Raw genomic sequence first — 144,179 nt, forward strand, 5'->3', positions numbered from 1 at the left:
ATATTTATTCAAAAGCTTTACTAATTGATGCATTTCAGCAAAGGATGATGTCACTTCAAAATCTATGCTGTAATGCAGAGGATCAAGGACTAGTCTGTCCCATTTTGTGCTTCACTGTGAAGTAGAAATCAAATCTAGTTTTAACAAATGTACACACCATTGTAACCCTATCTTTTTTGGTTTTTCAAAACAGGCTGTCCTGGAACTCACTCTGTAGACCAGGCTGGCCTCAAACTCACAGAGATCCACCTGCCTCTGCCTCCCAAGTGCTTGGATTATAGAGGTATAAAATATTATGGTTTTATTGTTTCCAGTGGTTTTTTTTTTTAAATTCTCTATTTCTATCAAGAACTGGTTTATTTACAGTTTCATTGTTTAAAATGTTTAATCTGATGAGAGTGCTCAGAAGCTGAAAGTATCTCCCAAGCCTGAGTCCCAGCCCAAGAGTTCACAATAGGAGAACCAGCTGCAAGGTTGTACACAGAGAGGGGGGGGGAGAGGGAGAGGGAGAGAGACAGAGAGAGAGACAGAGAGAGAGAGAGAAAGAGAGAAAGAGAGAGAAAGAGTAAACAGTACCAGGGTTTGGACCTGAGGGCAAGAACTCTGGAACTGATTTACACCCCTAGCCCCAGGTATTTTTACAGCTAAGAGAGAACCTCTGGGGCAAATGATCTGGCAGCCTGACAGAATAAGCCATGAAATCAGGCCAGCATCTCTGAGAAGGCTCACCATACCTTTGACTCTATTTCCTCCCTCCCTCCCTCCCTCCCTCTTCCCCACCCCTCATTTGGCACTAGCAGACTGACCTCCAGACTGAATTGTGAGCATATTCACTCCTGAGACCCTGTCCTGGTCTTGCTACTTCTGCTGCCTGGAGCACTCTCAGGAGCACTGTCACTCCACTTAACTCTCTCTCTCTCTCTCTCTCTCTGTCTCTGTCTCTGAAGCAAGGAAGATTGCAAGTTCAAATCTACCTGGGACAGAGTTGAAGACTAGCATGAGCAATTTAGTGAGACCCTGTTTCAAGATAAAAAGTCAAACAAAGGCTTTAATGCTAGAACACATGGCCAAGATCCTGGGTTCAGTTCCTAGTACCACAAAACAAACCACAGTAAAATAGCATTGCCTCATGGACAAAACTAGAAAAAGCCACCCTGAGGAATGTCCTTCTATATGCTGTGAATATATGTTTCTCTTATTAATTGATGAATAAAGGTGTTTTGGCCAATGGACAGGCAGGATTTAACCAGGTGGGAAATCCAAACAAGGATAGAGAAAGGCTGAGTCAAGGAGATGCCATGTAGCTACAGAGGAAGCAAGCCACCCAGGCATTCTCTGGTATGCAAGTTCCTGTTTCTTCCTGCTTATATCCTCTCTCCACCCAACCACTTCACTTCTTGTCCATGCCCAGCCCTCTCCCTTCCTGTTTCCACCCAGCCCTCTCACTTCCTCTCTCTGCCTAGCCATCAAACTTCCTGTCTGTCTGTGTAGACCTCTAGACCTCTATGGTTAGCTAGTGGCAAGCTCCATCCTCTGATCTTCAGACACACGTTATTTGTACAAGCAAGATATCACCACAAAAACAACCTTTATTACAAGAGAAAATGTATGTTAAAGATGATCCAAATTTTCTTATCCATATGTGAACCCTGTAAACTTAAAGGTCAGCCATCCAGGCAAGATTTGTGTACTTGTGCAATAGTGCTTCAACTGCTACAGGACAGTCAATCACCCTTTGACTAAATTTGAGGCCTATTCCACAGGAGGGAATTTATGCTTGGTACTGTAATCCAGGTAAAAACACATGGCTGGGGGAAGTCATAGACCCTAAAGGAGAACATATTACTGTTGCTTAGTTAAACTGGCATAACACCAAACTTCCTTCTAAATCCCTATGTTTATATCCATAGATAAATGCTGCTCTCAGCCTTGATCAAAGAAGCGTCTCTTTGCAGTTAATAGCAGTAAATGCACAGACTCATGGATGCCCAGAGTGCGGGGATTCTTAGCCTTAAATAAGACATTTGTGACAGCCCCTCTAAAACTCAGGGAACGTCATGGAAGAAGCAACAAAAAGAATGTCAGTTTCAGAAGGTAGTGAAAATGCCATCGTCTGGGCATGGCATAGCCGTTGCAATCATGAACTCAGAGTAGCTTCAGTTACCTGCACTGTGTATTCACAAGACTGGCTCTGTCAATTAAAAAAAAATGGAGTTAAAGAAGTTGTAGAAATGAGGAAGGATTGACAGGCATGAGAAACAGATAAAAGAGGATGGGCTGAAAGTAATTAGGATGTATTACATGTATGTATGAAATCATCAAAGAACAAATTTAACACATTTTAAAAATGATCCAACTACATGCTATCTGCAAGAGACAAGGATTAGATTAAAACAACATAATTATGTTAAAAGTAAAAAGAGTGATCAAACTAAACAATGAAGTCTAATCAAAGGAGAGTTGATGAACAACACATCAGACAAAATTGACTTGGAGATAAAAGTAGTATGTTTTATAGTTTAAAATGGTCTGCAATTCATGTTATATAACATTAATAAATGCACACCTAAAATGACCATATTTCCATACTACTGGTATCTTCTGATTGTTGCTATGTTTCATAGCTACTATTGCAGCTAGAACTATGAAGGGAAAAGAAACAATTCAGTAGTAACAGTCGAAGATATCAATATCCTACCTTAATACAGTTACATAGTATATCAAAAAGGAAAGAAACAATCTGAATGGTATAAACCTGTTAGTCTTTTAAAAGGCTCATATTATCATTGATTTTATCTATTAATATATTTGTGTGTGTATGTGTGTGTATGTCTGTGTGTCTGTGTGTGTGTTGTGTGTACCTGCATAGGCATGGAGGTCAGAAGAAATAATAGGATTTCTTGAAGTCTGAGTTACAAGTGTTTGTAGGATGCCTTTCTTTTTATGTGGGTATTGGGATCTGAACTAGGGTTCTCATGATGATATAGCAAGTGTTCTTAAACCATTGAGATATCACTCCAACCTCTAAACCATCTAGTCTTGACTCAGATCTATATAAATACTCTTTTTCGTGTGTCTCAAATGTTTAGCACATGGGTTGGCACATATAAGCGTGTATTCATTTGTTCAAGGAACATTTATTGATATGTAATATTTCTGGTACTATCCTCAGCATTAGGCATATAGTCCCTGACTATGTTTCTAGAGAATTTATGGATAAATTATTTAATAATGAAGTCATGTGCCACTTCCTCTGCACTTCCAGTCTATGACCCTCTTCTTGGTCCTCTCTTGGTAGCCAACACACACCTTTATCAACATTCTTAAGTGTTCCTATTGAAAAAAAATGGAAACAGAGTCTTGTCACACAGCCCAGAGATGTCTCCAACCTGTGATCCTCCTGTTTCAGGTCTTAAGGGTGCTAGAATTACAGGTATGGGCTATTCACCCTAGCTGAAATAACTGTTCAGAATCTATCTTCCCTATTTCATTCTGAACTCCCAGAGAGCAGGATCTGCATTTACCTGATTTCTAGTTCCTAGAAAATGACAAGTGCTCATTGAGGGTCTGTTCTATACTGTTTGCAGTGTCTTTTAACTATGAGTAACATTTCTACACACTTCAGTCCTTCCTATTTGTAACATGAATAATAAAAACCCACAGACAGATACTCATGTAGATCAGGGCAGCTTGAACTAATAAAAGATGCAGAGGGATTAAAGAGAAACCCTGAGTGCTGGGATTAAAGGTGTATACTACCACTGCCTGGCTAGCTTTATGTTCTGATCTCTAGGCAAGCTTTGTTAGATCATAAACAATATATCACCACACCTATTCCATCTCTATATTCCTCCTGCACCACAACACAACTTCATATGTCTAGGAACACTAATCAGGCTTCTGGGTTTTTAAAAATTCCACATTTATTTCATACACAGGGCCCCAGGAGAAATATATGAATTTTCAAGTATTCTCAATGACCCAGAGAACACTAGACTGCTCAGCCCTCGATATTAGAGAAGGCTATGGTTCTATTCACTTAGACTCTGCACAGCTCTAGTTTTGAGTAGTGTACTTATTCTGACTCAGGCACTTGTCATTTGGGGGACACTCTGGAGAGATTAAGTGGAAAAAATTCCAACTAGGGAAATAAAGTCCAGCAAAGAAATTGTGACCAGCTCAACTGTATGTATTATCTCTTTTATTAGGAAAAATATCGCATTCTACAGAGCTGCACATCCTGGCAAGGAATGCCTCATGCACTCATCTTGCATGCAGAGTACATTATTTGAGTGGTAGGAGATGTCAGTCACATAGGCCTGTGCTGAATTTACTACATATTACAGAATATAACAGTGAGCACAGAATTTCTGTGACTCAGTGTAATTACCTCTGTGCTTCTGATGGGAAGATAGGGCAAGAAGGGCTAATTATGCCTGAACACTCCCATTATTTTCTGTGAGGAGAGGCCATTTTTTTCATTTCATTTAAACCTTGAGAATGCCTATGTGGAAAGGGAGGTGTGTGTGTGTGTGTGTGTGTGTGTGTGTGTGTGTGTGTGTTTGCGGGTGTGAGCATGCGCATGTGCGTGTGTTGTGAGAAAGCTGTCAGTGAAAGCCTTGAAGCTGCGGTGTGAGAAAGTGCCAAGAATGATAGATCTAAGGGCACTCTGGGAATGGATAATGATGGAGAGGGGAAGAGCTGACAAGGAAGACCCTAGGGGAGGGAAGGAGGCTGACAGCAAAGGTCCTTGGAGTGAAGAGGACTGACAGTCTGACAGTGATGACCCTGAGCAGAGCCACAGAAGGGCCGATGCAGTTTGCTGCATTTCCCTACTAGTTGATCATGTGTCCTAGTTGGGGCCTCTTTGGTTGAACTAATAATGTACGTGCCCTACTACAATGCCAACACATCAAACAAGCCACCATTAGAACAGGATCATTTTCCTCCAGGCAGCTGCTTGCTGCAATCATTCTGCTGATTAAATTTCATTCTGGAAAGTACTGCACAGACATTAATCAGGTGTCACAGCCACTCCATCCTATAGAGCCAAAGCCTCTCTGACCTTTAAAAATACACCAAACAGTTGCTAGAACATGTCTTCCCAGGGAAGACAGAGCCTCAGGCCAACCCACAGAAATCTGTGCCATTCTGCTCCCTTCCTACCAACTTTCCTCCTCTTTGGTGAGAATAAAGGCTATCAGAGATCTTCCTGACAGTTGTACTTAAGGTTCTTTGGTCAGCTTCTTTCTTGATGGCATCATCTTCTACATATGTGGGTTTAAAGGCCGGGAAAGTTTTACCCATCACAACATGGCCCCAATGTCTGACATTTTCACTGTAGTAAGAAGACTTCTTATACTCCATTATCTAAAAATCCAACTGAAGTACAATAAGACGAAATTAGTTTATCTGGAACAAATAATTCATAAGGAATATTGACATCTTATAATCACACAACCCTTCCTTACACCTGTGAGATAAGATATTATGTAATACTGCATTTCTTTACATCAACATTGTGAGGGAATATATTATGAAATGTTGCAACAATGAACTGCATGGCTCCCATTTCATAGGCGTTAAAGCAGAGACTTTCAGCATTTGCTGATTTGGCCAAATTCATACAGATAGAAAGTAGTTTTATGATCCCAAGATTGCCAAAACAAATGAATACTAGTAACCAGATGTTATAAAAAGAATATGTTTCAGAAGCAGAAACCCACAGCTAAACACTGAGCCGAACTGTTGGAATCCAGTTGCAGAGAGGGAGGAGTGATGAGCAAAGGGGTCAAGACCAGGCTGCAGAAACCCACAGAGACAGCTGACCTGAACAAGGAGGAGCTAACGGGCCCCCACCTGATAGCTGGGAAACCAGCATGGGACTGACTCAGATGCCCTGAACATGGGTCTCAGTTAGAAGGCCTGGGCAGTCTAAGGGACCTCATACAGTGGAACCAGGATGTATCCCTGGTGCACAAAAGGACTTTGGGAGCACATTCCCCATAGAGGGATACTTCCTTAACCTAGAGGCAGGAAGGAGGGCCTAGTCCCTACTCCAAATGACTTGAAAATTTTGTTGACCCCTCCTGGAAGGCACCACCCTACCTGTGGAATGGGGGATGGGGAATGGGATGGGGGGTGGTTGGGGCATGGGAGGGAGGGAGAGGGAACTGGGAAAAAATAAAAAGAATATTTTTTGATGAGGGTGTCACACAATGGCTAAGGAGTTCAACTCCATGTAGGATATCAACATAAGGGCCTGTAGACAGCCAAAGATTATATTTGAAACACTGTGTGTTTGTTGCAATTTGGGTAAGTGGGGGCAGATAGAATGGGAGGTAACAGAAAGCAGCAGGTCTCCTTTATCAATTCCAAAGTTCATCTAGGTGCTTCCCTCCTTTCCTGTCAACCAATAGGTGACAGATAAATGCCTTATCTGAAATGGGGCCTTCTGCTGGATGTTGGAGAGATGCTGGGTGGGACTTGAGAAGTAACAATCATGTATCTGTATTTGTTCGGCTCTGACTTGGGCTGCCCTTGGTCATGCATATTATCAGCCTTTCTCTGACCTCTCTCTTCAGACAGTGCTCATTCAAGCTCAGGATATTAATACCAAGATAGGACATTATAACACTGTATCAATAATGTAAGACAGCTCCCTGTCCTTAAAGCACAATGTAATTTAAAATGCAGTGTGTAGTAGACTGCAACTTAATTGGAAAGGATGCCTTGGACTACTCGGGATGCTACAGAACATTTGGCATAGCCATTAAAAACTGTTCTCCAGAGCCCAGGAAACTAATTGCAAATGGTTAGGTAATGCATATCTGATGGAAGGAAGATTTTCCCTTAAATTGATTCTGTGGTGTGCACACAGGCATGTTTACCACATTGCTTATAGCTATGAAAAACTGGAACTAAATTAAATGTCCAATCATGGAGGGGTTTGTTTTTAAACAAACAAACTAAAACCCTATGGACTAATATGAACTAATTTGCAGCAACTAAAAAATGTAAAGTGTCACAGACAATAGATCCATGAAAAAGTGTTGGGTTTCTTTAAGCATGCTACAGAGCAATATTTAAAGTATTGTTCAGTTTTCTCTTTGCTACATTTATAAATATGTGTGAACCCATTTGCTTATTGTATATGCAGAGGAAAAATAGGTCTGGTGATATATACATCAGACTTTCAATTGAGGTTACCTTTGGAGAATGAAATTGGGGCAGGGAAGTCTCATGTTTAATGCATTTTTTTTGTAATATTTGAGATTTGCCTGTGTATTTTACTTCTGTGGTTTAGGAGTTTTTGTTAAAGGAAGGCAGCCTTTTCCTCGGCACTCCCCTTTTTGGTATAGCAAGGCTCTAGGTTCCTGACAGAGAAGGCAAACAGGCATGGGTTTGGGTGCATTTCATCTCTGGTAGGATTTTTTACAGGCTAAGTTCTATTTCTTTTAAATGATAGCATACTAAAATGCAGTCTTAGCAGGGAAATCCTCTCTACCAAATGCAGTTGATGGCTGTAGCACTCTCTCTATTCTGTCTTGCTGTCAAATGTCTTTTGTCCTTCCCCAGGTTTCTGCACGAAGTTCCTTTTCTCTCCCTAGCCTGGCCAGTTTTCTACTAAACTGCTCCTTCCAGGCAATCCACAGAGCAGACAGCCCTCTACCGGTGTTATTTCAGGGGCATAAACAGCTGTAACAGGATAAGTACATGCCCACCTGCCAGCAGCAACAAGCAATAATCACACCAAGGAGAACTACAAATTCCCTTGAAAGAGGTGTCACATTTTCTGAAACTTGTACGAAGGCAAAGGAGACTGAAAAAGACGGTGTGTGTGTGTGTGTGTGTGTGTGTGTGTGTGTGTGTGTGAGAGAGAGAGAGAGAGAGAGAGAGAGAGAGAGAGAGAGAGAGAGAGAGAGAGTTTTGCAGAGTCTAACAGAACATCCTGAGTGACTCCAGGCATATACTGCACGGCTGATAATATAATTAACACCCACCCATTTAATTTGTTTATTGAACAGAATTGGTTGGTTGGTGCTAATTTTAGTGTAGTAATTTTTGTATACTTGAAAATACAGGAAAGCATAAAATAATTAGCCATTTCCCTACTCAGATACAGTTAATGTTGCAAATGTCCTTTGAGTCATTTTTTTCCGCATACATGTGAAATTTTAAACAAAACTGGGATCAAAGCATACATGGGCATCTTAGCCTAACCCTTCACTCATTGTTATGCACATTTCCAGATTCTTAAATATTTGAAGACACGATTTCCTAGGTGTATCACAAATCCATCATATGGCTATGACATCATCTCCTTAATCATCCCCTAATTTTGAGCATTTCAGGTTTTTCTTCCCTACAATTTTTAGGCTGTAAATAACACTGCCATCGCTGTCCTTCCACATAAATCTTTGTCCAGATTTCTCTTTCCCTAGCACAGATTCCCAGAAGTGGAATTACTGGGTCACAGAGTGTAAACATTTTTAAAGGTTCTGCAGAGCAATTTTAACTGGTAGCAAATCTATTGATTCTCAGAAACTACTGAACACAGACATTCTCTCCAGGCTAAACCTGAGCGAAGTAGTTGGACATAAACACCCCTGCATGTGACAATGCCATGTTTAATTAGGTGTTTAATGATTTTTTTAATGAAAAAAGGGAAAAGGATGTACTGAGCTCAGTAATTAATTTGAGGAAGGAAACCAAGTTATGGCTTAGCTGAATTCTATTGTTTATACTAACCCCACCAACTGCAACTGCCAACAGGTGGACTAGGGCATTTAAATGATGAGATACCCCTGAATGTTCCCCCAAAATAGTTTCTGTAGGTTTAAAACTGCTCCTCCATCATCTTCCCTCTTTTCCTGATGAAAGAGTATTAAGCATGGGGAAAATTTCAGTATGTTTTTTTCTTTAATAAATATTTACTCTACAAAATGTTAATTACATTTACTCCTTGACTGATCTCACTCTGATTTTGACATTACCACCACCATCATCATCATACTATGTTGCATTTATTCTAATATTCAAGCATTGTCTAGCTCCTCTAATATTATACTGTCCTCAGAGTATCCATTGTTTTATGTATCATTGTTCTGTTTTGCACTTTTTTTGCCTTCACATTAGGGAGACGTGAAATTCTGTGGGAAAACAAGCACTTTGACGTTACAAAGAAACCATCTCCTTCCTGTAGTAGGAAACAGATTGTTCATTCTTCAGAACACTCCTGTCAAGAATTCAGTAGAAATATGCATCTTTGTATCATTGTGATGTTTGGCTAATGTTTCCAACAGTGTAATTTGAAGTAAAAATGATTTTGTTCTCTTCATTTTCATAGAACTTTCCTGATACTCTTCATCATACATTAGTGATGAGAATAGAGATGGAATTTCCACTACCCTGCATGCAACAACTCAATATGTATCATAGAATTGGAAGAGGGTTAGTAAGTTGAATATGGACTTCCATGTGAAGCATTTGCAAACTATTAAATATATCACAATGATTAACAAAAGAGTTACTGTTTTGTTAGTTCATAAGCTTACTTTTAAAAATGAATATTTAAACCTCAAAATAGATTATTAAAAATGTAAGTATTCACAGAGAAAAATTCTGGAAAAATGAAAATCAACCTGTAGATTCTTATTTTGATTGTAATCAGAACTGTGGTGAGCTGGGAACCTGTTGCTATGTGTAACTAAGCAGCTAAAGGAAAGTTTTGCAATGTCCCTATTTATTTTGATATGCAGAAAAAAATCATAACCAGAGTGTTATATTCAATAAGTGTTTAAATTCCAGCTTCATACTAGGTATAGCTAAGTGATCAGTGTAGAAAAACGGAAATCTACATATAAAGATTAGTTATGTGCAAAGGACAGTAACAGAGACTATATAACAAGAGGACCCGGGTTCAATTCCCAGCACCCACATGGTGGTTTCCAACTGTCTGTATCCCGAGTCCCATGGGATCTGACACCCCCTTCTGGCTTCTTTGAGCACCAGGACAAAACAGTAAAAAATACTTAAAAAAGAGAATACAATGATGGAAACATGTGAGTAGCTGGAGATGTCTAAGATACTTGTGGACTGTGACCATGCTACATGTCTCCTGGGACTGACTTTAATCTCTGTATTCTATATCTGTGGTGCCTATTAGATGCATTTTGCTCAGTGGAAGCCCAATTTAGTTTCTTGGCTCTCTCTACATATTGATGACTCTATCTTGATATGTCTTCAGCTAAGTAACTCCTTTTCTATGGCAAACCCAAATGGTATGGGAACGTAGACACTTTCATGTGTTTTGCTACCAAAGTTTTGGAGGAAAATCTGACAGTACATATTTTAAGGTATGTGGACTTCATGAGTCCTCCTTACTACACAAAGAGCTACAGGCAACTAGGGAAAGCTGAGGGCAGGAGCGGTGATCCTCCCCAAGGAAGACCACACCAAGTTGTTGTCCAATGCCAAATGGACAGAAAACATGCATGCAAGTAATATATGGGCTTGAAGGCTATATTTAGGAATATATATGTACATAAAAATACATATAAGCATGCAATAGCAATTGGTGAAAAGAAAAGCCATGAATTTGAAGAAGAGATGGAAAGGAGTATGCAAGAGGGATTAAAGGGAGGAAAGGGAAGGAGAAATATTGTAATTAAAATACACTTATAAAAATAAACAAATGTATTTGGGCTTGATAAATACTGACAACTTCTTGGAGGGTAACTGAGAAAGGGCATCCATGCTGAAAGGTTAATCTAATCGTGTGTGTGTGTGTGTGTGTGTGTGTGTGTGTGTGTGTGTGTAAATGTATCAACACGTGCACTTTACTTATGGGGATAGAAATTCACTTAATAATATGTATTTTGGAACTTTTGAATTAATAGTTACACTGTAGTATTGTAGTTTCTACTAAGAAATGATGCAAGTTTTAGTTCATTGTGCTATTTGCAAGTTTGAAAACTGGAAACCTCTAACATGTACAGTAGTAGTAGAGGCAAGTAAATGATGACCAACCCACTTAAATATCACATTATGATAAATCGCTTACTGCTATTGGAATATAGTGTTTGATAATCAAAGTTCTCTATAAAATGGAAAACAACAACAAAGCAATGACAAAAACAGTTCCACTGTTGGGCCCTGGTGCTATAGCTGTTTTCCTGATACCCAAAGAAAATGACCAGCTGACAATGGGAGCCATTCAAGTTTTATGGTTGAATTGAAACCTTCAAATATGGCTCTCTTGAATAAAGACTCATTTTGTGGTGTAGACACTGAGTACTAGTTATTCACCTAAACTAGTCTGGTGGATACAATGCCTAACCTCAATTATGAATGTGTGGACGCAGAGGTCTTCTATTTTTCTGAAGCTTCTGTGTATCTTTGGTCAACAGAAGTCTGAAAGCTGGGAAGTAAGTAGTAATAATCATTATATAGAGACAATAGTTTATATGTGCACACATGTGGGCATTTGCATGAATATGTGTGTAAGTATGTTTATGATATGAATATATGTATGACCATCCCTTTAAATATACATACAGTGTGTGTGTGTGTGTGTGTGTGTGTGTGTGTGTGTCTGTGTGTGTGTGTGTAGGATTCTTCTGGCCCACACTCCCAAATTTGAAGTCTGGAATGTACTACATTAATTTAACTGAGTCAAATTGATCACCAAAATAAGGAGGTGATTGTTTTGAGTATTCCCAGGGTGAATGTGTTAGAGACAGAGTACCATCTGGCATTTTTCTAGTCTGAAGGCTTCTGGGAAGAGTCTTCATTATTGGCTTCAAGAAGATAGAGAGAATTAGGCTGCAGATCCATTGGCAAAGTTTCCTGATGCTGTAAAATAGTTTGCAACCTAGGGCAGCACTGTATGCTTGATTAAGCTTGCAATGAAAAGGATTTATTTTAAGCCACTATAATAATTTCTTTTTTTAATCAGAAACTAACCAAGCAATTTTACAGTAGCCTCCATTTGCATGAAATACCTGTTCCTTCATCTAGATGGTTTGTCTATTGGTAAAATTTATTAAGAGTCTATTTATGCATAAAATCTGCACATGTTTTGAAAGGAAGAATATCAGGATGAATTCCATGAAAAATTGTTCTTTGCATTTTAATTGTCCAGCTCATCCTGAATGCAGATAAACTTTCTTTGGATGAGAAAGAAGTTAGGCCCCACTGTGTCTTCCTACCACTAGTTCTCATTCTATCCCCTTTCCTTTTCCCAGATCCAAACAGGTACCTTATTTCTGGGGAGGAGACCGTTACTACTCCATGCCTGGTCATGGACATTGCTGCTGTCTCTGCTAGTGGTCTTAAAGTCATTTTGAACTTGACTGAGTGTTTACTGTGTTCTAAGTCCCATACCACTTCCCCAGAGATAGTATAGAAGACATATACAGAAGGCAAGTTGTTTAAACAAGTGGCTCTTCAGGTCTTTTAGGAAGTATGTTCAATTTTCACACAAGACTCAGGGATACAGATGCTGCAGAAGGCAAAGGATTCCCCTCCCCTCATTGAGTTCCTCACTGGTTTGTGGATCTTTAGAAAGGTCCAATACCATATGCTCTCTGTTTCACTTGGTGGGTAGGTGCATTTCTTTCTACAATGAGAGAGCTTCCTTTAGTCCACTTAAGGCAGCATGCTACAGTAACAAGTTTGTGTTTGGCATATTTCCGACTTCGTAGCTGTATGATTGCTATTGAGGAGCCACATGTTGCTTAAAAAAAAAAGTGGTGGTGAACAGTCTTCTAGTCTGTATAAAAATCTCTTTTCCTCAAGGCTACTTTCACAGACTTGAAATAAGCTAATTAGGAAGCACTCTTGAGAAATCAGTGCTGGTTGCAGGAGTTCCTCACATTAAGTAGGAGATATTCAAAATTGTAGAAGGGAAAGTAAGCAGGACTGAAAGGCTGTTGTTGTTACAATATAAATACAAGTTACCTTTCTGCCTTTCTGGAGAATGACCTACAAGCCAAGCTTGATAAAGACACACAACTTTACAAGAGTGGCCATCTTGTCTCTATCTAGGACATTTGCCACAGATCTTTAAACCATGTCTGTAGTGTAGGACTGCTAATAATACTTGACATAACATTCAACCTGGCCCCTGGGGCACCCAAGTTCTTTACAAAAGCCTTCCTTTTTAACCTTCAGGAAGAATCTTTCCAGCCCCCCCATTGGAAGGTGAGAAAGGGCAAGGGCCTTTGGTTCCATTTCCTGCTTAGGGAAGCAATGTCTCACAGCAGATTAGCAAGAGGGATCTGGGAGGAACTATAACCCATTCATTCTTCTCAGAAGAGTGTGGTGTGTGTGTGGGGGGGGAGGATAGGTTTTGGGTGTCTGGCTGTCCGTGTCTTACTGTCTCTCTCTGCCCCCTCCGTGTGTGTGTGTGTGTGTGTGTGTGTGTGTGTGTGTGTGTGTGTGTGTGTTTAGGCTAGAGGTAGATGTTGAGAGACTTCCTTAATCATTCTCTCCATCTTAGTGTTTGAGATAGGATCTCTTACTGGACCTGGGACTGGCCAGCAACCTCTGGGGTCCTCAGGACACTGCCTCTCCAGGGCTGGGGTTACAAGCAAGTGATGCTGCACTTGACTTTTAACTTGGGTTCTGGAGAATGGGACTCGGTCGTCAAGCTTGCAGGGCAGACACATTACACATTGACCCATCTCCCCAGCCTGCCTGGAGAATTTTAAACTTAACTTGGATTGAGTTGTAGGATTGAGTTATTGGCAAAATGGGGTTACCAATAATTTCTCTTTCTCCCTTGGCTGTTATGGTCTAAAATGCCTATCTTGATATAAAATTGTCTTAAACAAAAATGCAAGCTGGGATACTGACACACATACTGTCATGTTTTCTTTAGCTGAACCTCCTCCTAGCTTTTAGGGGGCTGTTGGTTCTAGAATTCTCAGTTGTGATGAATAAGGCCGTGTTCTCAGTCTCTAACTGCATAATTTTATACACTCACTTCCCTTCCCAGTCTTCATGGTTCTAGACTAAAGAGTATGAATTTGTTTAATCTGTCTTCATAAGGCATCCTGCCCCCTGCAACCACCACCATCCCTTTGATTACAGAGTGGCCCTTCTCTGGATCACCTCCAGCTCCATTATGTCATTCTGAAAGATCAGACCTGCAGTGTGTGTGTGTGTGTGTGTGTGTGTGTGTGTGTGTGTGTCTGTGTCTGTGTGTCTGTGTGTCTGTGTGTCTGTGTGTGTGTGTGTGTGTGTGTGTGTGTCTGTGTGTGTGTGTGTGTCTGTGTGTCTGTGTGTCTGTGTGTCTGTGTCTGTCTGTCTGTCTGTCTGTCCCTGCTTGCATTCTCCAGTTCTGAACCTCTGACTCTACCCCCTCCTCAATTATAAATCTTGTATAAGGTTTATTGCCCAAGACCCTCTCTTCGAATTACAGAGGCCAGTTGGCCCCAGGCTGAAGCCTTCTTTTTTCTCTGCGCAGCTCTTGCCCCAAGGGGCGAAACCGTCTCCCTGTCTGGCTTAGGAGGCTGGGAGGTGGATAACTAGGATGGGGAGGCCGAGGGGGAGGGAGGGGGGGTCTTGCGCAAGCGCACGCTGCTGCAAGGACGCCAATGCTGCTGCCTCCCTGAGCAGAGGGAGGTGGAAGAGGAGGGAGGGAGCGGAGGGGGAAGGGAGGGGGAGGCGGCACTTGGGCTGCAGCTCTCAACCCAAGGCAGTCAGTCTCTCTCTGCGCTCAGAAAGACCAAGAGGCAGCGACGGAGTAGGATGCTCTGCGGGGCGCCCTGAGCCAGGGGCTACTGAAGCAGCTTCGGGGACTTGGGGGAACTGGACCGCTTTCACCATGCATCAGTCCCTGACTCAGCAACGGTCCAGCGACATGTCCCTGCCCGATTCTATGGGTAAGTCTAGTCGCTAGTACTGTCCTTCGGGCGGTGGTAGCAGGGGGTAAGTGTGTTGTACCTCGGATAGCCAGCTCCCGGCTGCCCCAGAGCCACAGACAGGGCATCTGGGTGGGGGTCCACAAACTCGAGTGTCTGGGAGGCGGACCACAGCCTCAAGGGAGCGGCCCAGCCGTGATAAGGGTGACGCGCGGAGATTGGAGCGCCAAGCTGGGGTCGGAGTAGCCTACCTAGCCCGGAGTGCGAGTGTGTGCGTGTTTGTGTACAGACTTGCAGCCAGTGGTAAATCCCAGCTGTTTGGGCATCAAAACACTTCCTTCAACCCGCGACTTCGCTTTCAATTCAACTCTCCTTCTTTGCAAAGTCCTCATCACTTCTAAAATCACGACTAATGATAATTAGAAGAAGCAGGGTCTTTTTTCCACCTCCTCTCAACTCTCTAGGTGCTATCCTGAAATTCAGACCTGCAGTAGTGGGGGAGCTGATTTATATTTCACAGACGGGGGGGTGGAACCCCAGGGAATGGGGGTGGGGGAAAAAACAAGGGGGATGCTGGTGGGACAGAAATTCCTGAGGAACCACTGAAGACAGCCCTGCCTTGACATACGCAGCAGAAAGATCAACAGTCCTTGAATTTGATTTCTCTTTAGCCCCAAATACACAGAATGTGTGTGAGTGTGTGTGTGGGGGGGGGGGGGCAAAAGGACAAGAAAAGAAGATCCAGCGCAAGCCCGCGCATCTTCTGAAGTCGCGCTTTTCCTCTTCAGCTGAATGAAGGGGGAGGGGCACCTTTCAACACCTTTCTAAAAACTAGAGGATTGCTTCCGTCTTGCACCAACTTGGTGGCCCCTCGAAGGTACTTTTTGGTAGCTACAAACGAATTTAAAAAACAAAAACAGTTTCCTTTAGTTGTTAGGCACATTCCCAGGCCCTGTGATTGCGCTGGGAGGAGAAATTAATTTGGAGCCTGGGAAAGCGGGAGGGGATTGTTGAGCCATGATTCCACCTATTCTTAAAATTTAGCTCAGAATATACTTTAACAAAACTCAATTCGCCTTTTAAAAATCACACTGCAAAAGTCCCCTGTCCCGAATTTCTGCCATTCTGTCTTCTCAGATCTTCTCCCATGAATTTGCAGGAACATCCACAGGGGAGGGGTCAGGTGAAGACTGAGCCCAGTGTGAGCTATGTGCTGCCTGCAAAAGACTCAGTCGCAACAAATTTCGTTCAAGGAAGGGGCCCCTGAAAGTGTTATCACCTGGATGGTGGAAATATTCTTATCTCCGGTGTTGTGGCATACTTAGTACGAGCCTCGTGCTCTTCATTTTTAAGGTCGGAGGTATTTGGAACCAGGTACAAAATGAGACCAGGACTGGGGTCCAAATCCAGAGCCCAGCAGTACCAGACTCTCCAGTACCCCGCCCCCCACTCCACCCCACGCATACACAGGCACGCAGAATACCAAACGCACTCCTTGCCTTGGCCAGCTGTGGCGCTAACATAGCCCAGGCTCCCAGACATCAAGCTACAGCGCGAGAAAGAGATCTGGACGCAAGAGGGCGAGGGTTCCGCAGCACCCATTCTAACTGCGTGCAACAACCACCTGCAAACCAATCCTCCCCAGCCAGAGCTGTGTGGCTGCGGGGACTGAGCAGACTGGAGACCCAGGGCTCAATGGCTTGATACTTGACACTGCTCTGTGGGTTTCAGAGCAAGATGAAGAGAATTCTCTCTTTTATTCCCAGGGGCCCCCAGCCTGTTTTCCGTTTCTCTAAAGATCTGCGCAACAAGAAACTGAGTGGGCTTGCTCAGCTCAGATTCGCCACTGCAGTGAAAGGAATCATAGCTTTCATATAGACTAGGAACCACCACCATGAATCGCGTTTTTGGTACAAATCCACAGGCCGAAGTCACTAGAAAATTCTGAAGTAGAGTGGTCACTCTAGGTTCCCTCAGTTTGGATAGGGAAGTCTCCTAGGAGTTCCCTGGCGGTAATCCCACAACCCAGGCCTGAATCAGCATTTAGGATACTCCCATTTAACTAAGCTCTGGGAGAGCCACCTTCTTATGCCAACAGGATGAGGAGAGGTGGTGGGTTTGTGTTTCTGCCTCAAAGGGCAGCATTTCTGAGGGGATTCCTTTTATAGGAAAGACACAGCTGCAGCCAGTAAGCAAGCAAGCAAACAAACAAACAAACAAATAATAACCCCACACTACACACCCCACGCGCCCCTGCGTGCCTGCACACGCGCGTGTACACACACACACACACACACACACACACACCACTGCACCAAGGTGCCTGCACTACTTTTGCTGGTTGCTTCGGGATCAGTTGTTAGTCCAAGACTCTGAAGGAAGCAGACATTTGGGAATTATGAAGATAGTAATTTAGCTACCACGCCCCTCCATCATCTTTCAGCAAACCCCTCCTTCACTTTGGCAACAGCGCCCTCAGGCGCTAATGCACCTCTACTACATTAGGGCATTCTCTCCACCCCCAACAACACATTTTGTAATTTACTGAGCCATCTTTGGTATCTCCATGTCTTGAATAATTTACTGAAGAAGTGAAGGTCGTAGATTTCAACGCCTTTAGGTGTGAGTGTTTGGGAGACTGGCAGAGCATTAAGGCTCTTGTATGGGCAGCCACCTGTTTCCAGGGATGCTCAAGTCTGAGACTTCTGAGATCTACTCTGCTGTGGCAAAACTGACTCAGGTAAGCACATCCTAATCCACTGAAACATTCAAGCATGAGAATTACCCTGTCACAAACACCGCAGGGTACAGAGCATGATACTAAGAGTCTTTGTTACAACCCAATAAAGATTACACAGCCTCTTTTGGGAGGGGGCTATCAAAGAAATGCATACAAGGTAAAGCATTGCAGAGGCAGCATCTGATCTTATAGTAACTCACAGCTGGGCTCCGGTCAGGTACACAATCCTGGAACTAGTGGACATCATATGACTTGTAGGAGAAACCTGCTGTCACAATTTCTATACTTACTTAGTAAGTCCTCCTAAGACATTAGAAACTGAGCTAATGGGTGATTAGAGTAGGGGGAGATTGATTAAAAGATTCTGTGGTGGAAGAAGTTTTGAGCTTGCTTCAAAAGAAGAGAGGGATTCAGATGCAAATGCAGGTGGGAGGAGGAGCTGGCTTTTATTAGAGGGACCAGGGGAAGGAGATGCTGATCCTATCTGGAAAGGTGAAGCCAGCAAAAGAGTGGATGCATCTAGAGCTACATCCTGGTCCTCCAGTGTCTGTGGTGGAGGTGGGGCACTGCAGAGAGGGAGGGCTGCAGTAGCTCTGCAGGGAGACTGCTGGGGGAGCAGGAAATGCCAAAAAGAAGAATTTGGATTCACTGCCATTGGTTGCAATAGCTGTTTAAATAGGAATATACTAGGTACAAGGTAAACAAGGTGATGAGGCTCTTATGGTTTTGACACTAGTTAGCCGGAAGGCTTTCAGTTCAGGAGATCCCACAAAGTGTACTCTTCTTCTAAATGGTAATTCTATGAGCATGATCGAAGTTGCACAACTCCCTCAACAGACGGTTCATTAGAAGAAAAACAATTATGAGACTTTAGCACTTGTTTATTCAGTAACTATCAGCTATGTATTTACTGTGTATCTGACATAGCAAAAGGCACTGTTTTCCAGCCCTTAAGGCTAATTTAAAGTAGCTCATGGTGTCTGAGCTTTTTTATATGTTAATTTTTTATTGGTATTTTGAGACAGGGTTTCTGGCTGTCCTGGAACTCACTCTGTAGACCAGGCTGGCCTCAAACAGAGATCTGCTGTCTCTGCCTCTGGTGTGCTGGAATTAAAGGCCTGCACCATCACTGCTCGGCTTTATATCTTAATTTATTAAACAAAGCCTGAATAAGATGGTCCTGTATTCACAGAAACATCTAAGGCCTCCCCCCAATTGAACCTTAGTAAGAACAGGGTTCTCCCGCATTCTAAAATAAAGCAACAAGCAGGTAAAAGGAGTAAGTTATACAATTACCTGCCCTTTAGGATCCCTGGCTACACCTTCAGAGCACCTTAAGGTAAATCTTGCTCCAAGTAGAAATGGACTTTATTCAGTCAAATTGAAACCATAGGTAAATGGAGGGAGGGGAGGCTCTTCATTTCAAAAACATTCACCCAGGAGTTCTTTAAAATAGTCAGTTCTCCAAGTGCATTGAAAATAAGTTGATGTTATGTAGGTAAGGTCTTCATAATATAAAATAAAAAGTGACTGGCAGGACAGAGAATAGATAGTTAACATAGTGCCTAAGAATTGTAGCAATTTAATCCAAAACTAGTCTTAGCTGGAGACAAGCCCCCTGTAGGATGGTGGGATCTTTGGGTTTTTCGGCAGACAGCATTTCATTTCAGAGTCTAAAGCAAAGGGAAAAAAGGATTTTCAAATGACACCATGTGGTTTGCTGAGTCACTTTTCTGACCTGGCTGCTGTGCTTAAGTTAGAGTGATATTTGCAAGGAACACTCCGGGGCTGTGGATAAGATTAAAGGTCGGTTGGTAGGAATGAGCCGCTCGGTGAGACAGCAAATGAGGAAGCCCATGCAACTGTACATTCTCCTCCAATTTAGTCCCTCAGGTTACACAGCCGCCGTGTAAGATGCTCTTGGTGGATTCCGGGGCAGAGAAAGGCTAGAGTTCCTGTGTGCATGACAAACATGAAAGCAAGCAAAGAATGGGAAGCGGTATAGTTAAATTTAGGGTTAGAGCCCCACAGTGGAACCCTGGGAGACTCACCACGAATCTATCATGAAATGAAATTAGGGACCCTGGTTTAAGGACTCCTTTGGGTATTCTGATGTCAACAAGAACAATAAGGAGCCTGCAGGTAGATGAAAGAAATAAATCCTGTCCTCCGTACCCTTACCCCTCTCCTATTCCCTTCTCAGAACCAGGCAGTTAGTTTACCAGCAATCAGGTTGTCGTTTGCACCCGATAGCTACCACAAAGGACCCCGATGTCACAGGTGTCTAGGGGTCTTTCTGTTTTTCTGCATGGGGGCTGGCTTCCTAGCTCACTGCAAAGCACAGCCATCTATGACTCCCCTTGCCTCTGAGATTGGAGCTTTAGTGTATGACAGGGGCCTATACTGAAAGTGCTTCTACATTTTGATGTAAAACAGTCTTAGAATAGTATTGTATTAGACTTTGACCTGATGAGTCACATCTCTTAGTTTCAAAGATGACGTCAGGGGAGACAGCCAGCCCCTCCCACCTCCCTCAGAGCCTTCAGCAGAGATCACACTGGGAAAGACCCAGGGTGGCAGTTTTGATGCTGTTATTCTATATGGAAAGATAGCTCCAGGAGCCTTTGAGAACAGCCCTAGCCCTCACTTCCCACGAGCTTTCAATATCAACAAGCCTCCTGGGTCTCTTTCAACTGGGTTTACCCCTCCTTCTACCTTCTTTTCTTTCCCTCTCCTCCCAGTATGGGCAGCTTCTTTGCTCCATAATTTTGCAGAGGGTACAATGAGACCTCTCAGAATGCTGACTTCTGAACAGACAGAAGTTGTCTTCCGGGCCATTCTTGATATTTGAAGCACTGGTCATACAGCCACCTATTGCTTCATACATACCTATGGTCTTTATGGCTTCAAGAGAACCGGGTTCTAATAGTGTTGCCCATTTGTTCACCCCCTACCCCCGAGAACTCCTGGGTGGTTAATTCTCCCGTGGTATTTCCTATTGAGGAGCCCTTCCTTGTGCCACAGAAATGCCTGCATAGTATAAGGCAGTGCTAGGTCCTAGGATAGAGCAGTGCTTGGTTCCTTCAAACATATTAAATTGAAAAGTGAGCTTAGATACCATTTTTCTATTTGACTTAATAAGCTTAGTTTTGAAAAAAAAATATTGGTTGGTGCTATCATGTCTGATAAGCTCTGAGCAGGAAGGAGCATGGGTTTCTTGCCATTTATATTTATGTCATCCTCACATATGCGTAAATGTGTGTAAGTTATAATCCTTCTGATCTACCTCCCCTGATATAAATCTTGGTGGACTAATAGCCTTCAAACATTTACTTTATTAAGCACATTTGTTATGTGACAAATCTGGCCAGCACGCCATTTTTAAGTTTATGCATGAGGCAGCAAATGTCAGAAACAAATGAAAAATAAAATGCCAGTTCCTGGCTCAGTCCTGATATTTACACTAAAAATTAAATTTCATATCTCTAGCTTCTAAGAAAAAAAACATTCTTAGTTGCCTCCTGGCTTTAAAATATTTTCTTTTAATACCCTCATACAAATGCTTCTCATTCATCATATGCTTTTATTATAATCTGCCCTAAAAAACACTCCACTAAGTGGGTATGACACATCTTTTATAGAATGTCAAAAACACAAAATTGCTTTGCTGTTATGTAACTGGTGAGTTTTCTCCTGTTGTTTATTTTCAAAGAAGCAACATATTTTTATTAGTAAAGTGGCACCCGTTGACTGCAAAATGGAAAGCTCCATTCTTTTACTGTAATTCCATTCCCCAGAGACATCCCAGTTACTAATAGGGAGAGGAAAGAAAAACCTTACTAGTAAATGTTCTCTTCTTTTCCCAGATGGAATGAGCAATTTCAATGTCTCTATTCTTCCAGGGGCCTTCAATAGGAGGAAGCGGAACTCCATCTATGTCACAGTGACTTTGCTTATTGTGTCCATGCTAATTCTCACGGTGGGCCTCGCTGCAACTACCAGGACCCAGAATGTGACCGTGGGAGGTTACTACCCAGGAGTTATTGTAAGTACAGAGAGTATAGGTCAGTCTCTTGCTGGCTACAGAGTTGGTGACTCTGCTGTGATAGTTTTCAATTCTGAGTTTCTAGTGTTGACTCCTATTTCTTCTCTCTATTTCTTTGTGTACATGAGAGACAACTCTCCTTAGGAAAAACACAGGACTCCCTTAACGAGGACTGAGATCTTAAGCATGTCATCTTATTGTCTTGGGCTTTGCTTTTTTGATTTAGGAGATGGTCCTTTCTAGGAGCATCAATTTTAGCTAAGTGTCTGCCTTCTCAGAGGCCACATGATCATGCCTGTCACCTCCACTTTCTATGGACAATGGCACTCATTTATTTACAAAGTAGTCCTCCCAGGAAAAGGTGTAGAAGACATTTTTTTGAGACAGGGTTTCTCTTTGTAGCTTTGGAGCTAGTCCTGGAACTCACTCTGAAGACCAGGTTGGCCTTGAACTCACAGAGATCTGCTTTCCTCTGCCTCATGAGTGCTGATTAAAGGCATGTGCCTCCACCTCCTGTTGGAAGACATATTCTTAATACGTGCATATTTATTCATTTTTAAATCACATACACACTCACAAAATGTATATAAAATGGAAATTCAAACTTTATATGAAAATGAAATTCCAATTTTAGTAACTTTTTATACAAACGCTAAAATGTTACAGGATGTTATGTACTTAGTGTGAAGTTTGTCATTAAAGATAATACCTATAAACCCTTATTTCAAATGGCCCATGAGCTATTTGTAAATATTTTTGGCTGAGTTCTTATCTGACAAGTTACAAGTTGTCATTGGAACCACTAGTCTTTAAAAGATTCTTTAAAATATGCCCCTTACATTGTGTCTGACTAAAAGCTTGTATGAGAGGTAGAAGTAGCAACTCTTCCATTTTTCATTGGTCATTTGTTATTAAGGTCAACTTCGATTTGTAATTCTCAATAGGATTTCCAAATCTCTCATCCATTTTGTTAGTTCTAACTTGGTTAAACTTGATTATATAATCTGCTCATACATAAAATGCCCTACCATTAACAATTCACTGCTTGGAGTTTTCCCCCTTCACAAAGGACAGCACCCTTCCTAGTGATAGAGAAATGCCATTGACAATCCATTTATGAAACATTAGTAATAACTTCTGTTTTCTTATCTCAGATAAACATTAAATAAGAATCGAAGTTTAATGGTTTCTTTTCTTAGTTCAGCGGATTGTTTATCCTCCCCTACAGTGCATGCAATCCATTTTTTCAACAGTGAAATTTGCTACATAAAAATAATCTCATTTACTAGTTTAGTAACAGTAAAACTCTGTCAAAACAAAGCATCCCTCTATGAAAATTGCCGTTGAACCCCAAATATTAAGTCTAGAGACTGAATCTTATTTTAATATCAGTTAAATGATTCCTGAATTGCACTTACTAGAGAGTAGAAAGATGTTAAAGGTGGTTCATAAAACACACACACACACACACACACACACACACACACACACACACACACACACAGAGCATACAGATCCGACATGGTTTTGGGTCTCTGTCTGTCCTTCTCACTCTCATTCAGAAGAGAAGAAGTTAAAGATTATATCTTTAACAAACCATCACTGTGAATGACCAGCTTGGAGCCTGTTGCCTAGATCACGGATTCCATTCCACAGTCTGACGCCTCAAGAGCCCTTTCAAAGCCTGGGCTTGATGTGGGCTCTGAAGTCTGATGTAAGCTGAACCTCCTTCAAGCCTAAGGCTTCTGATGGAAGTTCTGCAGTTTGGGGGAAGGTAGGGTTCACCGCGAGCTTAGGGCAGGTGTCTCACAGACACCAGTTGGTACCCAACGCCCTTTGTTAAACATGTGATGTGAGAACTCACCCAGTCCACTTCCTGTGGTGAGGCAAGAAAATCAGCAGTCAGCAGAATTGGAGTTTATTTTTAAAAGCAAGCAAAGGGGAAGGGAGGAAAGGAGAGAGAGAGAGAGAGAGGGTAAGAGCATTTTGGTGGCTTGGAAAGGAATTTGCAGGGTCTGTGCTGCTTCTTGTGCTTCAGGTAGCTGCATTATAAAATACCTCCAACTGAAGAGCAAATGCTGAAGCCAAGATCCAGTGTTGCAGCCGGTGAAGGGAGGCTATTTTTCATGTTAGCACAAACCTTCTCTGTAGTTTTCTGACTGTGGGAGGCTAGGTTGGAATACATTAACAAAGGAATAAGGACTCATGATTGCTGTTATTGAAGTACTTGATGTTCAGCTAGCATTGGAAATTGAAGCAGTGAGGGCATATCTCTCTCCCTCCCTCTTTCCCTCTCTCCCTCCCCCCGCGGCCCCCCCCCGTGTGTGTGTGTGTGTTTGTGTGTGTGTGTGTGTGTGTGTGTGAGAGAGAGAGAGAGAGAGGTTACAGTAAAAACAAACTTAATAAGAGAGCCACCTTAAGAGGATTGTTTATGAGCCACCCAGACATGCACTGGTTTAACTTTTACAAATTTGCTCTCTGAATGCCCGTGGATCATTTCTTTAAAATGGGTTTTAATTATACAGTGAAGCAGAGAAGATAGCAGATTGAACAGTTGAAAAATCCATTTACTTTTATAGGTCAGATGGTGTTATAGCAAATACAATTAGGACTCCTACCTCTGCAATAAATGCCCGAGAACCCAGATTTGCCTGGGAATGGAGCGTGTCGCTAATTGAATAGTTTTGGTTATTAGGGAGGAACTACATAAGCTCTCAAACCGGTGATTTCCCCACCCAGGTACGAGCTAGAATGATGTGAAAAATGCAGATCTCTCCTCCATGTCCCCAGAGATTCTGATTCTGTTGGACTCTATGAATGTGATTTCTTTTCATTAGCTAATCTTTGACCGAAAAAGTAATAGATGCTAAATATACATTTTACTAGTCACCTCAGGGAAATATAATTTAGGTGGACCAGCGGCCAATTGGAGAATGAAAACACAATAAAACACATTTAGCAGTAAAACCAAAAAGAGCATAAACCAGAAAGAGGATTTTAAGATTCTGTACAGCCAAATTGGTCATTTTGAATATAAATTATAGTTATTTGGATCAGTGAAAACATCTCAAGTTATCCTGAACTCAACTATTTTGTTCTCAACTCCAACTAACTGTGTTAATAATACATTTAAGTTTGAATATTCAAAACAGATAAATTATGGAGAAAGAATTTGATTAAAAGAAAATTTGATACACATTTCATTTAAATACTAAGACCTTGGGCATTTCAAATACAGTGGCGAGGTGTTTAATATGCAGAGAAGTATATTACAATAGTATGTTAGCTAGTCTACCTGAGCTATAATGTAGTATTGGTACTACATGCCTCTTTAAGGGTAAGATAACCTACACAGGCTGAAATATAAGGTTTTTAAACATTAAACATTAAGACTGATGAAGACAAGCTGATTTTTTTTGATATCCTCCAATGTTTGAGGTATCTTCCATTTCGGAAAAGTTCTGAAGAACTTTGAAAGCCTTTAAAAAAATGTTCACGAGCCCTGGTTATTGAATACAGCTGAGAAGGCCCAGGGGTGGGGAGGGGGAAGGTTGCTCCATTCCTCTAAGTCTTTTCTTACCAGGAGAAGGAAGCCTGTAAATGTGTTTCCCAAGCAACCCACAAGATGGAGTTGACCCCTTGATCAGTGAGGAAAACCCTTCAGGCACTCTCATCTCAGCATTATTGTCCTTTAGGGCCCCGTATTTTCTTTCAACACAGAAACCTGGAAGTTCCAATCCACTTCCTGGAGAGGGTTCATTGATTGAAAACCATGGAGAGTCACTATGGGATAATAGCAGACAGGGACAATAGGAACAGTCAATAGTTAAGAAGCCTTCTCCAGGCACACATGGCTTTTTTACCTGAACACTCAAAGACTATGTAAAGAAATGTAAGGGCATGTGAAGTCCAATGCTATTTTGAATGCTTAGGAAACAAGTCCTGGAGGTTTGGGTTTTGTGATTGCTGTAAATTAAAGATATTCAGAAAGTTCAAGTTTGTCCTAAAACATAAATTCCTAAGTGAGTACTGTTTTTTGTTTGTTTGTTTGTTTTTTGTTTTTGTTTTTGTTTTTTTGGTTTTTAAAGATAGGGTTTTTTTTTTGTGGCTTTGGAGGCTCTCCTGGAACTAGCTTTTGTAGACTACGCTGGTCTCTTAACTCACAGAGATCCGCCTGCCTCTGCCTCCTGAGTGCAGGGTTACTGAGTACATTTTAAGGATGAAATTTGAAGCCTGATGTGCCAAGAAAACGTTGTGCAATGCCACAAGTGTCTACCCTCCTGTTGGCCCTGTAGCATGACATTCAGAGCTCTCAGAAGATGCCCTCAGCCTGACCTCCTGTGACTTCTACTTTCCCAGTAGCACCTGCTTATAATTTGGGCTTTTCTGCCTCCATGCTGCAACTTACACAGTTTGCAAAATGTTTTCTCAATTGTATCCACTAAATCTTGTCTATCATTCCACTTAGCTGGAGCATTTCTATACTGCTGGGGTCTACAGTGTTGTCTACCATCTTTGAATTCTCTACTATTGAAGCCTCTTACTCCTGGTTCCTGGAAAAAACACATATTTTGCTTTGTGTTCTCTGTTGGACTATATTCTCACCTACCTTTGTTTATACAGATCCACAATTCCTTGAGTGAGATATACTTCAGGATTTTGACTTCAATTTTGGAGAAATTATACAGATATACTTCCTAGCATTCCAGTAGGGCTTTGGAAAGCACATATGATCATGTTCCTTCATAGTTGTAGCATAAAATATGACTTTTAATATAAAGTAGGGTGAAGATTGTAAAAAACTCAATCAGTTCAAGATCAAGCTTTATCACTGAATTAAATTCTTGTAGTTTCCAGATTAATTTCAGGGTTATAGAAAGGGGTTGTGGACTGCTAAATCTTGCTGTCCTTGGCATCATGTCCCACCTCAAAACCCAACTCCAAACCATAGATCAAACATAAGATATGCCACAGAGTACATGCCCAATTAATGTTTATTTGAACCTCTGCCTGGGTGTCTGGGGCAGTGGATGGGCATATGAACCTCTTTCTTCAAGGTTATTATTATGTAAACACTAGTCTGGATGTGGTAGCACATGCTTTTGATCCTGGCACTCAGGAGGTGAAGACAGGTGGATCTTTGTGAGTTCAAGGACAGCATGGTCTACAAATCCATGCAATGCCTGTAATCCCAACACCTCGGAGCCTGAGGCAGGAGGAATGACAAGTTTTAGGCCACCTGAGTTACAAAATGAAGCTTTGTATAAAAAAAAATTTAAAAACCCAAACCAGAAATCCATAAAGAGCCTTCAACCTGACTCTGATTTCTATTGATTTGTCTTTTTTACTTGACAAATAGAGGGCAGCCAAAACAAAGAAAGCTGGTATTTGTTCAGTTAGTGGGAAATACTTATGAAAGTTCAAAGGTCTAGCTATTACCCAATTCCATGAAGCTCTTGATGAGAAGCCATAGACTACCTTGACTCTTGGAGGTCTTGGGAGCCACCATTATCATTGAAAAAATTGTTTGTCTTTATTTTATATGCATGGGAGTTCCTTGCATGTATATCTATGCACATGCCAGAATGGGGCCTTGGATCTTCTGGGATTGGAAGTACAGGTGGTTGTTAGCCACCATGTGGGTGCTGGGAACTGAACTCATGTCCTCTGGATGAGCAGCCAATGCTCATAATCACTGAGTCATCTCTCTGGTTTCTTGAAAGCTAGCATTTGATTAGAAGCAGCTACCCACTTTTAGGAAACTGGCAGCTGTTTTTTTTTTTTTTCACCCCTGAAATTGTCCTCAAATAGGACTTCTTATTCTATCCCTGCAGAGAACACTTTCCCTAAGGAGCACCACCCTTTTACTTCAAGGTTATTATTATGTATACACTACTCTGGATGTAGTAGCACATGCTTTTGATCCTGGCACACAGGTGGATCTTTGTGAGTTCAAGGCCAGCATGGTCTACAAATCCAGTTCCAGAACAGACCTCTGTGAGTTCGGGGCCAGGCTGGTCTACAAAACAAGTTCTGGGACAGCCAGAGCTGTTACACAGAGAAACCCTGTCTCGAAAAATCAAAACCTCCCCAAATCCCACCCCCCCCCAAAAAAACAAAGAAAAATAACCCAGCAAACCCCACAAATAGTTGCTGATCCTTAAGGTGACTGTTGTTAATTAGATAATCTGAGGGCTAGTGCTAGCTTTGAGATGAATGTGCTTTAAGGAGGAATGAATTCTTAACAATTCTCTAGTCTTCTGATTTCCCTTATGTCAAATGAGAATGATAGACAGATATTAGGGTTCAAGATGAAAGATCAGAGAAACAAAGCAGCCAAGCCAGTAGCTCTTACTTTTATCCAAACTGAAGCAATCCAGCCCTCAACATGGCTGGAGACTAATTGCCCCAGACTGAATATCTACTCCTATCCTGTATACCTCTCTAAAGCTATTAAAGGCATGTGAACCCAAGTGCTGAGATCACCTTTGTGTGAGCTGTTTCTCTTTTAGGCTGGATCAATTTTGTGTAGCTCAGTGTGACCCTGAACTAACAGCGATCCATCTGCCTGTCTCCTGAGTCCTGGGATTAAAGGTGTGTGCCAGCACTGCCTGGCTCTATGGCTAGCTAGTATGGCTGCTGGGATTAAAGGTAACACCACTGCCTGACTTCTATGGCTTGTGGCTAGCTTTGCATTCTAAACCCTCAGGCAATCTTTATCAAATCATAAGTAATATATCACCACAGGCAAACTGTGTATCATCCCTATCATCAAAGCAGGGACACAAGTATACCTTTAATGTAAAGTTCTTCAAACTCAAACGTAAGGTATTTCAGCAATGTTGGACACTTTGTTCACCTACCATCTAGGTAAGTGATTTCCTTCACTCATCACTCAATAGATGTTACTTCCTTGCCCATTGATCTCCATGCATCCTACGAACCCATATAAATGCCTTCTCATCTATGGAAATTTAGGAATACATTTTATTTAGTAGCCTACCTGCTTCAAGTAACACCATATACATTATATCCTTACAACAACACTACCTAGTAAATACTTTTATGATTCCCAATTTCAAAATGTTGTTTTTTAATTATATTTGTTTATTTAAGTTTTACTTTTGTGCTGGGGATAGGATGGGGAACATGAGCAGACTTGGCACAATGCAGGTATGGAAGTCAGAGGACCATTTGGAGGAGTTGCTAAGTCACCTCTCACCAGCTCCATGATTCCCATTTTCTAGATGAGATGGGATGAGAAGGAATAGAATGGGAGGCATGGACAAAGGAATACATCAGCATTGTCATTCCCGTCAGTTCCACAAGTGTTCAGTATATCTCTTCCAGTCACTACCATCAAAGAGAATGTAAGAAATAGCCAGTGTCTTTGCTTCTGGTCTCGGTTAGTCATCTTGCTGCTGTGACAAAATACTTGCCAGAAGTAACTTAAAGAAGGAAGGGTTTGTTTCAGCTTACAGTTCCAGGGGACACAGTCCATCAAGGAGGGAAAGGTATGGCAGCAGGTGCGAGGGGCAGCAGGTCACATTGTATTTAGAGGCAGAAAGCAGAGTGATACATGTTCATGCGTAGTTAGCTAGCTTTCCCTAGCCCATGAAATGGTCCTGCTCACACTCAAGTGAGTCTTCCCCCCTCAGTCAAGCTTCTCTGGAAATACCCACACAGACATACCCAAAGGTGTATTTCCATGGCAATTATAAGTTTGTTTGTCTTTGAGGCAAAGTCTCACCATGTTCCTCTGGCTGGCCTGAGACAAGGCATGGAAACACTTCTGAGAAAAAGAAACAGTGACAGAATTTCCCAGCTCAGATCACATCAGATTGGTTCAAAAGTGAAATGGCTTTTGGGTGAGTGAGATGGCTCAGCAGGTAGAGGCACTTACAAGCCGAGTTCAGGTGATGGAAGGAAAGAATTGACTCTGTTAAATAGTTCTCTGATCTCTACTCACTCACCATGACTCTCTGTGTGTGTGTAAATAAATGTAATAAAAGTCTTAAAAACTCACATGTCTTTTTAAAAATGTAATATTGAGGGCTGAACAGCTCAGTGGTTGAGAGTACTGGCGGCTCTCCCAGGAGATCAGGGTTTGGTTATTCCCAGTACCCACTTAGCAGTTCACAAACATCTGCAACGCCAGTTTCAGAGAATATTGTGCCCTTTTCTGGTCTCAAGGCCACTGCACACTCATGGTGCATAGACATACACGCAGGAAAAACAGCCACACACATAAAATAATATGTTTTAATAAAAAAATTATGATTCTAATTACCAGAACAAAACAATGTTTTCTCAGCACTTAACTATATATCAGGTGTTATGGCAAGTTGTTTGAATGTATTATTTGTGTTAATCTTTCCAAAGCTCTATAAGATAACATTACCATGGTCCATTTTGTTTTTCAGCCAAGGAAAGAGGCTGAGTGGTTACCCAGACATTAGTAGAAGATCTGAGTTTGCAAGGCAAACTAGTGTGATGACCATACTCCGAGGCAACACATTTTAGTTATTTTTAAACGAGATTTGGAGGGAGAAAAGTATATGTCAGCTGTCGCACGAGGCTAATCTCCATAGCCTGGGATGGGGTGGGCCATCATACATAGACCTCAGCTTTGGTTTCCCAAGAATGGTTGCTGGACCTGCAGAAGGAATCTTTGCTTCCTTTCAGTCTCTTGCCTTCTTGGGATGCTGAGGCAAACAGTTAGTTCCTCAACATGGTCACATCAGACCTAATCTTTGGGTTCATTAGATTTCCCAGCCTAGATGTAAAGTTTGGGAGTCTTGGGTTGAAATAGAGGCCCCAGTAAGCCAAGATAAAACTGCAGGTGCAAATCAAGACTGTTAGTGAGGCCAAAGAGAAATGTAACTACATCGCTGAACTTGTGTTAAGATTTATTGGTCCGTTCTCACCACTGTTTACTTCTTCTATTTCCATATCCATCAAAAGCTATTGGTTAGCGATCATTTTCAGCTGAGCCCAGCAGGCTCAATCCACTAATGGCAGAGAGGAGAGGGCAGGGAGATCTTCTACACTGAGCCATAATCCCAGCCACTTAGACGGTGAAATTGTTTTTCAGGGTTTTACACTGCCATTTCTGTTCACCCTTTAATGAATGCTTTCTGTCCATAAATGAAGCAGAGATGGAAAAAGAGGTGAATAAGTGCTAACGTAAATTGCAGTAGGTCAACCACAAATACAGGCTTTCAAAAAAAAAAAGTTCTTTTCTATTTCTATTTTTTTTTTTTTTTTAGTGTGGGTTAAGGTGCTTGCTGATTCCTAAAGTACTTCCTGAGTTTGATTAGTATGCCCAATGTATCAAAATTGCCTTTGCAAACCTTTATTCTGTAATCCATGCCTGAGAGTGCAAGGTCCTTTTCAAAACCAGATACAGATCAGGCGATAACGTGCATTTCTCACCATTATATGTCTCTTACTGAATCACTAGTCATATGCTAGGTAATGGATATTAAAATTGAAACAGGCAGGCTCTAAAAAGCTATAGTTGACCTTTCTTTTTAGTTTGGGGGCACATAGTTTCTTTTTCAGTGTGAGTCATTGCTACAAGAAAAAACTGCAAATAATAGAATATACTTTCCCTGAACATAGTGTGTTTGTTTAAGAAGCTACATGTGGCTTTGACATTTACACTCCAGTTCTTTTCCACTATCCTGAATCATGGCCAGGGACTAGAATTACTGTGTGGGCAGGTTGATTGTCTTCCTAAATGCTATGTTGCCTTACAGCTTGGCTTTGGATCATTCCTTGGAATCATCGGATCAAACCTTATTGAGAACAAGCGGCAGATGGTGAGTTTTCACCCTTCTAGAAAGCCCAATGTTTATGTGGATAAGTAACAGATCTCTTAAGCTTGTGCAAATTTGACCACAAAAGAAACTGTTGCTTCACCTTTCTGCCTAAGCCTTCAGAGAACTTGTCTCATAGTCAGCCAGTGGTATGGGACTGGTTTGCATCTTGCCTACTGTTTCCTCACTGACCTACCCAATCTCTTTAAGCTTTCTCCTTCATTCTCAAAAGGATGCTTCAGACTCTTCAATCAGGCTGCTGTCTTGGCCAAGAATTTCTGCTTCTGTGTTATACAGCACTGAGTTATTTGTTACTTTTGTGGTTTTCTTTTGGTTACACAATCTTTTGGAAAGGTTTTCACAAAGGGTCTTTACCTTTTAGGACATTATAGTCTAGGGAACTTTAATTAAGAAAACAAGTGTAAATTTGGTATGGTGATGCATGCCTCTAGTCCTTACACACAGGAGGTTGAGGAGGATCAGGAGCTCGGTTCAAGATCACCTTTGAATACTTCTTGAATTCAAGACCAGCATGGGCTACTTGAGACCTTGTCTCCAAACCAAAAGCCAAAGTGAAAACTAAAAAGAGAAAGGCAGTAAATATGACTTGAGTCATAGACCAGACAAATTAAAATTATGAAGTCAATCTGCAATATCTTTGTGTCTTTGACATCCGTAGTTCAAAGCCAAGGGTGTTATAAAGTTGAGAGGAAGGATCAACACTTAACAGAAGTGTTAACAGGATCCCCCAAAGGCAAGCTGATGTATTTTCCCGGTTGAGTTTTGAGAAGGCTTCTGTGAGGGCAAGGGGTAGAATGGATAGGCTGAATTGTAAGCACAGTACAGTCTTACATAATTATAAATCAGGAAGCCTAGTGAGTAGTCAGACGCTGGACTGATCAGATTCCCCGTGCACAAGTCTTTGTGGCATCCAAACTTTGGCAATGGGGTCTGTTTAACATCAAGTTTAATCAAATGATGTAATAGCTCAAGGGGCAGAACTCTAACCATACATTTCCCTCAGGGGACTTCTAATAGTTTCTTCTTCCATTTTACCTGGACTTCAACCCTTGCCAGTTGTGTTTGCACTTTGGGCTTAAATTATTCAAAATAATGGGGGGAAATTTTAATTGTAGAGCTGATCATAGCATAGCTAATAATGCCAATTTCATGACATCGTTCATCCATTATTTACCAATTATCTGCAGTGCTGTGAAGTGAGATTTATGGAGAAAGGTTTCTGAACAACTCCCAAAGGAGATAAGTATTTCCTCTCAGCCTGCTGAAGTGGGTGAACCCTAGGGTACCCTTGGCTTTGATTTTTTTCCTTCTCCCTGGGGAATAGCTTGATGCCATGTTATTTCCTCCTCTTTCTCCCCAAAAGCCTCAAGAAAGAAAAATGCTGATTCCATGTAGTTCACAGGGTCAACCATGGCAGATTGTGGGCTCATGTATCATGTCGCCTTGTCCTTGGAGACATTCTGAAGTTGTGGTGACCCCACAGCTTAGGTTGAAACAGTGTCATGGTACTACATGACACACTTTAGGAAAATTTATGTTATCTAATGTGATTAATGAATTTGACAATCTGGTTTTGTTATTTAAAACTTTCTAGCTAGGCATGGTTGTCCATGCCTGTGTTCCTAGCATTTGGGTTGCTGGATCAGAAGTTTAAGACCAGACTTATCCAATATAAAATGAATTTGAGGCCAGCCTGGGCTACATGAGGCCATGTCTCATAAAAGAGAAAGAAAAATTTTATATATACTCCACAGAATTTATCCATTTCAGAGACTTCAATCCTTGCAAAATCTCTCTGACACTTAAGTGTTAGTAAATGGAGTGTCCCCTTTCCTCAATGATATAGGAGGTGATGTAGAGGTGTGCAGGACCTAAGACTCACTCTTGTTTTCATCGGTGTCCACTGTGTCATCAAGCAGCAGAGTGAGGGGGTACAAAAAAAAAAAAACAAATGACAAGGGGTTTATGGGCATCAGTTCTTTCATAGACTGAGTAGAGACCCTGGACACACTGTTTCCCCTCCCGGTGCCTCCATTTCCACATAAATAAAACATAGGGTTGGATTACATGATGTCCAAGGTCCAACATTTTTCTGAATCTGAGGATGGAAGGGCTACGCAGTCCAATTCCCTCACGGACAGCATGCTGGATAGCAGCAAGCTTCTCCGTCTGGTGCTCACAGAATGAATTTATGAGCTTACCCTGAAAATGTATTACAGAATTGCTTCAGTTTCCCCTTCACTCCCTCCCTGCCTACCCTCATGCCCATTCATCCTGCATGACAAAAAATATATATATATCCCCATCAGGGACAAGACTAGAGTTCTGCTTTGGCTGGCAGTCTCTGGGGGATTACCTAGTCTCCAAAAGCAGCAACAGTGAAAGGCTAACAGACGTGTTTATTTTCTTCCCTCCTGCAGCTGGTGGCTTCTATCGTGTTTATCAGCTTTGGTGTGATTGCGGCTTTTTGTTGTGCCATAGTTGATGGGGTCTTTGCTGCCAGACACATTGTGAGTATTATTAGCCTTGAGCTGAAGTAATTGTGCGAGACTGCAAACCCCCAGTGAATGTGTACTGAGTGCTCTGAGGGACACATATACAGAAGGAAGCTCTTCTTCCTTCAGTAGCTTGTAGTCAAGGTGAGAGCATCAATGAACAATGCAATCATCTAGAAGACTGAGTGTATACAAGCAGAACACACTACAGGTGCCACGATGGTACCTGGAGTTCATTATGTCTTGAATTCCAGAGCACAGGAAAAGCTTCCCAAAGGCAATAGGGATGAGCCTAGCCTTTTGGCTTGTGAAATTTGAAAAGGCAGAAACAAGGGAATGGGGTTAGGGGATGACTTGGAACTGTTCTCAAAGGTAGGGATAGAGAAGCCGGAAGCCTTATGACTTCCTGGAAGCACTAAAAGTGTTTAAGCCAACCTCCCCTTCGACAGCTACAAGAACAGACCACAAATTCAACGTTACCTTCCTCAGATACCCAAATATTGCTGTTCCTATAACAGTGGTTGGAATGTAATGACATGGATGTCTGGAAAAAGATTAGAGCTAAAGCCTCAACCCTGAGTTCAGTCCTTCAGTCCAGGTGTCAAATGCTTCCCATTCTGCAGAAGCTATGGATTTATGAGGGCCATTTTCACCCCGAACCCTAAATTTGTGCTCCTTATTTGGAGAACTCTGGACTAAGGGCCTTGCCCACTCATTGAAGCCTAGTTCTTTGACAATCATAGGCATGTATATAAATGCATACAGATTACTGTCTCCATCCTCCCTCTTTTTATCCCCCTCCCTCTCCTATCAACAGCCCCTCCTCACTCCCTGTCTTTTTCGCAGATTCGTGATTTTTTTATTTTGTGACTTTGTTTAATTTGCCCAGAGACATCTGCGTGACCATTTTATTGGAACAATTTTTTGCAACCTGGTAGAATCACCAATGGGTACATAACTGAAGGCATTGGTACCCTGTTTACTGAATTTAACAGTAGGAAATAGTTCACCAATCTGTTAGGGCTTCCTGAGCCCCATTTGTAGCCATGCCTGGCTGTTAATAGACCTACTCTTGTACATATCCAGAAAAGTCATCCCATAATTGTTGAAAAATGTGTGTTTCCCCTTGAAGATGGCATTTTGCAGCCCCTCTTCGTAGCTTCAAGCTCTTACATTCTTTCTGCCTCATCTTCTGCAATATTTCCTGAGCCTTGGAGGGAATGGCATAAATGTCATACTTAGGGCTGAGCACTCAACTGTCACTGATTCTCAACACCTTTTGCAACTGTAAGTCTCTGCATTTGTCACAGTTCACTAGAAAGAAAGCGATTAAGGCTGAGAGTGATAATTGTCTATTTGTATCAACATATATATTTAGAAGCTGGTTCAATGCTATGTCTTTCAGCTAAACAATGGAATTGAGGTGTCCCTTAGGGCCGGTGACTTCCCCCACCATGTGCTTTTAAGCAGATTTACAGTTATGAGGTATAGAGTCCCTCTCATGGGGTGGGCTTCAAATACAATATGAGAGTGCTTGATCATCACCCACAACAGTTCTCACAAGTGCGTGCAACTGGCCTGGAAGGTTGGTATTATAGCTCATAGTGTTCAAAGCTGGGTATGCCTATTAATGCCCCCTCCCCACTGTTGGCAGCTTCCCTAGTGCCTTCTGGCCCTTGCCCTTCTTTTACCATGTTCTGATTCACACCATTCCAGATTTCTGGCCCAGGAACAACTTTTCCATTAATCATAGTAAGCATAGTTAGTGCCTAGAACACATAGTAATTTTAGGGTCACAAAAATGCTATTATTTCTTCTCCAATAAGAAGAAAAATGGTGAACTTTTAGGTTGAGACAAAAAGCCTGGCACATAACATAAATATATTGGTTTTTATATCAATGCAACCATAAAACATGGTCTAAAAATACTTTTCAGTGTCAGAAGGGGATTAGAAAACCAAAACAAAAGAGCCTTGGACACAAGAAATCATTAAGTAGCCCTGGTGTGGTCCAAAAACCAAAATCAAGAGCAAGACAGCAGCTTCCCAAGCTTCCAGAGCAACTCCGTTTTTCGACAGAATTAAACTTGAAAATGAAAATATTTCATGAACTGTTGGAAATTGTATTTTCTAAAATAGTTGAAGTAGAGCAAAATGAGCTTATCAGAATTTGCCACGGATCAAATTGCATATTGTTGTGCTTTAGTCATCGGGTAAAGGTCATTTGAAGAAGTGTCAAGGGTATGTCTAGTTCTGGGTTAGAATAATCTGAGACAGAAACATTTCAATTGGACCTCCTTCTCGGACTACCCTTTCAGACAGAAGAGCCAGCCCCTTATTTGCCACGATCAAAGGGGCTCATTATTGTTAATGCTGTAACCTACCCAGCCTCTGAAAAAAGTAGCTTAGGAAATAATTTGGGTAGGAAGAAAAATAATGTATGGAAAGTGAAGCCCTTTTTCTGATTTGTTTTGAGGGCCTGGAATATAAATCTTATCCTCTCTATGAGATTTAAACATTCTGTTTTTAGCTGAGAAGAGCTATCTCTTTTTTCCAACCATGTTTTGATTCCTAAATGGTATAGCAGTGATTATTAACAGTTAAAATTCTGTCCCCTAACAGCAATTCTGGTGGACTTTGCATATTACTCTTTGAATATTTACATGTGTTTGCAGCATTGGTTGTAGTCAATCATAGTGTGCATGCTATTTTGTATTCAATAGGAGCCATCTTAATAACACTAATTCCTTGTTTTTCTATAGTACATTAGGTTTTCAATGTGTCTTCACATCTATTATCTCATTTGAGACCTACAGCAATCCTGTGAGATATGTAGGGCAGGCATTATTATCCCCATTTGACAAACAGTACTCACTTTGAAACAGTCTCCATGGCAACATAGGCCTAGCAGCTCAGAAGCCTGTAGTAGATTTTGATGGCATCATTGAGCTAAAATGGCTTCCTTTTTTTTTTCTTTCTTTCACCCGTAATGTTTTAAAAATGGATTTACTAAAATACAGTTTATATGCTGTAAAACTCACCCATTTGAAGATTATAATCCAATAGCTTTTAGTATATGCACAGTTACATGGAGGTATCAGACAGTTTTAGATTTTTTTTTCATATTAGCAAAAAGAAACCCTATATCCTTTGCTCATTTTATCCTGTCTTTCCGTCCTCCTCACCCTAAGCAACAACTTTAATAGCTATCCCTATTCTAGACATTTCATACTAAAGGAATTTCCTTTATGATTGGCAATCTTTTATTTAGTATGTCTTCAAGGTTCATCCAGGCTGTTTCATGGATCAGAGCTTCATTCTGTTTTATGGTGGAATAATGGTACACTGTGTGGATATACCATGTTTTGTTTGTTCCTTCACCAGTTAATGGACATTTGGATTGTTTCTACCATTTCACTTTTACAGATGATGATGTGGTTAATATTTGGGCTTCTTTGTATTTTCATTTCCTTTCCATTTAGGAATGGAACTGCGAGGACATATGATAATTGTGTACTTGTTTGAGGACTACCAGACTGTTTTCCATATACTCACCTGTGATACATTAGGATTCTGATGTCTTCCAAGCCTCACCAACTTTCATTATTATCTGATTGCACTAGTGAGTGTGAGGCAATACCTCATTGTGGTTGTGATATTGTGATTTATATTTATATTTCCCTCATGGGCCTAGCATTGTGGATCATTGGATCAATGATGAAAAAAAATAATCCAAGCCCTACTGACTGGGAAGTTCCTATGATTACAGTTTTAGTTACTTTACCTGTTGAAGTAATAATACCCTGGCAATAGCAAGTTAAGTATGGGCATAATTTTGCTTCAGGATGAGGAACAGTCCCCCATGGCAGAGAAGGCATAGTGGCAGGGGCTCGAAGCACTGGTTACATTGCATCTGCAGCCAGGAAGCAGGAAGCAGACACGCTGGCTCTCAGCTCACTTTCTACTTTTTCAGTTCAGGATGACAGCCCAGGGAATGGTGCCACTGTCCTTCAGGGTGTGTCTTCTCACTTCACTTAAGCCAACCTAGACCGTCACTGTCAGTCATGATCATAGGCTAACCTAATCTAAGTGCGTTCTCACATACACCTGGAGACTTGTATCCAAAGTGAATCCAGGTCCTGTCAAGTTCATAATCATTATTAACTACCACAACAACCTACTCATCTCTAAGTCTTAAGGCCGCTTATACATTCTGTGGTTGCTTAGTGGTACAGTATCATTGTATTCAACAGATTTTGATGGCATCATGATGCTGCTAAATCACAGATCCTCTAGCTGTCCTTATGTCCCCAAAGTCGGACCATGCTCCCCTGAAGTCTCTCTCATACTGTGACCTTTCTGAGCTGACTCTTCTCTCCCCTTCAGCTGCCACCAAGTCCAGCTCCTCTTGATTCCCAGACTTAAGACAACCCAATTGAAACTTTACTCTTATGACTTCTATCATATTTCACTAGACATATGGAGTTTGCCCCCCAACCACCAGAAAACCTGTAAGAGTTAGAAACCACTCTACAGAATCAAATAATCTACATCCCCACAGGACCCCTTCCCAATGAACATTTGTTTTGAAGGATAGGCACAGCTTCTACAAACCTGCTTTCTTCTTTTAGTTATAATAGATGTCACAAGTAAGGCTAGATACATCTTCAAGAAAATATTTCTTCTAACCCTGAACCTGCCCAAGGACATTTGGCACTTGTCCTTGACACCTAAATCATTTTGGGGGAAGGGGAGTATTCTGTAGCCACATTTATTGGACTACTTAATGAAAGTCACATTTAGATCCTAGACAACTTGGGTGTGTTGAAGCCACCCTGCCCTGTTGGTGAGGCCCTTTAATATCTTCTCACCATATTTCCTTGACTTGAGTGAATCTAAACTTTTTCAAGACCTAATAATTTTGAACACATCCCCCTAAAGTGTGTTGTTCCTTATTTCTCCATCTACCCATCTATGGTCATTCATTAGATGGAAAAATAACTTCACTTTCTTGTGTCACAATTTCTTTCTCTTCCCAGTGTATATAGCAGAATTTTACCTTTCAGGGTTAGAAATTAAGTAGTAGGTATGCTCGTGCCATCTAATATATAGCAGTATCCGTTTCCATCCCTTCTTGCCAAGGTCCACAGTCCTTTGGGCTAAAGAGGTTGAAAGCTCATGCTCAGTGACCTCTTCTCACCCCTGAATTGCCTGTGCTTGCCCTTCTTCTGGGGATTAAGTGTAGAATAGCAGCCAGACATAGCTAGTGGGCAATCATCCTGCATGCCTGTCTTCGTTTAGGGGTGGTGGCCGAATAGCTTCTGTAAAACCAGGTCACAGGGCTACGGCCACCAACATGGTCAAACCTTTTCTTGAGCACAATAATAATGAATCTGATGTTACTCCAGCATAGAAAATAATTCCTGCCAGTTGTGAGTGTGAAGAATCCGAATTCCTCTCTTGTCTGACTCCAGACTGAATTAATGGCAACACATTTTTGTAACACTGAACAGCAAGAGAATTACAAAGCATGAACTGATGGAAAGCCCAAGGTCATTGATGGGGTCACAGAAGAGAAGGCAAGAGGCACTCAATGCCAAGTGTAGGGGATTCTAAATCATAGGTATAGAGAAATGGCCATGAAGATTTGAAGTAGAAAAAAGTGAGGGCAGAAGGGGAAAGGCCAAAGATAAACCCATTCTCCCTGGACACTTTGAACTAAACCCTTAAAGACTATTTTGCATAAACTTTTGTCTTACTAATGTGACTTTGTCCAAAGACCCCTACTACATAGGGCTGCTTAGCATCCGTTCTGGAAATGATAGCATCTTCTGCTTACAACTTTCCAGGTATTTCTGGTTTCCAACCCTCGTGCCTGAGAGCTTCATCAGAAAGCTGGTCAAGTTAGCAGAGTAAATGAACTGTCCTTGATGTCCACATATTAATTTCTTTTCTTCACCTTAGAGGTACAGTTTAAGTTTCCCAGCTTCAAGCTGTGTAGGTGGGTGAAAATGGCTTGTAGTTCAGTTGAGTTAAAATCTCCAGCTGACTAGGTAGCTGCTCCTCCTCGACTTTTGGCTTCTTCCACTCTTCCCTTTGAAAAGGCTGTGGAAATATCAGCAGGGAACACAAGTCAACCAGCCCTGGTCTAGTCTCCAGGTGATAATGAGACTTCATAGTTGGAGCTGCACTCTCTCTATTTAGAAGTGTAATATTGCAATAACCTGGAGTTTTGAATCTTGCTCCCCAGGGACTGCTTGCAAGAAGACAAAGTCTAGAAGTAAAAGAAAAGCAGAGACGAAATTTCAAGAAACTCACTTTTCAATCAATCTTCTTGGTTTCTCATTAATCAAAGTAGCCCAACAGAATACAGTTATTAGGATGATTTTGTCTGATCCATACATTCTCAGGCCCCCTCATAGACAACTTTAAGAATTTAACCCAGCCTACTGCACCCCCCCCTCTGTGTGTTTTCAAATCTTTTATTAGTAAGCAGGACTCTTGGTATTTTACTTTCCAAAGCCAAAACCCTTTTGGTTTGGTGTTTCCCTTTATAGGATTTGAAACCACTCTATGCTAACCGGTGCCACTATGTTCCCAAGACATCCCAGAGGGAAGCTGAGGAGGTGAGCCACAATGATGCTGCATGTCTTTACCTCATGGGAAAGTCCCTTGTTTGTATCTGAAACGACCTTTCTTAAAAAAATAGATTTATTTATTTTATTATTTTATGTGTATGAGTGTTTTGCCTGCATGTATGTATGTGCACCACATGTGTACTAGAGGTACACATAGTTATGAGACACCATGTGGATGCTGGGAATCGAACCCTGTCCTCTGCAATAACAAGTGCTCTTAACTGCTGAGACAACTCTCCAGCCATGAAACACTTTTTCTATATTACTTCTTTTCACAGGCATAAGGCTTACTGCCAGATGGTTTGAGCTATTTGTTCAGTGGGTCAAAACAGCATACCTGAGGGACATATCATGGGTTGGAGCCTCAGGAGGCCTAATCAGATTAATTTTGTTCCATGGCCAAGGCTGCCTCTCTGACCTTAGCCAGTTGTCTCTCAGTGTGTGCTCCTCCCACATCTCTATTGATGATGACTCAGTTGCCTGGATTTGGTGCTCAGCTTAACGAAGGTACAAAGCCCACCAAGACACTAGGCCTGTGCTAAGAAGGCAGAGCATGAATCCCACCCGTGGGCAGGGTCTGCAAGCCAAATCAGGATAACTGAGCAATCGTTCTATCTCAGGGTTCTAAGGAGGCCCAGAGTGTTAGTGTGGCCTTCTCATGACACTACTAAGAGGCTGCCCTAATAAGCTTTGAGTTGGTTTGGGAGAGGTTTTGTTTGTTTGTTTTGTTTTTTGTTTTTCCTGCCCCATACTTACTCGTGTTCCATGTTGCTTCAGCACTAACAGTGGAAACATTGGGTGGGGAGCACTTTGATTTTTGCACATCATAGTCCCATCCTGAAATTTTACCTGTTTCTGGGAAGTCTGACAAGTTGGTATTCTGTTAACCTCAAAAAAAAAAAAAAATGAAACTCACTGTGAGGATATGCCCAAGAGTACATTAGCAGCACAAATTGGACTCTATGGGGGGGGGGGATAAAGGACATGAAGTTGGGTTGGTAGGGAAGCAGGGAGGGATCTAAGAAGAGTTAGGAAAGGGGGTGAATAGGATCAAAATGAATTGTATGAAATTCTCAAAGAACTGATACAAATTACAAAGCAATATTAAAAGATAGCACAACTATGATTGAAAAAGCAAAAAAGAAGACAAATGGAGGCAAAATAGTCACTATATCACACAACCTCATTGGGGGCTGCTTTATAAAAAAACACATCATGTTCTTGGAGTTAGACAAAGTCATAGTCTTCCTCTCAAGAATGTTCAATGATTTGATTATGGTAGTACCATTCACTCCCCTCCACTTTCTGTTAGTAACCAGAAAGTTAGCATTTTTCTAATTGTTCCTGGGTTAGAAGGAGGAATAAAATGTGTGTGCTAGCAGCATAGCAAAGAGGCAATGGGCACTTGGATGAAGGGCCCAATATGAAGAAAAGTGCCTATTTCCTATGACTATTTCCTCAGCAAAGCCAACCAAATGTGAAAGTACTTTACTACACCCTTTAGAGGGAAGGAAACTTGAAAATTTTCTTGTGTAAAAGCAAGAGAAGGTAGGTGCAGATTATTCCTTATATTTTTTAGTTTTGCAAAACATTTTTATAAACTCAGAGTGTGTAAGACTGTTAGCTATTCTCTTGATTTCGTTGTGAAAGCTTTCTTGTGTTAACTTGCCGGTGGCACAAATATTCACAACACTTCCCATAGGTTTGCTTGTAATCCTGTTTCTCTTAACTTGATGATTTTTTCTGTATAAGGTCATAACTACCTCAAGCAAAATTTCTCCTTCTACGAGGGCTTTGAGGAACCTTACCCAGGCAGTTAAAGAGGTACTGTTGTATTTCAGTATGCATGTGATGTCCCCTCTGTATTCCTTCCTAGCAGGTTCTCTTTCATCCCGTGTCTCGATTTTCCCACCCTTCATATCCTCATTCCCTAATACCCATTTACTATTCCATCTGCCCTTCCTCTTCTCTCCCACTACCTTGTGTAAGTGGGCCACTAAGGACTGTGCCTGGGGCTAAACACAATCCCAGCTTTACATGTGCTTGCTTTATACACAGGCATAACTAGCTACCTCTCTGCTTAGGCTCCTCTTTCTTTTGCATGGGTATGCTCATGTGCCAGCCATCATTTCTGTCTCTATCAGTCACTAACTCACATTTTAATCCCAGAGGACCAATCCTCCCATCCAGTGCTAGCTTCTCCCATTGTCGTTTTGTGTTTTCAGGTGAACTGCCCTCAGCTTAGCCGTGGACTCTGCACACCTCGAATCCGGGGCAACACCTGCTTCTGCTGTGACCTCTACAACTGTGGCAAGTGAGTATGGTACCATGAACACAGCAGTAACTGTTTGACCGTGTTGGATGCTAGGAGAGCCAAGGCTGGTGAAGGAGATTATAGAAGTGTAGGTTATTGGTCTGTGCCAGATTCCACCTGACCGGCCTTCTCTGCACAAAACCTCACTGGATACTTTCACAATCTTAATCTCATTTCATTGTCTTTACATTCCAGCACTACTAGATCTACATCCAGCAGTATCTACCAATATTTCCATTCTTGGTGCCTGGACCTGCTCTACATACTAAGGATTATGCAGTGATTAAAGCAATAGTCTTTGTCCAATAGAGTTTACATTCTAGCGGGGGAGTTAATAGAAACACACATAATACTTAATGAAATGTTGGGTGTGATTAGAGTTCTAAAGAAAAATGGATCAAGAAAGGTAGACACCAGTGAGGAGAAATTGTGTACACAAATTAAGTATGGGATGTATCTTTGTGAAGGTGACATTTGCGAAGGGAGTTGAGTAAATCTGGAGAACAAAAAAAAAAAAAAAAAGATGAGAGATCCCCAAGGAGAGAGTTTGTAAGCAGAGGGGACAGCGAACAATTAGGGCTCCAAAGCAGGGTTGGTACCAGTAATCTTACAACCATTCAAACTCTCTGCCTTCCAATTATGCTTACACCAGGTATTCTTTATGTCAGAACATTAGGAGATAAGAATGCAGATTTGATGCCTGTAGGAAAGACAGGTAAATGAATAATTGGCATGCAAACAGAATAGTGTAGTGAGGATCAGTGGACCCTGGTGGCCTAAATGAATGGGAGACAAATTAGAAGCAGGGATTTATGATACAAACTAAAAGCAGGCAGAGGTGGGGAAGATATACTTGCAAGTTGTGAGAAGTGCAGGAAGCTATAGAAAAATGCAGGGGGTGCAAAGGGAAATCAGGAGCCACACAAATAGTAAAGAACCCTTTGGCTTTAAAAATGTAGGCAAGTGGAGCTATTGGAAGTGTAAAGAATTGAAGATGAACTGGAACTGGTAGACACTTTAGACAACTGGGATGCTGGAGAGAATGAGACCTACACCAAGTTGGTTGGTTTAGTGGCAATGGAAAGCAGGGAGGTATTTCATTTTTTAAAGGCAGGGTTTCTCTGTGTGTATTCCTGGCTGTCCTGGAACTTGATTTGTAGACCACGCTGGCCTCAAGTACCTTTTAAAGAATACCTTACAAGGCAGAATTGGCAGAGATTGTGTGTGTGTGTGTGTGTGTGTTTGTGTGTGTGTGTGTGATACATATTATGAGAGAATAGCCCTATATATATGGTGTTGTTAGATAATGCTTGTCTATGCATGACTGTTTTCAGATTTAGTGTAGGAGAACTGAAGGCCAGAGGAAGGAGGGAGGAAGTAGCAGAGGAGGGCTAGATGGATCTAGATGGAGAGGCCTCAAAGGGAAACAGTGTACTCCTACACATTCCCTTACTGTTGATATTCAGAGGCCAGTTTCTCTGGTCTGAGGATTGAAAACTGACAGGCTGGAAGGACAGAGAACCCTTACAGTGTTTGCTCATACCAGTCTCATTTCGTTGAAATGTCTGGCAGTAGAGAAAGAAACGGTCAAAGGTGCAGTTGGGGTGTAAGGACTGTCTGGGATGGAAGGGAAAAGCATAATTATCAGTAATAGTCAGCAGCTCAAAGGGAGTCCCTCCTTAGTAAGGCTGATTGAGAGCAGTTTTCCAAAAGCGATCAAGAAACATAAGAACTGGTGTTACGTTACTGTCTTTTTTTATGGCCCCCTCTTTCTCCTTAATCCCTTCTTCATCCCTCTCTCTCTTTTTATCTGTCCCCTTTTCTGTTCACTCCCTCGTTATCCCGCCCAATTTTTTTTAACTTCTCTCCTCTCCACCTACCTCTACCCTGTTTCTCCCTGATAGCTCTATGACCTCATAGAAATGAACAGGGTCTGAGATCTGGAGACCCATAGAAAGATAAGAAGTGATTACACACACACACACACACACACACACACACACACACACACACCACATAAACATGGGGCAGGGGGAGAATTTTCCTCTACAATAGGTATGTTTCAGAAAAAGGATTAGATACATAAAAGGTTACTTAAATCCCATTTATCTGAGCCCCTAGGTGAATATTTTCTCCCTATTGTTTTTTGCAGTGCAGACTCAAACCCAACTTATCCTTTTGTTAATCTCACAATCTTTTGTTATCTTTTGTTAATTTCACAATAGCCAACTTTCATAAAGCAACTCATACCAGTGTTGTTTTTAAGAAACGAATTTGATAAGAAGTTGTACTAAACTGGACTTCCAAAGGGCAGGGGATATGATTCCATTTCATCAGCACAGACATGACTAAAGAAAGAACTGATGAAAAACTGAGAGACAGCCAGGTGGCAGTGGCGCACGCCTTTATTTCCAGCACTCAGGAGGCAGAGGCAGGTGGATCTCTGTGAGTTCAATGCCAGCCTGGTCTACAAAGCAGGACGGCCAGCCCTGTTATACAAAGCAACCCTGTCTCAAAATCAATCAACCAACCAAACAAAAGAAAACACAAAACCAACCAACCAAACAAACAAAAAACCCACTCCAAAACATGACAAAATTGTTTTCACTAGGACAAGAAAATATTAGTTGAGGCACTTGACATAGGTCACGCCATTCCTAAAGATCTTCAAGCTCAGGCGTAGCTTTACTCTACCCTGTATCAAGAAGCCAGACCCAAGTATCTGTCAGTGCCCTTTCCCAAGTCTGTGTGGTCAGGGTCCCAAGGACAAAACCAGTGGAACTGGATTTGCTCACATTTCTATCAGTTCGGAAAGCAGCTATAACACTAAATAGGGACCAGTCTCGAAATGAAGGAAAAGCTTTTTCCTTGACCCAGGTTTTATTTTTTTTTTTCAGCTAGAGCCAAAGAGAGTTAAATACAAGGCCTAAATATAGCTAGAAACCAGCATTCTGAGGCTTGGAGACTTTACTTTTGCCGAATGCGTATTTGTTTTCCTCACACGAAGCCTATTTTTAATCAATTGCCAGCTCCTCCACTCCATTTCCTGGAAAGGAGGCCAAGAAAAAACAGTGGGAACAAAAACATCAGGCAGTCATTTGTACAGTGCTACAGAAACAGAGTGCCTACTGTCCCCTCGAACCCGCCGACCTTCACTGACGTCATGGGTGGTGAGGGTTAACACCAAACATAGATTATTCCATTTAGCCTTGTGCAGGAAGGTGGCTTTCTCTAGGACACAGCTTCTCTGCGGCTGCTTTTCAGAGCATTTCTTCCTTCCATCTATTCACTCATCTTTGGAGAGGTCAAGTCAATATCACTGGTTTTCAGTGTGCCACCTAAAGGAAATGGAGTGGTTTGCACACTGCCTCAGGTGGGAACAGTCATAGAGGACAGCTTACTTCCCTTCCTCATTTCTCCTAAGAAACCTTTATGACATTCCTACTGTGTGCCCGGGATGTTGTGTTCTTTAGAAAGTCAGTTCAACAGACAGACAAAGATAGAAAAGGGGAGGGATGGAAAGAGGAGAGAAGATGAATTATCACTCCAAGCTGACTTTCTCTTATTGAAGAACAGAAAAAGGCCCTCTTGCTTTCCCCAAGATGAGCTGCAACTTCCTGGATCAAGTAGTAATTTGAACACAGGGCGTCTATTTCTTTAGGCCCACCCAGTGAGTGGAGTGCAAGGGAAAAGCAAGCCCATATCTGACAAGCACGCTCATGATCAATGCAATGGTCAGGCCTTGCACTCAGTTACTCATTTAGCGGGTGTACATCTACAGTCTTTAGTATTTCAACACTGTTCTAGGCAGTAAGAGAGACACAAAAAGGTGTAATGTAAGAGATGACCCTCGCTTCCAAGGGGTTACAAGTTTAACAGAGATATGCATCATGCTGGCCTTGGGCTTGATTATAGTACACTATTCAGCACTGAGCAGCCTCTCTCTCTATATTAGCTTAGATGCAAAACTAATAACTGACAATCTAAAAAGAAAAGAGTGTGTGAGGCTGTAGGTGTTCGGGGGGAAATCTAATGAGTATGCGCTGGAGTCCCCATCGAAGCTTTGAGCCAAAGGGGGATTTAGACAGGCTGGGAACTGAAGACAGTACCTTTCAGAAGGGAAACATCTGAGCAAAGGTTTTGAGTATGCTCCCAGTCTGGGCCTCCTAAGAACTGCAGCCTAGCTAGAGTGTACACTTCATTTTTAACTAAGATTGTAGCAGATGGAAATTTGGACATTTTTTCTGTTAATTTTCTCTCTCTCTCTCTCTCTCTCTCTCTCTCTCTCTCTCTCTCTCTCTCTCTCGTGTGTGTGTGTGTGTGTGTGTGTGTGTGTGTGTGTGGTGTGTGCCACAGTGCACATGTACACATCAGAGCACAACTTAACGGAAGTCATCAGGTTTGGTAGCAAGTGTCTTTTCCCACTCAGCATTTTCATCAGCCCTGGATCATTTTTTTGTCTTGCTGATAGTAAAGAGTCATGAAAAGGCTTGGAAAAAATGAATGGCTTTAAGTTTCAGGAAACATTTTAGGAAGATTAATCAAGCATCAATGGAGTCTGGCCAGAGTGCCTGGTAGTCATGGAGGCCCAAGAGCGAGGACGATAAGAAGGTAAAAGATGCCATTTTAGGGTAAATTTTTTTCCTCAGAAAGTGGACCAAATGAAATCATGACTCTCAAATAGAAGCAAACCACATTAATTTGCTAAAACCCATACTATAATTAAGCATTAACTTTCTTTTGCTTCATGGTTCAGTTTTTAAAAATTAAATAACTGCTGAACCCACTAAAATTGAAACCAACTCTACTTTGGAAAATTGACTCCTTTTTTTCTTCTTTGAGGTGCCAAAAATGGAACCAGAGGACTTGTACATACAAGTCCCAGATGCTTATATACTCTTAAATGAACTGTTCCCAACTCCATGTTGTGACCTGTGCCAATAAAGTATTAGTGTCTTCAAAGGTCTGAGTTATGTTCCCAGACAGTGGATTTTATAAGGAAAAAAATTCTTCCTCCTTGTTATGTGTGCGTTATACACAGTCTTTTAAGTGTGTGTGTGTGTGTGTGTGTGTGTGTGTGTGTGTGTGCGCGCACATGTGCGCGCGCACACAGGAGATACTCAAGATATGCTTATGAATATGCTCTTCAGATATGTTCCTAAAAATAATGAAATTCAGTTTAAATTCAGATGAATTAAAATACCCTTAATATTCTACTCTGAGTGGCTGAGACACATCTCATTGGTTAATTGGAGTGCCAGGCAGTTTGTGAGCTACCTGATATGGATGCTTTGGAAACCAAGGTTGATCTTCTGCCCATAACTCCAGTTTTTGGGGATCCAATGCCCTCTGGTGCTTCTGTAAGTTCGCACACACATTCATAACCACACACAAAGAGTACTTGACATACCCAGACAGACATCTGTAATACACACATTGGTGATTATGATGTAGTCTGCCCTGTAACCTCACTGATTTCGATTTCTCAGAGAAACTGCTTTTAAAGAACCCTAAGTTAAATTTATTTGTAAATTTAGAGTCATTCTTGCATGAATAATCCCTCTCTGTTTCATTTTGGAGATGAATTCTTAATTTTGTTTTGTTTATTTTTCATTGTTTTTGGTATTCCAATAACAGGGAAGTCTTCAGATGCTAGGGCATTTCATTGTATGTTTAAGCACCATGTTTCACGTTAGCTGCTTTGCAATATCCAGAAGGACAGGAATTTCCATTTAATTCCTTTATCAGGCATTTATACAACATCAAATGTGTGTCAGGCATGGCAGTTGTATGAGGTTTCTTCCCAAGATATGAACAAATGTCTATTCACCCCAGAAAGAGCAGAGATAGACCAAAGAAATTACTCCCCCTCAAGTTTGAATTAAACCAGTGAGTTTATCTTGTCACTCATTCCTTGGCGTGAAGGTGATGATTGATTCTAGCTCTCTCTCCTCTACTGATACAAAAATCTGTAGATGCTGAGGTTCTTTGCATAAAATGGGTACTATAACCTATATAACCTGCACATAGCTTTTTATATTTTAAATTACCTTTAGATTACTTATAATTTCTAATCCAATGTAAAATGTCAGGTTGTGAGGTATCATACTATATTATTTATGTAATAACAACAGGAAATGCCTATATTTGTTCAGTACAGATGAACGATTTAAATTTTCAATCCATGGCTGATTGAATTTGTGGATGCAGAACCTGCGGGGATTATGTCTTCCACATATGTATCTATGGACAGAGAATACAGATCAGTCTGCCTCAAGTAATGTGACTCAGAGTAACTAGGCTGAGTGTGGGCATCTGTAGACAAGGTAGCCAGGGAAGGGCTCTCCAAGGGCACGATACTGTGAGTTTTTGTGTTACACCTCAGTTTTAGTAGTGCATTAGACTTTGGGGGTGGTTTTGAAAGCGGAGGCACTGAAGTCTTTGAAGCCTCTATCAGTTCAGTTTTACCACTTGTGGCATGACCAAGTTCCTCACTTCTCTGTGCTTCCTTCTGTTCCTTCACTTGAAAAGTGGAAGTGTAACAGCATCTACATCAGTGCTTCTCGAGCTCCCTAATGCCAGAACCCTTTAATATAGTTCCTCAGGTTGTGGTGACTCCCAGCCACAAAATTAGTTTTCTTGGTACTTCATATAACTTGCTATTGTTATCAATTATAATGCAATTATCTGTGTTTTCTGATGGTCTTAGGTGACTCCTGGGAAAGGGTCATTTGATTCAGAGGCTGAGAACCACCACTCTGCCTCGTAGAATATTGTAAGGGTTTGCAGAGTTGATAGGCATTGCTGTGACAATAGAAATAGTTTATAACATGCTCCGTGCAGTCCAGTAACCACCATGGCTATGAAGCACTTGAAACACGAGGAGACTAAATTTGCTTAATAGTCACATATGGCTAGAAGCTACCATATTGGACAGCCCAGATTTACTGATTGACGTATGTGAAATGCTAAGCACTGTGCCTGGTAGATAATGTGTCAATAAATGTCATTTAGGAACACTGTTAGTGATGGTTACAAGAGTCTCTCTAACAGGCAACAATATTTTAGGTAAACATCAATCACACAGTAACAATCCCCTCTACAACTGCTCTCCACTTTCCTAGGCATCTTCCCCCTACCCCTCGCCCCTCCCCCCCGAGATACACAGTAGTCAGATCCTGATAGTGGTGGCAAGGGAGGAAGGTTTTCTGCCCCTAGGAGACTGACTGTAGTGCGCTTCTCCCCATGCAGTAGGGTGGAAATCACTGGCGGGTACTATGAATACATTGATGTCAGCAGCTGCCAGGACATCATCCACCTGTACCACCTACTCTGGTCTGCCACCATCCTTAACATCGTTGGCCTGTTCCTGGGTATCATCACTGCTGCAGTCCTCGGAGGATTTAAGGATATGGTAAGAGAGAAAGTGACTTTCCATTTCACAGTGTGTTCTTATTGGATATGGGGAACAAGGCTAGGATGTTTGGGGCAGCGGAGATACATAATTTCAAGGGAGGAATCAGAATGTAGCATATGCAGCTGCCTTCCAATATCTCAAGTTGGAGCGAGAAGTGGCATCAGTTTGCGTATATTTCTTATAAACATGAGCTTCCTGTTATCTTGAGGCATATTTTGGGAGAGAAATGAATGGAAGGGGGTTTTTAGACTTCCTATTCATTCTGCTTTTGCAAACAATCTGTTATACCTCCCCTCCACACTTTCAGTAGAAATTTACCCAGTTAGTTTTCTCCTTAATGATCTTTAGAAGACAATGGAGGAAACAGAATTTATGTTTGGCTGTGGGTAAGATTAATGCTACTCTCCTACATGAATTCCATCTTGGAGTTTCTCCAGTACAAGCATCAAGGCGTTTTTGTTTCTTCTTGTACCTGAAGACTCAGCCCCAGACTAAGCTGTTTTTCAGGTCTTGCCTTCAACCCCAGCCTACCCACATTCCTGATACTCTCTTGGAAATCTTTCCCATATTTGTGTGCATGACTGCTAAGGCACACCAGTGCTCACAACTCTCAATAATGTATGCTCCCTCGATAACACTAGATGCCCTATTCTTTTGCTTTCAAAACATTTCTAATTATGTATTTGCGATGCTGGTAAACTTTAATCTCCAATTATGGAGCTGTTAGTTTTGAGCTGTGGTTATTAACTTGGCTTCATATTAGAATCACCTGGAGTATTAAAAAACAAAGCAGAGCAAAATAAAATAAATTTACATGCTTGGGCCCTTTCCCCCAGACATTCTGATTCAGCTGGTGTAAATGGAAACCCATCTCAATGGTTTCTGGAGAGGTCCCGGGTGTTTCTGATCTGTAGGCGGGGCTGACAACCACTGCTTCACATATCTTTACAAAATTACTTTGTGCATAAAAAGGATGTTCTTTTGACCCAAGGAAGTGAGATAGGCAATTTCTAGATCCTTGGTTATTTATGTCCCCTTTGGCGTGCCCCCCAAACAGGATCCTGAACAGCAGTCTCTAGTCTGACCCCATTAGATAGTCAAAAAGGTAGTGATGGTAAAATGAAAGGCACCTAGGCCAAGAGAAACGTGGAGTTTTGGTTACAAAGTCCCCAGCAGAGCTGACCTGATTAGAATAGTGGGGTTCCCACTGGTGAATCTGTCATAAGAAACCCTTCCCTGTCCATCCCCAGTCCATCATTCCTTCTTCTCTCCATCTCCTGTGCACACTTGTCGCATTCCCTCTGCTCTTTCTTCAAAGAACCCAAGCACTAAAGAGTAAGATAAGCACTGACCCAGCTGTCACCGCATGAAAGAGCAGGGTTTCCTGTCACCAAGGAAGCATTTAGGAAACATGCTGTTTCTGGGTTGAGGCTTTTTGAAGAAAAATAATTGCCATTGTTCTTGGCAGTTTTCCCCAGAAGAGTCTCAGAGTGGTGGGGATTGCCTGAATGGGAAGGGCTTTCCTACATAGTGGAGGGCTAGGAAATGCTGCATTTGATGTATGAATGCTGCTTTACCTGCAAGGTGGCCCTCACTCTGATTTTAACCCATAAGGTCATGGTGCTAAAAATTTCAGTTTGTTTGTTTCCTTCCTTCCATATTTTTGGATAGGCATTGCTCTTTTTTCTTTTCTCTTTTCAAAATTCATTTAGTAACATTTTATTTATTTCATTAATGTTTATTTACGTGTAAATGTGTGTATGACCGTATATGTACACGTGCCTGAGCTTAGGGGCATCCCCTGGGGCTGGAGTTACAAGCAGCTATTAGCTGTTTGATGTGTGTGCTGGGAATTGAACTCGGGTCTTCTGCAAGGACAACACTGAGCCATCTCTCTAGCCCCAGACAGTTACATTTTAAATAGGCTGGCTAATATGCCACAGAGGTGTTAAAACCTGGTATTAACTAACCTCTCTGAGTGAAGGATTCAAAATTTTCCATGGAGGCAGAAGGAATTGGGATGTGAATTCAAAGTATGCCTAAGAAAACAACTTTCTTAATAAAGTTCTGCAAGTTTGGTAGAAGGAAGGATTTAGAAAGTGGTGTTCTAAGAAATAAAGCTATTTCAAGGTTGATTTCCCTCATCTTAAAAGAATCCAGGAGGACATCTCAGTAACAACATCAACCCCTTTGAAGTGTATAACTCAGTGATTCAGTACACTCAAAATGCCACTTGTTTGTCACCTCTACTTAGTCCTTTCATTACAAGAAACCTGTAACCATAGAGTCAGCTACTCCTTATTCCTCTTGTCCTGAAACAATTAATCTGCTGTCATTATGGACATATCTCTTATGGATATTTCATATAAATGGAATAGTATAATATATGAAGCTCTGTGATTCCTTTTACTTACCATCATTTTAAGATGTATCTACCTTTCTTCATATACCAGTGCCTCATTTCTTTTAACGGCTGAATAATATTTCATTTTATTGACGTGCCACATTTTATTTTCCTTTTAAAATCTATTCATGGACATTTGTTACCACTGTTGACTATGGGGAAATGCTGTTATAAACATTCATATACATGTCTCGTTTTTTTCATACAAACTTGAAGTGGAAGTTTTTGATTGTATGATGCTTTTACATTTAGCTTGCAGAGAAAGAGCCAATCTATTTTCCTCATTAGATATTTCATATTTCTGCCAACAGTATACAAGGACTCCAACTTCTCTACATCCTACAAAGGTTCTAGTAGGTACACTGTTGTAGTTTTGACTTGCCTTTCTATAACACCCAGTAATGTTAGGCAGGACTGACAGTTTATACACCTTCTTTGGGGAAAAAAATGTTCAGCTTAGTTTTTTATGTCTGTCTGTCTGTCTGTCTATCTACCAACCCACCCACCTATCATTAGGCAGGTTCTTATTCTATAGCCCAGGCTAGCCTCAAATGCACAATCCTCCTGCCTCAGCTACCATGCCTGGATTTACCTTTTTTTTTTTTTCAGTTCAGTGTTTCTTCTTTTTGCTGTTGAGATACTAAATCCTTATCAAATGTATGATTTACTGCAACAATATGTTTAAGAGACTACTATTTCCAATTTAGCTCTTTGTTTTCATGTCAAAAATAAGTTACACTCACATACATAGATCTATCTATCATCTCTGAATTCTTCACTTCAGTCGTTTTTTATGAGCAGAAGATAGGGGAGTCTGTTGAAGGTTCTGATAGGGGCTGTGCATGCTTTCCAAAGACCTTTGTGCATTTGTTTCTGTTTGATCTGTGTTACATCAATATTTCAATACTCACCCTGCGTAATTATTAAGTACTATAACCATTTAACAGATGAGAAAACAGATCAAGCAGTCTCAAACGGTTTGCCTAGAACTAAGTAGAAAACATGGACTGGAGCCCAGATTGACTCTTTCTTGCTCCTTCTACTCCATCTCTTCTGCCCAAAACTAACATTTGTCCAGACCTTTCTGCTTCTTCAGGATTTATAGCAAACACTACCTTCTATTTGCTCAGAAGCTTCCTTAACAGTAAGGATGGCAAGCAAAGGAAATACTGAAAAGATGAAAGCAAAGATCATGGCAAAAGATAGTTCATGAAATAAGAGAATTCTAGTAGGGGTAGAACATGAGGTTACCAAGGAGAGGATGTCATCAAAATGAGAACAGCATGTAGAAAGTCCTAGAATAAAAATGTGTGAGCCAAAACAAAACCCCTGGCTTTGGTCCAAATGTAGTTGGTGATTGGCATGCCTGCCCTCTTCTTACCGTGCCCTGGAGTCTGTAGGGAGGCTCAGGGGTGCTGGCTGATGGAAGGATAGGAGCCAAGTATTGTGTGCTGGCAGCTGTTAAATACGATGGGCTAGGAGCCATTATTTGCAGAGTTGTTGCAGAGTCCTGAAGTGAAAAAAGGATATCTTCACACCCTACCCATAACTGCCTGAGTGTGATCCTAAGGAAATGTTCAATGCAATGTTTGTTGATCAAAGATATGAGGATTTAAGATGAATCTTTAAAAAGAGAACATATCTGTACAGTTTGTTTCTAAGTGGTGTCTCTGGTTTAGAATAAGTTAGGTGTCATTCTTTCCAAAGTCCATGACCATTGTCTCAGTAGAACTCAGTGTTGTCAGAGAAGATTGCTGTCACCATTTCCTGTGCCCCCTAGTATTTTTGGTTTGACAAGCTCAGAAAATTACTGATCAATAATGAGGAATATGGAATTTTACAAATTGAGCTCCAGAATTATTTCAACTGAAACACACACACACACACACACACACACACACACACACACACACACACACACACACACACAAATGCACACATGAATACTGACAAACATGTTTTAAAACCCTGTTATCTATTTGAAATATAGCTAGATCATTCTTTGATCATCTATGTTGCTTCATTCCTGCCTGTCTACTTCACCTTTCTCTATCCTCTCTAACTGGACTCTTCAGCATCTTCCTGGCACTCATTAAATCTCCTTTTTATGTTCTGTGGTTCTTTGTCCATAATAGTTCACTTTCTTACAGACACAATCCTGGACCCCTGGTCTACTGAACACACAAAACCTTTTACAGATATAGCTACATTGTTGGATTGCATTCCTATGGTTAGGTTTGATTTATTTCTAACAGTTGGCAGGGTCAGTTTCCAGTGGACAAGAGACCAAAGAAACATACTTTTGGTACTTCCTCAGGGGTGGCATGTGTTCTTAGAATTTTGGGGGTGGGGAAAGGAGATTTCCTCTGTAAAGTAAGCCAAGAGCTCAGGCCTTTCCCACATAAGAGGCATCCGTGAGAGATGCATTATAATGACTGGGGCTTACAACACTTCACACCCTCAGGGATCTGAACTATAATCCAGCCCAAGCAGCAGAGCAACAGAACTGTGCTGAAACTTTCTGTAATGGACTTTCCTGTCAACACCTTGACATAGTAGCTTGTGCTGCTGCCAAAACCTACCACATGTTTTCACTGCTCCAGAGGAAGTTCCTGTTTGATTTTAACATGGTGTAGATACATAATGGAAGGAAAAAAAACATCTTTCACACAAATGGAAGAGGTCTCTGTGACATGGGGAATGGAAAAGAAAAACATTTGATCCATGTGGTACAAAGAATGTATCTACCTGGAAACTAATGACCAGCTCTCTAACCTGGACAACGGTGGCTTTAACTCTGAAAGGGCTACACCTGCCATCAGGTTGTAGCAAATTCAAAAGTCACTCATAAACTTGTTTATTTGCAAAAATAATGAAAGTTACAAAAATGATTTCAATATTTCTGTGGACATTGATTTTTCAAGTTAAAAAGTTGTGGGGTGTGGGGAGTAGACAAAGGTTAAAAGGCACTTGCTGCTCTTGCAGAAGACCCAAGTTCAGTTTTACTACCTACATGGTGATCCCCAGTTCCAGGGGATCCAATGCCATCTGATCTCCACAGAAACTGTCCTCACATGTTAACACACAGACAATGCGCACACATACATGCATGTACACAAACACATATAATTACATTTTTTTAAAGATGGAGAGGGTTGGAGAGATCACTCAGTAGTTAAGAGCACTTGTTGCTCTTGCAGAGGACCAAGGTTGAGTTCCCATCACCCGCATGGTAGCTCACAACCATCTGTAACTCTAGCTCTACAGACTCTGACACCCTCTTTCATCCTTTGTGGCCACTAGGCATACCTATGATGGACATACATGCATGCATACAACATATTCATGCACATAAAATAAAATACATGAATCTAAAACAAAATTAAAGCTTAAGGAAAATGACCCAATATGTATTCATGTCAAAAATGTTGGCATATACAGTAGAAAGATAAGAGTTTCCATTTTCCTCCTAACATTACTTCCCTCTGCAGAGATAACCTTAAATAACTTTCTGTGAAACCTTCCAGAAGAATTTCTTTGCATTTACACACATAAATATGAAACTGAGGCATTAAAACATAAATTAAAGTACACTGCATTACTTTATCACAGTAGCCTTTCTTTTCACAGCACTGGGGATTGAATCCAAGCCTGTGCACATATGAGGCAAATGCTCTATCACTGAGCTCTAGCTCTAGCCCCAGAGTAGGAAAAAAAACAAAAAATCAAAACAACAACAACAAAAACAAAACAAAACAAAAACAATAGGGGCTGGGCTGGAGAGATGGCACAGTGCTTAAGAGGACCTGGAATTCCTAGTACCCACATGGGGGCTCACAATCATCTGTAACTCCAGTCCCAGGGAGTCTGACATTCCAGCCACCTTGGGTACTGGGCACACATGTGGGTCCACAGAAGTACACATAGGCAAAACATCCATGCATGCAAACAATAACAGAATACTCTGGACCACGTTCTCTGTCACTAAATATAGGTCTTTGTTTATCTAAATATAACTATTTATCACTAAATGTCACTATTTTTTATAATATCACCATTATTATTTGTTTATATCACTAAATATAAATCTGTGTTGATCAATAGCTGGGTGATATGCTATAATATATCTGTACTGTGGCTTATTTAACCATTCACCCCATAATGATGATGTGTAATATATTGCTTCTAATTTGTTTTTTCTGCAGAACCCTACACGCCCGGCACTGAACTGCTCTGTTGAAAATGCCCATCCAACCGTTTCTTACTATGCTCGTCCCCAAGTGGCATCATACAATACCTACTACAATAGCCCTCCTCATCTTCCACCTTATTCTGCTTATGACTTTCAGGTATGTTTGAAGAGAAAGCATTCGTTATGTTTGCTGTAACCCTGTCCTTATTACTAGGTTATTTCTGGAACCTTCCTGTTGCTTTTGGGTTTGATAGGAATTAGCCCAGGTGCTCTACACTGAGGTCTGTATCAGCTTGTAGGAACCAGGGATTAGATTAAGAACCTGCAGAGAGGTAATGAGAGAAGGTTCAGGAAAGTGGGAGTAGCATGGGTGAAGAAATAGAATGGGAGGAAAACAGAGGAGGAGAATAGGAGTGAGGTATCCCACATTGTCTTTAAATACAGTAAGAGAAGATAATTTGGCTGGGAAAAGGCAGCTTGAATAAGTTACCATGGTCCTCTGTGCAATAGTGGCTTTTGCCATGGGGAGAAGCATAGTCCTTACTGCTTGACCTAAGCATGTTCTGAGCCACACAGAGGCATGAATCAGACCTCCAATGAGCAAGTCCCTTTGTTTTCTTCCAACATGCTAACTAAATCCACATGAAGAAAATATTTTTCCAACCCCCCTTCCCCATTGTTTCCTTATTACATAGATCAGAAATAGTGCTGCCAAATTTACATTCTCAACGTTTTCTTTTGAGAAGTGACTAACTGCAGAGAAAGGGAAGCACCAAAAGGGCCAAGGACACTCATGGCGTGCAGTGAGGAGGCCCTTTGGAAAAACACGTTAAATAGGTCTTACATACGAACAGTGATTGTCTTAGTGGCTTTCCTTCACTGTGATGGAACCTACAAAATAATAATCAGCCTTTAGACAGGAGAGGGTTATTTTCAATCTCAATTTTGGAGGCTTCAGTCTGTGACCAACTGGACACATTGTGTAGGCTTGTAAAAGTTGCATCACCTCCTCAGAGTGCTAGGAACCAAACTAGACCTGTAGGGGATACTTCTAAACCATATAAGTCATTGCAAACCATTGGCCAAGTCTGACACCAAATTCTGGTCAACCAAAAACTAAGACCATAGGAAAATCTTTTTATTTTATTATCTATCTATCTATCTATCTATCTATCTATCTATCTATCTATCTATCTATCTATCTGTATTTTCTTATTTTACATATCGATCCCAGTTCCCTCTCCCTCCCATCTTCTCAAACCCCCTTTCAAACTCCCCCGACATGCTTTCCAGGAGGGCTCATCAAAATCTGTCAAGTCATTTGGAATAGGGTCTAGGTCCTCCCTCTTGCCTCTAGGCTAAGGGAGTGTACCTCCAGGGATCATTTCTATAGTTCATTATTTTATTTTTTAAGATTTATTTATTTATGTATCATGTGTACAGTATTCTGCCTGTATGTATGCTTTTACGCCAGAAGAGGGCACTGGATCTCGTTATAGATGGTTGTGAGCCATCTGTGGTTGCTGGGAATTGAACTCAGGACTTCTGGAAGAGCAGCCAATGTAACCTCTGAGCCATCTCTCTAGCCCCTAGAAGGTCCCTTTAAAGAAAAAAAAAATCTCCAAATGTTTTTTGCTTCAATTGATTACAGCCCATTCATAAGTGACACAAGGAGACATAAAACGTCATTTTCTGGAGATATTTCTAGCTAATGTTGACTAAGCAGAAATCCTTGGAGAACCTCATTTCAGCTTTAGTTTAACAAAATAATTGAAACTTTAAAACGATTTGTTGCATTTGGGTTGGAGTGGTCTATAGCTTCATAGTAAGACTAATATAATATGAACATAGACTTATTCACTCCCATTAAATACAGTATCACTACCAGGAGAGAGCATTAAGGCTTACAAAAATTGTACTGAAATATGACTAAAGCCTTATTAGCCCGCAGGAAAATGTCTCTGGTACTTGTTATCCAATTATGTAGTATGAGCCTAAAAAGGCAGCTATGGTCAAGAAGAGTACAATTTCAGTAGTGAGAAGCAACACATGTATCTTTTTTAAACATTTTTTTTTTCTTATTTTACATATCGATCCCAGTTCCCTCTCCATCCCTCCCTCCCTCTCTTCCATCCTCCCATGCCCCCCTATCACCCTCCTATCCCATCCCCCGCCACTTCACATGTAGGGTGATGCCATCCTGGAGGGGTCATCTAAATCTGTCAAGTCATTTATCTTTTAAGAGAATTTAAGTATGTAAAAGTTTATATAGGGTTGGCACCATTCTCTTGGGACCTCCATAATAAAGTAAACTATCCTAGGATGGAGAGGTTGTGGGCCCAATGCGAGAAGAGTTTTCTCTTTTCCTTTCCGTTTCCATTATTTCTTTCTCTTTTTAGAAACAGTTACTTAGTGTGTGTGTGCGTGCGTACGTGCATGCGTGCGTGTGTGTGTGTGTGTGTGTGTGTGTGTGTGTGTGGTCTGTTGCGGGTGCATGTGTGTGCCACTGCATGTGTGTGGCAGTCAGAGGACAGCTTGTTCTTTCCTTCCAGCACGAATGTTCCAGGGATCAAACTTGGATCATCTGGAGGCAAGCACCTCACTGATTCCTGAGGTTCTCTTTCTGAGAAAGGGTTTCCTATATAGAAAAGCCAGCTTTAAATTTGTAGCAGCCCTATGACTCAGCCTCCTCAATGCTGGGAATATAGGTGTGAGCCTACATGATGAGTTATTTTTATTTTCATATCAAAGTAAATTCTATTGATTTTAGGAAGTGACATGTTTGCTGGAGGTACATGTGAAGCAATGAGGACAACTTGCAGGATTGGTTTTCTCCTTCCATCATGTGGATTCCAAGTCAAATGCAGGTCACCAAGTGTGATGGCAAGTGCCTTTCTTTACTGGATAAGCCATCTCACCAGGGGCTCACAGGAGTGTGTTTTAGTCCCTCAAAATCATGTCTTTATTGTGTGATGATCCAGTTAGGAAGGCTGGAAAACATTTCTTGTGGTCAGAAATTGGTAAGGATTTGTTTTGGGTCAGTTGGTCCTGAGGAAGTTGTGAGACCTGAGTGTGAGGCAACAGATTGTTATTTCAGTCTTGCATTCCAGTGTGTCCTCACTTCTAATGAACTTCCCATACTTCACAACAGGAAGGCTCTATGTTGAGATGGCTTTAGCTGCCTTTCTCATCTCGTACTCCTACTTCTCTTGCCCTTTGAGACCATTTCCCCACGACCCCTTCAGTTTCAGCTAAGCTCGGATTCTTTGTTCTTTCTTTCTCAGTGTTTTCTTTTTTTAATTTAAGCGAGAAACAGTCTTGTTTTACATATCAATCCCGTTCTCTTTCCCTCCTCTCCTCCTCTTAAGCCTGAACTCTATAGGGCATTATCAGTTCCTACTTCTGCTCTGAAATTGAACTCAGTGTAGTTGTATCTAAAACCTTGAAGGTTCCCAGCCATATTTCCCAAAATGGAATGCTGGGTTAGTTCCTCTACTTTTCTCATGGACTTGTCCCTTTCCTGTCCACTTGGTGAAGTACCAAGTAGAAGCTCAAAAGTCTCAGCCTATGAAAAATGCAAACAGCTCTGCTTATGTTCTTTATGCAGTACCTGAAAGTACATGATGTTTCCCTCAAGCCATTAAAAGTGACTCATTATAACTGAGCCCATTTTATAAAGGATTTCTGCAACCCTCTGGGGGTGGGAGGAGTTAATGGTACAGGTTACCTGAAGCTCAGAAAGCAGTTTCTGCTTCTTCATTTCCCCCACCCCTTCTCCACTTTGCCCTTTATTCTCCCTTTTCTTGATTCCTCGTTTTTTTGTTTCTTTTTTTGTTTGTTTGTTTTTTTCTCTCTTTTGTCTGCTCACGTTCCATTTCCTTAGGTCTTTCTTTGTAGGGCAGAATTTGGGGGAGATGCCTTTTTAAAAAAATCAACAAACCCTGTCATCCCATTCTTTTGGGACACAAATTCTCTAACTAGTCATTGTCACTAGGCAGTGCCAGGGCACCTTTTGGAGTACAAGGTTCATGGACCTCCTAAAGAGAGATGTGCATACATTGATAGATATTAAAGAATGTGGACAGGCATGGCGCAGGAATAGGGGTGGGAAGTAGACATCTGTGTTCATGAAGGGTGGCTCCCTTCTTAGCACCATTGGAGTACATTATGTATCCTCTTAAGTACATCAGGCCTTGGAGGAAACTCGTGAAGTCAGAGCTGACTAGGCCAGCAGTGGGGTGGCTGCTTAAATGTCCCTGTGCTTTGTGGTGTGCAGAGATCCAAAGCATTAGTAAAGTTCAACTCTCAAGCAGGAACCAAGATGCACGAAGCCAGCTCTCTAGCTGCAACAAAGCCAAGTATTTGTCAAGGTGCTTGCCTGTTGCTAGGAAACTCTGCCCTGGTCCTGTGGACCTTTTCTCTCTCCAACCCCCATGGGTATGTAGACTGCAGCCAGTTAGCTTCCGAGCTTTGCCAGGAACCTTCAAATTTATTCTTCGGATTTCTAATTCTGACCTCAGAGGGGAATGAGAATCACCTCTTCACTGCTACCCAGCCCCGTAATATTTACCAAACATGAAACCGAGAAGAGAAAATCCAGAGGCGGCTGTTCTACCTCCTCTATTATCAAAGTGCAAAACTACCTCCCAGGGCAACTGCTACCCACCCGCAGCAGCCTTTGAATGGCTCTCAGGACACAACTGACTACAGCTCTACTGCAGGGACTTGTCCTTCCCTTCTGTAGCTGTGAACACCTAAAACTGCCCTGATGCCTGTTGCCATCCTTAGAGTGGCATTTAGAAGGGTAGAGTGCCATGTACATGCATGCCAAGCACAGAAATCTTTGGTCCTGTGGGGTTTCCTTTCCTCTCTGTTTAAGAGAAACATTCTTAATAGAAGAAGGGAACAAAAAGGAGGGTGTATTTAGTTACTTTTCTTGTCAGTGTGACAAAATAGAAGAAAGGGGTTATGTATATTTATTTTATTATTTTCTGGGGGTTTTGTTGTTGTTTTTCATTTTTTGTTATTTTGTTTTTTGTTTTTAGATATGGTATCACTACGCAGTCTTGACCAGGCTGACCTTTGACTCACAGACATCCACCTGTCTGTGCTTCTTCCGCCTGAGATTAAAGGCCTGTGTCACTCACACCCAGCCTAAGAAGGGGTTATTTGAACTCACATTAGAGGGTACAGTTCATCATGGTGAGGGTGGGATAGTGACAGCAGTGACACCATAGTCACCTTACTTAAGTGAAGGAGTTTGCAATGTGTTTTCTACCCCAGAACATAACTATTAGTAAACAACACACAATTGGGATGTTTTAATAAAGGATATCTTCTTTGAGGGAGGAGTTACTTTAGACTTAGAACGACATCTTGCTTTTCTAGGGCCCACTCTTTGGAGTTGTATCGCCCTTAAAAGTTCTCTGTAACCCACTCATTCTTAAGCTTGGAAAATTGACAGGTAGAAAAGGAAGAGGATGGCTACTCTCCTCACTCCTAACATGATGTGATGCAGATATTGCAGTGTCTCATACTGGACCTAGAAATCTAGACAGTGCTTTGCCATGGACATGAGACTGTGCCAGTTAGTCTCATTCTCTTGAAGCCTCATGTCAGTGCTGACCAGAGATTGCTACAAGCATGGAAAAATGATGTGACCCACTCAGACTCTGGTTAGACCACGTAAAGATGTGACCCTCCTCGACCCCACCTCCTTGTTGAATTAGCACTTGAGCTCTTGAGAAAACAAACAAAACAAAACAAAACAAACAAACAAAAATCATATCCTCATGAAGCCCAGATACACTAGAATACCTACAGTCCTCCTATTCTGTGTTCTGACTTGCTTTGTTCTTTCTGAGACCCTGAATTTGTTTCCTAACTCTTACTATCCTTGTAGCTCCCTTCATGTCTGACCTCATCTTAGCAATGCTCTAGTATGACTGTAGACTCTGAAAATGGATTATGGATTTTATTTTTTAAAGGCATGCCAACGGCACCTAATAAATCCTCTTGAAGTAACAGTCATTCAAGATATACTGAGCACTTACTATTTTCTAAGCACTGTTCTGAGTTCTGGGGAATAGAACAGTGAAGAGAAAGAAAGGAAGGAAGGAAGGAAGGAAGGAAGGAAGGAAGGAAGGAAGGAAGAAAGAAAGAAAGAAAGAAAGAAAGAAAGAAAGAAAGAAAGAAAGAAAGGAAAAGACTAACTTGCACTGAGAAAAAAAACTATTAGGGTTATAGGTGGCCATAAGCCAGGGAAGAGAGAGGTTAAGTGATTCTACTATGGGAATTCACCGGTTATTTTAATATATTTTTAAATACTGAGTTTTTACTATGTGATGAGGACTGCTTTCTTACTTAGCTAATGCTCATTCATCTCATCTCTTATCAAATGTCAATTAAAAACAACAATGGGCATAAACAGATTCATTAACGGCACAGAGATCTCTTGCTCAGTGACAAGCCGACTTTGGATTGAGCCCATGGAGACAGGACTGCACAATGGAGTTGGTGAGAGCTAGCTGGACCATGCCCTCTTCCCTTCAGAAGCCAGTTCCCTTAAGAGTAAATTACATGGAAAGATAAAGGAAGAGACATGGACATAACACCCTTATCTAACCTGCCTCACACTTTCACTTGGAAATTTAAGAAATATTTGATCAGCATATAAGGCATTAGATATTTTGACATTTTCAAACAAAATGTATTTTAGCTATTTTCCTCCCCATTCAGGTCCTCAACCCTGGTATCTCTGATGTTCCCTCTATCTTCCCTATCTCTTCCCTTTTTTGTGTTCTGTGTGTCTGCCTTCACACCCATCCTTCATTGTTACCTGTTTTTATCTCGTGGCCTCCTATTTTGCGGGTTTATCCACACTTTACCCCACCCCCACATTCTTTACAGGTTAGTCTCTACACATGAGAGAGAATATGAGGTTTTTTGTCTTTCTGAGTTTGAGACACCTTACTTAATATTATACTTTTCATGTCTCAATAGGTTAATTTTTATAATTCACACCTGCCTCTTTCCCAAAGTTAGACAACAAAAAAGCAAAATTGAACCCCCAAGTCTCTCTGTAAACTAGCATCGCTCCTCATTCTTATCATTGTTTCTCACCCCCATGTCTTTGTTAATCATTGTTTTCCAATCAATGTTAAGTTTGTGGATAACGAAAGGAATGGTAGTTCATATGGAACAGGACTTCACAGCTCGAGAGCCATGCAAGTCAAGTTTTAGTCTATGACACGTGCCCTAGCCCTGAACATCCCAATGATATATTCCTAGGGATCAATTATACTACCTCACCCAATATTCTTATGCCCAGACTAGTTGTAATGCTCTTAGCATAGGTGAGGAGAGCAATACTGATGGTTTGAGTGACACATGCAGAAAATGGAGTGACATCTTCAAGAAGCCACACGGCAGAATCAGATGGAGAGTGGAGAATCCCCAGAACTTTCCAAATAAAGTTTACAGCCTAAGGGACTTGATGAGGAGCTGTCATGTCCCTTACCATAAGATTAAAGAACTATTTTTTCTTAATAGAAACAGATTTGGTCTATATTCATTTTAAATAGTAATGTCAGTTGAAGGAGTTGCAAACTCACTGCCTAAGCTTCTCGGTTTTTTTCCCCCCCTCATTATACAGCATTCCGGTGTCTTTCCATCCTCCCCTCCCTCTGGACTCTCTGATGAGCAGGAGCCCCAGTCTGCCTCTCCTTCACCCAGCTATATGTGGTCCTCCAGCGCACCGCCCCGATATTCTCCACCCTACTACCCGCCGTTTGAAAAGCCACCGCCTTACAGTCCTTAAAGAGGGGCACCTGTCAGCTATTGAGATTATTGTGGCTTTTGTATTTCTGCTTTAGTGGGAGTGTGTAGGGTACAACATCTCAAGTGTGACTCTTATGCATAAAGTTTTACAATAGCTTGCCAGGCTAGGGCAAGATAGGGATGAAAGCTTATGATCAGGGAAGGGCAGGATTGGCTAGGCCAAACCCAGTACTTCCAAGAAGAGAAGTATTTCTAATACAGACTGTTCTGGCTAAGAGTTTTGTTTGCTCATGTCTGGATATGAAAAAAAGCTGCCCGTATCTTACTCTGTTCTTCTCCGAGTCTTGTAAAAATGGCTGTTATAATCATTCAGCTCAGCTTTTGTTACTGGTACCTCCTAAGGGGAAAAGTGCAATGGTCCCCCATCTTGAGTGGGGGAAACAGGACTGGCTGATTCAGAAGCACTGAAATACAGAGCAAACATGTGCTGTTTTCAGTAGATCTCAGTATACATCTGACAACTTAGGAGACAGTGTTTCTATTATATGTTGCATTATTACAAAACACATTTGCTACTGGAGATATAAAAATCTTACAGTTGAATTTCTGAGTTTAAAAATGCTAGATTAGATTGGGTCGTGATATGAATTGTTACTTATCTTTGTGACTATTTAATCTTCGGATATTGTGCTTTAACCCCGGCAAACCGCACGATTCTGCACTCCACCCTTGAAAACTCATCTGTATTTTAATGTCACTGCTCTTATTGGTCCTTTTTTTCCCTGTTGAGATCAATTGTGACAGCACTCAATTCAAGATTACGAAAGTTATGCCATTTCAAGTTCTTCAAGACCTCAAATGTAGCCAACTTGACAAATTCTTAAGTGTTACACATTTAAAATCCATCTGGCACATTGTGGTAGTTATACAGTTGTTTTAATTATACAGAGCTTTAAACCATGATGATATTGAGTGAAAAAAAAACCATTTTGGCACCCATGCCTTCACTCCAGCATGAACACATTCACTGGGATTTTCTTTTGACCTGAGAACTGGTTTAAAGGAAGATTGATAATCCTACACTTGTAGTATGTAAAAGTACAGGAGCTACAGAAGATGCCTAATTAGACAGTTCTGCAAATACAGAACACACACTGGAAACATTTCCAGCCCATTTCGCTGCCTCCCATCTCTGATGGTTAGAGGTAGCAGACAAATGCTGGTGCTCCCATCTACCTTGTAGACACCTGGTCATCAAGATTCAAGGCACAACAGGTGCACTCACTATTCACAGTAAATGTTTGAAATATATTGTTTAACTTTCAGCATCATATTGTCCTATCCAAAAGACCACAACCCTTTTATGTTACACAAAATTACAGTTATTTTTACAGTTTTGAACATAATAAAATTCTATTGGATTTCAAAAAAGGACTACTAATCAATTGACTTATTATACAAATATCACCTTGTAATATCTAACAGGATTTTTTGCCATTTACACTTTACCCCTTGCTTTAGTGAATGTGTATATTTTTAAAGGCACCATTTCAAAGTATATCTTCAATGACCACATTTCTTAAAGTATTAAGATTCTGACTCATTTCTATGTATTTTTCTTACTTTACAAATAACTTGAAACAGTAGATTTTATAACACTTAATTTGAGCAGCTTTTTTTTTATTACATTGAATTATATCAAATGCATGTTACTTTAGGAGAAATTATATTTGCTGCTTCCCTATTCTGCAAAACATTTGCTGTAATGAAGGAATTTGTATTTCCAATGTATCTTGACTGCATTTTCTAACATTTACTGCTTTCTTCCTAATTCAGCTTTAAAGTATTGAACTGGGCATGAAATATTAAAATATTAATTCAGAACCTGTATAAACTAGATGTTGCTTAAAATCTGTATCACTGCCATGTTGGAAACCCAGACAGCTTTTGTGATGTTTCAAATTAATAAAACTAATCCTCCTCCATTACGGGCCTCATGTTATGTACAAAAGTACAGTGGGAATTCTAAAACAACTGCCAATGCCAGCTCAGTTTTGCCTATGATGGTTCAAGAAAAAAATGAGACATACTTAACCAATACAAAAGGCCTAATGACAATTTCTGCCATGTTGTCATCAGAAATGCAGCTTCTCTCCTGCTATAAAAAGAACAACAAAGAGAAAAATAGGATAGAAAGCTTATGTGATTCATCCACAATAATCTTATAAAAATGCACTCAAAAATTTGAATGAATATACTTTATTTCACCATCAGAAACTCTATGAACTAATATCAAGTATGGTTAACAAAAAACAGAACTTAAGTCATGATAAGGAAGATTATACAAATATGAACATTGCAGTATTGGGGGAAATGAACAAGGTTTCATATGACTAACAGTGGTAAGGAGGCCAGTGCTATTGAATTTGCATTTAATTCCCCAGAATACACATACCATGATGACACTTTTAAATGCTTAGATCAATGTTCATTTATTTTCCTTTTAGTCCAATAGAACAAATTCTTCAATGACTCTGTTGAGGATAGTGACCACCAATGATAACAACATATCTCAGTTAATATTGCAAAACTACTATCGAATTTCAAAGTGTTTGCTTGTTCTTTGAACAAATATACTATTTCAAATAGATACTACCCAGAATATCTACAAGGAATTTAGCATTTGAACAAAATTAAAGCCAACTTGAAAAAAATAGGAAATTCAGTAGTCAGAAAGCTAAGTTTTAAAAAAAAATCTTCACAGTAGGTTTTAAATGGCATCTTGCCAAAAGTTTCTAAACCAATAATGGTTAGGAGTAAAGAGTTTTTGTTCAAAGGGGTATTCCAGAAAAAACTCTGAACTTTGAGCTGGGCAGTGGTGACACATATCTTTAATCCCAGCACTAGGGAGTCAGAGGCATGTAGACCCCACAAAACTCTGAACTTTGGATATGAAAACTTACTAAAAAACAAACAAACAATCAATCAAACAAACAAACAAACACAAAAGACCCTAAAACATATCTAAGAGTCTTCTGGCAAATTTACAACTTAACTTTCTAGTTCTCATCCTCCTTGTAAACTCCAGAAGCTATGTTCAGTAAGTAGAAAGTTTGTAAGTTCTTATTCAAAATTTACAGAGTACAGCAGCAGTGGCAAATAATTTTACCAATGTTATTCAGAATGGAGTTTTTCATGACTCCCAGTTTGTTATAATAGGCTTGTAGGGAGCAAGTTTTATCACAGCAAACTAACTTACCTAGCAGTTGAGACTGCAACATCATTATCACTCACACGGGTAGAAGTAATTCTAACTGCTGAAACTGTATTCATGAAACTCAAATTTAACTGGGGACATTTCTGAGCATACCCTATACTCAAAAAGCAGTAACATCACTATCTATAGAGAAAGGAAATAGACACTTTGATCACAGAGATCAGAGTCTAGAGTTATAAGGTGATTTTCAGTTTTCTAAGAGTAAGTTTATCAAAATGGTTTGAAGGCCTAAGCTTACCAAACAGAAAACATAAATGTACAGCACACTACTATTCGGTAAGCAGGGGCTATAATGCAAATACTGATTCCTGACACCCTCAGCTACTAACTTAAGAAACACTTAAACTTTTATCTTTACACCTAGTTTACCACCAGAAGAATGACCTATGCATGAACAATTATGATTAAAGCTTTAAGTTCAACGTCAAGAAATAGATAAAGACAGTTTAATAAGAATGAAAATACCTATGCTGAACTAAGAAATATATAAGTCACAAATGACTATTAACTATGCAATTCAACCATTTTCAGTGTCTTTTTCCCATTGCAAAAAAAAATTAGGTTAAATTTTTACAGAATTGTGTTAAATCTGTTATAAATGCTAAGCTATATATCTGTTCCAACTTACTTCCTTTTATTACTACTCTTGGTAACTTTTAAATTCCTCTAAGTGTTTATATATGTGCCATCTTAAAGGGAAGAAAGGTGATATTGTTGTCAAAATAAACAGGAACCAAAATGCCTGCAGTATTCCACATACAGTTTCTGCTATAATATACAGCAGTTTGAACTTTCTTCCTACTGGAGATTCTAATGTGATCTTTTAAAAATGTATGCCAGTAGCCTCCCACCAAAAATACATGAGTGTCATCTATGGAATCTCAACATTTACACAGAAAGATGCATTTGGTGGCTTTCAGAAAGTAAATTCACAACTTGTCATGGGAATATTTTTTAATCATAATTTACAAAAATCTCCATATAAAAGCAGAAGATTAAAGATAAGCACAAAAGAACTTTGCATTACCTCCTGTTTGCACTATAAACATGCCTGCTAGGTCATTTTCTCCCTCTCAGGGCCAATTTGAAGGCATGCAGTGGCCGCCGCTGGGTGATAGTAGCACAGGCCTTTAATCCCGGCATTGATTGGGGAGGCAGAGATAGGCATATCTCTGTGAGTTTGAGGTCAGCCTGGTCTACTGAACAAGTTCCAAGATAGCCTCCAAAGCTATACAGAGAAACCCTGTTTCAAACAAACAAACAAACAAACAAACAAACAAACAAAAGGCATACAGTAGCATTGGCATCAAAATCTCTTACAGACTATGGCAATGAAAGCAGTGATTAATCACAAATTAGCTAGAATAGCTAGAACTGATTCATCCTTCATAGGAGCGACTTGTTTGCATGGCTATTTCATAGTGGGAGGGAGGCAGGAGGCTGATCTCCATTTGTGAACTGACAGAACAAATCACCAAGTTAGGACTTACTCTGAAATTTACTAGAACAAATTCTGGAAGTTCACTAAATATTATGCTGTATACAAGACATAATACACTTAGGCTTAATATTATGAAAATTGAAAATTCAGCAGTAAAGTGCTAACTTGGAAGGGGGAACAGTATAAGCTGTACTAGGGTATATTAGTAACTCCAGTAATTCTCAAAGAACATTTAATTTAGACTGCTTCAAATTCTATTCAGAAAACTATCTCTCTGTACCTTTAAAAAGTTACATCTTTTAAATGAGCTGAAAGCTATACTATGCAGGTATTTCAGGGGGTGTTCAATCTCTACTCAAACTTTTAGGAAAAAAAATGTTTCTAAAAATTAACAATGCAACTAAACTACTTTCAGATGACATGGCAGATCAAATGAACATGTTTCTGCCCTAATTTGTTTCACAGGTCTTTTGAAATCCCTGCCCCTTAATCCAATTCAAACTTTGATATTTCAAAGGAGTTCAGTAAGATTCTGGTATTATAAATTCAAACTCAGTACTGCCATCTGTTACATTTTGTTTAAACATTGAATCATTTTCCTGCTGAATAAAAATATCTTCCCAGTTCATTGGCTTGTTTTGAGGAGTAGATGTGGTTCCTACCGGAGGCTCTTTCCCGGCATCAACCTTATACCCAATCGCATCATCCTTCATGACAGGCGCAGCACTTGATCTGTCAGAAAGATATGCATACTGTCTGATCTGCAAAGACTTGCATGGATGTAAGCGATAAAGCTTTGAGTCTCCAGAAGGATCTTGACTGTGAACTGACTTTATGTGTGAAGACATAAACTGATAGTTGATGAAAGATTTGCCACATGCTAAACACTGATACCGTCGTTCCCCTGTGTGATGAATTTCATGTTTTGTGCGATATTCTGCAAGAGGAAATACCTTCTCACAATAACGGCAGGGATACTTCTTCTCCCAAGAATGAATATTAAAATGTCTTCGCAAGCTGGTCAGACAGACATATGACCTTTTGCATACAATGCAGATATAATAGACCCTTCCATCTACTATTAACTCATAGTGATCATCATGTTTTACTTTCATGCGCTTGTTTGATGGCTCACTGCCAGATGTTTTTGGTAGCTCATTCTCAAGTTTGGCCTCCCCTTCATCCGGGTCATCTTTCACAGGGATCACTATGTCGTAAGTATCTTCACCAATATTTGCATAAACCTTGCAACCGGTTGATAAGCCTTCAATTTCAGTAGCTGTATCTAAAGTAATGATCTTCTGACCTTCCGTTAGATGCTTTGATCCTAAACCTGGATCATTCGTGTTTCTAGTAATGATGTCTGATATTTTTAAAGAATTAGAAGGTGGCTCTTGAAGAAGTACAGGAGTCTGCACCTTCTGTGTCAATGATCCATCAAAAGTGGTACTTTTGGAGGTGTCAGCCTGTGGGACCAAAGATGTATTACTGACTGCTGAGTCTGGACTGGAGCTAATGGTGTCATCATCATCATCTATAATTTCTTCCTCTTCCTCCTCATTGGCCTTGTTTCCCGTTAAAACAGCATTGTTTGGTGTCTGCTGATTCTGTACAAGTAAATTGATTGGTGTCTGCTGATTCTGTACAAGTAAGTTGATAGGGGTCTGCTGATTCTGTACAAGCAAATTGATTGAAGAGGACATGTGATTGGGAAGTGAAGAGCTGACACTTGGTGGTGTGGTAAGTGGAGCCTGATTTAATAAAATAATGTTAGGAGTCAGATGTGTCGACGCTGAAGACACCAGCAATTCTTCACTTCCTTGTGGTTGGCTAAGAGTTGCCTGCTTTACAGGAGTGGGAAGCGTCTGAGCAGGTGCGATCTCTTTTAAAGGGGGGTTGTTATTGCTAGAACAAGGTGTCACTTCTGAAATAGCAACAGGGGCTGGGTTAGGCTGGACCTGTGTCATTGTGTTGTTACTTGGCAAATTCTCCTTTTCAGGCAAAATCTCAGAGCAGAAAATGACATCATCATCATCATCTGAATCAGTAACAATGATCTTTTTCATTTCATAATCTTCAGCAGATAATGAAAAAGACTCTGTTATAATGGGCATTACAGTAGCCCCATTATCTTGGGCTTCATCCTTTGATTTTGGGATGTCAAGGTTTTTGTCACTACAATCAGGAGGTAAGGTCTCAGCAGTACCATCTTGTTCTGTACCTGATATGGTTTTAACCTGTGACAGTGGGACACCAAGCTCTGCAATAAATTTCACTCCTAGTAATTGTCCTGACTTAATCAACTCGTCAAGTAAATCTGCTCTAACACGGACAATTTTAGAACTATAGATATAATTCAGAATTTCTGCAAAAATCTCTGCTCTTATAAAGCTCAGTTCAACAACTTGCCCAGCGACTGAGAAGAGCTGATGGAAGTATGTGCTCGAAGCTGAAAGAATATTCCTATGGGCCCGGAATTTTCGGTCTTCCACAATAACAGTAACGTCACAAAAGAGTCCATGGCCACGCTGCTCATTCAAGGAGTTCAGCAGACTTCCAGAGTATTGAATGTCTGTAGCAGAAATCAGTTTTCTGCTCTCCATGCCTATAAAGGAAAGGGAGGAGGGGTGAGTATGGAGGAAAAAACCGAAAGTACTTGATTTTATTTAGAGTTTAAGGCATAAAAGCATTAAAAAGTTTATTTAAATCTGAATCAAAGTCTGATCTACTATCTTGACTTTTAAAAATGCTCCTGTGTACACTAGCTTTGGACCATGTGTCAAATCTTATGCCTTCCTCTGAGAAAAGTCAAGACAGTTTTCAGTTGCTATGCAGCTGTGAATAATAATCTCCTTGGTCACCTTCCTTTGAAATTCAGGAAAACATGTTTTCACTAATCACTCTTTTAAAATTAGAATTCACCTTTTTAGCCCCAATTTTATTTTTTATCATGGAGACATAAGAATTAATTTTTAATTGTAAGGAAAATCTGCATCGTAACGCATACAAATTTCTTCTTCTGAAAATGAGTGATTTAAACTCCAGAACAGTTTAACAGTTTAAGTCTGAAATTTACAATCTCTTTAATTTCAGCTAATCTTATTAGTAAGATCATATTCAAAAGTTAACCCTTACAGCCAAGGACAATAACAAAGTGATAATTATTATCTCACAATTTCTCATTCTTTTTCTTTACCTATCCCTTGCCCTCATATGCCCACCCCTTACACTTTCCAGAGATGCAGGGTGAAACAGAGCACCAAGTGAAGACAGCACATACTCTCTTCAAGGAACAAGAAAATGGAAGGGAAAGCATTTCATTTCTTAGTGCTTACTTACATTAAAAACTGGGAACATCCTATGTATGTTGGTAAGAAATTATGTGCATTAGTATAAGAACTTATTTCTCTTCAAACAAGTTAGTGAAAAGGAGAACAGTAACTTATTGGAATATAGGCAGTATTACTATGCAGAAGGTAGAGTCTCTGTTGTGTGACACTTCAAACACTTTCTTTCAAAGAAGATATCATGGTAACAGTGTGGCCAGAGTGTAAAAAGAGCCATGTGCATATATTAAACCATTTATAAGCACAAAACATGTGTTATATGTAAATATTATAATACATTAACCATTACTTGCTAAGTACCAGTGGTAAAGAATTATTTTGGCATTAATATGTTTTCCTTTTAAAGTTACTGAAGAACATCACCGTCATAGTACTTATAACACACACACACACACACACACACACACACACACACACACACACACACAGCCAGCAGAGCATCTCTGTATTTTTTTTAAAATGTCCAACATCATAACTTGAAAATTAACTATAGGTAAAACCTTAAAAGTCAAGGGTTTTAAAGAACATGTTGGCTGTTCCATTTTAACGAACCAAGTAATTACAGCCTATCATAAAGGCATTCATCACAAGGTGTGACCTCTGGACAATGTACCAACAATCCAAAAATATGAAGATTTCGACAGAAACCACCTTGAAGTGGAGACGTTTCTATATATGGCCACATGATTTTTATCGTTTGCAAATACTTTTATCCAATGTCGGAATGTTTCAAAAGCAGGTGTCCAGGTGACACAGGGACTTAGCTTCATTTTGTTTAGGTAGCCATGCTGCTTGTCAGGGTTGGGCCCAGGATCAACCTAAGTGGGTGTCACAGAGTTGCCGCTTGACCGTGATAAGATATCCTACACCATTGTGTGATAATCTTTGACTGTGGTCTGGGTTAGAGGGCTGGTGAAAGTGGGGGAAAGATAAAAGCCACCCGCCAGAGTGAATCAAACCAACACAGGGATCCCTGCAGCAGCTGGGCACTATTTTCCACCAGCTCCCTCTTCCTTTGAACTTAGATGCAATCGAGTTTTAGAGGCCAATTTACATGCAAAGGCTAGCTTCTTGCTAATAAGAGATGGAGGTGCAAATAGAGCAAAGGTGCCAGGATTGGGGAGGGGGTGCTGGAGAAAGTACAAGGCCTCGATCTGAAAGGTAAGGTGTCGGCTGGCGAGGGAGGCGGGAGAGGGGTCAGGCTAAGCAGTAGGTATTGTTGTGTCCTGAGCTGGGGACTGAAGAGGACGACCGAGCCCGGTAGTAAAAGCATAGTCTAATCAAATCAGGTGGGAGATGGAAAAAGAGCACCCCACCCCCACCCCCAAAGCAGGCAGATGGGAATAGGGAAAGTCAAGTGGGTAGCTTTGGTGGGGTCCCCCACGCCCCGAGGCCTACCCCCAGGGTGTCGGCAGCTCCAGCTCTGGGCAGGGAAGGGGATCACGCCGCGCCCTCCTGGTTCTTCCCCCAGCGCTCCCGGGCCCACACAAAGAAAGAGCCCAGGAGCGAGCCTCCGACTCAGCCGCTTCCTGGTTCAAGTGAGGCGAATGCAAACGTAGGCGCGGCCGGGGCACGGAAGGCGCAGGCGGGCTCCTGCTCCCCAGCCCGGGCCTCAGCCCGCTCCTCACCTGCTCCGCGGCGCGGCCGCTTCCTCCTCCTCCGGCTGAGGAAGGGTCAGAGTCCTCCCACAAGAAGAAGCCGGAGTCCCAGGCGCTTCTGCTGCCTCTTTAAATGTTGCTCCAGTCTCCGTCGACGTCGAAGAGACTACCTCCGCCGCCGCTACGGACGCCTCCCTCGGTCGACAGAGGGCGCAGCGCACGAGCGAGCCGCCCTCCTCTTCCGAGTGCAGTCCGGGGCTCTCCGGAAGAACCCGAGTCCTGCACAAGCTTGGTTTCAGCGCCACTCTCTGCCTTCGGCTTTTTCCGGGACTGAGACGCTCTTAAAGTGCTCCGCTCTTTTCAGAGAGCAATGGGGTGTGGGAAAGGGAAAGGGTTGTTCCCACTGTTCCCAGTAAAAAGGCAAGCTAGTCTTGTTTGTTCAAACTCTGTGTAAGCATCCAGGGCTTTACCAACTTTCAGCGTTTCATTTCTTCTCCAAATTAGAAATCTGTTGTTAGGGTATTGCTTGGATGAAATATAAACTGCATATTAAAATTTCTTAACTCATCATTCAAATTGTAGGGTAACAAGATACCCAAATTACAGTGTCTACTTTTAAGAAGAAACCTGCATTTGGATAACTCTTATTAGGTGACTATTAAATGGTGCAGTACCTTGTTAACTCAATTTCTATTAATAGTGATCAAATCTGATCTGCAGCAAATACATACCAGGTAAGCCAAGTCTCTCCATTTTCAGAGGGCTCAGTAGATCCATAAACACGGATGAAAGTATTTTACAAGAACAGAATAACAAACCAGTGTCAAATGAACCCTATCATGAAAGCTAATGTTATTTGTGCTGTTTGTTGTTATTATTTCCATAGCATTTCATCCTCATAAGGACTTATAGTCTTACATTTAACTGTTGGTGATTATTTAAAGAATAGCTTATATAGCTGAGCAAAATCCCATTGTATATACTTAACACATTTCCATTATTCATTTATTAGTTGATAGACATCGAGGCTGTTTCTATGTTCTAGTTATTGTAAACAGAGTAGCTATAAACATGGATGAACATGTGTCTTTATAGTAGGAAATATTTTCCTTCAGTTATATGCCCAGGAGTGGTAGAGTTCTGAGGCAACTCCACACTAATTTCCACAGTGGCTGGACCAACTTGCAGAATTATTGGTTACTTGTTTATCCTTGTGACAAAGAACCAGGACCAAGGCGATTTACATAAGAAATAGTTGATTTAGGCCTACAGCCCTGAGCAAAAGAGTCCATGAAAGCTGAGCTGAGAGGCAGCAGGTACCGTGGCTAAAATGGCAAGCTGAGAATCCATATCTTGAAATAAAAGCAAGAAACAGAAAGAGCAAATTTAAAATGATACGAAGTCTTTTAAGCTCTCCAAACCCAACTCCCAGTGGCATACTTTCTCCAATAAGAACAACGCCTTGGATCCTTCCCAAACATTTCTACCTACCAGGAACCAAATGATCCAAATATGTGGGGGGAGGGAGGAAGTCTGAGAGAGAGAGAGAGAGAGAGAGAGAGAGAGAGAGAGGATGGATTATTTTATAACGAACTTACCCATTTGTTTGGCAGAGGAAACCAAACAATGAGATTAATTATTGTGACTGTGCAACAGAATGAAATTTATAAAACTGAACACAGTACAAATCAATTCGGTAAGTTGGTTAATATGCATTAAGTACATATTATTTAGTAGCAAAATGGAGCCAGTCAAGGTTCTAGGAATTGTTATCATAAAGGCAAAATTCTAATCTTCATGAAACTTAAATGATAATGTGAGGAACATATAATAAAAGAATTGAACATATAATTTAAACACATAATGCAACATCAGTATGGTGGTTTGAACAAAATGGCCCCTATAGGCTCTTACATTTGAATATGTGGGTCCCCAGTTGGTAGAACTGTTTGGGAAGGATTAAGAGGTGTGGTCTTGTTGGAGGAGGTGTGTCTCTGGAGGATGGCTTTGAGCTTTCAAAAGAGTCATGCTATTCCCAGTTCTCTTTCTCTGCCTCCTGCTTGCAGATCAGGACATGGACTGTTCTGCTGCCATGGCCTTCAAACAAAGATTGCATCCATAATCGATAGGTTGAGCTTATTATTTTTCTTTCAGAGATAGAAAACATACACTCCAGGAAACTGTGGAGTATCTCAGAAAGAGCCTCCTAGAGGTGGTCTTCTTTTGTATGCCTGTGAGGCCAGATCTATAGGAGGCTGAGGCAGCAGACTAACAGCTTTGAGGCTTGTCTGAATTATAAAGCCAGTTCAAGGTCAGCCTTAGCAACTCAGTGAGCCCTCATCTCAAAGTTAGAAAAGAGCTTGGGCGGTAACACAGCCGTAGAACACTTGCCTAACATGTGGGCTCTGGGTTAATCTCCAGTACCAAGAAGAAGGAGGAGGAGGAGGAGGAGGAGGAGGAGGAAGAAGAAGAAGAAGAAGAAGATTAGAAGAGTTGGGTAATTTGAATGTGAGCCTCAGGACATAGGTGTTCACTTGAACTCAGATGCCACCAGAAGTCAGGGACAATTGTATGATTGCCTAACTCAATAGTTCATATTTATAGTGGGTACATCTTTAAGTGAGCTGAAAATAACTGTAATTGGGAAAATAGCAATCACCTATGTTGCACAATAGGGGACATTCATTGTTTGCAGGGTGGCACATGGACCTTGTTTTGCCCATGCTTAGACAAAATCATCTCATTTAGTCTTAGTAGATCATTTTCCCTTGACCTTGCTTGGTGTCTTGTGGGTTTATGTCTAATAAGAGGAAAAATCTCCCGAGTTGGAAATTATATCAGAGGTTAGTCAAATGTCGATTTTTCAGGCAGCAATTGAAAAGTCTAAGAATATGAGGAGCAAGTCTTAGAAATGTTGAAGGAAGGCAGAGGGAGAACAAGAGTGACTTGTCACCTCTCTCCATTAGAAAGTAGTGGCTATGGCTACATATATAACTCAGCAATAAAAGCATTTGCTTAACATGTGAAGGCCAAATTTAATGGCCAGCAAAACACACACACACACACACACACACACACACACACACAAAACATCAAAACTTACACAATTCATGAATATCTCTGATCAGAGCATGGTAGTGTACACTTGTGATCTCTGCACTTGGAAGGATGAGTCAAGAGGATTATGAATTAGAGGCCAGTCTGAATGAAATACATGACTAGTTCTGAGCTAGTCTGGGCTACAGGGCAAGCATCTGTCTCAAAACAGGTGGCCATTTAATAAAGATGTTAAAAATGTCTTTTTTTCTTTGTTATGTGAGTAGTTGGAGGGGCACATTCATGCCACAGCACGTGTGTGGTTGTCAGAGGGCAGACTGAGAATCACTCCTCTCCCTCCATCCTGTAGGTTCTAATTTTGAAGCCATGTTGTGAGGCCTTGCAGATAGGGCCTCTATTTACTGAGCCATCTTGCCACACTCAGGGTTAGTATGAGACATATTTATATTAAAAAAGTATTTGTTCTTTATTTGAAATTCCAATATAAGTAGGCATACTGTATATTTTCCTTTTACTAAATCCCACAGAACAAAAATAAACACATTGTGGGTTAATTGGATCCTCTGAATCTATGTAGGAACTACTTTGAATACTTTCTCCCTTTTCTAACCATCTTAGAAATCTATGGCTTGGTGTGATGTCACATGCCTTGAATCCCAGCTCTTGTGAGGCAAAGGGAGGCAGATGTTTGTGAACTCGAGACCAGCCTGGTCTACATATTGAACACTGGGCCAGCCAGCGCTATATAGTAAGACCCCATTTAAAATGTAATAAACAGTTACACTAATTTCAACCTGTCACTCACGGCTGTTATGTTTTATTTTAATTCTAAAATAAATAGTAAATGTAAGATACTTAGTATAGTACCTGACACATAAATATCCTATATGACTACTTAGGAATAATTACTTTCAGATATCATCTTCCTATGGAGCTATAGTTGTTATTTCACAGAGTTACTATCCTATAGGACACATTTACACTAAAAATGTATTTGTTATTTATTTGAAGCACTGTATTTTCATTTGTTTGATTTTGAACTACTATATTTTCTTTGCTGAATCACATAAAACCCAAAATAAACACAGTATTGGTTAAACGAGATCCTCTGAATTTATGTAGGAAATATTTTGAATACTTTGTCCTCTTTTGCTAGTCTTATTAAATATTTTCTTTTCATTCAAATAGATACAAGAAAGTATATAATTTTATGTGTGCCATTGCTACATAGCATATATATGCATACAGTTGTGTATATGATGTATACATACATGTGGACACAATTTGAGCCCAATAAGTGTCCACAGTATGTAGCCCACAGTATGAGAGACAGTAAGCATCTGATATTATAAAATATATAACACTCAGCCAGGTTGTGGTGGCACATACCTTTAGTTCCAGCACTCGGGAGGCAGAGACAGGTGGATCACTGTGAGTTCAAAACCAGCCTGGTCTACAAGAGCTAGTTAAACCAAATATATATATATATATATGCATGCATGCATGCATGCATGTATGTGTGTATGTGTATGTGTGTGTGTGTATGTATGTATGTATATATGTATATCACTCATAAAAAGTGCATGCATGTAAGTAGAACTGATACAGCCACTCTGTAAAGTGTTGCCTTCACATAGGATCCAGCCTTTTGTTCTTCAGTTATTAAAGCATTGGAGGCTGAGCAAAATGGGGTGTCTTTTAGATCTTGCAAGCTAAATGAAAAACCAAAGAGTGAATGGGATTAGTTGCAGTGGCAGCTAATTTACACCTGTGCACATCCACAGGTGGAGTTCTCCCTGGCTGGAGTTTCTTAGGAACCTGAGTAAGACTTACCAAAGTACCTGCAATGGTTTCCTTAACTTTGTGTGATTCTACAAGGCACTTGAGCCAGCACAGCACCTAGTGTGTTTGCCCTGTTCTGGTGACATAAACATGTCCAATGTTGTGTTCCAAAGAAATTCCCAGTGGGAGGACTCTGGAAACTGTACTAATATGTATGTTCGGGGGTGGGGGGTAGCACTGCTCTGGCCTGTGGTCTTGCTTGGGTTTCATAGGGCTGATGGCCTCAAACACCAGGGAACAGCTCAAAAACCAGTTCTGCTGCTTCTGCCAATGGTCCTCTTAGCAGGTTCTTTGTACCTCCTTCCTTTCAGCTTCTCCTGCTTATCTGCTACTACAAGCCCAGGCAAAAGCACAGGAACAAAGCGATGGACTTCAGTAGGGGATAGCTGAATGAGGTGTCTGCATTTCTGAAAGCTCTTTGGTCTCTTCACATTTCTATTCTACTTTACTTGTGCTCACTTTCATTCTTGTTTCCAATCTATCCACAAAAGCTCATTCCTTTCCTTGTTAGCTTCTTTTTTCCCTTAGATTCCCACTTGCGCTTGGGTCCCTTTGGTAGGTGTTAAGTCCACCCCCCTCCCCACCGCCGCTTCTCCTTTTGCCTTACATATTTTTTCTTCCTGTTAAAATTTTTAAGTTTTTAAAAATATATATATTTATTTTTTTTACATATTGATCCCAGATCCCTCTCCCTCCCTCCCATATCCCCTGACCCCCCTCCCATCCCATCTCCCCCACTCCACAGGGAGGGTGGTCCCTTCCAGGACGGATCATCAAAATCTGTCAAGACATTTGAAGTAGGGTCTAGGGCCTCCCTCCTTCTGCCTTAGATATTAAATGGAACTTAGGAGAGAAGATCTAAACATAGCATTTTTTTTGTGTTGCCACATGTATTTCTTAATTTCATTTGTTGTTGTTTCTGAGATAGTCTGCCCATGTTGCTCAGGTCCATTGGCTATGTTGTCCAGGTTAGCTTCCAACTCTTGATCATCCTGCCTTTGCCTGAGTAGTGCTAGAATTCCAGGCATGTGTCCACCAGCGAGCATACTTTTATTTTGCCACTAGACTGAATTCCTGAAAGCAGACTTTTCAGTAGCAGTAGATGTTCAACCATTGTGTGTCACACCTGGCCAATTTGAGGTGGTACCAAGTTCCACACATGAAAACTCTTGGTAGATTTGATATCAAGAGCTTAAGTTGGAAAGGAAAGAAAGCATTGCTCTAAGACAAGATAATTGTGATGTGCTAAACCGCAGATAAGACTGCCTGCCCTGAGACATGCTTATTTTCTCAGTCTTGACCTGGAAGACTACGAGGGTGAAAGTTTTCCTATACTGAGAGTGAATCCTGAATCATAAAAATAGATGGGGGAGGAGAAGGAATATAGCTGCAATTATTGTTATATAAGTAATTATTCATAAGTATTTACACCTAATCAGATAAAAATCTTAAGTGCAATATGTGATAAAATATTAAAAGCAAAACAGGCATTGAGTGACAAGTTGAAATTCACATGCATCTGTTCTTATTTCTACACTCCCTGCAGATGCTAGAATATTTGTTTGTTTGGTTCCTGTGAAGATGAGTGGATAGTTGTTCAAACTCACAGGCTTCTTCAAGTATATAAACACTAAAACTCTATATTGCTGTTTTGCTAACAAAACTTCTGCTTTTCCAGGCTGCCATTCTCAGCTTGCTAATCACTGTCTGTGATCTGTACTGTTCTTGATACAATCGCTAGAATGTTAACATTGGAGTTAACATTAATACTAGATTTTCATTAAAATTTTTAAATGTAAGGGCTGGAGAAATGGTGTAGTGATTCAGAGTGCTTACTGCTCTTCCAGAGGACCTGATTTCTGTTCCCAGCACCCATGTCAGGTGACTGACAGCCATCTGTAATTCCAAGCCAAAGGGATCTTCCCCCTTCTTTGGATATCTCGGGGCACTTTAACAATCCTGGCATCCACTCCCACAGGCACACACATACCTATAAATGAAAGTAAACCTTTAAAAAGTTGTTGGTATCTGGACCTGTTGGACTTTATTTTGTATAAATTTCTATTTTTACATAAGTCATGGTTATATAATTGTATGTAACAACGAATGCTATAAAATTTAATATTATTTTGTTTTAAGCATATATATGCTTAACTATACATACATTTATGAACAGAATTCTGACATAGAGTTATACGTTACATGCTAATATCCTTGAGATTGAGCAAGAAAAGAATTTGGAGTTCTTGAAGTATGGGGGCTACATTACAAGCACTTGAAAAATTATTTTTTTCTTTTGTGTAGTGTGTGTGTGTGTGTGTGTGTGTGTGTGTGTGTGTGTGTGTGTGTAGAGGGGTGCACACATGCCATGAAATGTGTGCTTAGGTCAGAGAGCAGCCTTGCGTGTCATTGCTCACCTTTCCCTTTGAGACAGGGTCTCTCTTACTGCTCACTAATGTGGCACTGGGCTAGCCGGCCTGAATATTTCTAATGGTTCTCCTGGCTGTGCCTCCCATCTGATGTGGGTTTGCTGGAATGACAGACACTTGCACTGCTGTGTTAGTCTTTTATGTGTGTTCAAGAGATCTGAATTCAGGTTGTTGAGACCTGTATCTACTGAGCCATCTGCTTAAGCCCTATGTTTTACTTTTTATTTTATTCTGAGACAGGAACTTGCTAAATTGCCTAGGCTACTCTTGAGTTCACTTTGTAGCTGAGACAGGCCTTAAATGTGTGGTCTTCCCTTATCACAGGCTTCCAAGGAGCTGAGATGACAGGGCTGTGCCACCAGGCCTGATTACAAAGAAATATATTAGGTTGTGACAATGTGCTCTTTAGGTTAAACTTAATTTGTGAGAGGGTGATGAAAGCTTAAAATCTAGAATTTGGAAAACATGTATCATAACATAGTCATTTGTTTAAAAAGTTTTATTTTCCCCAAGTCATAATTTTAATTTAAAATGTAATTGTGCATAGAGCCAACCCATTGGCAGAAGTGTAGATGAGCCTGCCTCTATGCTGTATGCACAGTAGAGGTGTTCCTATTACTCGTCTGTCATGTGGCATCATGGTTTGGGGAGAGTTGCTTTCCCTCCCTGCCCCGCTCCACCAGGAAGGTGGGAGAGCTTTTCCTGAGGTCATAAGAGCTGGCCTGGCCCTTCTTTTAACTGCAGCTCTAAGGAGAGTGGTCCCTATGCCTCGCCACACCTGAGCAACACAGTAAAGCTGTCCTTGAAGGTGTAGGTGGGGGAGGTCTGACCCTGAGGACATGAAAGCCTGAGAACTGGCCATGTCCTTTGCTCATGCTTTAAGGGGTGAACTCCCCAGGACAATGCTGGAGAGCTAACCCTGGTGGTGAGGACAAAGGAGATCTGGCAGGCTGACCAAGCCTGAAACTACCAGATCCAGATCCAGGATTGGGAGTTGGCTCACCCAAATATTCACCCCTTCTGTGATCCCCTGTAGACCCAAAGCTGCAGGATCTCCATGACACAGGACAAAAACAGGATAAGCAAGAGGAGCCCTAGTGAGGGCCCAGCATTGATGGTGTAGCAGAAACCAGAGATCTTGAACCAGACCAATGACTCTTTGCAATGGACACTTGCAAGTAAAGACATATGGACAAAAGGGTTTACTGTGTGACTCATTGTGTCACACTACAGCTTCTACAATAAGATTAATTTTCCTTTCTTTCCTTTTTATCTTAAATTTTATTTTATCTTGATGTGGGAGTCTGCAGGGACAGAAGGTGGATATGAAGAGACAGAAATGAATGGGATGGAGATGCATGATATGAAAGATATAGAATAAATAAAAAGAAAAATGTCCTTGTGCATGTTAAGCAGATGCCCTAACACTGAGCTACTTATTTCCCTATCCCACAAATTTTACTTATTCCACTTTTCTTTAAATGTGTTTAAATATAGCAAGTATGGCATTAACATTTTTAAAAATTTTATTTGTTTATTTGTATATTTCCTAAACTTTATACCTCTACCATAACGTGCAGAAAGGTGACCTTTCTGTGTTCTACCCTGACTGGTAATGTTGACTCTTCCTCTTATGTCATCTAGGTGTTCTGGCTCCTGTTGCTATTTCTGCATTGCTGGGGGATTGAGCTCAGACACAGTGTAGGATTTGAGCATGTCTATCTCCTACTTGAAATCATCCCCCAGTTCCTGTAACGTTCAAGACAAGCTTCAAACCCAGACTGACCAGTCTCTAGTCACGTATGCCATTCTGTCTCTTGCACCATCATTTGTAATCTCAATGTGTCAGGGGTGAGGGAACGCAGATGCACGGCTCCACACTGCCTCCCTCATCAGCCTGAGGCATTCCCCTTAGCATTTAGAAACCTGACTCAGACCAGATGGAGATTCATGTCTTTCATGCTGAAAAGAATTCCAGGACTAGCCTGGACAATAAAGCAGAGCTGGTGATTTTATTAGATACTTTAATATAGGTTTGAATGTGAGGGTTAAAAGGAAGAAATATACTAGAGGAAAGTATGACCAAGTGGGTGTGTGTGTTTTCCATGAGACAGGAGGGGGAAATAAGATTTACCGGCATGTCTCTAAGTGTCTCCGAGAAAGAGTAAGCAATTAGTTGTCTCAGCATTAGTCATATACATTCTTTTGATGGGCCTTGATACATCTCAGAATGTTGCTAAGAAACTTTTTTATGGCCATCTCTTCCCTGTTTGACAAGAGAGATACAGGTGGTGGCTCCAGAGATACATTAGATGGAATTTAGAATCCGATAAGGTAAAATCAGAAGCTGCTAGAGTTACATAAGGAGTTTAGTAGATGCCTTTCCTCTTTATGTGAGATTTCTGCTGCGATTACTAGAAAATGTCAGGTTTACAGCTGGGAAAGGAGAAGGTCTTAAGTTGTGAATTGTACTGGGATTCTTGCTGATGAAAAGCTTCATCCAGATGCCCAGGTGATGAGCTTCTTTTCTCTTTCTCTCCTCGTGTCCCCCAGTTTTCTCTGCTTTTCGATTTCTGCATTAAGCATTCCATGTTCGTTCTCTTGACTCTTGCATGGTACAGCAGTCCGCCTGCCTTCAGAGCCAGTGACTTCCTGCATCCACCTTGACTTACACAGTACAGTACTTTTGTAATAAACTGATTTCAAAAACAACTAGCTTAAGAGTCACTTCTTCCCTGTCAATCATTCCTCAAATAATTTCTCCAAATCTCTTTGGTTTGGTGGCTCACTGCTGTGCCCCAAGCACTCACACTTCTCTCATTTGTTCCAGATTGTGTTTGCCTCATTACCCACTTCTCACTTCCATTACACTGAGCTCCTGATCTATATCGGTCTGTCTGTCTGTCTGTCTTTCTGTCTGTCTGTCTGTCATCTATCTCTCTCCTTCTTCCTCAGTTTTTCTTTTTCATTCCCTTCCTCCTTTCTTCTCCTCTTTCATCTTCCTCCTCTTCCTTTCCATTCTCCTCCTCCTCCCTCTTTCCTTCCCTTTCCTTTTCCCCTTCCCTCCCCACTTTATTTCATAATAGTCTCACTATGTCATCCAGGCTGGCCTTGATACTCCTTCTTATGGCAATATATTATTTATGGTTTAATAAAGCTTGCCTGAGGGTTCAGGATGCAAAGCCAGCCACAAGTTATAGAGGTCTATCAGCGGTTCTACACACCTTTAGTCCCTGCAGCCATATCACTTAGCTGTAGTTAGCCATAGAAGCTAGGACCTTTAATCCCGGACTCAGGAGACAGAGGTAGACAGATCTCTGTTAGTTCAAGGCCACACTAAACTACACAAAACTGATCCAGTCCTAAAGAGAAACAGCTCATGCAAAGGTTATTTCAGCACTTAGGATGACACGTCTTTAATCCCAGCACTAGGGAGGTGGAGACAGAAGTGATATGGCTGGGCGGAGAGAGGAATATAATTCCTTTTCGGAATTAGAGAATCCCCTTTTAGTGTTTAGTTACCAAGAAGTGGGATCCTAATGCCTGCTTTGCCACTTCTGAGCTTGGGAAGTTGCCTGCTGGTATGTGGATGAGAGGAAAAGCGAGCAGACCTCATTCTGGCTTGGATGTAGTCTCCTCGTAGGTTTTGATAAAGTAGCAGGACCTCTGGGTCTGAATGGTTCCCGTGTCTCAGTGTCTCCATCGGAAATGGGAAGACCTTGAACAAAAACTGGAGTTTACCACACACGTGTTTGGCTGCCATCTTCCCATAAAATCATATGAGGAACATCTCAGGAAATGTTCTTTAGTATTTGAGCTGTGCTCAAAATGCCCATATTTATGGTACTTCCCCTTCTCCCTGCCAGGTCTTGGATGCAAGTGTACCTAATGAATTGCAGCATGTGTGGTTCCTTGTTAATGCTTCCCATGGCTGCTAAGAAGATTAAAAACAAAAACAACAAAAAAGTGTCCTGGCCAGGAAGCAGTGGCACATGTCTTTAATCCCAGCACTCGGGAGGCAGAGGCAGGTGGATCTCTGAGTGTTCAAGGTCAGCCTGTTTGACAGAGTGAGTCCCTGGACAGGCTCCAAAGCTACAGAGAGAAACTCTATATTGAAAAAGCAAAACAAAACTAAACAACAACAAACAACCATTCAGACAATCAACCATCATCTTTCCAGCTAAGTTCATTCCCTCCTTCCTAGAAATAGTGTTATCTGATACCCAGTGAAGTTTAATATTGTTAAACTTGGATCCTCAGGTTGGTGAAACAGTGCAGAGGTTATGAGGAAGTATCACTCTTGCAGAGGACCTGAGTTCAAGTCCTTTGCACCCATGTCAACAGCTCACAACCACCTGTAACTCCAGTCCCAAGGGACCTGATGGCTCTGGCCTCTCTAGGTACCAGTAAGCATGTGCATGCCTCCCCTTCCACATAGACATAATGAAAAATAAAATAAATGTGAAAATAAAGTGGGTTTCTATTTTATGACCATGCTTCCTATTGTAGCCCCTCACACCTTAGGAATTTCCTTAGTGGCAGTGTCTTTTTAAATAATAAACATTTTTTGATAACATTGGGATTTATACTAATGAATTTGTATAGGTGGAGGCCCCTAGATAGCCAAAGATGGGGGCTGGTAAGCTGAAAGACCAAATGATGAGAGTATGAAAAAGTCAGAACGTTTAGCCTCATCTACCAGCTTACAGGAGCAAGCATGCTAAAGCTAGGAATTAAGCTACACTGGATCAGCTTCTGTATTGTTAAATACATGGGGGTGCCTGGAAAGTGGTATTCCCAGAGAAGGCATGAGCACTGCATGTTGCCCTCACTCTATCTTGCCTTACTTTCCTCTTCCATTTTCTGTTCCTTTGTATCCTTGAAACATACTTATAATAGAAGGGTGACTTTAAATCCTATGCACTGCTTTAGGCAATTAATTGAGCCCAAGGAGGAAAGTTGTAGGAACTTTCAAGATATAGCCAGTCAATCAGAAGTATAGGTGACAGACTAGAACTGCCATTTGAAGTGGGCAGTAGTGTCATGGACTGAATTAAATTCCAGGGCATTCCGTTGGTGTGCACTGGAGAACCTTGTGTCAGAAGAGTACTATGTTCCAGGACTATGCAAGGATAGAGAAAAAAGAACCTTTTCTCAGGTAAAAGCCTCCTATTTGAGGGTTGGGGGTCTAGCTATGTACTAGAGTGCTTGTCTAACAAGCACAGGTCCTGGATTTGGTCCTTAGCTTTTGAGAAAAAAAATCCTCTTATTTGAAACACACATCCTTGGTGTGAATTAACTACCTGATAGGATCACATTGGATTTTTAGACAGAAGTTTTCCTTAAAGCATGATTAATGGGTAATGTATTGCTTGATGTATCTTGAGAGTTAATACTACATGGTGAGGGAAGCCTAATCATGACAACAAGAAGGTCTGAATTTTGTCTGGCTGAGACACAAGGCTTGCTTAAGCTGTGGAAGCTGCCTTGTATTTCAACCCTTTAATACTGTGGGAAGTTTAGCCTAAGTTTAACTTCATGGGAACTCAAAACAGTAGTCCATCAGGGATTTGTAGAAGATACAGGCCTTTGTGAATTCCACATCCTCTATGCTGTCTGAGCTCTTGAAATATTTTGGGGATCAGGACATTGCCAGCTAAGCCTGTTACACCTACCTACAGGTGCAGGATTCCAATGAAAGCCAGTGATGCCCAGATACATGGGATGACCTTGCCAGCCCCATCCCTCAACTAGAAGATTCTGTTTTCATCACCAGTTCCTGCAAAATGAAAATAGGACAAGGTATTTTAGTTCAAGTTCAATAAGAGTATGAAGATGGGATCTCAGAAGTCTTTCCCCTAAATCCAAGCAGAAACCTTTGGTAGGCATTACTGTCCACTTAGCATCCTGGTTCTATCATTCACTGAAACATGAAAAATAAATAACCCAGAGCTCTCACCAAGCCTCAGACTGTTGCCTCTCCTCAGCATGACTAGAGACTGAATGCCTCATACTGACTACCAAAGCCCTGCTTCTTTCTTTTATACCCCACTAGTACTGGGATCAAAGGTGTGTGATCTGTTTCTCTGTTAGACTGATTCAATATTATGTATCCATAGGTGGCCTTGAACTCAGAGAGATCCATCTGTCTCTTAATCCTGAGTTCTAGACTAAAGGTGTGAGCCACCACCTCTTAGCTTCTGGCTGCTGGGATTAGAAGTGTGCATCACCACTGCCTGATATCTATAGCTTGAGGATAACTTTGCTTTTCTGACTCCTCAGGCAAGCTTTAATAAATCATAAATAATATATTACAATTTACATTAATGCCTTTGAAAGTTTCCAAACTCTTTGCTGGGTTCCTCACTCTTCCATTTCAGGGTTTAAGATCCTCTCTCATGAATATATACTTGAAAGAAAGCATGATAAAGCCCATTTTGGATAGTGGGATTCAAATGCATCAGTGGTCAAATCTGCATAGGTTGAGACTCTGGTTCTTCAAGTGTTTGTACAGGAGGCATTTCTATACAGAAATCCAGTTTGCTATAACAGTATCCACCCTGATCATAACTGCTCCTTTGACTGACTTGGCAAAGTTTCCAAACCATATAGCAAGCTAAACATTTTGTGCTGGCCACTGATCCCAGGCTGTCTCTTAGTTGTTGTTTGTCTCATTAACAGGTTTTTCCCTTAATTTTTTGACAGGGTCTCTCTACATAACCCTGACTGTCTGCAAAGTTGCTATGTAGACCAGGCTGGTTTTGAATTCAAGTACTGGGGTTAAAAATATATGCCTTTACACCTAGCTAATAGTTGGATTCACCTACCCACCCACCCACACATCCATCCATCCATCCATCCATTTTTAAGATGGCCAGGTACATTCAGGTTGCTTGTAGGCCATGTATATTTGATTGAGTTTATAAACTCACTTACCCTGAACTGAGACATGAAGAACATTCTGTTTGGCTACTGCCAAACACTCATTTATGCCTATAATATCCAAGTAAATTGCATCCCATACTCTCCTGGATTTTTATACCTCTGTATTCAATCTCTTGGCATATTCAATCTTTGACAGCCAGTTCCCATAGACCAGATCTTCTTAAAACTCCCTGGGCATCTCCTGGATGTTGATGCTAGTTTTTTTTTTCTGTTAGCAGAAAGGAAGATTTTGTTGTTTTGATATTAACACATAAACTAGGGAGGAATAAGTTCTGCCTGTACTCTGAGCACTGTGACCTTAGTCAATACACTTACTGTCAGAACTCTCAGATGTATGAATGTAATAAGAATGTACCTTAACTACACAGAGAAACCCTGTCTAAAAAAAAAAGAAAAAAAGAAAAAAAAAAAAAGAAAGAAAGAAAGAAAAGAAAAAAAGAATTTAAAGTATCTTATTTAAAGTATCTTGCCAGTCCAGTCCTAATAGTCTTTGGCCTAATGCACCTAATTTATGTTAAACTCTCCCCTTTTAATGATGTATGAGAAGTTGAATGTGATAAATGGTTTCTTCTTAATTTATCTGTTTTCTTTCATATACAAAATTGCTATGACCACTATTTCCTTCCGATAAGTCTTTTGAGAAAGAAAAGCTAATTCATTTCAGCCAAAAAGTATCTGATCACTCTGAAAAAGTGTCATTTCCCTGAAAGAGATGTTTATTCAGTGCATCAAACAGATGAAATGTGGTGAAACATCATACCCTACAATATAAGCAAAAACAGAAACAGAAGAAGCCTCTTCAGTCTCCACTCCTACCCTTCTTCAACATTTTTGGCATCGATTTTTAAAGGTACCTATATATCCGATGAATGAAAATAATGATTGTAACTGCTTTGGTTTTACAGATATCCACAGAATTATTTAAAATATTCTCCCTCCCCCATGATAGGGTTTCTCTGTGTAATCCTGGCTGTCCTGGAACTTGCTCTGTAGACTAGGCTAGCCTCAAACTCAAAGAGATAAGCCTGCCTCTGCCTCTCTAGTTATGGAATTAAAGATGTGAGGCACCACTGCATGACTTCATTCAATCTATTCTCATTGGGAAGCATAGTGAACTAAGAAGAGGGCAAGAAGAAAGAATAATTTATTTCTCAGGAATGCAATACCTGTTTCCATCTGCTTACTAACCTTCAAGATATCTGGCACAATCTTACCAAAATATATATAGATTGAATAAAATCCCCATCAAAATTCCAGCACAATTCTTCAAAGACCTTGAAAGAATAGTACTCAGCTTTATATGGAAAAACAAAAAACTCAGGATAGCCAAAACAATCCTATACAATAAATGAACTTACAGAAGCATCACCATTCCTGATTTCAAGCTATACTAAAGAGATATAGTAATTAAAACAGCTTGGTATTGGCATAAAAACGGACAGGTGGACCAATGGAATAGAACTGAAAACCCTGATATTAACTCACACACCTGCAAATACCTGAGTTTTGACAAAGAAGCTAAAACTATACAATGGAAAAAGAAAGTATCTTCAACAAATGATGCTGGCATAACTGGATGCTGGTGTGTAGAAAACTGCAGATAGATCCATATCTATTACCATGCACAAAACTTAAGTCCAAATGGATAAAAGACCTCAACATAATCCAACCACATTGAACATCTTAGAAGAGAAAGTGGAAGGTACCAATGACAGTTTGTGCTGGGGAGGATGTGGAGAAAGGGTCACATTACTCCACTGTTAGTGGGAGTGCAAACTTGCAGAGCCACTTTGGAAATCAATATGGCAGTTTCTCAGGAAAATGGGAATCAATCTACCTCAAAATCCAGCAATTGCACTCTTAGGCATATAACCAAAGGATGCACATTCATACCATAAGGACATCTGTTCAGCTATGTTCATAGTAGCATTTTGGAAGCAACCTAGATGCCCCTCAACTGAAGAATAAAGAAATGTGGTACATTTACACAATGGGGTATTACTCAGTGGTACAAAACAATAACATCTTGAAATTCACAGGTAAGTGGATGGAACTAGAAGAAACCATCCTGAGTGAGGTAACCCAGACACAGAAAGACAAATATGGTATGTATTCACTCATGAGTACATATTAGACATATTAGACATAAAGGTTAACCAGCCTACAATTCACAACCCCAGAGAAGCCAGAAATCAAGGAGGACCCTAAGAGAGTGACATACATGGACTCCCTGAGAAAGGGAAAGGGGCAAGATCTCCCAAGCAAATTGGGAGCATGGGGGTTAATGGTCGAGGGAGGGAGGAGAAAGAGGAGAGGAGAAGAGGAGGAGAAGAACATGAGAGATCAGGAAGGTCGAGATGGGGGAAGAACAGAAAAGGAAAGCAAGGAAAGAGATATCTTAATAGAGGGAGATGTTATGGGCTTAACAAGAAATCTGGCACTAGGGAAATTCCCCAAATCTAAGAAATTCCCAACTAAGAATCTAAGCAATAGTGGAGAGGCTACTTTAAATGCCCTTCCCCTATAATGAGATTGATGACTACCTTATATGCCATCCTAGAGCCTTCATCTAGTAGTTGATGGAGGCAGAAGCAGAGATTCACAGCTAAACACTGAGCAGAACTCCTGGAATTTAGTTGTAGAGAGAGAGAGTGGAGTGATGAACAAAGGTGTCAAGACGATGCTGGGGAAACCCACAGAAACAGCTGACCTGAACAAGGGGAAGCTAATGGACCCAGTCTGACAGCTGTAGAACCAGCATAAGATGGAATCAGGCCCCATGAACATAGCTGTCAGTGGGGGAGGGGAGTTGGGAAGTCTATGATGTGACAGACTTTGATGATCCCCATAGGAAGCTCACTGTCTCTGAGGAGTGAATGGAGGGTGGAATGAGGAGATGGTAGGGGAATGGGAAGATGGTAGGGAGAGGGAACTGGGATTGGTATATAAAATAAGATTGTTTTTAATTTAAATAAAAATTAATTAAAAAAGAAATTAACTGGTAGTGAGGCCACTCCTCAGGTAGAGCTCTCTGGTGTCCTCTACTACAGAGTTGGGGCTGTGCTATATCTGCCCCAGTGTACCTCCTGGCTGCAGTCAGACTCTCTGCCTCAGCCCTTTCTGTTCCTGCTTTCCAGAAATAGCCACTTCTTACCATTGGTGGGGTCATGTGGATCTGTAAAGGGATTTGGGTAGATGTGAGTAACATACAGTTAGGGAAAGAGTCTGTCCAGCCTGTGAGGTTGCTGTATCAAGTTGTATTCCTATGTGAGTATGGTCCCTCCCCCTCTCCTCCTCCCCCTCGCTCCCCCTGTATCTGTATATACACGTGTGTGTGTGTGTGTGTGTGTGTGTGTGTGTGTGTGTGTGCAAGAGAGAGAGTGCTGTAGACATATTTGTATGGATTGTGCTAGTGTGTACAAATGCATGTGGAGGACAGAGGTTTAATAATGGAGGCTTGTGGTGCGGGTGGCAGGAGGGCTCTGCCATACTCTCACAGGTATGTGACTGCAAACATTGTGTTGGAGCATCCACCTCAATACTGAAAGCTGGATAGCAATAGGGTCACATTCCTTTTGATGTACAATGATGATTCTTTCCAGAAATCTACCTATCTCTTTTTATCAAGTCCCTCTGACAGAAATTATTAGCAAGCATTTTCCTGCACAAAACTATTACATCACAACTATGGGTAGACACAACAACAGTACTTGGGGCTCTGAAATGGGAGGGTAATGAGTTCAAACCTGCCTGAGCCAACCTAGGCAACCTCGTCTCAAAACAACAACAGAAACTCTGAAATCAATTATTGCAGACTGTGAAGATCAGTGAAGTAAAAGTTAGTAGTGTAATATTTATAAAGATGAGAGTCTAGAAAATGGGTTTATCACTGAAATAAAAACAAAATTATCAATATAAGTCATGAAACTCCCAAATTTAAACCAGATCGCTAAGCTTCATGACATTAGTTTCACTGTGGCTGGAGAGATGGCTTGGCAATTAAGAGTGCTGGCTGCTGCCCTTCCAGAGGGCCTGGGTTCAGTTTCTAGCAGATGAATGATGGCCTACAGCCATCTATAATTCCAGTTCCAGGGAATGTGATGCCCTCTTCTGGCCTCCCCAGGCTCCAGGTACACATGTGGTACACATACATCCATGCAGGCAAAACATGTGTACATATAAAATAAATAAACATTTAAGGCTTTAATTTTGTTATTGAAATTAATTAAACTTTTACTTGTGTTTGAAGGTGAGTGCAGGCTAGCTTGAAACTGACTGTGTAGCCTACAATAGCCTCAAAAAGTCTTGTCCCCAGCTACTGATATTTATTTTTTAAAATAATTTTTTTAAAGGATTTGGACATTTTTTTCCCTAAGATTTATTTATTTATTTATCATGTACATAGTGTTCTGACTGCATGTGTGCCTGCTGGCCAGCAGAGGGCACCAGCTCTCATTGTAGATGGGTGTGAGCCACCATGTGGTTGCTGGGACTTGAACTCAGGACCTCTGGAAGAGCAGTCAGTGCGCTTAACCCCTGAGCTGTCTCTCCAGCCCCTTTAAAATAATTTTTAAAATATAAATAAAACTTAAGAATTAAGTTGCCAGCTGTGATTTCTTATAGATTTTTCAATAAGTTTCTTTTTTATTTGTTTTACTTTTGAGATTATAATATATTTCTTCCTTCACTCTCCTCCTTCCAAATCCTCCTATATAATTCTCCCCATTTTCCTTAACATTCTGCTCAGTGTGTGTAATATTACTTGCATGTGTGTTTGCAGGGCTTATCATCTGGTATTAGATAACCGATGTTCTCTTCCCTAAGGAAGACTTCTTCTTGCTCCCATTTTTTCTCAGTTGCCTATAATTCTTTGTGTAGGGTTGAGGCCTGTGAGCTTTCTCCTGCCTTTGTTCTTTTTGTTTTTATTTGGATCATGCTCAGGCTGTTGTATTGCTGAGATTTTTATAGGTCTCGCTTCTTAACGAAAAGATAACATAAAAATTCAAAAACAGAGAGACGAATCTGCACTCTTGAATTTTATTGTTTGTTGTCTCTTGTTGTTACTTTATTTTTAGTGTTTGTTGCCTTTTATAATCCAAAGGAGCAGAAACAAGAAACTAGGTGATATGCAAAGAACAATTAGCAAAGAGTTCTGTGCCCAAGACTGTACTCTAGAGATGCACAACCCTCAGCAGAAACATAAAGTGGCTCATGTGTGACAAACATGATAGAATTAGGTCCTAGGAAAAGGGAGAAATCTCTTTCAGTAAGTTGACCATTCCAGTTTGCTATGCCACAGTTAATGACACCAATAACGACATTTTTTTTTCTACCTTGAAACGAAATTATGTATAACAACTAGTGGTGCATTTCACTCTAAGAGTTCTTAGGAAGCATGCCCAAGGCTCTGAAGTGAGTGACCAGCACAACATAAAAAATAAAGTTTGAAGTACAGATATCCTAGGAGATAATGTTCAAGTGACTTGAACAAGTAAACATTGTCCCTATCTGATTTCTAAAATGCTAACGACAATAGTCTGTCAATGTGTAAGCCAGCCCTAGTTTCCAGTGTTTACATTTTTAACTCTACACTTTTTTTTTCTGAGACTTACATTCCTTCCTAAGCATTTTGCTCAGATTGAGGTGTTAACAGAGAATCTGTGGTCTAAAGAGGAAGCACTTCCTACAAAAAGACTTTTCTCTCACCAACTTTGTATGCTCATACAAAGTGAATGGGCCAAAAGACATTTTGATTTTGTTTTGTAATGTGTTGACCACACAGTCAGAAATTCATGCTTGCAAATCCCATACTCTACCCCATATGGCTGGCTCTAATTCCTTTGTGTGGCTTCTACAGTTTTGGGGAATAGACTCAAAGCTGATTTGCATAATTAAATTTGCATAATAAAAAGGGTGCCGTGGATAAAGAAGAGCAGCTTGAAATCCTTTTCACTGTATTTTCTCTGAACAGAGATCAGTTAAATTTGGTGGATATCCTAGCCCCTGGATGTTTCCAGCTGTTTGTGCGGCTCTGACCCCCCCATCCAATCCTACAGCCCCTAGGGGAGTTTCTTAGACCCTGGCTACTCTGTTCAGGTGATCCTGGGGGAAGTAGGGAAGCATGATGAGTTTGCTCACTCAGTGTACCAGTAGGCAACATTGGGGATCCCCAGTAAGAGGGTTGTTTGGAGCACTCCGGGAATGAATGGCTTTAGTGACTCCTGGGCCTTTTGCTTTGGAGTATGCCACCATTTAGGTCTGGGCAAAGATCCGCACATGCTATAGTCTGGGCTCCTGTCACAGACTAGAATGAGGCACAGAAATAGGGAAAAATTTCCCGTGAAACACTCAGTGCTCATGTGAAGTAAATTGAAATGTAAAATGCAAGTCTTGACAATGACCTGCAAAAACCAAAGTAAATCTGAACCCCCTTCTCCCCACCACTTATAATTTTGATGCTGTTATCTATGACTTTCTTCCTTTTCCTTCACTATTCTTACTTCAGCCGTACTTGCTTGCTTGTTTATTAATCATAGATATGTTCCCACTATGACCTTGGGGTCATTGAACTTGTTCCCTTTACTCTGAACTCTCTCACCTGAGTATTCTCATGGTTCATCGTTTTGAAAAACTTTTTCTTGATTGTTTGTGGATTTCACATCGTGCATCCTGATCCCACTCATTTTCCCACCTCCTTGCATCTGACCTCTGCCCTTGCAACCTCCTCCAGCAATCAAAACAAAATTTAAAAGATAAACCAAAATCAAGCAAACAAATAATAACAACAACCAAAACAGTAGGTGTGAAGGAGGAGGAGGGGGAGTGTTGTTCTTTTGATACAACTAATGCCTATGAAACACAAACACGAGACTCAGCGCCCACGGGAACTTATTGAGAGAGGGGAGAGAAAAGGGGGTAGCTGTTGGCCAACCGAAAGCAAGGGAGAGAGAGAAAGAAAGAGCAGAGAGAAAGAGCAAGAGAGAGGGGGAGGACAAGAGAGGGGGGCCAGAGAGAGAGAGAGAGAGAGAGAGAGAGAGAGAGAGAGAGGCACGCTTGGCATGCTTGCTTTAAAAGTGGGGCTTGCACATGCGTAACTAGGTCCTCTGGCAACCAGGTAAAGCCTGACATAGTGGTGACATGGCCATGAGCATCCTGCCCATCATTGGGGGCGGGGTTAGCAGGCTGCTGATTCCTAACATTCCCAACTCTTATTGTTATTAAAAAGGTGGGGATTGGGTGTGGCTGGTTAGGGAATAAGGACATTGAGTTCTCAAGACTACTTCCTGCTGACTTGGGGACTTGGGGGCGGAGATCGTCTTTGGGGAATCCAAGAAAGCTGGAGTACTGCTGCATCCTGGTAGCTGGTTGTTTCATAGCAGTCCTGACAGTATGAAGCTCTGGCGTCTCTTTGAGACCTGGCAAGATGTTAACAGAGCAGAGGACAAGGTTAAGTTTTTTTTCCCCCTTAGGTCCAAGTACTTCCTGGGAGAAGTGTAAGGTAGGGGAAGGGCTCCCAGGACAATGTTAGAAAGTCCCAAGGCCAGGAAAAAGTTGAATAATATTTATTTGGAGTGAATCTGACCAGTAAATGGATCCAATTCTGCTCCCTGGAACCTAAAGAATCCTTTGGGTTTGTGAAACATAAACATTAGACACTTTATCAGCATACTCATGTTAGAAATGATTTGGCTGAAAGAATTAACACATACAACTGGCAGATTTTTAGCACAACGAAAAGCACCTGAATTGTAAGGTTATAGTTACAGTTATGATCGTATAGTGGCATAGTATGGTGTTTAGTACTCCGTCAGAATTGGATTAGTAGCTTATTAAAACTTTATGGATTAATGTTAAGACTATAAACAGTAGCAACCTTAAAATACCCATTTTTGAAATCTGTTTTGTAACAATTGGAGCCTTGGATGCTGCTTTAAGCTGACAAACTACCAGTGGTCAAAAGCATCAGAGTTATTGAGAAGGATAAAATTTTACCTGAATGATTAGAGAGTAACAGGGACTTACTAGCTGGCAGCATGGACAGCCACCCCCAGGTCCTCCACAGTTGTAGTCAGAGGCTTTAAGGACATCTGCCTTCTGCTGATGGCACGAGACCCGTGGATTAGGAGATTTTGGAACTTGCCTACCGTTGGCCCAAACAACGTGGAGAAAGTCGATTCCACTGCCCTCTTGTCCATGGTCCTTAGAGCCCTTTGCAGCAGTTGAAATGAAAGGCAGGATTGCTCAGTGGCTAGGGTTGCCAGTTTTATGGGTGGAGTTTTTCAGTGTCCATCAGTCTTCTTGGAGGAAATGGGTGGTGCCAGCAGCTGGCCTGTCTCTCTGTTATAAAAGCTTTTTAATGAAATATTTTAAATGCCATATTCTCTAGATCTTTGAGCATTTTAGGGCTGTCTGACTGTTTAGTATACCTTGGTATACAAAATTTGTCTTTAGTTACTTGCCTTAAGCACACAGGTGGCTAGGTAAGGCTTTATCCCTGTAATTAATTAATCTGTCTGGAAAACTGGATCCAAGCTGAGAGGCTGTGCGGGATGTTTTACTCAGAGCCCTGCAGCCTGACTGTAACTGGTTTTAACTTAGTAGGTTAGACTTATACCTGCAAAGGACAAAGAGGTAGAGAAAAACTCCCTTGAGGTATTGTTACAAAGTAATAAGGTTTGTAGATCTCTTTTAAAGGGCCCTTGGCCAGATAAGTCCAGAAGAGGGCGCCCAATGATTATTTTACACCATTTTGAGGGTCATTTTTTTTGCTATTTTTCTCACTTCATTTTCTGTCTCACGATTTTTTTTTTTCATTTAAGATTCACATTGTATCATGGATTGACAGACCTTATGTCATGTGGTTTGATGAGGTTCAACCAACAACAGAAGCAGCATTTAAAAAAGAAAAAAAAGAGCCCTGTAAATCTGACTCTTGTTCAGTTTCAACACACACTGTTCTCACTTCCTCATAGCAGAGCCAAAAGACCACTGGTAGACTGCAGGGACAGACTCTTTCCACGTGGCCTAAATATGTTTTCCAGTGACATCTCAATGAAACCAACTAGGTACCCATTAAACAGAGAAATGAATACAGAAAATGTACTACCATTACCACAAGCCTTGTTTCCTAAATCACAGATTCATTTTGATGTTAGATGGTTTTTTGACAGATCTGCTCAAGGGCGGAGTTTTGTTTCTTCCCCTCCAGGCTGGTGTTATATTCTCCAGAGCAGCCATGTTTTACAGACAACATATTGGCCATATCTACTGGAGACAGGCAAGGGCAATATAGATAAGGAAAACAGCAAACAAAAACAAAATCCTGGGAAAGAAAAGGTGAGGAGGGAGTTTCTTGGGAATTAAAGATTTGGAAAAATGGAATGTGTTACGCATGTTCAGGGCATATGTACAGAAAACACACTAGAGGGACCTAGATTTTTACCCCTGGCAGCTGTGTGAGCTATATCCAAATATGAAATGAAAGACTTGGCCAATAGATTTGAATAAACAGGACAAAACAATACTCTGCCAAAAAGTGATGAAACTCAGATGTCAAAATAGAAATATATTGCAAATAGAATATATAGAAAAATGTCCTTTGCACTTAGTAACTGAAGTGGAGCAAAAGATGCCCAAGAATCCGGTAAAGTATGTAAGTAACAGATAGTACAAGAGACAAAGGCATTACAATTGATTAAAGTGTAGATTAATTTTTAAGGTTAATGCAACACATTAAGAACCCCTGGCCAAGTGAAAGTTCACTTTCAACACTCAGGAAATAGGGAAAAGCCCTCTTTAATAGCATTCTCATGGATCTGCCTAATGCCCAAAGAGAAACAAGCCTTCAACAACAACAACTACGAAAATCAAGTTTAAAAGGAAGCTTTAGGCTTAAACATTTTACTTACCTTGTTGTCTTTAAATATTTTCGAGGTCACACTTTGAGCAATTTAAACAGAGATAGGAGACCATTTGAACAAATGAGAGATTTATAGAGCAAACATATTGTTGTGATTACTTTTTTAAACCTTTTTCCTTGATTCTTTGTGGATTTCATATCTTGCATACTGATCCTATTCATCTCCCTGTCCCTTTATCTCTGCACACGCCCTCGAATCCCCCCCCCCCACCAGACTAAAAAAAAAAAATCTCGTCGTGGAAGCAGTAGCATGACACAGTGAGTCATCAGTATACCCTTTAGTCCACACACTTGCAATGAGTCATAGGTGTGGTTCGAGGCCTCTGGCTTCTGTTACACTATGGACGCTGGACCCTCCCTGGGACTCCTCTTGGATATCCTGTTGTTTCCCTGTGTCCTGGAGATCCTGCATCTTTGAATCTGCAGGTCTGGCCCCCTTCACATGCTCCAGCAGATCACAGATGGGTGGGTGTTGGGGTACACTAACTCCAAGCGCGTGGTGGCAGGGTTGGTGAGCCTGCCAGCTGTCCCTCTTCTTCATCACCAGAGCAAGCTCTCCAGCACTGCCCCTGCCAGCTCACCCACTGCAAGAGACAGCAAGGGGCAGGGCCTGTTCTCACACCCTTCTGGGCCAGCTCACCCATACCCACAGCACTAGGGCCAGCACTCCCACTCTCACGTCCTGGGGGCCAGGCTCTCTGGCCCGTTGCAGATAGTGAGGGGTGAGCTGGAGAGAGGGCATCTTTTCCTTGTCCACCCCACCCGCAGGTGGCGGGTGGGCAGCTCTCAAGCGCTCATGCCCTCAGGTCCAGTTTACCTGCACCCAACCAAGAGGGTCAGCTTTATTGTGCTGCCCAGGCGAGGTGCAGGGCCCACTCTCCCAATGCAGTGGCTGGTGAAGGGCAGGGCCAGCTCTCCCAGTCTCAGGACCCCAAGGCCAGCTCTCTAGCCTGCGGCAGGAGGTAAGAGGCAAGGGGTGAGGGGGAGCACCTCTCCCTCCCTCACATGATAGGCAAGTGGGGCCAGCTGTCCCACACTCACACCCTTTGGGGCTGGCTCACCCCCCACCCCCACCCCAAACAGGTGTCACGATTACCTTCTAAGTACATCAGTGTCATTCTCTTCAAATAGTTGTGACCAGGGTTATCATGCACACCTGGTAGAATTATGTCTTCCTGGTAAGAGAGTCAGGACTTAAGGGAAGCTGTTAGCCAGTGCCAACCCCTTACAGCTCCCCTATAGAGGCATGTCCTTTGATGATAGCTGGTTGTAAATGAGGGTTGTACCTTTTTTGTCATGGGAAATAGAGCCTTAATACAGTTCCTCTTGTTGTGGGGACTACCAACCATAACAGCCCTGGCTATCCTGAAATTTGTTCTGTAGACCAGAAGTGGCCTCAAACTTCTGATTACTGGGATTAATGGTGTGCACCACCATGCCCAGCTAATGGAAACATGTTTTAGACACAAATTTTTCCTTCCCATAGTTTCTAAGAGGTCTAATCAGTATACTACTCAGCTGTAATATATGAAGCAGTGTTCTTTTGCCTAAATTTTACTGTGTGTAACTTAATATTTCCTAAACAAGTTTATTAGTAGATCCTTCATAACAGTGGTTCTCAACATTCCTAATGCTGTGGCCCCGTAATACAGTTCCTCCTGTTGTGGTGACCACCAACCATAAAATTATTTCGTTGCTATTTCATATCTGTAATTTGCTTCTGTTATGAATTGCAATGCAAATAACTGATATGCAGGATATTTTATATGTGACCTCCAAAGGGGTTGTGATCCACATGTTGAGAACCACTGCTCCATAAATTTAAATTTATTACTTCTTATTTCTCCTATATCAAAGCAACAATCTCAAACATAAATACTCCAAACAACACAATGCCAAAGTGTATGTAATAATCTGACAAAATTGAAAAGAATGTAGTTTTTGAATACTAGTCACCCTTTCTGTGGAATGGGGGGGATGGGATGGGAGGGTGGTCAGGGGGCGTGGGGGGAGGGAGAGGGAGAGAGGGAGGGAAAGGGAACTGGGATCAATACATAAAATAAGAAAAAAAATGTAAAGTTGGGAATTTCAAATCTTCAAAAACACAACAACTATAAAGAAGATCAATAAAGAAGCAGACAAACCTAATGACATTATAAACCAACCAGACCTAATAGATGGAAATATACAAAAGTCCACCCACAGGTACCCTTGAACGAATTGGTACAGGAGATCAATTCATGAACTAGCACAGACACTAAGATCGACAATTAATAAAGGGAACCTCCTGAAACTGAGAAGGTTCTATAAGGCAAAGTACACAGTCAACAAGATAAAACGGCAGACTGGGAAAAGATCTTCACCAACCCCATATCTGACAGAGGGCTGATTTCCAAAATATACAAAGAACTTAAGAAACTGGTCACCAAACCACCAAATAATCCAATTAAAGATGGGGTACAGAACTAAATAGAGAATTGTCAATAGAGGAATCTAAAATGGATGAAAGACCCTTACGAAAGTGCTCAGTGTCTTTAGCCACCAGGGAAATGCAAATCAAAACAACTCTGAGATACCATCTTACTCCTGCCAGAATGGCTAAACTTAGAAACACCAATGACAGCTTATGCTGGAGAGGATGTGGAGAAAGGGGCACATTCCTTCACAGCTGGTGGGAGTGCAAACTTGCACAGCCACTTTGGAAATCAGTAGGCAGTTTCTTAGGAAAATGAGAATCAGTCTACCTGAAGATCCAGTGATTTATTGTTCAGCTAAGACTTGAGTTTGCTTGTGGGGAACTGGGAAATGAGGACATTTGTACTTTACAGGCATCGTCAGCACCCTCAATCATGCTCTAATCCCTAAAGCATCCCAGACTCTGAAAGAGCTTTCTAGATGTGTCCAGAACTACTTCCAAGTTTTCCCTAGGTTTGGCTGGCTGCACATGGCAGGTCCTGACATCAAAGGAAAAAGAACTGTCCCAGACTAGACAGAGCGTTCTTTTCTCACAGCGTAGGAGTCAACAGCTGTTTTAAAAGGCCTTGTTATAAGCCCAGGGACCAGAACATCCCAGAGCCTTTTTCATGGAGAACAGTACCATTTTCCCAGAGAAAGAGTCCATCAAGGCTATCCATACCCAAATGGAGAGAGGAAAATGCAAAAAAGGAGCAATGCCTGGATCTATAGAATAGAACCAAGCAGCACACCCCTTAGCCCATGCCAGTTTGTCCAAAGAACACTGTAGTAACCTTTCGATTTAAACATAGACACCAAAAATCTTTGGTAAAGTGATAAGTTCCAGAAGTCAAGGTGAATTGGTTTCAGAGAAAATTGATCCTGCAGGCAATAACAGTTGTTAAGGAAGGGTTTTGTGCTCCATGTGTGCTAGATGTTTTGTGTTTTTTCTTGTCAATTACATTGACAACTATTTGAGAGATGGACCACAAGGGAAAAGGCAGGTTTTAAGCACTACTGTGTTTGTGAAAGGACCCAAATCATGTACTCTAAAAGTTAGTTTCTCTCCTGGGCACCATTCCCTTCATACTGAAGAGGGGGGTGGAAAGAGTGTGAGATGCAGAGGGACACCAAGAAAACAAGGCAAACTAAGTCAACATGTGCAAATATCAGATAAACTCAGAGACTGAGGCAGCGCTCACAGGGTCTGAACAGGTCTGCACCAGGTTTTTTGCATGAATATTATTGTTTCCAGTTTAGTGCTTCTACTGGATTCTTGAGCATGTTAGCAAAATGGGTCTCTGATTCTTTTGGGTTCTTTTCCTCCTGTTTGTTTTTGTGAAAGTTAACATTACTCTTAAAGTTTAGACTATGCTTGAGAGACCAAAATCCCAAAATGCCTCTAATATGTAAGCTTGTATAGGCTGTACTCTAGCAGGACCCCCCCACCCACCCCATTTTTCCAGTCATTGAAGACTATTCTTAAATTGGCTGATCTTGTAAAATGTTGCTGTTCTAGCAAGAGAATAGGCCATAGAGGAAAAGCTGTTTTTGCTTCTTTTTTGGGGGGGGTTTCTTTCCAGACAGTGTTTCTCTGTATTGCTTTGGAGCCTGTCCTGGAACTCACTCTGTAGACCAGACTGACTTCAAACTCACAGAGATCCGCCTGCCTCTATTTCCTAAGTGCCGGGATTAAAGGCATGCACCACAAACACCCGGCCTGTTTCTGCTTTTATAATCAACCTTGCTTACTGTGCTCAATGACTGGGATGATTGCAAGACATATATGTTAAAATCAGACCCTATGTACACATAGACAGAATAAATTGTAATGTTGTGGATTTGACTTTGTAAGCCTTGGATTAATATGGCTAGGGGCTGCATCTTGGGAGCACTGCCATTTGCAGTCCTGGTGTCATGAGCATCCAGCATCAGTATTTATTTAATAAAGCCTCCTCTTATTAAAATTTATTTATGGTTTCAGTGACCTCCCTTCACTTGTGCAGTGTTACTCCCCCCCCCCCAAAAAACCACCAAAACAAAACCAACCAAACAAACTAAAAACCCCACTTTACTTCTCTGTCTTTCCTGCCTCTCCAACACCTCTTCATTCATTTTAGTGGCATTGGGAGCTTCTGTGTGTCACGCAGTATACCTTTTTGTCCAATAAGCCCCACGCAAAAATGTTCACTGAAATGAGTCATTGTCCTGATTCAAGGCTTCTGGTTTCTGGTATACCATCATCACTGGACCCTCACTGAAATTCCTCTCTGATATCCATCCCATGGCTGCCTTGAGTCAGAGAAATCCTGCAGAACCAGTCCCATGCTCCAGCAAGCCCTAGATGTGGTAGATGATAAGATGGGGCCAACCCAAGGCCCTGAATATGAGCCTAGGTAGTAGTTGAGCTAGTCAGTCCCAGGTACTGGAGCCCCCTCCCCCACTGTCAGTTCAACAGTGGAGCCAGCCTTTCTGTGTACTCCTGTCAACAAGGCTAGCTCTCCCATGCCTGTGTTGAGGGATGGGGCCATCTCTTCTGAGTGCAAAGGGTTAGCACTCCATGCCCCAGTCATTGGGGCCAGCTCTCCTGTGAGGGTCAGGGCCAAATCTCTTGCTGTAGTGTCTAGTCTGGAGCAGGGCCAGCTTTACCAGGGCCAGTGAAGGGCAGGGCTGGCCCAGCAAAGTCCTTGGGTTTTATCATGCATGTCCCCCTATGGTAGCATGAACCACAAATTTGCAGCAGGATCATGGATTCAGACATAGCTTTCTGCAGTATTTTGGGCCCAGATGTCACCATGAACCCTATGGCAGTTCAGGTCACCCAGATCAATGGCAGCATGACTCTCAGACATGGTTTGAGGTAGTTAACCAGAACATGGACATCTGCATTGATCTTGATGGCAACAGATGCCATGGACATCAACTCAGACCCTGGTCATGGACCCAGAGGTGGCCCTAGACTGCAGCTTTGGCCCTGATGTCACCATAGCCCAGGTGGTGGCATAGGCCACCCAGATCAGTATGGCTTCAGCAGCAGCATGACTCTGGAACACCAACATGGTCTCATGTGGTGGATCAGACCCTGGGCATCTTCATGGCCGTTGGTGGTAGTGGTAACAGGAGGCATGGACATCAACTTAGATCCTGGCTGCCATGGGGACAAGGACCCAGACATGGCACCCAGCAGCAAGATGACAGCAAGGCCCCAAGTGGTAGATGACAGATGACAGCAAGGCCCAAAGTGGTAGCACAGGCTATTCTGATCAGCGTGGCTCTGGAGGCTTGGACACCAACTAAACCACAGGTTGCAGCCCAGACCTTGGGCATCCATGTGGACTTTGGTGGCAACACAAGACACAGACTTCAACATAGACCCTGGATGTAGTAGGACATGGATCCAGCCATGGTCTTTGACAGCAGAAAGGTCTGGATGTCACTGAGGCCCCAGGTGGCAGCACAGGCCACTCAAATTGGCATGATTCCAGCTGCAGTATGGCTCAGGGACACTAACATGGCACCAGGTGGCATCCCAGGTCCCTGACATATGCATGGCTTTCGATGGTAACAGGAGCCATGGACATCAACACACAGACCCTGGATGCAGTAAGGCCATGGACTCAGACATGGCCCTCAGTTTCAGTTCAGTCCCTGATGTCACTGTGGCACCTAGTGGTAGCATAGGCCACTCAGATGAGTATAGCCCTGAGGTGGCATGGTCCATTGATGCCTATATGCCCACAGGTGGCAGACTAGACACTGGGCATCCTGCAGCCTTTGGTAGCAACATGGGCCATAGATTTCAACACAGACCCCAGCTGCAGTAGGTCTATGGACCCAGGCATTGCCTTTGGCAGCAGTCTGGGCTCAAGTGTCACAATGGCCCTGGGTGACAAGCAGGCCATTCACATTAGCATGCTCCTCACCACCTTTGCTTTTTCTGGTCCATCTCTTTTCACAGCACATGCTTCTCTTCTCCCCCATTTCTCCACCACACATTTGTTCATCCTAATAATACCCTCTTGCCCATGAATGATTTCAGCCAGCTCAGGCCTTGAGGACCAAGGCCGGTCTGTGGGTGGCTTCCACCTACCTGAGCTCTTTTCTCATGAGGGACAGAAAGGGGATTATCAAAATGGGAGTGTAAGTGAGAAGGAACTGGGAAGAGTAGGGGGAAGGGAAGCCATAATCAGGATATATTATGTGACAAAAAACAAATCTACTTTTATTCAAAGGAAAAAAGAATTGGTATGACCACCCAAATAAAATGAAATCATCACCATCAATACTTTCTGTGCCCACCTTCTCCTTAGATTCCATGTTTGCAGTTACTACTGAATCCCTTGATCAAAGGATCACGTGAGCCTTAATCAAGAAGGCTTAAGTGATCCAGTGTCTTATAATTACCATGTATTCATCTGTGCAAGTGAAACTCATGACTTAGAAATGTCACCACATGAAACCAGAACTTGTCATCCTGCTTAAAGTGCATTTCTCAAACAGTGTACGTTTATATCCTACAAAACACTAGACAGCATATAAAGTTAAGTAATTTGGACATTCTTTTTTTTTTTTATTGTTAACATGAATGGTGAATTTTAGTTAAGCTTGGCATTGGGCACATATATCACCCATTTGCCCTTTAGCTCCTGAACAATGGATGGTACATTAAGAAGGCTCCTCCACATCCGTTATGAAAATGAAATCTTCAGCGCCAGGTGGCAAGTTTTCTAAATACACACGTCGCTGAATCTTCCTCTCCTTGGCTCTGCGATTGATGAACCACATCTAAAATCAGAGAAAGACAGGATTAGTTTTAGCATTGGCTTCCACCCCCAGAGCCAAGGGAGAAAAATCACTGAACATCCCATTCATCTCACAAAAGCGAACACCAGCTGTGGGGCAACCTCTGCAATAGGTCATGATTTTGTGTTTTTCCAACAGTATGAACACTTCAGTGGTTTCTCTTTTATTGAATAGAAAGCTTAGCTTATGACTTGTTCCAAGTAATTGATGTTAATTCAATATATGGCAACTGGATGAAGGAAAATTTACATTCTGACGTACATTCTTACATTTGACCATCAGTCAAAGAAGAACACACTCTTCACTAGTGATACTTTCTCTTGTTTGGGTTCAAGGTATAGACATTAGTCTTTTCTAACTCAAGGGCAGAAAATAATATGCCAGTAAGACAAATATGACTCTTGAAGTGAAGCTTACCCTCCACAATTTGAACACAAACCTTATTTTCAAAGTAGTACCCTTGAAAAGAAAAAGAACTTTTCTAGCTTTCAAGTTACACAATAAAACCCTCATTTATGTACTTGACGCTGGGATTTGCAACCTATAGTTTGACTTTACATAATTCTGAGAAGTTTGACTCCTTAGAAAGTTAGCTGAAATTAGTTCAGCATTAATCTTTTTGTTTTAAGTTTTAGACAGTTCTTCTAGACTTGTCAGTATTTGTCTCCTCTCATACCCTAAAAAAAGTCTTTTTGGCAATGTGTTTGGTTAGATACAACACAGAATTCCAGAAAAATTAACATATCTATTATCATTGTACCAAGATATGACCATTTGTTCCTTATCCACTGTTCCAGACACAAAACAGAAAGACAGAAACAAAGAGTTAAGGGAAGGGCAAGGAGTATTACAGCTAGGTGTCTAGTTTAAGTCTCCAGCCAGCTGAGAGTCAAGAACTGCATCACAATGAACAACATATGAAGGTTGTGCAACAGGAAAAAAGAAAATGAAAGCATGGTAGTACATGCCTTTAATTCCAGTACTTGGGAGTCAGAGTCTCTGTGAATTCAAGGGCACCCTGGTCTACAGAGCGAGTTCTAGGACAGACAGGGCTACACAGAGAAACTCTGGCTCAAGAAAAGAAAAGAACACCCTGAAGAAGGCTGTAGATTGACTGTGCAATTGCTTTGTTCATATTTACTGACCTTAACTTTGCCTTCAGGCACATTCAGCGATCTTGCAAGTTCTTCCCTGTGGAAAGAAAACCACAAGTGTTTAGCATGCAGTGTTTTACATGAAATGCAATGTCATATGGTTTCTATGTTCATTTTAATATCACTATCCTCCCTTGCAACTCCCCAGTTTACTTTAATCATTCACAGAACTAGTCTTATTTCTGAAATGGTTTCACTGCATACAGAAGTTTCTAAATAAAAGGAGAATAATTTTAACACACTAATTTAAGAAACAGCATGGGGGAGGGGGAAAGCAAGGGAAATAAAAAAGAGTTGACAGATAAGTACACAGATCCTGAAAAGGTCCCCAGGCTTCTTGTGAGGAGGTCACCCAATAAAGTGTAAATCCTTAACACACGTGAACTTTGTACTATTAAAATATTTTGACACACTATACTCATCTCTCTATATTTTATAGGAATTAAACCAGTGTTGTTGACCATGCACGTTAATACTGACCTTGACCCCAAACACTAGGCACACCCTCCCATCCCCGTCCCCATCACCATCCCCGTCACCGTCCCTGTCACAGTCCCCATCACTGTCCCCGTCACCGTCCTCGTCACCGTCCCCGTCACCGTCCCCGTCACCGTCCCCGGCATTGTCCCCATCACCGTCCCCGTCACCGTCCCCGTCACCGTCCCTGGCATTGTCCCCGTCACCGTCCCCGTCACCGTCCCCGTCACCGTCCCCGGCATTGTCCCCGTCACCGTCCCCGTCACCGTCCCCGGCATTGTCCCCGTCACCGTCCCCGTCACCGTCCCCGGTACTGTCCCCGTCCCCGTCTCCGTCACCGACCACGTCACTGTTCCCACCAAGGGAGAAGACAACTAAGGCTTGTGTGTGTGTGTGTGTGTGTGTGTGTGTGTGTGTGTGTGTGTGTGTGTGTGTGTGTGTGTTGGGGGGGTGATAGGGATAACAGGCCCTTGAAGAACAAAAGGTACACCTCAATATGGGCTGAAGCCCAGAGAGGCTGGGGTTGGCGCCTGGTAAAAGCCACATACCTGGTAAGTACATCTGGGTACTGCGATTGGCCAAACAGGTTTTCCATTTCCTCGATCTGCTGTGGTGTAAAATGGAATGGGGTTTGCTCTCGACGGCTGCGACGGCGACGGCGACGACGATGGGAAAGGCGCCTTACTGGAATCGGAATCGGATTTCGAGCAGGTACTGTGGGAGGTGGCTCTTCCTGCTCAGTCTCCGAAGAAGATGAAGAATCCTCGTCCTCGCTACTGCTATCGGTGTCATCACTTTCTTCCGAGTCACTCTCACTCTCAGGACCCTCTGCATTTAGGCCAGACTCATGGCCTGAGGCTGCTCCACTATAGCTGACTCCCGCCGCCGCAGCTGAGGTCGAGGGCACAACCCCCGGCTCTGCCCCCTCATTTCTTTCATCTCCATCATAGTCAGTTAAAATAAAGTAGTTGTGGTCAAAATAGACCTTGCGGGCCATGACTAGAAGTGCTCCGCAGCTACACCTAGAACTAGGGGCCCAGGAGTTACTGACCTGAGGCCTACAACTCGATCTCTGGTACCGACCAGGCGCCAAGAATGGCCCGAACCGAAGGGTGCTAGCAACACGCACTACTGCGCATGCTCCACATGTACCTCACGTTCGACGCCTATCCGTAAGCACGTTCCTCACGCTCCCCAGGCTTCCCGCGCTACTCTTCACTTCCCTCCACAGGAGAGTTATGGGCTTTGCCCTCCGAGGCTGACCACCTTGGGCTTTCTGTCTACTTTGTGAGGTAAGTAGTGTTTGTTTACGCTCACAATGGTGGGCGTGGTCCAAAAGAGGAGGAAGTGAGGGAGACATTGGGAATGCGGGAGTGAATGGGTGGAGTGGGCTTAAACCTTCATTCTGGAACATGTATTCGAATGAGTTTTAGTTCGCGAACATGCGTGTGCTGCCTATTCCTCTTAGGTTGTAGAGATGATACTGGTCGGTGTATTGTGTAGAATTGCAAGATAATTTGGGGGTAGGGAAGGGAGAATAGTGAGAACACAGGATGTTTGTGTGAATATGTAGAACATTTTTCTTCTCCTCACCCTCCCGCTACCACTGGCGGCTCAGAATTGAATGAATGCAATCAGTTTAGTGGCTGCTAGTTCTTCACATGCAATTTAAAGATTTTAGGACTCGGTTTGAGTAGAATTCTAGTTAAATGACACTGTTGAAAAATAAACAAAAGACGCTCGCTCCCCAAAATAAAAAAATGATCTGCATAAAAGAGAATTACCTCAAATTTTTAATCTCTGCTATATTCCACAATTAATATTTGCCCCAGTTCTTTTTTGTCCTTTATAAATTAATTTACTTTTTTACATTCCAATCACAGTTCCCCTTCTTCTCCTCCCATTCCTCCCACAACCTCCTCCTCACATCTGCTCCGTGGAGAGGGTGAGGCCTCATCTAGGAAGTCTACTAAGTGTGTCCCACCATTTAGCTGAGGTAGGCACCTCTCTACCCCAACATCCATGTCTAGGCTGGGTATGGTATCTCTCCATATAGAATGGATGCCACTAAGTCAGTTTGTGTATTAGTGTTAGATCTTGGACCCACTGCCAGTGGACTCATATACTGTCCCAGTCACAACATTGTCACCTATATTAAAGGAATCTAGTTTGATCTTATGCAGATTCTCCATTTGTCAGAACTGAGTGAGTGATCTCTCACTAGCACAGGCCAGCTGATTCTGTGAGTTTCCCCATCATGGTCTTGATGCTCATATTTTGCTCCTCCCTCACGTTGATTGTACTCCAGGAACGTGGCCCGTTACTTGTGGATTTCTGCATCTGCTTCCATCTATTTATGGAAGAGAGTTCAAGGTTCTCAGGGGTTATGGATTGTAGGCTGGGTATGTTTTGCTTTATGTCTGGTGTCCACTTATGAGTGAGTGCATATTATATTTGTCTTTCTAGTTTTGGATTACCTCACTTAGGATAGTTTTTTCTAGTTCTGCATATTTGCCTACCAATTTTAGGATGTCATTTTTCTTACTGCTGAGTAATACTCCATTGTGTAAATATACCATATTTTCTTTATCCATTCTTCAGTTGAGGGGCATGTAGGCTGTTTCCAAGATCTGGCTATTACAAATCATGTTGCTATGAACATAGATGTGCAAATGCCCTTGTGGTGTGAATGTGTCGCCTTTGGGTATATGTCCAATAGTGGTATTATAGGGTCTTGAAGTTGGTTGATCCCTAGTTTTCTGAGAAATCGCCGTAATGATTTCCAAAGCAATTTGCCTCACTTCTTATCACTGCGGATATTGATGCAGTCCTTTACTCCTGTTGGACTGAAGAGAAATACATACATATTCAGGCAGCGTTTAGAACAGTATTTGGCATATGGCATATGACACCTTTTCAGAAAAATAATAGGTGCCTGAGTTAGCCACTGTTGGAAGTGGTGCCCCTCTTCCTCACAGATTTCTAGGGTTTTCCCTGCTCCTGGAAGTTTTGGCATTCAGGATTCATATATGTTTACATTATAAACATGATATAGATATAAAATGAATGGACAAATCTGTTTATAGTTCCAGAATAGGGAATTGTTTATTGTTTTTTAAAAAAAGTTTTCTTTGGAATAAGTACAAAGATGGAAGTATTTAAATAGCTTACCCAAAAGTTTTGCTTAAAAAACAAACAATGGGGGGACTGGAGATATAGATGGTTCAGTGATTAAGAGCACTTGGTGTTCTAGCAGAGAATCAGAGTTTCGCTCCCAGAACCCACATCAGCCACCTATAATTTCATCTCCAGGGCATCCAGTGTCCTTGTCTGGACTCTGAAGACACCAACACACATGTACATAGACACACACACATGAACATATACATAGACCTAAATGAAAATAAATCTAAAAAAATGGACTGAATCTTTAATTCTGACACCTTGTAGTTCCAAGATCAGGGAAAACCCTGTATTGTGACACTTCCCCACTGCTGACAGTGGTTAACTCAGGGACCTATTGCTTTTCTTAAGGCATTATATGCCTTATAATGCATTTTGAGTTGATTACTTGGCTGTCCATGGGTGTGACAGTGTAGATAAAGAGATTGAGATCCTGAATTTGCAGCATGCTAGTGCAGGAAGCTGGCGTCTTTATGGTGATGCAGAGCCACGGAAAGACACTTCACATGTGTGCTTGGGCCTCAGAGGACAGTTTTACCTCTCCAGAGAAGGAAGAGAGTAGAAGGCAAAGAAAGAAATAGCATAAGGAAAAGAAAATGGGATGGGCAAGTTCAGCTTTATCTACTAGGAGTCTAAATCCCAAAGCCTAAGCTCTGTATATCTTGGGACCTTGAATGAAATGCCTGATTTGTAGCTTCCTTAACCATGAAATGGGTATAACGTCAATGGCACAGGACAGGGTTCATTGAGTTACTTGCGGAGTTTGACCTTTTACTTCAACTTCACAAAACCAGTGTACCAGTAATGACAGTTTACTTCCCCTGAAAAGCACACCTCCAAACCTTTCTATTTCTTCCACAATGCTTAATAGCTCACCACCCAGGTTAGATTTTGTATTAGCTTTCTGTCTTCTGGTTTGCACCTTTTTCTTCCATTCAACAGCTTATGAATTCAACCCTGCTGTGAACCTGATTACACCCTATGATAGTTGTCCTTGGGTTGTGCTCAGGAGAGGCACTTAATATTTGTAAATGAAGTTGGCATCATCGTTTTCATGTATATAATAAAAAATGTAGTAGGCTACAAAAGCAACTGTACCAAGTATGTCAAGGAGATGATTTCCAGGCACTATTTCTGGCAGTGCTCACACATGAAGCAACCAGGTGGAGGGATGAGGCAGAGGAAAAGCTGAAATTCATCCAGGTCCATATAAGGAACACAGCTCAAGTAACACCTGAAATTTGGGAGTCAGCTGGCAACCAAAAGCGCCCTAATGGAACACAGCTCAGGTCATATGCTGTTGGGTATTGCAGAGCTCATGCAGTTTGGGTATTGTTCACACCTGCACTTCAGAGTTGCAGACATTGCTCCAAATCAGAGTACCTCAACCAAATGACAGCCTCAGCACTAGGTTAGTAGTTCTAGAGCTCCTGTCAGCATAGAAGCCATTACAGTATATAGCGCAATCAAGCTGCCTTTGCCAATTCACAGGAAGGACAGGGAACTGGAATTGATATATATATATCAATTTAAAAAAAAGAAAAAAAAAACCCCACCGCATCTCATACTCAGCTCTAAATGGGATGTCTCTGTCAAATCCCTACCCTCAGAACTCAGGGAACCCCGTGGAATAGGAGGCAGAAAGAGTATAAGAACCAGAGGGGATGGAGGAAACCAGGAGAACAGGGTCCTCTGAATCAACTAAGCAAAGTGTGTATGAACTCTCAGAGACTGTAGTAGCATGCACAGGTCCTGCATGGGACTCCACTATCCTTTTCCATATAAATTATGGCTTTCAGGTTAGTATTTTTTTATGGGATTCCTGAGTATGTGAACAAATAGGTCTTTGATTCTTGGGTCCTTTTCGTTCTGTTAGTTTCCTTGTCCAACTTTGATGTGATGGTTTTTTGTTTACCTTATTGTATTTTATTTTGTTAAAAAAGAAAGAAAATACACTATAGGTCAATTGCGGGGGGGCACTTTCTCAGTTGAAGTTTCCTCTTCCAGAATAACTTTAGCTTGTGTCAAGTTGAAGCAAAACTAGCCAGCACAGCAGTCAAGGCTATAGCTTCTTTGTGTTGTATTCATTTATATTATACATGGATATGATTTTTAAAATTCTGTTTGTTTGTTTGGGAAAAGATCTCATTGAGGAGTCCTTTCTTGCCTGGAATTTGCTATGTTAACAAAGGTAGCCTCAAATGTGTGGTGATGTTACTGTATTTGCCTTTTAATGATGGGATTATAGGCATGTGACACCATGCTCAGCACTTTTGACTATTTCTTACATAAATATGAAATATTGGGCTTTAGTTTATATATGAAAATTAGAATTACAATTACAATTCTGATGAAGATGGAATGATTAGAGACCAGGGTACATGTTATTGTAACATGTCACATAACGTGTTTGTCAGTGATGGACCGTGTGTTCATCAGTGTATACCACAGAGCCTAAAGGTGCGTGGTAATCTGTATCATGGGTATTCTGTGATGTCCACATGATGATTAAATTGCTTGGGAATTCTTTTCTCGGAGACATTATATGAACATTATTATAAGAAAATACAGTGCTTCTTAGTGAGTCACCCATGCTGGACTTTTAGGTTCTGGATATGAAGGGCTAAGAGATATTTCCAAATTTTCCTCAGTGGATACTAGGAAATCTCTGCTTCCATTTCTACATTTAAATCCTCCTGAACATTCAAGGAAAGCACCCATTTCAAGATACCTATCTCACCAAGGACAATATAGTTAGCTGATCAGTAATATGGAGCCCCTCTTCTGAAAGCACATCCCCACTTAATCTTTGCTGAAAGTCATTGTTAGTTTATGAAGGCTATCTTTCTCACCCATGTAAACATCAAATCCTCATCATAGAAAGGTGATACCTTCATCTAAGTGATGGTAAACATACTTGGGACCTATGACAGACATGCTGTCACCAGAAGTAGGCATGTCAAGAGTATCAGATCTTACTGAGGCCTAAACCTTGAGACCCACATAAGGATTGCTGAGAACCAAAGTACGTGATTTGCTGAGGCAAATGCTTTCATTGTCACATCCAGGCCATAGAGGTAGCACAGGTTAAGTGACAGTTAGTATTGGATGTCAATCTGAGCATGAAAGAGGACATGGAAATACTTCATAGCTATGATGATGCCAGGTGCCCTAGTGAACTCCCAGATATTACATTTCTCTGGAGATGGCCAAATGTTCTCTTCTTGTTTCTGAGTCTGGAACCTCTGGCTTCTCTTTACTTGCCCCAGGACCCAGGGCTCAAATAGGTACCCCCCAAAGTGTTGTGTATGCATGCATGTGTGTGTGTGTGTGTGTGTGTGTGTTCATTTCCTGATGTGACTATATATATCTGATGTGAACTACATATATCTGAGTTGGAAGACTGGGGAGAGGATGAGCACAAAATACTGTCAGGAACAGAGACCCCTGTCATAGTAGCAGTAGCAATGGAACATAATGGAAGCATGGAAGCAGCCAGGAGCACATGTAGCCTGAGGTCAGTCCAGAAGCTCGGACTTCCATGCCTTCACCTTGTGATCCCAGAGCTGAGAGAATATTTCTTCAGGTCTTCCTAGCCCCTGTGTGATTGTGGGTTAAGCACCATGTTCAATGGCCTGAGCAAGGCTGTTCACGCAAATCATTCCACACTACTTGGCTCATTTCATGCTTCTGATACCATGAGTCTGAGTTTTGTCATTTCCCTTCCTGTCTGCCTTGTGCCCCCTTCCCTCATTCCATCCAGGGTGCAGCCCTTTTCTAATCCTACTCATTTACAGTCACAGCTTCTTCTTTCCTTTCACCAAGTGTCCTGGTTCTCCTGTATGGCTAGCACCTCAGACTCACTGGAATTTTCCTCTATTTTCACTGCATAGTGTTTTTGTTCCCTTGTTGTCTATCCTGAGGTCATGGATAGAAGGAGCCTGACATCCAGTCTCTCCTGAGCATTTTTTTGAGACTAGGTCTGGACTCTGCAGTTATGACTTTGTGTCTGCCTGGTCCAGGCTTAGCAAAGCTTACACTCAGTCAGTTGCACTGTCCTGCATAGCCTAGCCCTCCTGATGTCTGCTCTGCATCCTTATCCTTGCACACACCCCAAAGAAGTCTGGACACCCTGACCTGACTTAGGCAAAGTCTTATTGTCTTTGTTCAGCTAGAATTCTGCCTTGCTAGGGAGGATTTCTCTAGTGTGAGTAGGTTTCCATTTACCACTTTACTCTCTGCCCTTAAACTGTGAATTCCCATATTACCAGGCTGCCATTTATTTTAAGCTTTATCATTTTACAGTGCCTGCATGTAAGCATGCGTATTATGTACATTTATGGTGTCTGTGGGGGTCAAAAGAGGGTATCAGATACCCTGGAAATGGGGCTATGGACAGTTGTGACCCACCATGCGGGTAATGACTGAACCCAGGTCCTCTGTGAGAGCATCACGTGCTCTAAACCACAAAGCGATCTCTCTAGTCCCAATCAGGTTTCATTTTAGTGACAGTGACATCACAGAAGAAGTAGCTAAACTTACTTTTCCCCTCCACAGTTGGAGCCACAGACCTGGTAGCTCAGCTTTTAGACCAAAGAGGAGACTTGGCTACAAGCTGTCTTGACTTTTGCCCACATCAGAACCTGAGCTCAGCTCCTTTCCCTTTCCCTGTCTTGAAGATCCCCTGGAACAACCTTACTTTCTACTGTTGAAGAGTTCAGTGTAACTTTGACACCCTAGAGCTCCTGGACCTCTCTCATCTGGGAACCCAGTTATTCATACCTGAATGTTGAGCCTTCACTCCTGACCTATATACTTGACATCTACTTATGAATCATAGTCCAGAAGCATGGCTTCAGGCAGCTTCTATAAAGCTGGTTAGGAAGGACATCTCCTGAGGTTTGAGCCTACTCTGAGGCTGAATCTCTGAGGGTGGGTTAGAGCCCTAAGCTTCTTTCACAAAACTCCTAGGCACAGATACTTTTTCTTTATAGCTTTACCTTGTGTGGTCATTTTTGCCAGTTATCGTGGTCTTGGAAGGTTTTCCTTGGTGGCAAAGAAGTCTTTCTGTTATATGACATCATATGATAGGTCTCATTTGAACAGAACCCTATTGTTGAACCCGCTACTGACTCTGACATACTTTCTAGCAGAATTTTGATGAAGGTAACTTGAACATTCATTGCAGTATTTGGTATACAGATATGCCAGGTTCCGTTCTCTTTTTCTATCATTCTCTCCCCTCTAGTCATCTTCAATCCTTTTTTCTCTGGCCTTGAGCCCTTTAATGTGTGCCTTGTAAATCCTTCTCCTTTCCATATGTCATTCCATGCCAGACTATTCCCTTCTCACATCAGACTCTATGCTGTCTACAATCACTGGCCATGTAGGCCCTCTCTTCCCTGAAGGGACTCAGAGTTGTTGACACTACTGGCATGAACCTCTAATGGAAGAAAGCCCACTGACCAGATATGGAGTACTTCATACCCTCAGATGGGCTTTGGAGAAATTAAAATTTGGCCCCTTGATCCTCACCTAATATACAGTCTACTGATTATTAAAAAATTCCATATTAGGATTCAAGGAAATCTGAATAGGCTTCTCCTCAAATATTCATATATGTGTATGTATAAAAGTGCTAATGTACTATTGGCTTTTGTGTTATTTATTTATGTATGATTTACCATTTAGAATGACAACTATAAGATCTGTCCCTCCAACTGTGTTTGTGTACGAGTACATACATAATACATACTAGATATTTCCTATATCTGATTGCATGGACTTAATTTATGCACATCTCCCTGAAGCAATTTACACTTAAATTGGCTTAGAAATAAATGGGCACTTAAATAAATTAATATTCACACACCTCACAGAAACAAGGAAAGGAAAATATGTTTTTCTCAAGTATACTTTTTCATTGTATCTCAAAATGAGAACTGGAAGGGTAGGTAACTAGATGGGAATTAGAAAACATTTGAACTGGAGACCATTAGCAGCACTCAGAGAGCTACTAGCTCCTTCCAAAACAAAAATTGTACTTCTAACAGCTGACCTGAACAAGGGGGAGCTCATGGACCTCAGACTGGTAGCTGAGAAACCAGCATAGAACCAACCAATATAGATCCCCTGAACGTGGGTGTTAGTTAGAAGGACTGGGCATCTATGGGCCCTGTAGTAATGGATCAGTATTTACCCCTAGATGAGCTTTTGGAGCTCATCTCACATAGAGGGATACTCTCTCAGCCTAGACACATGGGGGAGGGCCTAGGCCCTGCTGCAAATGATGTGACAGACTTTGAAGACTCTCCATGGAAGGCCTCACCCTCCTTGGGGAATAGGAAGGGGATGGGGGTTGGTGGGTGGAACAGGGGAGAACGGGAGGGAGAGGGAACTGGGACTGACAAAAAATTGTACTGGTTCCTAAAATTTGTTTTGAATATGCCATGAGTATAAATACGCAGTAGCAAAAAGATATTTGATTAGGGATGTGGGACTTTCTAGTGAACTATGGTGTCATAGGTGCCAGAAATGCACCCGACTTCTCAGATGTTAGCTTGAGGTAAGCCAGGCATTGTGACTTCTATAAAAGTCACCTTTGTTTAGAACAGTGGTTCTCAACCTGTGGGTTGTGACTCACTTGGGGTTGCTTATCAGATATTCTGTGTGTCAGATATTTACATTACAACTCATAACAATAACAAATTACAGTTATGAAGTAGCAATAAAATAATTTTATGGTGTGTATATGTGAGGGGTCACCACAACATTAAGAACTGTATTAAAGGGTTGAATCTTTAGAATCTTATAGAAGGCTGTTCCCTCGATGGACTCAGTGGCATTGCAGTCACTCTTCACCACAATTCTGTCAGCAAATTCCTAAAACTCAGCCCTTTGGGCAATTCTGGATCCTTGGTCAGTATTTGCTGTGTTCAAGTACCCAGTGCATGCACTCTGTGGTATCAAAAGCACATGTGTTCTGAGCTATAATGTAGCCTAGTTCTTTCTGTTACATATCCTCTCCACTAGCTTGGTTGTTCTGTGGCCTGGGATCCTGCTGTGAACCTGGATGAGTGTACCCCTACTCCTTTGCAATTCTTCTGACCCCTAAACTACCTTGTTTTGGAAATATGACTTGACCTGTTACTCAGGGATATCAACAAGCTGTGATATATCCAAAATATGGTAGAAACATGTAAGTTTAATGAAGATGATAGTGTTTCTTTTGTGGCCTCCTATGTTACTAGGTATCTTAAAGTTATGATGCCATATTAATTTCCAATTGCTTCCTTTGGGAGGGTGTAATAAGGAGCATGGCAGGCTTAAGTGTATATTTCTATATTCTTTTTTCTGTGGTTGTAAAGCAGTTTCTTCCTGGATTGGAACAGCCAATCCCACAGAAAAACTCATTAAGGAGTAAACATCTCAAAATAGCCCCAGGAAGTCCCCAAAACTGACTGTGTTCAGTAGACTCCGCCCTCCCCAAGGCTATATAAGTAGTAAAGACTGCTGAGAATCACCCTCAGACCAGTGAAGCAGCCCGAGAGAGATCAGTAGAACTGCTTAGAGGGAGCAAAGACCAGTTGAGCCACCTGGAAGAGGCGCAGACTAACTGAGCCACCTGGAAAGACTGCAACCTGTTGTTATGCCTTCAGGCTGTGTAGCTTGCTTCGGGTGTCCAGATTTTGTGAGCCATCATCCATACTGAGGTAGGCTTTGCTGATTAGGCTGACTTTGAGTCATTTCTGCTCCTGTAAACAACCCCTCACCCATATTCCTGTAACTCTGGTGAAATCCAGTTGTTCACTAAGCTGGACACTGGTATAATAGTTACTTCTGTCTGCGGTGGGATCCCTTTCTGTGGTGAGTAAACTTGTTGTTTTCCTAGAATAAGTGCATTTACAACAGCAGCTGAGTGTAAAAGGTTTCTAGGAGGCAATCAGAGCAGGCAAAGCAGCAATACAGGAGGTTTATATAACTGAGACTTAGACTCAGTCATAAAGGGTCCTAAGATACAAAACTCAGGCTTTGGACCTGAGCACCCACGGACCACCTCACACTACCGATTATCTCCTTGCTTCCTTGCTTCATAGCAGCCTGCCTTTTCCGTTCCTTGTATGCTCATTCTTACTTCTTTTCCTCCTCTCTTCCTTCTCAAATGTTAGAACCCAAGGATTTCCTAGCAGTGAGTGAAAAGGGAAGGTGACTGTGTCCTGTCTTGCTGACGCTCACATGCTGCAAATATTAGGGGATTTTCTGTGTTCAGCATTGCCATGAAGACCTCAGTTTCTCACTTTAGAAGGATGAGGTCTCAGAGGCTCTGCTTTATGTATACTACCCAAAACTGCGAACAACCAAAGAACTAATCTTTATAAAAACACACAATACATTAAACAGAGTGTAATACAACTTAGAAAAAGGTAGCATTCTCTTCAGAAGGGATATTCTACTCTTCCTCTTGACAGATTGCTTAGGATGATTTGATGGGATATACTTGGGGGGGCTGTTGCTGATTTATGAAGCCCTAGAGTGTGCATAGTGCTTAATGTACAGTAAGCTGGATATTCAAAGGTATTTTAAATGTTGTTTGAAAATTTTGAGCAGGCATACTTTTATAGAACTCTGCCTGTACCACACCCATTGTACATAAAAATGAAGCCACGGGGCAGGGGGTCTTCTGTAATGTCTCGGTGGATAAATGTGCTTGCTGCCAAGCCAGATGATCTGAGTCTGATCCCTGGGTGCGCATGGGAGAGAGACCGGATTCTCCCAAGTTGTCCTCTGATATCCAAATATTTATTATGTGTGCACACCATGATACAGGTCCATACACACATAACAAATAAATTCAACAATTAAAAAGAATCCTAATCTACTCAGCTACTAACTCTATGGGTGTTTGACAAGGCTTTTGCATTTAAGGACATTGATTTTCATGTTTGTAAGTCAAAATATTTGCACTACAACTTTCTTAGGAACCTTTCTAGCTGCCCTAATACCACAAATCTCTGGGATCTACAATTGAAAGGGAGAAAAAGTTTGCATTTGTACAAGGAGAATGAAGAGATGGCTAAACTGTTCAGAACATTTATTATTCTTTCAGAGGGCCAGAGTTCAGTTTCTAGCATCTACCTCAGGTGCCTCACAACCACCTATCTATAAGTTGAACTTCAGGGAATCCAGTGCCCCCTGCAGGCACCCACAAGCATGTGCACACAAACTCTGACTTTTAAAAGGGGGTTACATTTTTATGTCTCTTAATTTGTAACTTTAATTAATTCAATATTAGTTTTTTTTTTTAATTTTCCGAGACATGGTTACTCTGTGGCTTTGGAACTTGTCCTGGAACTAGCTCTTGTAGACCAGGCTGGTCTCGAACTCACAGAGATCCTGCCTCTGCCTCCAGAGTGCTGGGATTAAAGATGTGCACCAACACCGCCCAGGCTCAATATAATTTTTTAAAAAGCAATGTTAAACTCTAGTTTTTCTTTTGTTACAAATTATTTTCCCAACCAAATCACATTTCCTCTCCCTCCCCTTCCTCCTCTCCACCCAGACCCTCCCTCTAACCTGCCCTCTTCTCCCATCTACTCCTCCTCTTTTCTCTTCAGAAAAGGGCAGCCTTACTATGTTTATCAGCCAGCTGTGGCCTATCAAGTGGCTGAAAGCCTAGGCCCCTCCTCTCCCATTAAAACTGAACTAGTCAATCCAGTAGGAAGAAAGGGTTGCAAAATCAGGCCACAGAGTAAGAGACAGCCCCTGCTTCTACTGTTAGGATTCCCATAAGAAGACCCAGCTACACAACTCTAAAGTATTGCAGAGGGACTAGTACAGTTCCATGGAAGCACTCTGGTTGGCGGCTCAGTCTCTGTGAGGCACTATAAGCCTAGAATAGGTGATTCTGTGGGTTTTCTTGTGGTGTCCTTGGCCCTCTGTTCCATAATCCTTCCTCCACCTCTTCCACAGGATTTGAGGTCCATCTAATGTTTGGCTGTGGATCTCTGCATCTGTTTCCATTAGTATCAGGGTGAAGGATTACATTTTCTTTTTCTTTTCTTTTTTATAATATTTTTTAAATTTAAATTTGCAACAAGCTTGTTTTACATGTTAATTCCAGTCCCCTCCCCTCCCCTCCTCCCCTGTTCCCTTCCCATCCCCCATCCTATTCCCTCTCTGCTCCCCGGGGAGGGTGAGGCCTTCTATAGGGCATCTTCAAAGCCTGTCATATCATTTGGAGCAGAGCCTAGGCCCTCCCCATGTGTCTAGGCTGAAAGAGTATCCTTCTGTATGGAATGGGCTCCCAAAGTCCATTTGTAAACTAGGGATAAATACTGATCCACTATCAGAGGCCCCATAGACTACTCAGTCCTCCTAACTAACACCACATTCAGGGGGGTCTGGGTCTATCCTATGCTGGTTTCCCAGCTATCAGACTGGGATATATGAGCTCCCCATTGTCAGGTCAGCTGATTGTGTGGATTTCTCCAGCCTGATCTTCACCCCTTTGCTTATGACTCCTCAACTCTCTGCAACAGATTCCAGGAGTATGGCTCAGTGCTTAGCTGTGGCTCTCTGCTTATCTTCCATCAGCTACTGGTTAAAGGCTCTAGGATGGCATAAAAGGTAGTCATTAATCTCATTATCAGGGAAGGGCATTTCAGGTAGTCTGTCCACTATTGCTGTTAGCTGGAGTCATCTTTGTAGAACTTTGGACATTTTCCTAGTGCCAGATTTCTCTTTAAAGTTATTTATATCTATTATGGTATCTCTTTTCTTGCTCTCCTCTATTCTTTCCCTGACTCAATGTTCCTGCTCCCTCATGCCCACCTCTCCCCTCCTCTTCTCCCCTCCTCTTCTCCCCTTCCCTTTCTCCTCACTCCCTTTCACCTCCCCACATGCTCCCAATTTGCTCTGAAACATTGTCCCTTTCCCCTCCTCCAAAGGACCATGTATGTCACTCTTAGGGTCTTCCTTTTTTCCTAGCTTTTCTGGTGGTGTGGATTGTAGGCTGGTGATCCTTTGCTCTATGTCTAAAAACCATATATGAGTGAGTACATACCATGTTTGCTTTTTTTGTGACTGGGTTACCTCACTCAGGATGGTTTCTTATAGTTTCATCCATTTGCCTGTGAATTTCAGTTTTCCATTTTTTTAAGTGCTGACTAGTTCTCCATTGTGTAAATGTACCACATTTTCTCCATCCATTGAGGGGCATTTAGGTTGCTTCCAGATTCTGGCTGTTACAAATAATGCTGCAATGAACATAGTTGAACAGATGTCCTTGTTGTATAAATGTGCATCTTTTGGGTATATGCCTAAGAGTGGAATTGCTGGATCTTGTGGTAGACTGATTTCCATTTTCTCAAGGAACCGCCATACTGATTTCCAAAGTGGCTATATGAATTTGCACTCCCACCAGTAGTGGAGGAGTGTTCCCTTTTCTCCACATCCTCTCCAGCATAAACTGTTTTTGGTGTTTTTGATTTTGCCATTCTCACAGATGGAAAATGTTATCTCTGAATTGTTTTGATTGAAGGTTTTTCTATCTTGTTGATTGTCTTGAAGAACCAACTCTTTGTTACACTGATTCTTTGTATCGTTTTTCTAGTTTTTACTTTATTGATTTCAGCCCTCAATTTGATTATTTCCTGGTGTCTAGTCTTTAAGGGTGAGTTTGCTTCTTTTTTTTTTCTAAAGCTTTCAGTTGTATTGTTAATTCTCTAATGTGACTATTCTCCAGTTTCTACATGTGGGCACTTAGAGCTATGAACTTTCCTCTTAGCACTGCTTTCAAAGTGTCCTATAAGTTTGGGTATGTTGTGTCTTCATTCTCACTGAATTCTAGAAAGCCTTTCTTTCTTTGTTTCTTCCTTGACCCGGGAATTGTGCAATTGCGCATTGTTCAGATTCCATGCTTTTGTAGGGTTTCTGCAATTTGTGTTGTTGAATTCTAACTTTAAAGCATGATGGTCTGTTAAGATACAGGGGGCTATTCCAGTTTTTTGTACATATTGGGGTTTGCTTTATTGCCGAGTGTGGTTGATTTTAGAGAAGGTTCCTTGTGGCACAGAGAAGAAGGTATATTCTTTTATGTTTGGGTGGAATGTTCTATAAATGCCTGTTATAACCAATTGATTCATAACTTCTCTTAGTTCCTTTGTTTCTCTGTTAAGTTTCTGTCTGTTGGACCTGTCTAGTGTTGAGAGTGGGATGTTGAAATCTCCCACTTTAAGTGTGTAAGGTTTTATGTGTGAGTTGAGTTTTAGCAATGTTTCTTTTACGAATGTGGGTGTCATTGCATTGCAGGTATAGATGTTCAGAATTGAGACTTCATCTTGATGAATTTCTGCTGTGATGAATAATGAGAAGTGACCTTCTCATCTCTTTTGATTGATTTTAGTTTAAAATCTAATTTGTTAGATATTAGGATTTCTATGCCCGCTTGTATTTTGGGTCCATTTGATTGGAAAATCTTTTCCCAATCCGTAACTCAGAGGTAACATCTGTCTTTGAGGTTGAGGTATATTTCTTGTATGCAGCAGAAGGGTGGATTCTGTCTTAGTATCCATTCTGTTAGTCTGTGTCTTTTTATTTTTCTTATTTTACATATTGTTTCCAGTTCCCTCTCCCTCCCACCCTATCTCCCTTTCCCCTCCCTCCCATGCCCCTGACAACCCTCCCATCCCATTTCCCCCCCCCCCACTCCACAGGGAGGATGATGCCTTCCAAGAGGGGCAATAAAGTCTGTCAATTCATTTGGAGTAGGAACTAGGCCCTCTCTCCTGCCTCTAGGCTAAGGGAGTATCCCTCCATGGGGAATGTGCTTCCAAAGTCCTTTTGTGCACCAGGAATATATCCTGATTCCATTGTCAGAGGTCCTTTAGACTGCCCAGGCCTTCTGAGACCCATGTTCAGGGGGTCTGAGTCGGTGCAATGCTGGATTCCCAGCTGTCAATCTGGGGGTGTCCATTAGCTCCTCCTTGTTCAGGTAAGTTGTCTCTGTAGGTTTCTGTAGCCTGGTCTTGTCCTCCCTCTCTGCATCTGGATTCCAGTTTGGCTCAGTGTTTGGCTGTGGGTGTCTGCTTTTGTTTCTATCAGCTACTAGATGAGGGCTCTATGATGGTGGATAAGTTAGTCATCAATCTCGTTATCAGGGAAGGACATTTATGGTAGCCTTTCCACTGTTGCTCAAATTGTTTGATGGGGTCAGTCAGTCTTGTAGGTCTCTGGACATTTCTCTAGAGTCAGTTTTCTCTTCAAACCTATAATGGCTCCCTCTTTTATGGTCTCTCTCTCTCTCTTTTTATCTTGTCTATTTCTCCCCTGACTCAATCTTCCTAGTCCCACATGCTTTACTCTCCTCCCCTTCTCTTTCTCGTAGCTCCCTCTCCACTCATTGTCCCCCTCCTCCACTCCCCATATGCTCAGGAGATCTTGTTCTTTTCCCCTCCTGTGAGGGACCTTGTATGAATTTCTTAGCTTCCTCCTTGTATCCTAGTTTCTCTGGCTGGTGATCCTTTGTTCTATGTCTAAAATCCATATATGAGTGAGTACATACCATGTTCCTGTTTTTGTGACTGGGTTACTCCATTTAGGATGCTTTCTTCAAGTTCCATTCACTTGCCTGTGAATTTCAAGATCCCATTGGTTATGTTTGTTTGTTTGTTTTGTTTTCCCTGCAGAGTAGTATTCTATTGTATAAATGTGCTACATCTTTATCCATTCTTCAGTTGAGGGGCATCTAGGTTGCTTCCAGGTTCTGGCTATTACAAATAATGCTGCTATGAACATAGTTGAGCACATGTCTTTGATGCATGGATGTGGATCATTTGGGTATATGCCTAAGAGTGGGATTGCCAGATCCTGTGGTAAACTAATTCCCATTTTCCTGAGGAACCGCCATACTGATCTCCAAAAATGGCTGTACAAGTTTGCACTCCCACCAGCAGTGGAGTCAGGCGAGTTAGGACCATTAATATTGAGGGATAATAATGACCAATGATTGTTAATTCTTGTTTGTTTGGATATTTTGTTGTTGGTGGTATTATGTGTGGATTCCCCTCCCCATTTTTCTTTTGGCTGTTGATTAAGTGGGATTTTCTATTGCCTATGTATTTGTGTGTATAGTTGACTTCCTTGGGTTGGAACTTTCCTTCCAGAACTTTCTGTAGGGCTGGATTAATTGATAAATACTGTTAAATCTGGTTTTGTCATGGAATATCTTGGTTTCTCCATCTACAGCTTTGTTGGGTATAGTAGCCTGGGCTGGCACATGTGGACTCTTAGTGTTGGTAGAACATCTATCCATGACCTTATGGCCTTCTGAGTTTCCATGGAGAAATCATGTATACTTCTGATAGGTTTGCCTTTATATGTTACTTGGCCTTTTTCCTTTCCTGCTCTTAATATTTCTTCTTTATTCTGTATGTTTTGTGTTTTTATTATTATGTGGTGAGGGGTCATTTTTGTGGTCCACTCTATTTAGTGTTCTGTAAGCTTCTTGTACTTTCATGTCTTTCTTTAGGTTGGGAAAGTTTTCTTCTATGATTTTGTTGAATATATTTTCTGTACCTTTGAGATGGTTTCTTTGCCTTCTTCTATACTTATTATTCTTAGTTTTGGCCTTTTCAATGGTGTCCCATATTTCCTGGCTATTTTGTGTTAGGGATTTTTTGGACTTAAGGTTGTTTGATCAATCTATTTCTCCTAGTGTATTTTCAATGCCTGAGATTCTCTCTTACATCTCTTGTATTCTGTTGGTTATGCTTGAATCTGTAGTCCCTGATTGTTTACCCAGCTTTTCTATTTCCAGCATTCCCTCAAACGTGTTTTGTTTTTTTTTTTTTTTTTTTATTGTCTCTATTTCAGCTTTCCAACCTTGGACTATTTTAATTGTTTCTTGCACTTTTTTTGTTTGTCTTTTCTTCCATTTCATTAAAAAGTATTTTCTCATTTCCTCTTTTAGGGTCTCTATCATTTTCATGAAATTGTTTTTAGGGTCATTCTCTTCTGCTTCATCTGTGTTGGGAAGTTCAGGTCTTGCTGGTGTGGCGTCCCTAGACTCTGGTGGTGTCATATTGATCTTTCTGTTGTTGGTTGTATTTTTATACTGTCGTCTACCCATCCCTTCTTCCAGTGCATACCAGTGGGGTCTCTCCATCTCCTGGTGGGTACGGGACCAAGGTTCTTTTCTGGTGTGTGCAAGCAGGTCCAATACTCTGGTTCTCCTCTTCCAGTGGGTAGAGGTGGGAGTCGGGCACTGACAGACTCTAGATGGGTTGGTCTGCTGGGATGGGTTACCTCCTGAGCAGTCCCCAGGAGGCTCTGAGCAGGGCATGCTCCTTCTATGGATAGAGGTGAGACCAGGACGGAGGCATATTCTGGACAGGCCAGTCTGCCTTGATGGGCTCCCCTGTGAATGTACAGTCAGTCCCCAGTCCTCAGGAGGCTCTGACAGGATTGCATTTTCTTTTCTTTTCTTTTTTTTTGAACATTTTTTAAAATTAAATTTGAAACAAGCTTGTTTTACATGTCAATCCCAGTTTCTACATCCTTCCATTGTCCTTCCCTACTCCCCCCACCACTCCCCACCATGTCCCATCCCCTTGCTGCTCCCCAGGGAAGAAAAGGATTACATTTTCTTAATTAGATCCTCGTGATATTTTCCACCATATCAGCTCACCAAAAAACACTTCTTTTTGGTTTGAAAAGAACTGGGCCCAATGTTCTTTAATGTTTGTTTCCTTGATGGATGTATGATGCTTAGTCAGCCCAGGTATTGTTCCAGTGCACTCTTAACCTTAAGTGGTTTATTGACACTACTAAAAGGGCAATTACACATGCAGTGTCAGCATTTGCAGACATGAGAAGCACTGAACATGACATTATACAAAGCCTTTGATGGTGATTCATTATCAACAATTCGGAGTATTCTAATTTTTTTTCAATGGTTTCATTCACCAGAATATGCACAAAACGGTCTCCACAAATATGCTACTGTTGCTGACGGAGGACAGTGATTGGCTGTGTTTCCAATGTCCTCACAGAAATTTGAAATAAACACAAACTGAGATAATCATGTCCATTTAATTTCCAGTTCTTGCAGTGTGCATCCAAGTGAGATAGAGAGGCTAGAAGTTCTCCAGAAGTTCACTCTTGGGCTATGTGCTCAGTGTAAATTCTTGCCCTCATCCCTACTTGTGCAACTGCAACAGTTTGCATGCTCCTCCAGTCCCTTCCTCTCAAGGTTTTGATGGGCTTTGTTGGATTCCAAGTTGAATACATTCCGCTCCTCAGAGCCGTTTCCATTGGGCACATATCTCCTTTAGCGTTTGTGGGATGGAAGGAAGACAGATGCAAAACTCGCTAAAATCCTAGATGCTGCTATGCCATTTCAATTCACAAAACATTTGTGGAGATGATGCTACTCTCTTTTAGGTCCCACCATGGCTTTCCACTCCAAACACGTGGACCCCAATTTCTACAAGCTGGGGGAAAATGAGATCGAAGTGAGTCTTGATTTTGAAGAAGAGGATACTACGACAGCAGAAAATGGCACCTTTGGTAAAGTTTCTCTAAATGGTTCAGACAAATCAAAGAACCATGGCCTCCCAGACCACAAGGATGATGTGATCCACTCTGCAGTCTTCAACTCCCTTGCTGACAACAACAAAAATGAGAGCCCCCAAGGGTCTGGACACCCACAGATGGAGGGGCAGGAGAAAATGGCTGCTTCCAGAGTTCCGCGAGTCCGCCGCAGAAGGCCACGGATCCAGTTTGGTCTCACCCCCAGGCAGCTGAGTGAACTGGAAGACGTTTTTGAAAAAACTAAGTACCCTGATGAGATCATAAGGTATGGGGTTTGTTTCAGTAGCTATCACAGCCCCTCTCTACCCTGGGGCTCCTATCTGCTTTGAGCCCCAAGGATGGAGGCCTTTCCCTGTTTTGTTGCTGGGTATGGGAAGGATGTTTTGTGAGGGCAAAGTCAATATATCCATGCAGTGTTATATGGATTGATTCTAAAAACTTGTTTGTGCCTCTCAATTCCTTCATTCAGTTTTCTTTTTGTTTATGTATCTTTTTTTCCTCTTCTTCCTCCTCCTTCTCCATGCTCCCCTACCTTTCGTAATGGGAATTGAACTCGAGACCTAGTAGTTTTTAAGCAATCCTTCTACTACTATATCATCTTTCCCTTGTGTTAATTAATTAATGTGTTTATTGTAGTAAAACAGAGATAAATGAAAAGCCACTTCAATACATTAGAGCTCACTATCTTTACATATTTTTGTGTTGGTATGTGATCCACCTCCAAAAGTCTCTTCATCTTGCAAAGCTTAAATGCTGTATTCCTGTAACAGCTCCACTTTCCCATTTTATTTCCACAGGAAGGACCTTGCCAAGCGCTTGTTCCTTGGAGAATCCAGAGTGAGGGTCAGTAAATCTGAAAAGGCTTTGGGCAGGGCACTCTGCTTCAGGGCATGGACCATTTTCTTGTAGCCATTATGAAAATCAGTCATGGGTGGAAGGTGTCCTTGTCTGATTTATAATGGCAAACAAGCATTGAATCTTGCAATTTTTCAGAGATGAAAGTGGAACCAGCACCCAGCTGCTTATGCTCCTTTCCTATTACTGAAGGCAGCATGATCTCTTAATTGAAAAAAAAAAAAACAGACTACTTATAATCAGTATGTGAATATCAGATATATAGACAGCAGTGAATATTGTAATGTCATGAATATAGGAAGACATAAATGTTTACTGATATGTCTGCAGTGATTAATACTGAAGTCTTGATACTCAGGTCATTTTAGGACACTCATGTGTAAGATCATAGGTAGGGCTCCAAGTGACCTTGGGGGCACTCTGATTGATGTTGTGAGCACAGGATTCAAAAAGGCTCAGTTGCAACAAATACACACTTAGCTAAAAGCATGAATTAATTGAGGCAAGGGAGAAATTCTCCCAAGACACACAGTTTTTGAATAAGTAGCCTCTATCTAGTTACTGAAGTCATATGGGAAGACACATGGTTGGCTCTCCACCTTTTTAAACTTGTGGAAATGTAATGGAGACAGCAACAAGGCTGAATTTTCGTGTTCCCCCACGCTGTGTTTTGTCTAACTAAAAACATTGCGGATGATAGCTTTGGAACTGTGTGCTAAAATTAAACAAAAAGAATAACTCGAATTAATTTCAGTTCATCTAATAAGGACAACATGAGCAGGGGAAATTATGCAGTCAAAATGCAGGTTGGGGCTGAGGAGAGGGCTCAGTGGATAAAGCACTTGCAGCATGAGTCTGAGAACCCGATTTGGGAATCCTCAGCACCCTAAGAGCTCAGCAGGTGTGTCAGCTCACCTGCAGTCATTATCTCAGCTTCACGAGGCAGAGATTATCACTTTAGGTGATCTAGACTAGCTTAAATGCTGATTGACCCTGCCACTGTAAGGAGGAGCAATCTAGGAAGATGCTTGATTCTGATCTCAGTCCTCTGCAAGCACAAGTGTGCATGTGCATCACACACCATCCACATAAAAAGGCTACTATGAGCTCTCCCTTCTTCTCCATTATAGGCACATAGCCAAAGGGTAGCATAGACTAGTATACATCCATTTTTCACATGGCTTTCCAGTGAGTCGGAGGAGTCTAACTGTTAGTTCAAGCAAGACAGGTAATTTGAGGGCATGATGCAGAGAATGTATAAAATTGTAATTCCTGAAGGACCTTTTCTATCCAGTCTTCTTCATATCCTGATTTTCTGACCCTTTCTCCCTTTCTTAGACTAATATTGTTCTATTCCTAGAAAGGACAGGAGATCAAAGGTACACCCTAAAAATAGTTTTCTGAATTCCTATATCCAGGTTTCAGGTTGATACGGATTTTGCATATCCTGGGTTAATAAAGTCTTGTCAGACTTTAAGGTGTCCAAAGTCCAAATAATGGTCCATCTGCCATTGTCCTCAGTGGCCTTTTTTCAAGGGATGATGCCAGCTACTCTGGCAACAGTTGGGGTGGTGACGATGAGTGGGTAGGGTCCCTTCCAGACATATTACAGGGCCAGGCAGGGACTCTCTTAACTAAACCAAGTCTTCTGGGTAGGACTGGCTCAGACATGGGAGATAGCAGGATGCTCTTCACAGTCTGTTCAATAGCCTGGCAAGCTTCTTATAAAGCCTACAAGGACTTGGCAAGGGAGTACTTAGACATTTTTGCCTGGGGACTCTCTCAGAGTTTGGGGAGAATGGGAGGAAGTCACCCAAACTTAATTTTGAAAAGTGTAAGCCCTCTTGGAATGGCTTAGTAATGTCTGGCAGGGTCAGGGTTGGGAGGGACACCAGGGATTTTCTCAAGGCTTTAAAGCGCATCTGTTCAGTCTCAGTACATCCCAAAGGCTACATACCCGCAGTGCTGGCATAGAGAGGCTTGGCTGGCTCAGCAAATCCAGTTATCCATAGGAAGCAGGATTCAACCATCCCCAGGTTGATATGAGAGTGGTTTTTCAAGTTGGCTAAAATAGGCCTTCCTCTAGGTCGTAGCCTCAGTTTATGTCCTGAAGGATGCACAGATGAGCTTTCTTGCCTTAGACACTGTCCCTCTGATCTTGAAGGACCTCTAAAATGCCCTTCTGTTAGCTGTCTGCACTCCTCATCAGTGGTCAGAGCTATGAGGAGGCCATCCACACACTGTAGCATGGTGCTTTATGGATATTTTCCCCCTTAAACACCAACGGGCTGATCATCAGTGGCACACGCCTTTAGTCCCAGCACTCAGGAGGCAGAGGCAGATGGATCTCTGTGAGTTTGAGGCCAGTCTAGTCTACAGAGTGAGGGCCAGGACAGGCTGCAAAACAATAAAGATAAATCCTGTCTCGAAAAACCAACCAAACAAACAAACAAAACCAGTGGATATGCACTCAGGGCTCATCAAATGATGCTGGTGAATCCCTGAACCCCTTCTCCCTATCTGTTTCTCTGATTTTTTTTCTCTTGTCTATTTCCCCAAGGGCAATGATCACTTCGTGGGAGAGTTTCTTTCCCTCTTTATCAGTATCTTGAATTTCAGCTGTTGTAAACTTTCTGAGCAATTTCTGAGCACTTGGAAACAAGCAGTTTTAATAGAAGCCAGTTAAGTGGTTACCTGGAGGGGGTGTTCTGAACAAACAGGCAGTTTAAAAGAAACTAAGATTAGGTAACTAAGACATCTTGACCTTTTGTCAAGATAATAGAGTTGCATAATTTTTTTTCCTGGTATTCTCCATCAAGGAGATCAAATTCCAGCTAACTCTGAAATGGCCTCAGCAATAATACAAGATGGAGGAACCTTTTTATTGTATTGTCCTGGCACAACGTTTCTCATTTTCAAGCCCAAGTCCTGCATGAGTTTGAACCAGACAAAATTCCAGCACCAAGAAAAGGATGTGAACAGAAAGTCCCACCCCTAAGGAAGAAATTATGTGCAGTTGATATCTTCTGGGAAAGAGAACATATTTTTTTTTTTTTTTGGCATGGAGCATCACTGGGTGTGTATACACTCTGGGTCAGGGCCCGTGCCCAGGAATAGTTCTGGTTGACTCCGTGTTTTCTGTAGGCTTTTTGTTTCATTTTTTGTTTGTTTGTTTTGATTTTATTTTGTTATTGTCTTATTTTTTGAGAGAGAGAAAATGAACATGGGTGGGTAAGGAGGTAAGTATGGAAAAACAACCAAATATATTGTATGAAATAATTTTAAAGAAAACTCATACACATACATACATACATACATACATACATACATACATACATACATACGATTATTCTGTTCAATATAAAGCCTCACTGGCATGTACTTACACAGTGATTTTTTTCTAGTTGTGATATTGACTGTTGAATATTTTAAAGCCATTTATTTCACCGTGTAATTGCAGAGTTGGTTTAAGAGACGAAGAGCCAAATACAGGAAAACTCAGCAGTCTCTAATGCTCCAGTGTGAATCTGCTGATAGGAGTTCTGAAGCATCATCCTGTCCAAGCACCAGATGAAGACAGGATATTCTGATGTCACTGACACATTAAGAGCTTATAATGGCTGTGAAACCTTTTCCCTTCAGCAATAAAGAGATTTACATTCAATATATTTGTTATTTTTGGGGGGATTTGGAAGTTGTGCATGGCAGTTATTGAGAAAATATCATTTAATTGGAAGGACAAAGAAACTCTGAGTCATCTTTCTTACTCCACAAATTACAAAAGTCTCTCAAGAGCCATAGAGATCCTCACGCAGACTATATTTCTCTTTGTTGTCACATTATACTATCTTCACCTTATTCCTTGACCCTATGGTTGCAAGTACATACAAACAGGGACAGGGCAAGTCCCCAGTAAGAAGACTGTTCACAAAGAGAGCTGACTTCCACCAGTACTTAGGAGTTCACTCTTATCCTGTATCAAATACACAAAGAGGACATTCTGAGCATTTATGGTAGGAATATGAACAGTCACTTCTGCTGCCCCCAGGTCTGTTCACTGTCCTTCCTTTCAATGGGGCAGCCATGGTACTAGGAGTCATTCTGCCATAGATCCTCCTCTTTCAAAGCAAACACAAATGCCCATCCCATGATTAGAAAGAGGCTTCCTCTCTCTTTTCATCCATATGCACAAGAGGCATATTGACCCATTCCCCTCGGGTCAGGCCAGAGAGGCAAAGGATTCTCAGCCGATGCACCAGACCAAGTTAGGGATAGACATAGGATGCAAGGTTCAGGGCATGCAGGGAGCAATGGGCTGTGTTTTCCCAAGGGTAATCAGAGGAAAGCTAGTGTAGAAAGTGCATAGAGAAGCATGTGCCTGAGTTCCAGGAGGGAGAACACATCAAAGGGGCATTAGCATGGTTGTATATGGCATGAAGGTAGAGTTCATGGTTCTATAAGAATTTGACAAAGGCATGACCTGATTTTGATGCTGTGATCACTTGTGAACTATGACAGACTCTAAAACAGGGGTGGAGTAACGTGTGTTGAATGCCTCTTTTGGAAACAGGTTAAGTGGAAATCTGGAATATGTAATAGAAAAATGGCTAAACAGGTCTATGTACTGAGTGGATACACATCTAGAAGTCTTGTATGACAGAGGAAGTGCATATAGAATGGGAGTGGCTGTTAGGGACGTTTGTGGATAGTAGAGGCATGGGAGAAAGATGGAGGACATGGATGCACAGAACAGAGTGTCTAGAGGCCAGATAACATGTGTACTGGGTGGTTTTGTGTGTCAACTTGACACAAGCTAGAGTCATCCGAGAGGAAAGAGCACAAGTTGAGGAAATGCCTCCATGAGATCCAACTGTAAGGCATTTTCTTAAGTAGTAACCAGTAGGCAAAGGCCCAGGCCACAGTGGGTGGTGCCATCCCTGGGCTGGTGGTCCTGGATTCCATAAGAAAGCAGGACTTTGGTTATGGTGTTTTATCATAGCAATAGAAAGCATAATTAGGGCAACATCCTTTTACTCTAAGCAAGGCTGGGAACATTGATCACTGATGCTGGAGTAGGAAGCCCCAGGATGAATGCTGGACTTAGGGGCATGGGAAGGACACAGAATGAAGGGGTAGACAGATCCCTATGCAGGCATAGGTTGAGTATGTGAGGTGAAGGCAGTGAGAAAGACCCCTGGGGGTCTACTACCTTGGAATGCAGACAGGTTCTTAGTCTAGTCTTGAGTACTGGAGAGTGACTGTCCACACAAAGTGGGCCTGGTGTATCAGAGCCCAACAAATGTTCTTTGTTCTCCATACAGATCAAAGAACAATGAGAAGGGGGTCCATTGCTAATAACCAGGTTCTGGTATGGGGCCAGAGTAAGCACCCACAATTCCACATGCCAGGAGAAGGGGAAAACATATGTTGCTAACATACAAGTGGGAAGATAATCTCATTGGGATCTGTGTTCCTTATCCAATGACTGCAATTCTCATGACAAAACATTCAAAGCCAAAACATATCTCTTGGGGCCATGCAATAATCCATAATAAGGGCATAGAGATATAGTGCAGCAATACTCTTTCATGGCTCATTTCCCAGAACTCATGTTGTCTCATGATCTCCTGGCACTCCAACTCCAGGGGATATGCCATTGTCTTCTGGCCTATACAGGCACCTGCATGCATACATGCACAGATTCATGCACTTAATTTCAAAAAGAAAGTCCAGATTGACAGGTCTAGACAACAGATCATCAGCCCTGGTTCTCTGTGTCCCAGGATCCTTTCTGTTCCTGCCACCATCAGCATATAACTAGTGTAAGGTGTTTTTCATATATGTATCTGGATAGGAACATGGTTGGTGAGAAAGTTCAGCAGGGGTTTCATTTCTGTTGCTGTGACCAAATAATGTGACAAAAAGTAACACATGGGAGAAAGGTCTTATTTTAGCTCACAATTCCAGGTGACAGACTGCAAGGAAGTCAAGGCAGAAGGAACTTAAAATAGCTGGACATATATAACGTTCCCAGTCAAGAGTAGAGAGAAGTGAATGCATTTATGCTTGCTTGCTTGTTTTTGCTCATGGAAATGTATTCTTTTGTATGTAGTTCAAGATTCCCCTAGCTAGAGAATGGTGCATCCAAAATTGAGCTACGCTTTCCTATAACAACTAACAAGACAACCTCTCACCGGCCAAGCAATGTACATAATCTATCATTGAGACTCTCTTCCCAAGTGATTATAAGTTGTGTCACGTTGACAAAGCAAAATATCACAGAAGGCAAAGGTGCTTGTCACCAAGATAGCTGACCTGAAATTCACCCCCCCCCCAGGATTTACATGGTGGAAGGAGAGAACCAGCCCCTGCAAGTTGTCCTCTTATCTCCACACCAGGAAGGGTCGCCCCCATAAAGTAATGATAATAATAAAATAATAATGGCTAATAATGCCGTTACATACTATAATACATGTGCTGTGTGATTGAGCTTGCCTAGCTTGTTCCAGGTCCTCATTTACTGTCTAGTCCCATCAAGGAAGTTGAAATACTGTCATTGGGCAAGCACAGGTTTCAAACATTAAAGAAGGTCTCAACTAAAAGTATCTATCTTTCTGACTGATATTCACAGGGGGCTGTATTTGCCTCCAGCCCCCAGCTTTGTCAAGGCCTACACAGCAGCCAAGCACTGGGAGGCTTGGATTTGAGAGAGCAGATTTCCAGCAAGTTCTGTTCCTTCCAGGTTGCCAACTCCCAGACACTTCAGGCAGTGCCTCACTATCCCCCATCCCCACCCCCACACACTGGGATTCATAGTTGTGACTGTCCTAGATTTGGTGACATGAAATTGTTCCTCGGTTCACCCAGCTCTGCTCTCCCTACCCTGACCACTGAGGCCCTCTAACACAGGGGGGCCAAGGCAGGAGGGTTAGAGTGAAGGACACTGCGACTTCACTCATCCTTATTTCAGCACCATCCTATGGCAGGCTGTTTTGTAGCAGTTTCCTTTGAGACTGTAACATTTCCACCATACAGGCTTGGGAGCACCTTAAGCAGGGTGATAACTCAAAGGGACTGTAAGAGCTCCCTGAAACTGACCCGAATCACCAGACTCCTTTCTGCCAGAGTAAATGATGAGAGCTGAGAGTCCCTCTCAGAGGAAGAAAATCTGAGCTGTTAGGAGAATCTCAGAGGACAAAAAGAAATAAACAAGACTAAGACCAGACCAGCTGCTTGGAAGAACATTTAACTAACCTAGGCACCTGGGAAGGACTTGCTCCAACCTGTTGAGCTGCCTGCAGGCTATGCAGTGTCCTTCAGGGTCCCAGGTTTTGTAAGCTGCCTGTCACCGGTGCTGGGGTGGGCTTTAGTGTTGCAGCTGTCTTTGAGTCATTTATGCTTCTGAAAGTAACCCCTCACATCTATAAGCAACCCCAGTAAAACCCATTGGTCTACCAAGTTGGACTTTGGTGGTATTCTTACTTTGGTCAATCAGGGGCTCCCTATCTGGGGTAAGTAGATGAATTTTTCATCTCTCCAGGATAAGTCTTGTCACAAAACACATGCAGGTAGCTTGAGGGCTTTCCAAGCAAAACATCTCATGAGATACCTAACTGGTGAGGTCAGGGCTGCCTAGATCAACAATCAGCATCTCATGGCAGCTCCGTTCCCTGTGATTAGGTACTTGTTTGTCCAATTCCGCATTCCCTCCTGTATTCCATTTTCAGATCTTCTTCAGTTAAAATTCAGCCAGAAGTTTCCATGACGTGAGAAGCTCCAGGGCATCCTGTTTTCCTTCTGGCTGCAGATTTCACAAAGATGGCTGTGGGAACACATGTCACTTCTACCTTGGCTATTTCTTCTCAGCATGATGGCAATGAATTTGTTCTTTCTGCTTTTGATTTTACTGAATACCTTTATTTGGTTTTAACATTGACAGGTGATACTTTATGTGCCTACAACTGCCGAGTAATTGAAAAAGAAATCTAGTGAATAGGAAAACATGCATTTTTCCATTCTCAAAATGTTGGCATGTGGGGAGGGGAGGGACAAGTCATTACAAAGACATGGTAGATAGTAAGGCAAATTTTAGCTGCAAATAAGAAATTCTTTTAAATTTTACTTTTACATTGATTTTACTTTATGTGTATGAACATTTTTCCTGCATTCATGTGTGTGCCTATACCTATGGAAGTCAGAAGGGGGTGGTGTATCCCTCTGGAAGCAAGGTTACAAATTCATGTGAGCCACCATGTGGATGCTGAACCCAGCTCTTCTTAGAGAACAGCTAGTACTCTTTACCACTGGGCCATCTCTCCAGCCTCCAAAATAATTTGTTTATCATAGATATGTCTCTAATAATGCATGTGGAATACACATCAAACAGGAACCTGTGTCTGTAGAGGCACATGCCTGTGGTGCCAGCATTTGAGAGCCTGAGGCAGACAGTCTAGAGTTCAAGTCAGCCTGAGCGACATACATTCTAAACACCATGCATTTAGTGTTTACCTCTATTTTACATTATACCTTAATGGTTCTTCAGTGAAACTAAAATTATAAAATTGATGTGTCATTATTTGATTTACAACGAGCTTGAACAATTGTCCCTTTTGGAATTAGTCCACAGATACTTACCCATGATTAAAGAGGGTTCCAGAAGAAAAATACCCATCGAACACTTCTCATACATATATGCACATACCCAGGTAGCACCCAAAACACAGGCAGAAACACTTGTGTTGTCACACAGCCTTTTCCACCCTATGTCCTTTTCCCTTTCAGGTACATCAGGTGCTGCACTGAGGGGGGCATGATCAGCAGAGAATTCAGGAGGTTTGTGGGCAATGAACAGACCTAAGAGAAAGGTTTCTCACAGGTTTATTACACCAATACCTCTAGACTGACCCCAGGCCCTAACCTGGCGAAAAAGCTTCTGGATTTGTGGTTTTGTTTATTTAGGTTCTTCTGCTCCGGGCAGTTGCACATGGTAAGTTCTGGAGTGAACAGAAAAGTTGCTTTCTCAGACTGGACAGAGCTTCCATTTTTTTCACCTCGGGAAAGACTATTGTATTGGGCTTAGCAGCCTTGAAAAGAGGCCTTGCTCTAGGCACAGAAACCAGAACATTCCACAGCATCAAACTGAAGTAAGAGGACAATTCTCTCCTGTAGCTAGAGGTCACATATGGAATCCTCCTGAGGACTATCCATCCAAGGGTGGAGAAGGCTAAAGAGGGTATGGAGTGATGTCTGGGGCACAGCACTGCATAGCAATGACCCTTTAGAACCATTAGCATGGTGTCAGTTGGCTCAAGAACACCTCAGTATCCCCCTCAGACATAGAAACACAAAAATGTTTTGAAGTTGGAGATCTAGAAGCCTGTGTGAATTAGTTGACTGCACAGCAACTTGATCCTGCACACAATTGCCCAATTACTAGGGAGGTATTTTGGTTCTCTGTGAATTGGATGTTGTAAGTCCCTTCCTGTCCACTACACTGACATTTAGGAGATGGATTATAAGAGCACAAATGGGCTCTAAAGCAACATTCAGCTTAAGAAAGGGCTCAAATTGTATTTTAAAAATTAATTTCTCTCCCAAGTGCTTTTCACTCTGTACAGTTTTATAAGCATTTAAAATGTAATATGGGCCTGGCTTTGTCCATCCCATTAGCATCTCTTAAATAACTATTCTCTAATGTTCACACAGTAAACGTCAACGTGTGTGATGCTGTGATGAAACAAGTTTTGTACAAGTGGCAACAGTCATAATGTCCAATAATAGAGCAGAAAGTTTGGGGTCAGGAAGTTGTTACTATTCCCCCTACTTGTAACTACATGTAGTAAGAGACTGAATTTTCTTCCTATTTGTTCTGAGTTAAATGCTGTCTTGAGAGGCAGTTTCCAGTTTGGGTTAGCATGTGACTGCATTTCCAGAGAGCATTATTACTCTTTCTGTCCTGCCCATCAGTTCCCGCATCTGCTTATGAAATAATACTCTGAGGCTTCATATTAAATATAATTGTTTGGCAATGGCTTAGACATATTACTGACTAGCTCTCTCATAAATTAACCTATTTCTATTAATCTGTGTACTACCGTGATGCTGTGACTTTACTGGTAACACTCTGGCATATTACTCGTTCAGCAGCTATATGGCACCTCTCTGACTCTGCCTTCCTTCTCTCTGCATGTTTGTTTGGACTTCCCTCCTAGCTATATCCTGCCTGGCCATTGGCCAAACAGCTTTATCCACCAACCAATAAAAGCAATGCATATTTGCAGCATATAGAAGGACATTCCACATCACTTAAATTTATGTATATGAGTCCATGAAATGTGGTCTTGGAAAAATAACTTAGGTGTAATATCTAGAAGCACAGGGTTCAGGTACCACTGTTCTTGGGCAAACCCTGGCCCTTCAGGGACCTTTGCTAGAGGGGTCAAGTAACCAGCACATCCTCTCCCATCTGTGGAAGTTCCTCCACACCACTTCCCTCTGGACACCTCCAAGACCCACACTCCATGTTTGCTTGGTTCTCTCCACCCTAAGGTTACACAGAACATCTGCAGCAGTTGTCCCCAAATATGGACACTGAACAACAGGGAACCTAAAACTGCCGCTTGGTTTCTGTTGATTGCTGCTTTTAGGCCTATGCATCCTGCTGCACCTATGCAGAAGTTCCAAGAGAGACCCCACAGAGTGCCAAAGCCCGGAGAAATTTTTCAGGAAGGCCTGGGGCCAGACGGCAGACTGCATGGGAACCACACAGAAGCGTGCTTAGGAGACCAACCCAGCAGCATATGTCTCCCTCTGGAGGATTAGATGGGGCACAACAAGGCGCAAAGGGACAAAGACAAACACAGTAAGCCTTAGGAGGTTGCCCATTTTAGTCACTGCTCTTTCTCCTCAGTCATAGGGCACATTCCCGAGCCACACTGAAAACAGTGACCTCCTCAAGTACACCATCAGAGAACGGGTGCCTCTCTCCATTCCTCATTCCCAGGGCCCCAGCGGAGCCTGGAAGTGTGAGATTGTACTTGCAGATGAGCAGAAGTAAATGGACATGCTGTACCTGGGCTGGGGTGGGTTCTGAATGTCCAGTGCCTTTTCCCACTTCCTGTGTCTCCGAGCCCAGGGAGTGTCCTCAGACCCCACGGATGGGAAGTCTGAGCAGGAAGAGAAGATGCTAGTCTTGCTGAACTTCGAAGCCTAACTTTCCCATCTTTCTGCTGCAGTTCTGGGTGTGACAACAGGAGGATGGGAGGGTATGGACTGGGATATGATTTTAGGGAATCCTGCTCTCTTCCCCTTATGCATCCTATTGTTCCCAAAGTTTGAGTGTCATCTGCTGGTCCCTACGTCTTTTCTCTCTTGATTAATAGAAAGGAATCTGATCTTCTAAATCTCCAGTGAAGCTTCAGGTCAAGAGGAAGGGCCAAGCAGCAAAACCCTTCTGGGAGAGTGTCCACCATGGAGATTGAGGAAGTGTGCAAGAAAGAATACACAGAAAATTCCTGGGAGGCCTTTGCTGAGGAGGCTTGTCTCCTCTGTTCAATCTCTGAGCTCTCCATGGAGTTTTCATTCACACATAAGAAGCCAGAAAATCCCTCATGTAAATTATTCATTAGATACCAGTATAAGTACTACACCAATATAAATACTATAAAGAACATGACAGAATGGTAGAAGGCAGCTAAGGTAAACTGAACTTGAAAAACTGAGTACACTATTGAATGTGAAATGTCATTTTTAAGTGTAGGTGTGTGTTCATGTGCATGGATGTACATTGTCAGGGTGAAATCATATATGAGTACGATTAATGGATGTGGAGAATAAGGATAATTTTGGAGTCATTCTTCAGGTGCAATCCACATTCCTTTTACATTTTTTTAAAATTGAAAATAGCTTCTTCTCTCATACAGCACATCCTGGCCACAGTTTCCTCTCCCTCCACTCTCTACCCCCCACCTCCCCTCTCTGCCAGATTCACTCCCCTCCATTTCCTCTTTACAAAAGAGCAGGCCTCCAGGATGGGACAGCAAGACAGAACAAAAACAGATACAATAAGTCAAGGCAAAAGGCCTCATATGGAAGCTGGACAAGAGGAAAGAGTCCCAAGAGCAGGCAAAAGACTCAGAAATAGACCCACTTCCTCTGTTAGGAGTCCCACAAGAACATAGAGCTAACAGTCATAACATGTACACAGAGGACCTGTTACAGACCTTTGCAGGCCCTGTACTTGCTGTTTGAGTCTCCGTGAGTCTGTGTGAGTACTGCTTAGTTGGTTGAGTAGGTCATGTTCTCCTGGTGTCTTCCATCCTCTCTTACAGGACTATTGTATTTTATTGTCTACTTGCTGTGTGATGTTGGGAAAGTCACCTGACCTCTCTGGTTTTGTTTTTGTTTTATTTGTTTTTTTTTCTCTGTGTAGCTTTGGAGCCTATTCTGCACTCACTCTGTAGCCCAGGCTGGTCTCAAACTCACAGAGATCCACCTGCCTGTGCCAACCAAATGCAGGATTAAAGGTGTATGCCACCACCACCCGGCAACCTCTCTGTTTTATTTTCCACATATATAAGATGAGGATATGAAGGCATAATTCTCATGCCTAGGTACACGATACTAGTCAGGGCTTCATTCACGCATGTTGTGCTGTCTACTATGCCTTGGCAATCTGACAAGGCTGGCATTTGCCATTCACTGGGTACACCCTTATAGCTATAGAGCGCTGCTACTTGTACAGACTGAGGATAATTTGTGAGCTTTCTGTGTGTTTTCACTTCTGGAAATACCAGATGTACGTGTTAACACAATAGGTCTACATGCATCTGTTTATTACAATCACTACTCTGCCTGCCTCTGTTGATCACTTACCAGCCTATGAACATTCAGTGCTGCCACGGGGCCCATGTTACTCTTGGATCCGAGCAGACTCATTGCATTTGATTTATTCAGTTGTGACATATAGAGAGCAGCAATGACAGAGCTCTTCAGTCATGCTGGTTCACAAGTCTGTTTTCTGTAATAATTCCTGAAGAACAATGCCCAGGGCCTTCCCAGTATGAAGAAGTCTGTGTTATAGGACAAATCGATGCCAACATTTCAGTTTTTCTGAATCTCTGATTCCCTTTATCAACATGGAGTAAGCCATGGCCATTCACAATTGGCCATCTTTTTTTACACTTGTTTCAAAATCGGCATCTTTTTTAAAGATTTGTTTTTATTTCATGTGCATGAGTGTTTTGCCTGCATGTAGGTATGTGTACCCGGTGCATGCCTGTTGTCTGTGGAGATCAGAAGATGGTGTCAAGTCCCTTAGGACTGGACTAGAACTGCAGTTATGTATGGTTGTAAATCACCATGTGGGTGGTGGGAAAGAAAAAAAAAACCTGTGTCCTTTGCAAGAGCAATAAGTGCCCTTAACCACCGAGTCATCTCCCCCAGTCCCCATTATCATTTAAAAAAATGTGTAAGCCACAACATGAAATTCAGGACATCTGCTCAAGGGACGATTAATAATATCTTTACCTTGATCCCCTCCCCTCAAAAGTCCATAGCCGTATACATGCCCCTGTTCTCTATTACTATATACGAGGAAACTTAAGGACTTCTTCTTTACAATTACACCTGCCTATTCTGGAATATTCCTTTACACTGTGAATATTGGTCACACTGATTGGTTTATTAAACAGTTAAATGGCCAATAGCTAGGCAGGATTTTTAGGCATATCGAATGCTGGGAAAAAGGGTAAAGATTCAGAGAAGCACCAGCCAGATGCATAGGAAGCAGTATGGACATTACAAAGTAAAGGTAAGCTAGCCATGTAAAAGAACATAGATTAAAAGAAATGGGTGAATTTAAGTTATAGAGGTAGTTAGAAACAAGCCTAAGCTATCGGCCAAACTTTGATAATAAAAAGTCTCTGTGTGATGATTGGGAGTTGGCAGGAGAGACAGAACAGTCTGCCTACACCTGTCTTTTATGGCTCTTCTCAGTACTGTCATGTTGGACCACAGGAACGTGAATAGAGATAGAGATGCTAGAAGGGTGTACAACAGTGGGAGCTGAACAACCCTTTCATATAGGTATACTAAGACCACCAGAAAACACAGATATTTACATAACCATTCATAGTATCAGAATTAGAGTTATAAGGTAGCAATGAAATAATTTCATGGTGGGGGGGTCACCACAAATTGGCTTCACATACATGATATAGTCAATTATCAGATTCCTTCTGAATTGCAGTTTCTTATTTGAATTTTAATTTGTAAGTATGTGTGTGAGCATGGCATAACACCTGAACATGTGGATGTCAGAGGACAATTTGTGAGAGTCTGTTCTTTCCTCCCATCATGTGGGGCCCAGGGATTGAAATCAGGCCTTCAGGAATGCTATCCTGTCCCTTTACCCACTGTGTAATCTCCTTGGCCACACTAGGGAATTCTTCCTCTATTTTCTTTTTCAATTTTAAGTATTTTTTTCCCAGCCTGACCACATTTTTCTCCTCTTGCCTCCTCTCTTCCCAATCCCTTCCCAACCACCCCGCCCTCCTTCCCCTTCAGAAAAGAGCAGGCCTCCCATGCATATCAACCAGTCATGGCCTATGAACACTAGGGAGGTCTTCAAACAATATCTAATGTTTTGACAAGATGATTCCACTTCTGAACAGTTCTCTCTGAAAAATGGTGAAATGAGAATTTGATGAAGTGGGGGCAGGGAATAGCAAAATAAAAATGTGGAGAAACTGTATGTGTGCATGTTCCTTACAGCCTCCCTGCCACAGCGGTGGGTAAAGGTAGTAACCATCAGCTAGCCCTGCCCACCCCTGAGTTTCCGGTTCCTTATTGTGCTCTAGACATATATGTTGTTTTGTGCTGAACATTTGCCTCTTAGACACACACAACAACTGTTGCTGCCAGTGCCCAGCACTCATGTTCATGGCCTCCCGATTCTGCTGACAGCCCCTGCACCCACAACCCTCTTCACAGACACCACGTGGGCAATCAAGAGGCTGGGACACTGCTACATAGGACCCAGAAAACTCCCTACAGCCTCCCTAGGAGGCTGCAGCAGAATGTGAAGCAAGGGTAGCATGTAAAGCCCATGGATGCTACTGAGCCTTCCCTTGCTCTGCCAGGAAGGGTGTAACCACTGTGTTCCAGCTCCCCTCACCTGCTCTGAGCTGCCCTCTCTAGAAAGTGGAATGAAACATATTCTTTTCTGTGGAGGGCACACACAAGGAGTACATGGATAATTCTGTGCTTTATTGCTAATGTAAGGGGAGAGAGACAGGGATGTTCTGGCCAGCACAGGTGTCAAAGATCTGGTGACACCAGAAGAGCCCATCCCCGACTTGCTCCTGGAGAATGATGACATTCTTGGACTCCACCAAAGTCTTCATGTCGGGAGTCTCCTTGGTAGAAGCAGGGTGCTTGTTTGTCATTATTAACTTCTGGTTCTTCCTAAGTTTAGCCCTCTTATTATTAAACCAATCCTGAAATCATAGGGAGAGGGGGATTAGATGAACATATTTATAGCAGTTGCTGTTCTGGTGGGAAAACACATCAGGGAGTATCATTTGACTCCAAGGATCTTTTGCACACACAATGAAGTTTTAAAATGCTCACATGTTTTGCATGGCTGCAGCTAGTAGTTATACATGGTCATGGACTTGCGTACTTTGTTTTTCTTTTTGGATTTTCAAGACAGGGTTTCTCTGTGTAATATCTCTGGCTGTCCTAGAATGTGTACTATAGTCCAGTTGGCCTCGAACTCACAGAGACCCACCTGCCTCTGCCTCTCAAGTGCTGGGATTAGAGGCATGTACCACCACTATCCAGCTGCCTACAGTTTTTTTTTAATTCCTGTTTTGCATGCCACCACCAGAAAAGTGAAGAAAAAGTCATGTAACACACAATACCACACCCTTTATTCTGCACAACATTACCCAATTAGAGCCGTGTGCCAAGCTCTCTGTGCATAGGCTTATAGCCTTTCTTTTAAAAAATGTCCTTAGACATGGTCTCATGCATCCCAAGGTGGTCATGAACTCCCATTGTAGTCAAGAATC

General features: G+C 41.7%; 5 protein-coding genes across 8 annotated transcripts in view; 2 read left to right on the plus strand and 3 right to left on the minus strand.

Moving 5' to 3' along the window:
- Positions 1-14,672: 14,672 nt before the first annotated feature.
- Positions 14,673-65,027, plus strand: Tmem255a (transmembrane protein 255A). 2 transcript variants are annotated; one of them, XM_051178390.1, is made up of 10 exons: positions 14,673-14,891; positions 21,513-21,655; positions 31,417-31,479; positions 33,918-34,007; positions 40,549-40,617; positions 42,382-42,453; positions 42,855-42,943; positions 50,195-50,357; positions 56,970-57,113; positions 64,611-65,027. In XM_051178390.1, the coding sequence occupies exons 1-10, from the start codon at positions 14,834-14,836 to the stop codon at positions 64,773-64,775; spliced, it is 1,056 nt and encodes a 351-aa protein (XP_051034347.1). In that variant the 5' UTR covers positions 14,673-14,833; the 3' UTR covers positions 64,776-65,027. The 2 variants fall into 2 exon arrangements, with proteins under 2 accessions (XP_051034347.1, XP_051034348.1); XM_051178391.1 differs by lacking the exon at positions 40,549-40,617 and having other exon boundaries at positions 14,674-14,891.
- A 1,951-nt stretch (positions 65,028-66,978) lies between these two features.
- Zbtb33 (zinc finger and BTB domain containing 33) lies at positions 66,979-74,496 on the minus strand. Of its 2 annotated transcripts, none has more exons than XM_051178392.1 (2): positions 74,429-74,496; positions 66,979-72,058 (listed from the first exon to the last, which is right to left on the minus strand). In XM_051178392.1, the coding sequence occupies exon 2, from the start codon at positions 72,054-72,056 to the stop codon at positions 69,975-69,977; it is 2,082 nt and encodes a 693-aa protein (XP_051034349.1). In that variant the 5' UTR covers positions 72,057-72,058; positions 74,429-74,496; the 3' UTR covers positions 66,979-69,974. The 2 variants fall into 2 exon arrangements, with proteins under 2 accessions (XP_051034349.1, XP_051034350.1); XM_051178393.1 differs by lacking the exon at positions 74,429-74,496 and adding an exon at positions 74,199-74,327.
- Positions 74,497-105,709: 31,213 nt separating this feature from the next.
- LOC127217445 (homeobox protein Rhox13) lies at positions 105,710-108,475 on the minus strand. Its single transcript, XM_051178448.1, has 3 exons — positions 108,027-108,475; positions 106,993-107,038; positions 105,710-105,829 (listed from the first exon to the last, which is right to left on the minus strand). Exons 1-3 carry the CDS (start codon positions 108,473-108,475, stop codon positions 105,710-105,712), a joined length of 615 nt encoding a protein of 204 aa, XP_051034405.1.
- A 9,724-nt stretch (positions 108,476-118,199) lies between these two features.
- On the plus strand, positions 118,200-131,753 carry LOC127217459 (ALX homeobox protein 1). Of its 2 annotated transcripts, none has more exons than XM_051178462.1 (4): positions 118,200-118,373; positions 127,102-127,516; positions 128,049-128,094; positions 131,567-131,753. In XM_051178462.1, the coding sequence occupies exons 2-4, from the start codon at positions 127,110-127,112 to the stop codon at positions 131,678-131,680; spliced, it is 567 nt and encodes a 188-aa protein (XP_051034419.1). In that variant the 5' UTR covers positions 118,200-118,373; positions 127,102-127,109; the 3' UTR covers positions 131,681-131,753. The 2 variants fall into 2 exon arrangements, with proteins under 2 accessions (XP_051034419.1, XP_051034420.1); XM_051178463.1 differs by lacking the exon at positions 118,200-118,373 and adding an exon at positions 118,386-118,527.
- An 11,625-nt stretch (positions 131,754-143,378) lies between these two features.
- Positions 143,379-144,179, minus strand: part of LOC127217446 (paired mesoderm homeobox protein 1) — a 7,746-nt gene continuing 6,945 nt past the window's right edge. Inside the window, exon 3 of the mRNA XM_051178449.1 lies at positions 143,379-143,603. Coding sequence (XP_051034406.1) covers positions 143,379-143,603 — 225 coding nt within the window. The remainder of the gene's footprint in view (positions 143,604-144,179) is intronic.

Source organism: Phodopus roborovskii, unplaced genomic scaffold, assembly GCF_943737965.1.
Source record: "Phodopus roborovskii unplaced genomic scaffold, PHOROB, whole genome shotgun sequence".
Taxonomy (NCBI): Eukaryota; Metazoa; Chordata; class Mammalia; order Rodentia; family Cricetidae; genus Phodopus; species Phodopus roborovskii.

Coding starts and splice junctions, on each gene's coding strand:
- LOC127217445 (XM_051178448.1), bottom strand. CDS start 108,475: ATGGCCCGCAAGGTCTATTTTGACCACAACTACTTTATTTTAACTGAC. Junction 107,039..108,026: donor TACCCAGATGTACTTACCAG/GTATGTGGCTTT, acceptor TTCTTTCCACAG/GGAAGAACTTGCAAGATCGC. Junction 105,830..106,992: donor TGCCTGAAGGCAAAGTTAAG/GTCAGTAAATAT, acceptor CTCTGATTTTAG/ATGTGGTTCATCAATCGCAG.
- Zbtb33 (XM_051178392.1), bottom strand. CDS start 72,056: ATGGAGAGCAGAAAACTGATTTCTGCTACAGACATTCAATACTCTGGA.
- Tmem255a (XM_051178390.1), top strand. CDS start 14,834: ATGCATCAGTCCCTGACTCAGCAACGGTCCAGCGACATGTCCCTGCCC. Junction 14,892..21,512: donor GTCCCTGCCCGATTCTATGG/GTAAGTCTAGTC, acceptor CTATTCTTCCAG/GGGCCTTCAATAGGAGGAAG. Junction 31,480..33,917: donor TTGAGAACAAGCGGCAGATG/GTGAGTTTTCAC, acceptor TCCCTCCTGCAG/CTGGTGGCTTCTATCGTGTT.
- LOC127217459 (XM_051178462.1), top strand. CDS start 127,110: ATGGCTTTCCACTCCAAACACGTGGACCCCAATTTCTACAAGCTGGGG. Junction 127,517..128,048: donor TACCCTGATGAGATCATAAG/GTATGGGGTTTG, acceptor TTATTTCCACAG/GAAGGACCTTGCCAAGCGCT. Junction 128,095..131,566: donor TTGGAGAATCCAGAGTGAGG/GTCAGTAAATCT, acceptor GTGTAATTGCAG/AGTTGGTTTAAGAGACGAAG.